The 113,144-nt window shown below is 37.0% G+C and overlaps 2 protein-coding genes across 2 annotated transcripts; one reads left to right on the forward strand and one right to left on the reverse strand.

Annotated features, from left to right (window-relative positions):
- Nucleotides 1-2,817: 2,817 nt before the first annotated feature.
- Nucleotides 2,818-12,743, forward strand: hacd4 (3-hydroxyacyl-CoA dehydratase 4). The gene is made up of 7 exons (XM_041221608.1): nucleotides 2,818-2,962; nucleotides 4,854-4,960; nucleotides 6,076-6,203; nucleotides 8,861-8,973; nucleotides 9,506-9,612; nucleotides 10,392-10,523; nucleotides 11,008-12,743. The coding sequence occupies exons 1-7, from the start codon at nucleotides 2,958-2,960 to the stop codon at nucleotides 11,088-11,090; spliced, it is 675 nt and encodes a 224-aa protein (XP_041077542.1). The 5' UTR covers nucleotides 2,818-2,957; the 3' UTR covers nucleotides 11,091-12,743.
- Nucleotides 12,744-12,768: 25 nt separating this feature from the next.
- On the reverse strand, nucleotides 12,769-108,559 carry focad (focadhesin). Its single transcript, XM_041221620.1, has 44 exons — nucleotides 108,498-108,559; nucleotides 103,309-103,394; nucleotides 101,912-101,986; nucleotides 100,182-100,336; nucleotides 97,962-98,066; nucleotides 92,842-92,943; nucleotides 92,281-92,488; nucleotides 90,985-91,191; nucleotides 88,887-88,974; nucleotides 88,527-88,723; nucleotides 86,854-87,114; nucleotides 81,041-81,145; nucleotides 80,753-80,854; nucleotides 77,065-77,195; nucleotides 76,579-76,705; nucleotides 75,912-76,046; nucleotides 75,155-75,205; nucleotides 73,026-73,109; nucleotides 68,668-68,803; nucleotides 64,300-64,488; nucleotides 63,910-64,031; nucleotides 56,521-56,613; nucleotides 51,266-51,354; nucleotides 48,725-48,766; nucleotides 47,776-47,884; nucleotides 45,230-45,346; nucleotides 44,090-44,328; nucleotides 40,773-40,862; nucleotides 36,556-36,703; nucleotides 33,515-33,634; nucleotides 32,902-33,024; nucleotides 32,209-32,286; nucleotides 27,845-27,916; nucleotides 27,628-27,730; nucleotides 26,758-26,838; nucleotides 25,883-26,011; nucleotides 21,564-21,679; nucleotides 20,934-21,194; nucleotides 20,269-20,358; nucleotides 19,457-19,634; nucleotides 19,156-19,253; nucleotides 17,863-18,114; nucleotides 17,167-17,242; nucleotides 12,769-14,645 (listed from the first exon to the last, which is right to left on the reverse strand). Exons 2-44 carry the CDS (start codon nucleotides 103,363-103,365, stop codon nucleotides 14,572-14,574), a joined length of 5,415 nt encoding a protein of 1,804 aa, XP_041077554.1. The 5' UTR covers nucleotides 103,366-103,394; nucleotides 108,498-108,559; the 3' UTR covers nucleotides 12,769-14,571.
- Between the last annotated feature and the right edge of the window lie 4,585 nt (nucleotides 108,560-113,144).

Consider the following 113,144-nt stretch of genomic DNA (forward strand, 5'->3'; position numbering starts at 1 on the left):
TCACAATACAAAGTATCACATTAGAGAATGTCATATTATAGATAAAGGCATTTATAATGTACAGTAAAATCAGTAGAAAATAAGATCAATTTCAAATAAGAGCATGATAAGGAATACAGTAAATAATTACATTTAAGAGCGAGTTTGACTAAGAGCAGTTAAACTTATAGTAAACATATGTGCTTTTACAAACAAAGTCCATTAAGAGCACATAGTAAGTATGATAGATGGATAAGAACAAGTTCAAATAAGAGCAATTACAAAAAATGTGAATATGGATACCCATAAGAGGATTTCACTGAGGTTCTTGGTGGATGAAGAGGAGGAAAGGGTGGTGGATTCAAGAGGAATAGAAATAGAGAGATCAGCAGTGGAATAGGAAGAGGGGGAAGAAAAGGAGGTCTGATTTGGAGAGGTTGAGTTTAAGATGTTGCAAGTGTATCCAGGAGTAGTGACTGAGTTTGATCACCATACCAGGTGTGTGTGTGTGGATTCTGCTATGTATTTTGTAGTTGTTGAATAGAAAAGGGCTTTGGAATGCAATGTTTTATAGCAATATGTGGTTGATATAAATTAACCAGTGAGTCTATTACCGGTAGACGTTTTCACCTCTATCAGGTTTTGTAATTGAGTCTACTTTTGCCCAATAGAGGGGGCTACAGCGACACACAGTGCCCTAGTATCAAGCATTCACCTCCTGAGTTATTTTAAACAAGGGCGTCATTTGGCAGCGGGGGACAGGGGCAGCCCCTGTCAAAGTTGTCAGGGTGGCCCCAGCACAGCAGTTTCTGTGAGAAGTTAGAAGCCTTAAAAGCAAAGTGTTCATGCTTCTGGACATCGAAAGTGCAGGGATTAGCCTGGCAATGTGACATTGTTGAATGAAATCTTCTCTTTTTTCTTGTCAAATTTGCAATGCTACTATGTTTTAAAATTGTTCTGGCTAAAAAGAAATGTCATAGCAACAGCCTCTCCCAGGTTATTGCGATAATTTGCATTTGGTGAAATTCAAAATGAAATGTAGCAGCTCTTTTGTAATTGTGTTAAAAAAGCAAAAGGGAAATTTACTGCTGGAGTAGTCCTCCACATTGGACAGTCCAATCATGGGCTTTTAAATAGGACTAGTGTCCGCATTGGTGTGCTTCTCACCAGCCCAGTGTCGGATCCGGTAGTGGAACGTCTAGAGCTGCTTGATCCAGCGGATGACCTGTCCCTCCGGCTCCTGGTGTTATGCCTAAAAGTGTCACTGCCAAAGAGTGTCACCTGGCAGAATTTGGCATCTGCAGGTACCAAATAGTGTCACATCGTTATTTAAACAGAGACAGTGTTTGGCAGTGACACTATCAATAAAAATCAACCCTTCACAGATTACATGCCAACAATATACTGTGAAACACGTAGTGCATTCTAATGTAATGTACTAACATACATGCACATTGTATTAGAACTTATGTATGGAATAATAGTGTGGTTATAGATGATCTACTGGCTCTCGTTACAGTACTAGTTCATAGCAACACCCTGCTCTCTCGGCTACATGGATGGGCCCTGGTGGCGAGGACTGGAGCCGAGTGGTCTACGATGAAGGAGACTGGGTTGGGGGCCCGCATTGCTCCATTTATGCAGGCCCCTTGGTGTTTCCATGTGGTTGCTGTGTCAGGCGTGGCGGTGCAGCAGCTGCTGAGTAGTGGCACCATAGGTGCAAAACATGGAGCAAATGTTGCACTGGAGCAAAAAGCTTTGAAAGTTGTTCTGTAAATGTTTCCCTACTTCATAACATCATTCTGGGTGCATTCAGAGCAGAACAGCGCAACACTTGCAACTGATTTGTTGTACAATAGTCTCTGTGCATAGGAACACTTCCTAAGAGAACACTTCGCCTAAAAGGACAACCTTGTGGTGAAACAGATTTTTCCAATTGTAAATGCTCCCGTTAAAGGAACAGGAACTTAACAAAAAAGAACACCTTCTTGGCACCGATAGCGATTCATTAAAAACCGATATAGTACTGTTTTGTAACCTGATATCTCATCCTCATCAAACTTAAATTAAATGGTTTATTCAGTCTTTTCAAGTGACTTGTCATGGCAAGAATGTCTTGAGGCACACTGTCTGGTTTATTCAATCTTTCAAGAATCGCCCACATATCATTTTTGTATTTTGATTTCCACAGTGCACCTCATCACAACAAATGACAAAACGCTCTGCTGTTTCTCTTGCTACAAAAAGTGAGTTGCTTCACCATTCAGTTAAATAATGTGGTGCATGTATTCATAATTAGCTAAATTAATTTCACAATTTACAGGTTTATCACAGTTTTAATTAAGAATCAGAGTCGGGTTAAATAGCAATCAACTACAACATAAAGGAGAGAGGGTCATAAGAAAAATACAGATCGAAAAGGAATGGGGGAGGGGCCCAAAAACTCGGGCCCGCAAACAGCTAGCAACGCTGGGTGTGCTATTACAACTTCCAAGTAACGGTGCCTCTAACATGCAACAGAATGTAAACAAACTGAACTATCAAAAGGGCTTTCTTCTTAATACTTAAAAGTAATTATGGGACACTGCTGCTTTAAATGTTACTATAATTAGGCTATTTCTGTAATTTATTTTAGATGCATGAGAAAATTTAAAAAGTATTCCATTTTGTTTGGATACTGTTACTGTTGTAGTGGAGATATGTATTCTATTATTTGTTTTTATTTTAGTTGAAAATGAAACTTTATTACTGAGCTACGTCCCAGGTTTAAGTATGCACTGTTGTAATTAAAATACTGTATAGTCTAATAAACGGTGCTCCAAACCAGAATTATGATTTTTTTTTTTTTTTTACTTGTTGCCAATAGTTGCCTGACGTCAGTTTACATCTAACCCTCCGTTTCACTTCCTCTAACTTGTGTTTTTAACAGAAGTTTGGGCAGTCTCTAATTCAAATCGGGATAAGACGAGTATCCAACAATGAGGTAAGGAATGTGATATTGTGTTTGCATATTTATTTTAAAACATACCCTGTTAGTCTAATACAATTCAAATCTTTTAAATGTTGTTTTAAATGCGATAACGTTCATAACATATTGTAAATACGTACTGAAATAATCCTCAGTGGCATTAACAGTCTTCGCAAATGCAAGTCTTACTCATAGCTGTATGGTAATGAGACAAGTTTGTTTTGTTGAAGTGTTGGCGTCCATTTCTCTTGAACTGCTGAAATCTTTTGTTACATATACACAAGACTCAGCTGCTTTGTCACTGTTTTGCATTATGTTTTAAATAAAATATTTATCGTCGCAACGTTTTCAGGGCTAGTCGCATTTTTTCCAATGTGGCCACAAGTTCAAAGCTTCAGTTCAATATACGAAAAGCTCTCCTTGTCAGATCACAATACCTTACAGATTGCATTTGGCATTTAACTGTTTTATCAGAACTAAAAACTTGTTGACAGGCCAGTTTGATTACATTCCCAAAATGTAAATATTTGTACTTTTATCTGATACAACTAGTAAACAGCATGGGACATAAAGCAACTGACTCAAAATTAATATTGACTTTTTTTTTTTTTTATGGAAATGTGTTTAACCAAGTAAATGATGATTTGGCCACTACATACTTTGCTTTTCATAGCTAATTCAGTGTTTGAAAACAATATAATTTTTATAGCAAACTTTCTTTACTTGGTACATACCAAAAGAGAATATGCTAACAACGAGGCAAAAAAGAAGTCTGCTAGATGATTAGCAGAGTAAAAAGCTTAACAAGTTCAATGTGTTCCTCTGTGTTTTCAAGTATTTTTAAATGTAGCACTATTGAGAGTAACATGCTTGCAAAACACTGCTACAATTTTAAGACTGGGATATTCTGCTGTTCAATAGATACAATTATTACATTCTGATCTTTTAATCCAGTAGAAGGATAGTTAAAAACATAGATCTGGGACATCAAATAGACAGAAGAAAGGTTACTATTGTTATCAAGCAAATGTTTTATAAATAAATAAATAAACAAACAAACAAACCCGGCAGAACACATGGCAGGAGATGAAAAAAAGGGTTAGGACAAACTCACCAAGTACAAAGATGAGCTGAAACACATTTCCTGCACCACTAAGTTAAAAATAAATTAAAAAAAAAAAAAAAAAATTAAGGGGGGCCAACAAAATATTAAAATGGGCCAGTAAAGTCCTGAATAAAGTGGCCGCATACTTTGTTCTTCATTCTTTGTGTTCGTATATTTAAAAAGTTATAGAAATGCAATACATATGATTAATTAATATAGTATAGTAGGACTTCATGTTTTAGTATATTTCGTATGTTGTAATGGTCAGATTGCTAAACATGAAAATTATTGCAAATATAAAACTTTTTTTTTTTCAAGCGTATACGATTGTAAAACATCGGTTCTTCCAGCTGTTTTCTTTTAATTAATCAGAAACCCCACCTGTTCTGGAAAAACAAAAACAAAAAAACAAAGGAAACAGCTGTTACAATCAAAACAATACAGTACACCAGTTGATTGTCCATGCATTGTTTTACAGTACAGTTTCAAGTAAATCTACATGTTAATTGTTTTACTGTTTCTGGCTGGTAGCACTTTTATTGCATAACCAGATATTATACATTTGCGAGAGTATTTAAGTATAACCACTTTAATTTAAAACAAGTCTTGTTGTTTCTGGTTTTGCAACACTTGTTCCTCTTCTTTTATGGTTACAGTGGAATAGCAGCTATTTGAATTCATGTGACTTTATCATCACTTGCAGCCTGAAATACTTTTTACAGAAGGGTTTTTTATTATTATAATTTTTTGATGCTGCACCGTTAAAAGCCAAAATGACAAATATTTTTCCTTTCCAAACAGGCACAATATCAGAATAATCTACCTTTTTATATATAACCTGCTTCAGTTCTGTGGACACTCCTGGATCTTTTCAAACATGACAGCGCGATTCTTTTCATTTGGGGAAGGTAAGATGACCACTGATTTAACACACACCTCCTTTGCTGTGAATATGAAACCAAAGTCAACATTTTATCATGTAGCGTGGACTTTTTTTTATTTATTTATTTATTTTTACTCCATTTAAAACAGTTTGCATTGGGTAGAGTAGAACTCTTGTGATTATTTTGTAATTACAGCATTTGAGCAAAATAAATAAATAATTGAAAACGTACATTGTCTGCCGAGTGTTTAAACTGCTATTGAATGTGAATTCGTTCAGGAAAGCTGGGGGTTGATAAGAGCAGAAGAAGATCATCGAATTTTGAGACTGCTCCTTGAATGCAGAAGCACCTGCCAATCGAGCACCTATTGTTAGCCCTCTACCATGGTCTGTCAGATCTGTTGCCTTGAAAGTAACATGCAAGAGGGCTATGCCTTTTTGAGCGATTTGTCAGCGATTTCATTTGCATAAAAAAAAAACAGACAAACAAAAAAAAAACAATGAGTTTGAGAAAAAGCCCACTTACTCAAAAGAGCTACACTTTGGCGAGTGTTTTTTTTTTTTTTGTCCAGGTGGTTTCAGCTCATGTTGAAACTGCATAGTAACACAAGAACACTTCACCTTCCCCTTTGTTATCTCATCCAGAGTAGAATCTGCACAGTATCAAAGAGATCTTAACCATTCACACAGCTTGATGAAGACACAAAACAGATACTAGAGTAGATGTCCATATATGTGGGAAGATAAGACGATAAGTGTAATGGAACAACACTAAAATATCATATGGTAACATACTGTTTTAGCTTAAAATATCTTTATCATAGATTATTATTATTATTATTATTAATATTATTATTATTATTATTATTATTATATACATATGTTAATACCACACATTTTTCATGTTTTTGTTTGCTATAATATCCAATGTATTTTTTAAATTAATAATAAACTAGAATGGTTGTAAATTTATAAGCAATGTATATGGTAACATTGACATATTGCTGCAGCAAAGTGTCACACTGTCATTAGCTGTTTTTAAAATAGAAACTTCCTTCCCCAGACAGGTTAAGCTGGTACAGGAGTAAGTAGGAACTTTTCAATTCAAAATACCCATAAACAAATATCTCCTTTCCTCAGTTGCCTTGGCAGATACCTTCTATTCCATTGGTGTTGTCATGAGCTTTTGCCAGTTATTGTCAATACTGGAATTGTGTCACATTTTGGATGGTATTGAAAATAGCTGGCTTCTACCAAGGTTTTTACAGGTATGTTGATACATTTTAATTGAGTTATTTCTTTATTTAATACATTGACAAGTTTCCCACCCTAAATGGTGGGTTAGTAGAAAGGGGTAAGTACAAAAACTGTCTTACATTATTTAAGGAGATGCCAACTGAGGATGAGGAAGGGTTGCACATGTTTATAAAATTATGAAGGTAATGAAAATATGTCTTGAAAATATTAACAGTGTCTTGTTTTTGGATTAAAAAACAAAACAAAAAAAACTGGTTATGATATTTGGAAATAGAATTTACTTTCTTTTTCAGTCAATTTTATTTTCGCTAGACGGTAAAAAAAAAAAAAAAAAAAAAAAAAAAAAAAAAACTTTCACCACTCGCCATAGACTGAATCATCAAGCAAAATTTAGGCTGAAGCCTTTGGGATTTAACATCACTGGGTCATAAAGGAGGTACTGTCTCCTGCATTGGAGTTTACCATCAAATTCGTTTTCTGTGCTTTATGGAGTTTGCAATCCAGGCCTTGTGGAAGTTGGTCTTGAAAGTTACGTGCTTTACACTAGACATACTGGAGGTATGCAATAGGATTTCTTCATCGACCAGTGGAAAACACTTCCAAAGGATGCATAACAAACCACTTATAAGTTTGGATCACCTTACAACCAATTATTTTGCAGAAGTTATGTGAAGGCACTGCTTTTTATGAATTCGATAGCAAAACACCGAGTTTATCATACATGCTGCTGTTGATGTAATCACGTAAAGTAAATGGCCCGTGTTAAGCTTTTCACCACTTGATTGGTAATGAGGCAATGCACAATTACATTACTTAGTTACTGGACTCCTCCACAGATCAGGAGCCATGCCAAACATATCCTGGAAATCATTGTGTATTTCCGTTAACACCTTCTTACTAAATCTGAAACCACTCCTATTTTAGTTGCTCATATCTGATAAACCATTTCAGAAACACTTATCTCCATCCTATATTAGTACAGGGTTTTGGGAGGTTTTTCATGCATTGTATTTACAGAACAAGTATAGAGATACACATGCTTCCAAAGTGGTATTCAAGCAAATATGTAATTGATCATAAAAACAAAGCAGACACAGCTGTTTTAAATGTATCTGCCATGTTTTCACATATATCAGGGTTATTAATAAATAATAAACTATCAGAGTTGGAAAAAAATTGTTCATATTGATTTTTACCGTTTACCTATCACGTGGTAATTCAGTGACAAGAAGTAACCCCAGTGAACTGGGAGCCCACTACACAGGGTCTTTGCAACTTATCCAGTATGAAAAATATGTATGCAGTATATTCTTCCAAACTTGGCTCATAAAATGTTTTGAAAAATCTATGTGCTGTTACTTATTATTTGGTGTATACAAGTACTCTGCAACACACTCATTTCCAGGATGCATAATACAGTCTGTATTGATGTCTGTGGGGATCAAACACCATGTCATATTTACAGAGTTGGAAAAGGGAAGGAATGGAGGCTGGACAATTTTGGGCTTCTTATCTCATTCATATTACAATCTACCAGCCTCAGTGTTTAAACAGTAAAACAGTTCAAACAGAAAACAGGTCTATAACAAAAATAAATTTATACATAGGTAAATTCTTACAGCTAAATAAATGTAATACAACTCACCCAACAGATCAATCAATGAGTCAATCAATGAAAACATAAACAGAAAGCAAAGTGAAGAGCAGAAGACATTGTAGGTAAAGATACACAGGTATAAAAGCATAACTTATATTAAGGCTAGTATTTTCATTGTCAGTGACACATCAATGTTATATGTATGCAGTATTTAAATGTCAAATCATTATTATGATTGCCTTATAATGCTGCCTAATCTACAGCAATATGTTTTGTCATCTTATTCATAGTTCTACACTATATGTAATACAGCCAATTTAGTGTGGACTTTTTTTTTTTTTTTTTTTTTTTTTTTTTTTTTTTTTAGCAGACAAGCAGATAGCAGGATAGTTTAGTTTTTAATCGTTTTAGGTAAGTGAAGAAATATTTTCTGTACTATAACTGTAATAATCATTTGTAACAACACTGGAAGCTTACTTATGCAATGTCCTGTGAACTGTAGACATAAATCCGTAACATACACGTTAGTAAAATACATTTTGTGCCTTGTGCCAAAAAAAAAAAAATTCAATAAAGATAAAGATGGAGGAAGTGCAGGGAGTACTCCAGGGTACCACGTTTAGTGTCACATGCTGCTTCACAATTATACATTGAGGGAGTAGCCGGGACTTCATCATTACAGATGGACGAGCAAACACCAAAATTACAGAATGCAATCAAGCTGCACTACCTTTTTACATGTAGTATTCCATGTTCATTTTAAAGACTGCAATAAAAAAGGTTACATGATATATAGTAAGTAGTTGGTTCAGAGCACATATTGTTCACTCATTCAGAAACATGTTGCATTACATGAACAATTTATTATCATAATTGAATAGGTTGGAGAGAACAGATCATTTATTTACTGTAAGAAAAGTTTGAAATGATTGAACAAGGACACACTCAGTGCACTTCAACATAGATAATCACTCCATGACTCTCTTATATAGATCAAAGAAACCCCAAGAATGTAACTTAAAAGTTACACAATCACAGTGTTGAATTTCAAGTTGAATTTCTCATTCACAGGTGCTGGAAAGAAATGTTCTTTTGTTTGTGGTAATTGCTAGCCAGGAAGAGGTTCAAAGCAAATATATCGTGTGTGTTCTGTTTTACCTGTGGAGTATGCTGGACCTATTGAAGTAAGCGGTTATATTTTTTATGATGTATCACACAGTATTCATAAAGCATTAACATGCCAGTGCAAGCACATACCGCAGTTTACCGTATAGGCTGCTGCTATATTATGCTTTACAGTCTTTAAACCGGTGTCCTGTCTAAAAGTCCCTTCATTTTGGAACAAAAGGGTTTCCATAACAAAACAAATGTACAAAGAAAATGTGTGGGTGTGTGGGTGTGGTTTCCATAAACTGACTTCCATTTTTGAACAAAAGAAGTAACATTACTGTAGTGGAAGCACACTGTATATTTATTACCAATACAGAATGTTTTCAATGACGTAAAAAGGTGATCTGCCAACGGGAGGAAGCAAAATCATTTAGTCTAAAGAAATTCTTAGAAACTAAGATTCAGTCATCTTCAATATTTAGTAGAATAATAATACTGGTACAAGTTTCTGTTTTAGACAATGCTTGCAATAAGTTTTATTTAATGCACTGTATGCGTGTAATGGATGTACCCTTTTTTTTTTGTTTATGTGTTTACTATGTGCAGATATCCCTATGACCTTCTATCACTTATCAGCACTCCATTTTATACTATTGCATGGATCAGACACACCCTTTGCATCCCATTATATCCCCTAGCAATACTGGCTGAAGGTAAGTACAAATGGAAAAGTAGTTTATGTAACAGGTTGTGTTACTATGTTTATTATTAAAGGTGAATCGTTTTGTAGTAGGAATGTATGCGTCTCCTCTCACAGATTTACCCAACGCTTAGATAGATGACTAGCCTTAGGTTATGTTTCATAGCAAGTCTGAGTTAACCCTGGTCAACTGAACTCATTGCCTTCTATAATGCATCTACTCATAATACAACACAAACACAATCTACCAACTAAAAAAAATAAAACATCCATGCAGCTTTGTTCTGAATGTGTTCTGAAGTTTTACCATTTCCTGTAACAGTATCAGTACTAAACAGTTGCTGCCAAAAGTTACACATTTATTAAGCTGAATCAGCAATCTTATTATCTTACTGAAAGCACTTGGCACTATTTTTTCTGGCGTATGTTATAATAGCAAACATAGCTTTCAAAGAAAGATTAAACTAGTCTGCCTTTTTAACTCCTTACTTATCACTTTCACAAATAAATTGTCTTTTTCACCTTAGGGAGGCAAGAAAGGCACTTGCATTTACCCATAAATGTCCATAAGTCAGGATCTCACACTTACTTAAAACAAGCCATGTGCAATAGTTAAATGCATGGTTTCTTTTGGATTTAAGGTTTGTGTTTGACTCTTATGTCAAAACTGAAAATGCAATTAGACATTTTCTTAATGCTTACATTTAGCTGACTGCTGTATCCAAGTAATGAAGATATAACATTGTTTTAAATTATCACTAAATGTTTTTTTGGTTTTTTTTCATTTACTAGTTGTTACCATTTACCAGTCCTTGCCGTACTTTGAAACCTTGGGTACCTTTTCTTTTGAGCTGGCATTTCCAGTGCCCCTTTTCATCCATTTTACATATGTGCTACAGTTCTACATGCCAGTACTTGCTATTGGTAAGTTACATATTTTGCAGTAGTACTATTTATATATTACAGTATACAGCAAATACTTAATCTTTCATGTAAGCACTCTGATAGTAACATGAACATAAAATCAGTTGCTATAGTCTATATACTTATTTGAAATAATGTATACTGTACCAGTCAATAAAGTTGCTTGCATACTGAGTTATATCAAAGCTATATAGGTTGAGTGCTGTTGATGTTATTTCCTGAAGTACAGCCTTTCCTATTACATTTGAGTTATTCAAACTAACAAGTAAAAACTCTAGATTACTTACAAGCACTTAAGTAAGGCGTCTGAGTTGTTTATGTCTGGTTTGTTAACTGCATTTGGTGTGGGCGAGACAACAATTTACAAGTAAAAAAAAAAAAATCCAAGCCCTGATTCAAGTACGATGTCAGGTACCTCAAAGCACACATGTAGTAATGCAGTTCAGTGAAATAATCATAACCTCTTCTGTCTACTGTATTTTAGGAGGAGGCATACATGTTAGTAATTTATTGCTGGAAAGAAGCCAACACTTGGGAGACTACAATAAAGAAAAGAAAAATAACTGATTAAATAGCTGCTTAAAATATACACTGCTGAAGAACCAAAACCTTTCTTCAGAAGATCAACCTGAATGACATTTACTGGATTGATTTTGTGAAAGAACGTCCATGGATGCTATTTTCTTTACATAGTACTTTATGTGCTTGAATACCAGGGTTTTGGTAGACTCAGTTTATGATGTCAAACAAAGTCTTTCGGTATTCTTTTTACATATTTGTAACAATTCAATAATATGAACCCTACTCTAAAACACACTAGAATATAAAGTGATGCAATGTCCATGGTTACCACTGTATTGTTATGGAGGGTTTATGAATACTCTGTATCTTCATGTTACTAGCAACCCAATTTTAAAATAAGCAAGTTGCGGTAGCAAAAAATGTTGCCTTTTTTCTATGAAAAACTCCAGTTTTGTAACAGGGCTTGCTGTGTCTTTTCATACACCGTCACAATTATTTAACACAACTGGAAACACAGATATTGATTCTATTCTATTAGATATGTGGTACACTACCTTTACATAAGTCTCTCAGTATCTGCAATGTTCAGGATTCTGAGAGCTCTATTGAGGCTGTTTAGCCCATGCAGCCTCCACAGTCTATGTTCGATTCCCTTAGTGATCTTTGAGGAGCTGCCCTTGGCCATGTTCGATTTCGCACTAGGAGTCCCTTCTTAGCTATTTAACTACGACGTTCCGTCATTAAACTCCATCAATCTTCGTATAGAGACAGTCAAGCCCTTTGAGAACCTGCCAGACTGGTCTCTGTTTACTTACACAGAATGATTGATAGGCTGTTCACTTTGAAGATAGTGGATTTGATTGGTGTGACAGCTGTCACTCTCTCAGACCCACATTTCCAGATCGCCTGCACTATTTTTTTCTGCCCAACAATAACTTTCAATTTTTATATTCCGTTTTAAAGGACAACAAAAACATCTAGTACATGTAAATAATAAACGTTGTGATATTCTAAACCAGTGGTAGACAATGGCGGCTGGCATTGCTGCATCAAGGACTGAGCTAGAGGGGAACTTCATTTTAGTATTAACGCAAGGGGACTGTCATGGGGGATTCTCTGTATGAACGTCATATATTTACTGCGAGTAAGCAGAAAATTAAGTGTTTTGCAATATTGATTCCAAAGTACAGTACTTGCTGATTGCGATGATACCTTTATGCCTCACTATGGTACTGGAATCCTCATATGATAGACAGGAACGCAGAGTAACATAAAACACAATGCTTCATTGCATAACAATTGGTCCACTCTGCAGCTGCCTGCAGGTCATTTGGTCTGCCGTCAAATTTAATTGCAGACCACTGTTCTAATCTTTAGAAATATGTGTATTCAGAAGTATATACATGTATAAACTGTAAAATCCCATGTACATTAATCTCTGTATTTCACGGTGTATATTGATTCTTTCTGTATTTCACTGTGTATATTGATTCTTTCTGTTTTTTTTCATTGTTAGTGCGATAGTGACAGTTTATTATAGACATATACAGTACATGTAAAACACAGATAGAATGTAATCCAACTAGGAGGAGACACTGAAGGATTCCTATGTTTTTTTTTTTGTTTTACTTCTAAATCTGTATTGTAGACGCACATATGTAATAATGAAATGTAGAAAGTAGGGAATGGCGTGTTTTTATTTATTTATATATATATATATATATATATATATATATATATATATATATATATATATATATATATATATATATATATATATATGTTATAACTTTATACATTTACTTACCTTCAGCCTAATTATGGTCATAACAGCGACATGATGTTGGTTTGGTTTGACCTGTTCAATTCAAATCATTATTTATAAACCTTATTATCTGAATGTCTGTATAAGTAAAACATGATTTTTGTTTTGTGAACTTGAATTTACTCAATTATGTTTTTGATACCAGTGTCACAGTCCAGTATGGGTGACAAAATATCATACTTGTTTTTTTCAATAAATATTTTAATCAAACCTTTTTCAATTTCAGATAGCACATTTTATAGTGAATGAATCACAAGACCTGGCCTTTATTATGATGTTGATTTATTATGATTTCTAGTTACGCTATTATCTTTTGGCATGTGATAAACAGTAAAAATAACTGGGTGGAGTTTTTAATAAAAGGAGATGAACAACATATCTGCAGCCAGATACAGTAGAAGACTGAGTAAAAGATTAGCAATTTTCTTTACCCTCCCTCCCTCCCTCCATCAACCACTAGAGACGCGCCACACTACTCAGTGAATTGTCTATACATGCTCTAAATCACAGAATTTATTTTATTTTTTAAAGCAGTGTGTATAAGAATACATATGATTGTCAAATACATGATGGGTACATTACTAACAGTGCATGCTTTACATTCATAACTCACCATTGTCAAAACACTGGCATTAAGCTTTGTTAAACAAATGAACATTTACCCTAGCTTGTAAACAATGATTTCCTCTACCTGCAAGTAACTGGGGGAAAAGATTTGGTACTGCAGTCAAACTAAAGTGATCGGTAGCTGGCAGAAATAGGCCCCGGTTGTGCACTTTAAGAGACACATGTTATAGTAAACTTATATTTTCATTTTAAAACATGATATTACATTAGGTTAAAGAAAGTTCTTGGTTTCCATACCTTGGAAAATCTGTCCCGTTTGTCTGTCCTAATTTCACAAAGATTTTAATGAAAGCATGTTAGTCAGTAGGGGAAGCAGGTGGTAATTAGGGGACGATTTCTGAAAGCTCGGGTTGCAAACAGAGATTTCTTTGACCTAGAGCAGTGCCAGATATCATGCTTTAAGATAAAAACACATGTTAAATGTAACGTGTTTCTTTCAAAACTGACCAATATAACAAATGGAAGTGCACAGCAGGTAATTTATGGAATTATTTCGTTAACTACAATCACTTGGACAGCAACATCACAATATACATTATAGTATCAAATACAAAATGCATGGCAGATAGAGGTTTACCTTTCTTTCACTACTTCTAAATAACTATCAGTTTCAGAATGTACATACACATCTGTATATGCTGGGCACCAATTCACTAATCGACACCTCCCCCGTGGTACCCCCTTGAACATCACAAAACATATACATAATCGTAACAACTGAATGACAGTTTTCAAGTACAAATTATAGTGAGGCTGCAGAAGGTGCAACTGAGTTATGTTTTCAATCACCTGGTGGCATATGAGCCTAAATCTGCAATATTTGTAAAATTCATTTTCTGAACATTGGCCTGTTTTTAATGTTGTTTAACAAACAAAATACAAGCAATTAGACCTTAGCCCAGAACCCACACACATCTTAACCCCTGGATCAATCTTTTAAAACACCCAAGATGCTTTAGGTCACCAAAGAATATGCATGCGAGCGGCACAGCGTTCAGTATATTCTCTCTCATGGGGATTGTAAGCTTCCGGGATTGTTACCCAATCCTAGGTAATTGGAGTAGGACTGCACAGCTACCAGCCGTAAGCCCTGGTCCACACTGCTTTCTTTTTGAACTCGGGGAGAAACCTTAAGGCTAAAAGAGCAGCTGGACAAAATACATAAAACAATAAATTTAAAAAAATGCTGCACTGCTTTTCACACAAGGTATAACTTTTACTGTTAGTTTTTTTTTTTTTTTTTTTTGTATTTGTTATAAACATACTACACACAAACAACTTTACATGAATCAAAATTAATATTTCGGTTAGTTTTAATCATATATAATATATCATATATAAATATATATATATATATATATATATATATATATATATATATATATATATATATATATAATAGCCAATTAGTGCGCAATTAAAAATCAGTTTTAATAAAAAGCTGTTCTGTGCAAACTGTTCAATGTAATGCTTTACTATGCAGTCTGAATAAAAGGAAAGTTGTCTGTCATGTACTGTAAGTAAAATGAAGGCAATAATTTAGGTATCCATTATAAGTAGTTGCAGAATACAGTTGGTAGTAAAAAAAATTTACATACCCCAATGGAAATTTATAATTTCTAGAAATTTCTTGAAAATAATTACAGGAAACATCTTTTTTAGCCAAAGTTTTGCTTTTGTGGATGAGGAAAAAAAGTTACACGAAATAGATGTCTACAATTATTTATTTCAGCAATTTTTGGCAAAACTCCAAAAATGCTAATTCAAAAGTATTCGTACCAACAAGGAAAATGTAATTAATAGCAAGTTGAGGCACCTTTAGCAATAATAACGAACATCTGATTAGGATATTTGTCAATGAGCTTTTGGCATGATTCTTTAGTGATTTATTTATTTATTTATTTATTTTTTTTACCATTCTTCAACACAAAATTGTTCTAGGTAATTCAAATTCTGAGGACTTCTCTTATGCAAAGCCTTTAACTCATAAAAAAGATTCTCAAATCAGATTTAGACCGGGGCTTTAACTACCCCACTCCAGAGCTTTGATTTTATTCTTCTTTAACCATTCTGAAGTAGATTTTGATGTGTGCTTTGGATCGTTGTTGTGTTGGAACATCCAGTTGCGCTTTAAAGCAAGTTTTGTAGTGGAGGGTTTCAGATGATTGATATCTTTTGATATGCTACGGAATCAATTTTACCATGTATTGGAACTACACTTCCCATGCCATTAGAGGAAAAAACAGCTCTATAGAAGTATATTACCAACTCCATGCTTGACAGTAGGTATGGTGTTCTTTCCTTTATATGCCTCTCCAGACTTTCTCCAAACGTAACAATTATCAGCATGACCAAACAGCTCGATTTTTGTTTCATTTTTGACCAGAACTCATATCCACTATTCAAATGCTGTTTTGCAAACTTTAAGCGATTGTCCTTGTGACACTTACCTAAGAGTGGCTTTTTCCTTGGCCCGAGACCTTCACCATGCAATACTGGACCTCTGTTTGAAATGGAAACCCCAGTCTCACTTGCAACCAATTCACCTTAAATATCTTTGATAATTAATCTCGGATTGTTCTTAACCTTCCTCATAATTCTTCTACTTGATCTTGGTGAAAGAACCTTCTTTCTTCCAGAGCGAGAGAGCATTGTGACAGGACCATGAGTCTTGTGCTTCTTGATAATAGAAACAATAGGTTAAATTTGGATACTCAAATGCTTGGAAATCTTCTTGCATCATTCTCCAGCTTTATGACAATAAATGATTTTCTGCATATGGTCTTCAGATAGCTTTTTACATTTTCCATTAGAAATTATTGGAAATTACAGCAATCATCTTATGCTTAACCCTTTTATACTCTAACAATGTTCAGGAGGCTAAGTGGTCCAGTGGCTAAAGAAACTTGCTTGTAACCAGTAGGTCCCTGGTTCAAATCCCAGCTCAGCCACTGACTCATCGTGTGACCCTGAGCAAGTCACTTAACCTCCTTGTGCTCCATCTTTCGGGTGAGACGTTGTTGTAAGTGACTCTGCAGCCGATGCATTGTTCACACACCCTAGTCTTGTATCTTGTAAAATGCTTTGTGATGGTGGTCCACTATGAAAGGCATTATATAAAGATTATTTTATTTTCCTACAAAAAAGCTTTTGCTCCAAAAGATTTTCCCTAAAATTCTTTGTTTGAGAAATGTCTAGAAATTATAAAATTTCCATTGGGGTATGTAAACATTTGACTACAACTGTATAAAAATTATGCAATAATAGATATCATAACATGTACAAAATGTATATAACGGATAAATAAAGTGCTGAGTAACTTTCATTAAAAAAAATATTTGTAAACAAATGAGTTATTCAGTTCTACTCTGCAATATGCACTTGCCATTAGATAAGAGTGGAATACAGGGTCTTTCATGAATGCCTGGTAATGCCTTGTTAGCATGCAACTATGCAAGAACTTGTCAATAAAACACCTGGCTTCAGTCTTCATTTTGTTTTAATTAGTCATTTAAAATAATAACCACAAAAGGCCAAAATGGAGTATTCAGAATTTAGTTTTACTAAATTAATTGTACTGTTAAAAAACTGGGATAATTTTGTTAGGTATCAATTGACTCAATACTGCACTGTAGCAAGGCAACATGTAAGCAAGAATTCAAGTCTTACCTTTTACAGTTTTAATAGACGTTTCTGACAGACCGTCTTTAGGACCTTCCATTATTCCAATGAACCAGTCTATAAACTGAAACAAAACAATTGAATATAATTGAAGTTTCACAGCTTATTAGTACCTTGCAAACCTTAGTTAAAGTATATGAAGAGTTAATGCATTTACAGTGGTACCACATTTTGTTTCTTTGTGTTTACGTTACACAAACCTGCAAGCCGCAATACTAAAATATTTTCTGTTCTCTGTCTAAGTATGTTTATATTGTAGATTCTTGGTTTTCCAAAAAGCATTGTTGATATGACAAAATTGGACTGAATCTAACTTGAAACTAGGAGGCTTTAAAATGTATATATTAGCTAACAAGTGATAGAAGTAACTGGGAAATGCATTTACTTTTTTGTGTGTTGTAAACAGGGTATGCACTCAGGTCCTCTGATACAAAATTCCAAGAGACAAGGATATTGGGGGAAAGGGCTTTTTGCCATAGAGGCTCATTCAATTTGAACAGGTACAGTCGCCCAGACACTTCAAAGATACAAAGTGTCGAACAGATTTTAAAAATTAAATAAATGTTAATAGAATGTATGTACTGTGTTAACTTCCAGTGAAATCAGACAGCTCGACATTATCTTCATAAATAGAAGATTATGAGTGTACAAGAGGATAGCAGAACCGACAAACTGGAGTCTTACCTTTTGGGTTTGGCCTTTCCAAGGTTCCTTAGCCAGCAAAAGTTGAATGCTGTATGGAAGAACTGTTAAGCAATGCTGCACCGAAAGTGCATCAGCTGAGTGTTTGCTAAAAACAGCTTTGGGGCTGTTGGTACATGCAGTTTCTTGTTTCCTTAACAACCACTTGGCACTGACTCCAAGAAGCAAAGGTGAGGTATGGTCAGCCCATGACACAACAGCAGCAGAAAATATCTGAAGAAGGAAATCTGTTGCCTAAACAGGAAGTGCAGAGTGGTTACCAAACAGAAAGGCTGAAGCCTATGACACACACAAACTGTCAAATAAATGAAACTGCATGAAATCTGTACTGTGCATTTAAATTACACAAAGAGATAAGGCTGTGCGGGCCACTGTGGTGCATCCCTTGTATCGAAGAGGCTGTAATAGGGCAGAATATAAAGGAAAATTATTCGGAACCGCTATATTCGTTCCATCCTTCATATATATAGCGAATAAAAAAATACTGTCGCCTTTTAATCTGTAAACAGGTGAGTTTTGTGTGGCCGATGCAGATCCATATTATAAACACATTTGCATAGCAATAGTGTGTAACGTCTTCAGGTAGGGTTAAGGTGACCATATGGCTCCATGTTCAGAGGAACAGTTTGGGATAGTTCACGCTTTTCAAATCACAACCCAGTGCATTTGGGTATGTTTTACCTGTCTGAGGTACCATTCTTACCTTTAAGAGAAGCAGGACCAGAATGCATTGGGTTGTGAGTTATAAAGCCTGAACTATCCCAAACTGTCCCGCTGAGCACGGAACAATATGGTCACCTTAAGTAGGGTTTTAAAAAAATACCTCGTTACAATTCTTCGATCTATTGCTGTTGAGGTTTAAAAGTTTTAAATTGAGATGAGGCAAAACATACATGATGATAATTGCCTTTGAGTCGAAAGCACTCTGCAGAACCTAATGACATAATTTGAGAGCGTTGCCATGTTCAAATGAAATGTCGATTTCGTTTTTTTTTTTTTTTTTAGACCCTACATTAAGATGTTACACTACAGATTAAAAGGCAATAATTGGTTTTTCATTGAAAGCACTTTGGAGATTATACACACAGCACAACCTAATTGTGTGCTTTAAAAGTTTAACCGGCTTTCAATTGAAATGTGTTAGTTCAGTGAGCCCTTAAAGGAAAATTATTTGGAACTGCTCTATTTGTCCCATCCCTAATTATTTATATATAATAACTATTAATATAATAACTTGCTAAATTATTTCCTGCCACTATATGACATGTATATTACCTGCTTGATATCTTCATGCTCCACAGGGGTTGATCGATAAGCAACATTTCTGATATGGCCCATTAATTCTAAAAGCCATTCCATTCTGTTTAGAACTCCTGAAAAAAATGCAAGATCAATTCTAAGAGGTGCATCCACTTAAAAAATAAGCTTAATGGACCAGAATGATTACCACTGAGATGAAATATATTTTATCCTCTATGCTTAGGATTTGAAATAATAACTTTTATGTTTTTTTTTTTTTGTGTGTGTTGTTTTTAATCAAAAGCAGCTCATATAACTGTATGTATCAGACTCATACCTGTATTTGGGTTGGCTGCAAGGCGTGCCTGATAAAAACTCTGTAGCAACATCCAGCAGACTGACTCTTTCTGGCTATCACCCAAGGCAGCAGCAATGACATCATTCAAACACAGCAGTGGGACTCTGCCCTGAGAGACCAGGTAGGCCCTGATGAGGGATGTCTTCATAAGGTTATCCTGCAATGAAAACATCTCAACAATAGGAACCCATAAACACAAAAAAATATACAAAAAAATGGGACTAACTTCATTCATGTTGCTAATAATTACTGTACCAATAAGGGGGCGGGGGCAGTTATGTAGATATCACATCTTTATTTGGTTAATCTCTACATTCTAATCGATCACTTTTTTAAAACCTTGCTTTAGACTGCTACAGCATGCTGATTGGTAATTAAAGACAGACATTCATGGTTACTTCATACTTTAACTTTGCACATCAATTTCTGTGCCCCTCAATTATACAGTGAACTTATTTTCCAATTTACCAGAACCCCTTTTATTTAGTTTATGTACAGTTTGCTGCACATTATTTGCATTACTGAACTATAACAATTATTAACAAGGTTTATTAAAAGAAAAATGAATGGCACAAACTTTCATAGTACTGTATAAGTGATAATAACATTTCTCAGAAATGCCTTAGTTACAAGCTCTTATATCAACATATTGCTATGGCCTGTTAACCAACTAATATCGCTTATAACTCACTTTTTTTTTTAAGGTACCAATTGTTTGTTTGTTTTCTGAATTAAAGACAAGTCTTTGCATTCCGAAAACAAAGGTCTGAGAACTGATCACATAGATTTACCTTGGTGACTTGAGTTATTCTGTCAATTTCAGTGTCTGCCATCTCCGACAGGCATTTAGCAATTTCCAAATAGAGACCGACTTCACTGTCCTAGAAATGGAATAAGAATAGAAAACACTTTACAAACAAAATACGGCATTGTATTCAAATAAACTGTTACTACATCATAGGGGTTGACTTGATCAGCCTATATTGTGCCAGAATGTATTAGAACATTTTACAGCACCAGGGAATCCTTCCTACTGCAATTCAAGGGGGAATTCTGGGATAGCTGTGGTATATTGTGATAGGGATCAGTTGTTGATGTAGCTGTGGCTTATCCTTGCAGGGTACTGGTTATTTAAATCATTCCCATACATAACCAAATTCACAGATTCACACTTTACTCAAAGACTGAAAATGTAAGAACTGTAATAGACTTCAATAACGTAACAACTGTCACTGGCATTTGTACCTTGGGAAGTTGTAATTTGGTATGCTTTCTAGAATGCGTACCCTATTGTGTATTGAAGTGGCATGACAACACAGTAAATAATTCTGCCGCTAGTTTAAAAATACAATTCTTTGAATTACGGGAATAGTTTTGGGTCAGATTGAATTCAATGATATTCTGCATTACGAGTTTTTATGCCCTTGAACTTTAGACACAAGCACTGCTCAACTACCTGAATTTCATTTGGTAGCAGCTGGAAGATTTTTTCTGTGGTGTTGCAGAGTATGCCCCAGCAGTACTGCGCTGGGTTGGGCAGCTTTGCGGCTTGGACAAGCCCTTCCAGGACTGACAGGCACAGGCCTGGGTACTGCAGCCTGTTCTCTGCTGTGAAGTGCTGAACTGCCAACGCCTCCACATATGACTGCAGTTTGTCATCAGGGACGTGTTTCATCCAAAGGGAAAAAGACTGGTAAAGGTAGCCTCTTGTCTTTAGCTAGAAAAAATAGAACCTGGTAATTTAACAAATCATCTCTAAAAGAAAATACTTTCAGAATAGAAAAATGTATGTTAATTAAAAGCACTTAATTGTCAATTTAGATTTTAAAAAGTAATCAAATTGGATCACTTTAGTAAATTCCACCAAGTAATTCAGGAGATTTAGGCAATCTGTAGATGATCTGAAGCAACTGTTAATAATGTTTCTCAATGTCTTTCATTTATATATTCATATTGATAAAATAAATAATAGATTCAAGTAAATTCGAGATGCAGGCTAAAATGCTGAAGTTTACTCAGCGGAAGCAGGGCAATAAGTCTCACGAAATAATGCAATAACTTGGCTGTAACACAGTGTATTACTCACACTGACACTGTAAACAAGAGGTGGTGCCAGCCACATTCCTAGAAACATAGAGGCACTCTGGGATGACTGGGATTGGCTCACAGCTAGCTCAATGCAGTGTTGCTGGATGTCTTCACCTAAGAGGCAAAATACACATAAAAAGTTAACTTAAATGTTTATAGCTATGAAAGTATACTTTTGTTTTGTGCAAGTCTCACCTTTACTCAGATGTTTTGTTTAATCTCTTAATGGCTGTTGAAAAAACATTATATACCTGTATATTTATATAAAATCTTTATACAGTAATAACCCCCTAGCAAGAATGCATAAGATTAAATATACAGGTTAAAAATGCACACAGTTTAAAAGTGTGTGTCGCTAAGCCAATCAAGTTGGTTCAGAAATTAATAAACAATTAAGTTTTTTTTTCTCTTCCTTCTAAAATAGGGAGCATTCACATTGTACCCAATATTGTATTTTTTCACATTTAACATTTAAATCTAATCTTTCAACAGGAATACAAATGTGTGTGTTTTTATTTGGAAATAAATGAAAATATATATATATATATATTAGACACACACCCACACACACACACACGTCATAGGCGTCAGGTTTTTGGAAAACATTTCCCTATATCAGATTTGAAATAACAAGTCCAACCGTTTATTATTGGTAAAAAAAAATAAAAATAAAAAAGCACTCAATTCAAGACATTTTTGGGGTGACAATGTGATGAGAGCAAATAGGTTTCCATTGCCAAGCATTAGGCATAACTGAGCTAAACCAGCCTGTGCTGTGCACCAGTACTTAAAAGGATATAAAAAATATCAGAAATACCAAATGCTTGTTTACAAATGTATTTTATTATTTCTACATACTCTCCGATTGACTTTTATAGTTATGGATGTTTCACTGTATAAATATCATAACCATTTTGAGACTGTATCAAATACAATAACAAATAAAACAAAGCCTGCCATTAAGTTATCTTTGGAATAGCACTGTCATGGAAGTTTAATGACTTGTGCTAAAGCTGGATGAAAATGCCCATGGCGTTACTTGTTTGTTTGTACCTGTGATATAAAAACACAACACTGCTTGACAATTTGTATAATTTTTTTCTAATAATCAAGGTAGAGATGTCTTTAATCTGTTACTGGTTAAGAACGTATGTTTGGGCATCCAATTAATTTTTTTGGATAATGCATTCTACTGAGTAATTCAAATTGCATCAGCATAAGCCCATTAAACTAATTGCAACACAGGTATTATATTATTATGTCGTGTGCATAAACAACAAACAGAATAATGAGTGCCTGATTTGGGATTCCATTATGCTCCTATGTCTAGAAGTATAATTACAGTACACATTTATAGTAAATCAAAGCACATCATGTTATGTGAGAGCACAGTACAGTAATGGTGGTGACTGGTTAACTGAGCTTTCTAAACAATATCAATATCACTTTTGTAATAGTTGATATGATGGTTCATAACTGAAATAGCAGACTTAGCAGAGGGTGGAAAAAAATATATAGTCGGCAATACACCCTGTATAACAGATTTTTCTATAAATGTTTACTTACATTTATGGAAGGGCAAACAGTACCCCCTGCTGTTTCTGATTTTAATACCACTGTGAAATTGTTTTAAATGACATGGTTTTTAAAATATTTAAAACAACCAGGCAAATTATATAAATAAAATAAAATAAATAAAATATATATACACACACACACACGCACACACACACACACAGCTCTGGAAAAAATTAAGAGACCACTGCAAAATGATCAGTTTCTCTGGTTTTACTATTTATAGGTATGTGTTTGGGTAAAATGAACATTTCAGTTTTATTCTATAAACTACTGACAACATTTCTCCCAAATTCCAAGTAAAAATATTGTCATTTAGAGCATTTATTTGCAGAAAATGACAACTGGTCAAAATAACAAAAAAGATGCAGTGTTGTCAGACCTCAAATAATGCAAAGAAAATAAGTTCAGATTCATTTTTAAACAACACAATACTAATGTTTTATCTTGGGAAGAGTTCAGAAATCAATATTTGGTGGAATAACCCTGATTTTCAAGCACAGCTTTCATGCGTCTTGGCATGCTCTCCACCAGTCTTTCACATTGATGTTGGGTGACTTTATGCCACTCCTGGCGCAAAAATTCAAGCAGCTCGGCTTTGTTTGATGGCTTGTGACCATCCATCTTCCTCTTGATCACATTCCAGAGGTTTTCAATGGGGTTCAGGTCTGGAGATTGGTCTGGCCATGACAGGGTCTTGATCTGGTGGTCCTCCATCCACACCTTGATTGACCTGGCTGTGTGGCATGGAGCATTGTCCTGCTGGAAAAACCAATCCTCAGAGTTGGGGAACATTGTCAGAGCAGAAGGAAGCAAGTTTTCTTCCAGGACAACCTTGTACTTGGCTTGATTCATGCACCCTTCACAAAGACAAATCTGCCCGATTTCAGCCTTGCTGAAGCACCCCCAGATGAGTCCAATTTTCAGCTCTGCCCAATACCTGGTCGTCTAATGGTTAGACGGAGACCTGGAGAGACCTACAAGCCACAGTGTCTCGCACCCACTGCGAAATGTGGTGGAGGATCGGTGATGATCTGGGGGTGCTTCAGCAAGGTTGGAATAGGGCAGCTTTGGCATGAATCAAGCCAAGTACAAGGTTGTCCTGGAAGAAAACTTGCTTCCTTCTGCTCTGACAATGTTCCCCAACTCTGAGGATTGGTTTTTCCAGCAGGACAATGCTCCATGCCACACAGCCAGGTCAATCAAGGTGTGGATGGAGGACCACCAGATCAAGACCCTGTCATGGCCAGACCAATCTCCAGACCTGAACCCCATTGAAAACCTCTGGAATGTGATCAAGAGGAAGATGGATGGTCACAAGCCATCAAACAAAGCCGAGCTGCTTGAATTTTTGCGCCAGGAGTGGCATAAAGTCACCCAACATCAATGTGAAAGACTGGTGGAGAGCATGCCAAGACGCATGAAAGCTGTGCTTGAAAATCAGGGTTATTCCACCAAATATTGATTTCTGAACTCTTCCCAAGATAAAACATTAGTATTGTGTTGTTTAAAAATGAATCTGAACTTATTTTCTTTGCATTATTTGAGGTCTGACAACACTGCATCTTTTTTGTTATTTTGACCAGTTGTCATTTTCTGCAAATAAATGCTCTAAATGACAATATTTTTACTTGGAATTTGGTAGAAATGTTGTCAATAGTTTATAGAATAAAGCAAAAATGTTCATTTTACCCAAACACATACCTATAAATAGTAAAACCAGAGAAACTGATAATTTTGCAGTGGTCTCTTAATTTTTTCCAGAGCTGTATGTATGTATGTATGTATGTGTGTGTGTGTGTGTGTGTATATACACACACACACACACACACACACACACAAACACACACACACACTATAGCTTTAAAATGGCATTTTAATATTGTTCCCTTACCTGTTTGCAATCATTACTGAAATATGGTATTGTATTTTATTAATTAATTAATTTTTTTGCTTTGACTATGAGTTCAGGGGCTGATATTCAGTCCTAGTTGCCTGTCATAAACATATATAATGTAGGCTAGATAGGGCAGTGGTTCTCAACCCTGGTCCTGGATGCCCACTGTCCAACCGAGCTCCCAATTATTTAATTGAAACCTTAACTGAACTAATAATTAGCTGAATTCAACTTTTTTAAATTGTTTAGCTTACAAAAAGTTGGAGAATTCAAGCTCCTTATATAATTTTATATTTAACTTGGAACCTCTGACTGTTTAAAATAATTAAGAAGCTCTGATTAGGCAAATTATAGATCAGTTAAGGGTTCAATTAAGTAAGTGAGAGCTTTGTTGGAACAAAAACCAGCAAGACAGTGGGTCCCCAGGACCAAGGTTGAGAACTACTGAGCTAGTGTGTCTTTTTATTAGTAGACACCAGCGCCATCTAGTGCACACAAATGTATTACCAGTAAAACCAGGAAAGGAAGGAAGGAAACTTTATGCAAAGTGCTGGATCACTAGGTGGTGGTGCTGATCTAGCCTAGGTTCTATGTCAGGCAACTAGAACTGAAGGCGAGCTCCTGAATTCAGGTGACAGCATTTGAGCTATTTATTCTCATATTAGTATTGAAGGGTTTGACTTAATTTGTTATATTGTAAGCCGTTCATAAATTATTAAAAGTGTATTTATTTATTGTATTTATTAAATTAGGTACCAACAACACAGCTACATGTACACTGTTCATGTTTTACATGGCATTTGAGTTATCTGTAATCTAAAATGAAAATAACAAAAGTGTTTTACCAAAGTTAAGCCTCATCAAGGGAGACAGAATGGCAGCCCAGTTGACAGGTGGATACTGGAAACTGCTGCCCACTGAAGCAACAGGCTCCAGAGCCACCTTCACCAGCTCCGGGGGGATGGACTCAGGACCTAGAAAAACACAAGAACAGGTAGAAAATGATTCGCTTTGATAAACTCCACAGTAAAGTTCTAGTACAGTGGGGATCTTTAACCCATTTTGGAGATACCTCTGTACAGTTTAACTGGCCTAAACAACTGTTTGTTTTCATTTTGTTGTTTTTTTGTTTTTGTTGAGGTTTTTTTTTGTTTTTTTATGAGTAAATGCTCACTGGGTTGCATTAAATAACTTCTAAAACATATTTGTATTCTCTGTCAACCTCACTATTTATTTTTCAGATTTTTTTTTTTTTTTACCTATATTTAAAACATTTTTTTTAACCTAATCTACCTACAAATGTTTTTCTTAGATGTGTATACAGATGATCAACAATAAAAAGGTGGGCTGTTTATGTTCTTTATAATAACAATTAAAAGGATTCTATTACAACCAATGCTCGCAAAGGACATAAAAAAAACACACACAGTGCGGTTAACACTACAACAACTAAAGATAAGGTCACAACTAATATAGAGACAGGCAGGTGTGGAAAATATACACTGGCTACAGCACTACATTAATTAAAGACACATAGCCTATGATCATAAGTTTTCCTGTTTTCACAGCCTCTTTAGTATTGGAAAGTATGGTTAAATTAATTATAACCAGGGCTAAAGAGGAAATGTAAAGGATGAAATATGACAAAAATGTAAAAAGTTAAAAACTGATAACTGCTTCCAATACAGTAGAAAGAAGTCCCTAGTACCACGAAGTGTACCTTTCTTTCCAGCTTCGATGATGTAATCCACAGCAGCCTTGATGACACTCTTCTCAGACAAGTACCCAAAATCTGGAGGAACTGCAAAAAAAAGGTATTTAATAAAAAAAAAATTAAAAATTAAAACAACCAAGTTGACTTACATTGGTACATGAGTACATACATTAACACAATATTCTTCCAGAGCTTGAGTGTTTAGTTGTGTTTTTATACAGTTGACAATTAAGACAGTAAAAGGTGGAACCAAGCAATGCCTGTGCCCAATCCTTTATCAGTTACACTGTACACCTCAAGGTGTCAGCAGATCTTTGTTTTCTAATGCTCCTTTGGTATCATTCTTTAATGTCTGAGAAATATCAGACACAGTATTGGATACCCCATTAAAACCCCAGCTGAGTCACTTGTCAAAAGGAGTGATACAAGCTTTAAAATTCACTTTCTTACCTCTTACAATATTCCCACATAGCCCCATAACTGCAATGTTGACTTAATACATTAAATCAATAGTAATATTAATTAAATAGTTGATTTTACATTGAAAGCAAGTACAAAAAGTGACAACAATCCAACCATACCAATCTATTGCAAAAGTTGGCCCCACATAGTACTACAGAATCTGGGTTAGCACTAGCATGGTCCCTTTTTCTTGTGCTCTCGATCTCCTGGTGCTTTACATTCATGTACAGTAATGCAGATATGTACATTTTTCAAATACAACATTACAGATTAAAAGTGTAAACTGTTGCTTCTCTAAACCCAATCACATTCTACACCGCGTGTCAGATTCACACCAGTGGTAACAACTGCAATTGTTCTGTGTTCTGCAGGATTCATCTTTCAATTATACAAAGATTTTTACATGAAGCCTACCTGAAGTCCTGCTTTGACTTGATGACAAGTTTGCAAGATGGACATGTCCTATGAGACAGGAGGCATTCGACTGCAGTCCAATTGCACCTGAGAAACTTATAATCTAGGGTGGGGAGAGCAATATTAATGTATGTACAGATGACAACTTTTTTCCAAACACGTATAAACCAAAATTGTACAAAACAAAACAAAACAAAACAAACATAGTTTGCCTTACCTGGGTTATTGATCTGATGACCTCATTAAGCCGGCTTTGATGCTGGGTGGCCTGTACAGCATCAGACTTCAGCTGTGGTAAAGACGGACAGAACTGTGGACAATTGCTTTTACAGGTATGTAAGCATACAATACTATGATCCGTTATGAAGACCAATGCATTTCTACAATATAAAACTTTTAAAAAATGTCAAGGTCCATATTTGTTTAAGTTTTGGGCCCAGTTAAATCGTTCTTTCACACTTGAGTTGACTGTAATGGCTGGGTTTACCCTGAATTCTGGCAGTCAGTGCCTGTTCCCACAGATCACAAGAAAATACAACTCCCTGTCACTAAGAAAGATAACTCCTGGTGCCAGTACTGTCATGAAACAGAAACTGATCCATATCAAGAGGTATTTTGCATGATAAATGACGTTGTAATTGTTTTAATTATTATTAGTACAAGTTTTTGAAACCAAGAAAAACATGCATCAAGTAACTGGCAGGCAAGCTGTAACTGTAACACCCATGTTAGTAACACCCCCCCCCCCCCCCCCCCCCCCCCCCCCCATGAATACATTATTGCAGCATTCAGTATCATAAAAATGCAGATCACCAAGACGTACAACTGTCATTATCTACAGTAAATGTAAATATGTAAAATTAACATGCAGACAGAGGTTCTTATTTCTTTTTGCTTAGGACATTAAATATTAAAGTATGTTATGAAAAACTATAGTCCAGTAGTCTCTGGCTAAGAGAACACATTGACCCCAGACACAATATGAATCAATAAATAAACAAATATGTATTACTTGCTAAGACACACATGCACCAACTTATGAAATTAACAGAATAAGTAAGAGAAAAGCAATAGGCTAGTGTATGTTAATAAACTATAACAATAAGAGACAAACTAACGTTAATGAAGTAACTGTCCAATGAAATTAACACAGCGCAGAATCAGTGTTCTTCAAGACTCTCGCAGTAATAACTCATTTTTGAAAAGATTTTATAAACTGTTTTAGTTTAAGTCTGATGATGATGAGTTATCAGGTTACAAAATTGTAAGCAAATCGTTATCAGTGCCAAAAAGGTGTTGTGTGTTAATGTTGGTGTATAGTCATTGGTACACAGGATATAAACGGGTCTATGTAACACGTGTGTTTAAAATGTATATTTGTATTTAGGCAAGAGGATTGCACAGCACTTCACATACAAGTAAAATGTAATAATATGTGAGCACAGGGAATTGCACTTTATTAATTCACATGCAGTTGTACCGCGACTCCAACTGAATGATTGATTAGCAATCAAGTCTCGGTACAGCTGCATAAAAGCAGCGTGTTTTTTTACTCACTCGGGGATGTGTGTTCGGTGGAGAAAGGGATTGGAGACGGAGGTAATTGTAATAAATATAATAATAGAACCTCACCGTGTTTTGTCTGTATAGTCCATTTTGTTTGTCTTTTTGTTATTTGTCCAGTGTTTTGTTTGTCTTGCAACCTTTTATTTTCTGCTTGTTTAATTATTAAATGCTGAGCGGTACCAATCGCTCAGCTTCACCAAACTCCACCGCTCTGTTGTTTATTTCCTGGTTCTTGTTTCTGGTCTGACGTCACCCACTGCAGCCATTTTTGTGACACTGTTCTTTTAGGCGGATCATTTACAATGGGAAACAATCAGTTTCACCACAAGGGTGTTCTCTTAGCCGAAGTGTTCTCTTATGTTCCTATACGATGAGACTACTGTACCCAGCTTTTGGAGTTGGCTGGTGTGATACATCTTAACACTGAAAGTCATCAGCGCCCTACACTGATTAACTAGAGGTACTGCAATGAATCCAGTATTATATGTTTTTTTTTTTTCATGCGGAACGCTGATAAAATGTGGTTCAAGAGCATTCCACTTTATTTCAAATAAAACTGTAATGTGGTATAATGACCAGCTAAACTTTCTTATCTTGCATCTTGCATCTTGCATGACTGAACTTGACGGGAGCGCTGCTTGAGTTAAAGCTTTATATAAAATGGCTTCATGACAGGGTTGTGTACATTTCTTATTTATTGTTTCAGTAGCTGTTGAACATAAATAAATAAATAAATCGCACCCAGTAGGCTTCTATCTTAACCCCTTAAATACCTTTATAGAATAACACTACTGGAAACACTACTGATAAATGTTATGGCCAGAAAAGGGTAATTAATGCAACACCGGATTTAATTTTATTGCTGTCTGCCAGACTGGATATTAAATCTGGAAGCACCTTGGATAGAGACCTGAATAGCTATATACATTGTTTTACTAGAGACATGTGCCTTGTTATTTCTACAAGGCACAACTAATATATAAAAATCTAATCCCTTTTTGGTTCTTACAATAAAATAATCAGTTACGTCTGTTTTACATGGCTGTATTTACATAGTCATATAATTTCTTTGTATAGTTCACATTAATTATTAATACTGAAAATTGTAACTAAAATATCATGTTTAGTTTTGATGTTGTAACATTGTTTTCTTTAACAAGCATCTTTAGTTTATAAGACTGAACAACCTTCCATGCATAAATGGTAAACAAGCATATCAAAATGTTTAAAATCAATTTTAACACAAAATACATTTTAATATGTATTAGACACAGATTGACGAGCTGAAATAAACAGATTGGGCTGTCAAGTTTTTGTAGTTGTAATTTTGTCAAGAAAAGCTCAGATTTCCCCCAACACATAAAACAAAGCCTGTGCCATGACTAATTAAACATAAAAAAGGTAGCCTACATCTTTCACGTTTAGATCTTTTGTCAAAAGCCTGCTGGTTTTCAAATTACAGGGCACAACAAGTTATAGTATCAAACATTTTAGCAACAATATTTTAGACAAATCTGACAATTCTGGGCAACTGTAAACCAGGTTACAAGCTATTCAGGAGCACTAGCTGTTTGGATGATCAAAGCTGCAGCCACGGGGCTACAGAGTACCTCCTCAGGGAAATTTAAAGAACATGCAATGAACAACAACAACCAATATAGAATATCCACCCTTAGAAAGTCCTGAAGATCTCTTTTTTAATGCTTATTTTTTGTTTTATATTTAAAAAATACACATTAAAAGAATGGATCATCACGGTAACTGTGTAGCGGCTTAAAACGTACAGCACTGCATTCATGGTGTTTCTATGGAAATGCTTCCTGGCAGTCATCCAAGAGACCAAGTATTTGCATTTAAATGAAAATATAAAAAAGGCCTAACAACCAGCACCCTGCAAGTGTTATTTCCAACTGAGAGAAGGGTCGTTCTTGGTGTAATTCACAGTACATAGGCTTCCTTTCTCAGAAAAAAAGACAAAAGACTGGCTTTACAAACAGCACATTTAACTTAAATTTCTATAGCCATGTAGCATTTCATTTGTAAACAAGGAACAAACACAATACTATTTATTTTACAGTTTCTACATTTAATAAATAAACAGCGTTTTAGCTTGTTACTGTAAATACTGTGGAAATATATGAAAACCAGCAAATCAACCCACAACAGTGACTTTCAGAAGGCTCTGACTTTAAAACAGACTGCAGCTGGTCCGTGGGATGATAGTGTACCGTGCATGCAGTATACGTGACTGTTTGAATAGAGTAATTAAAAACTAACCATTGATTGAGAAAAGCAAAAAGGCTTTCATCACAAATGGATAACATTATTTTACTTCTGCTTATTCCATTTACAACACACAAAAATGTAAACCCTCCAACACAAATTTGTTAAAAAAAAAAAAACAAGTGAGCAAAAATGTGCACATGAAGTTTTATCTTTGCATTTTGTTTTGATGTATTAAATACAGCTTTGAAAGTGTGAAACATCTGAGCCAATCAGAGCTATGCATATCATGCTCAAAACGCTATACAACAAAATGTACACATTAAAAACAAACAAAAAAAAAATGTCTAGAACAGTTGCATGAACATTAAACTTTATTTAACACACCAACACAGAAATTGTTATTTTCTTAGCCAATCACATCACAAAACTGGTATTTATTTTATTCCGTGAATAGAAAAAACAATTACATATGTTCTTTTGTTAAGTTAAGAGTACATTTTCAGTTAGCACAGTTGAACAGTTTTTTAATGATTCACGTGAAACATGAATGCATTCTAACGAGTTTTAATGGTTCTCATTGTAAAAAAACAGTTCTTACTGAACGTCAAATTGTGTAACTGCTACTTGAACAGAATAAGAAAAATAAGCAGAAGCAGCACCTCCAGAGGGGGTCATTCTTACAAATGTGAAAATGGCATCACTTACAGTTATTAGACCCCATGCTGGAACCCAGTCAAGCTACAAAAGTCTATAAAAAAAATATTAACCATTCACATTTCCAACACTTACCTGGATAAGGGAACTTTCAGATCCCACCAGAGCAACCAAACCATTCACAGCCGCCAGACGTTGCATTGTGGGACATCCCTGAACCGGAAAAAACACAGACATTGATCACAATTCTTGTCCGTTCCTTTTGTTTCTCTATTTTGTAGAAATACTAAAAATGGTATTAAAAAAACACCTCTCATTAGCAAAATAACCGTCTTGCATTTTTTTTCATTTTATTTTTGTTTTTCAAGGAAAATATTTCAAAGTTTTGTTGGTTTTTTTTTGTTTGTTTATTTATTTTTTTATTTTTTTACGCTTTAAGGCTTGGGGTTGTATACTGTATATATATTTCTTGCCACAATTGAGCCATTGATACTACAGTAGAACCTCAGTCTGAAATGTCTGGATTTAAATGTGTACTGTAATAATAATAATAATAATAATAATAATAATAATAATAATAATAATAATAATATGTCAACATCTTTAACCTGAGGAATAATATTAAGAAAACAAAGATAGGACAGCTGTTTCTGACTAATAAAATTCCTAGCATCTGCTCTTTCTGTCTTAGGTTCCAGTTTCAAAGGGTGTATTTCTTATATGGTACAGAGCCAGCTTCCCAACATAGTAAACATATATTGGAAGAATGAATTCATTACATTTTGATTTAAACACTGCCACAGACATACCTAAAAATGCTTCACTTACCTCAGTCAGTAAGATTTTTATCCAGGCAGGCAGAAGTCGAGCATAAAAGTCTTCAGCTTTACCATGCCCACAGGCTGATAACCCATGAACAGTTATACCTAAAGCCAATGCAAACCCCGGGGTCTAAAGAATGCAAAAAGCAAATAAATATAAATATATATATATATATATATATATATATATATATATATATATATATATATATATATATATATATATATATATATAAAGTATGTTTTTAAAGGGTTAATAAAAACAACATCTATTGTTTTAAAACACAAATACAGTACTAAGAACAGTTAAAAACAAACACGTCAAAAAATTAAAAAATTAATAACATAAATGTAAATTGTGAGATGTGGATCATACAGTTGATTATAAAATCTCCAAGTGCTGCTAGTAGCATTGCTTGAAAATGACATGTTTTATAGACATAAAGACTAGATCAAGGTATTACAAGATTATAATTGTTCTTATTTATGTTTGTATTACTGGTTGCGGCAATAGGAGTCTTTAAATCATTTGCATTGAATGTTCAAGTGCCATACAACACAGTTTACTTGACTATTGTGGTCCTTGTATGGGACTTGAACAGTAAGCACATTACACACACCTGTTGACTTTGTTCTGTCAGGGCTCTAAGCTTATTCATAACTTCTTCTGCTTTGTTGGCCTCGATGATGCCAACGCTGAAGGCAGACACGCTGACACAAGTGACTGAATAGGCCAAAACCTGAAAGGAGGTCATTGAAGACAAACAGAAGACATACTTAAAAGACAAATTCAGACCATGCTGTTCAGCTCAGCTGTGGACATTCCCTTTTGAATTGAAACCCTTGAAACACTAGAATCATAATTTAACCTTGACACCACAAACTATTGAAAAAAAAATACTGTTGTAATTAATTATACATAAACAGTTGCATTTATTTATTTCCTTAGGAAATAAATAAGACATAGCTTATTTTCAAACAAATGGTTTGTCTCTACCACATACTGTACATGAAAGAAACAATAACAATGTTCAGTACACCCTTGCTATAAAGAATCTGTTGGGGTCCAAGCCTTTTGTTCGTTATATTGAGGAGTTTGTTATAGCGAAAGGACAATGAAAATGCCCATCCCCTCATTCTGTTGATTGCTTTTACTGATATTTTAATGATTTAATGGTTACATTTCTATTCCAGGGAACCAGTGTTATGATAATAACCTCCGTTCCCTTTCAATGGTTATCAAATGGTTGAGTGTACCAAAGCCGTCGCAAGGGCACGATTGCAGAACAACTGAAATGTTACAAGGCTAAGCCAAGAAGCTGTCTTGTGCGTTACCATACGGAACACCAATAAGTAGTAGCTAGGGCTATAAAATTGAGAAACTCACCCCTATGCCTGTGTTGTAAGGGTCGACTGGGAAGCTACCCTTAAAACTAGCCTGGGTTTTGAGGATCCACGACATTCAGTCTGCAGAACCTCATTAAATGTATGGGGAGCAGCCCACATTGCTGCATTGCATATACCTTGAATAAAGCCAACGAAGGTGCCACGCCCCTGGTGGAATGGGCAATGAGCTTTTCTGGAGGCAGCAAGTTTCCAAGCTCATAGGCAGTGTGACTATGTCTGCTATCCACTTGGACAGCCACTGCTTAGACAGGGCTTGACCACGGGACTTAGCCCCATAACATCAAAATTGTCATCCTGTCATGGTATTACGCCAGGGCCCACACTGGACAGTGTATGGAGCTGTCACTCCCGGTCAGACTGGAAAGGAGGTAGATGAAAATCCTCCAATGACATAAAATGTTGAGATTGTCTTCAGCAAAATGGCAGGGTTAGTACGGCCCGTAACCTATGTCCTGGCCTCTCTAAAAATTAAGCAGGCTTTTGCAATAGAGAATGCCTGCATCTCACTCACCCGCTTTGCAGAGGTGATAGCAAGCAGCTCAGCGAAACAAATTTTAATATTCCTTAACATATTTTAAGGAAATGTCCCTTTCAACGCAGTTTGGAACACATTTGCTCGTAAATTTAAGTAGCATACTGTAGCGATCCTGTAAAAAATAAGTGGCTTGAGCTTTTATCTACTTACGGTTGCAGTCTCAGTGCAGTCCAAGAAGAACCTGAAAACGCTACAATACTTGTGAGTTATTCAAATATAAAAATAGCTTCTGCCTGCTTTTTCCACTTCCTCTATAATCTGAATTCAACTCCTGATGTACAGGTGTTTTAGTTTGTTGCATTACATATACGTAATCATTGCCTACTATCACTGCTGCTTTATGAAATTCTGATTTTTCTTGATGTTCTTTCAGTTTTGTAACTGCTGAACCCCAGATTTTAAAGACTTGTGTATAACCTGTCAAATTTCTCTGCATATTTGTTTTTATTTTTTTTTACTGTTTTTCTACCAAAATGCATGCAATATTTACATTAGGCACCATCAAATTCTGCAAAGACAACATATGTTTTTTTGTTTTATTTCTATTATATACTTATTTTTTATAAACATTATACAACATTTTACAGCTACTTTTCCTCATCTAACATCTTGTCCCATGATGGCTAACTGGAACACTGCTGCAGCAGGGTGATCCTGGTTTCATACCCTATGATGTTTTTCGGTTTTTCTTGGGAGGGCAACATTCTTTCGCCACACTACTCTCACTGAACAATACATGCACAATCAATTAATACATAAACACATTGCCACGAGATTTACAGTCTGTATTTTATTTTAAAATAATAAAATATCGTACAGATAATCTCCTATTTGTCAATCTTCGTCTTTTAATAGTTTCACAAAAATGATGGCTTGTGCTTGTCCAATAAAAAACTAATTTGCATCACATCTAGTAAAAAATAATTAAAAAATAAATAATAAAAAAAAATACATTTTTTCAATATAGCATTTAAATAAAAAAATAAAAAAATGTAAATATGGTAAATGGCAAACTAAATTAGCAATACTAAAATCTAAAGAAAAAAAAAATCATTACATTTTTTGCCAGGGTAAGTTTGTCTTGAAATGCTTCTATACAGTCAACGTCACGTTTTTTTTTTTTTTTTTTTAACATCCCAACCACGCTTGACCACAAAGTAGACACATAAGTAGAAATAATAAAGTAGAAATAATTTCATGAATTACACAGCACGTTAACATCTTAAATCTAACAGATTAGTCTGTGTCTTGCTGGAGGCTCTCTTGGCAGCCATTTCTGGGTTTCTTTGTAACCAACAGAATGTCAGTTTTTTTTTGTTTGTTTTTTATTAAATGGAAGGGCTAAAGTCAACATGAATTGAATATCCATTTCCAGTGTTTTTCCAGTGTTTATTGGCTATACACCAATTTCATTTTGTGTGAATCTGTGTGTGAATCATACCAGTTTGTACAGTATTATAATAAATGATTCCCAGAGGTCCTCATCTGATCATTAGCTACTTGTTTGTTTTTAGGGAATTTGGGATTAAATATGCACTCTGCAGTTGAAAAATAGATAAGCAGTTAACCAGCTTTTAATTGCCCTGAAAAACAGGGTGGTTTTGATGAAAGCATTTAACAAAGCGTTTGTCTACTAGACTTTACTAGTTTTACCTTCCATTTTGATTGAGTGTTTTAAAGTTCTGAATGTCAGGAAGCACCCTGACGTAATGAACTCACCTCTTGCAGCATCCTGCCCTGGTTGCTGCTCTCCTTCAGGCTGTCAAGTAACTTGTCCAAGGTCACAGCTACATGCACACGGGACTCAGTCTGACTGCCGTGGCTCATCAAGGAAAGCACAAGACCAACTCCCAAGATGCATCCAGTGCTGGTAACAACAACAGATAATAATAGCTTTGTCAATACAAAACACGTCCTCAAGGTGCAGCTTTTCAAACATTTCCACTGGAACACACTGGGATTAACTGGCTAATATTAGACCAAATCACAAATTTGCGCTTTGGTGACAGCACAGGTTTGACTTCGTCGCACCTCTTTAATGAAGACAAGTGATAAAGCTGCTCATGCCAGCTAATTCATCTAGAAAGTAAAAGTATCATAGAAAAATTATTACAGTGCAAAATATTACTAGAACTGATATACAATGTAGATCAACATACTCAGTGCTTAGTAAGTGGCTATATGTAGAGGAGGACAGTATTACACATTGGACAACACCCTTCAGTTCATGCAGAGTTGGTGGCCATGATGTTAATTACATCTGGGCTATGTAAGTTAGTGTAGTCTATTCTGTGCCTTCCATGCCCTGGTAACCTTCATGAAATGAAAGATGTGTTCTTAGCAAGACGTCATACATTGCTGCTGACTCCTTGTGTTGTAGTTTAAGCTGACTCTAAAAAACAAGCTGCAATCAGATCACCTTCACCTGGTACTTATGGTGAGCGTTTCACTCTAAAAGCATTGCAACAATTCAGCAAGTCCCAATCATATGCCTAACTTTGTTAAAAAAAAGTGTGTGGGGGGGGGGGGGGGGGGGGCAAACTGAAGGTCTAACTGCAGAGCCTAGAGAGGGCAATTATTTATTTAGAGAAAAAAAAAATCCCAATTAAGAAGCTGTAAGAAACCAAACAACCCTTGCAAATCGACAAAATTGGGCATGAAAATGCTCAATATGTACTTACTGAGCATGCAGGATTTACAAATACATGCAGTAGCACCAAATGCCACAACCAGTATGCCACCTCTGCACACTGCTACACCTAGAATTCCCACATGTAGTTTATTAAAGCAAAGTGTTACACAAACAAAGACAAGAAAGTACTGTTCCTTTGAAGGGATGTATTCCCTAAGGCAGTTTAAAATACGTGCCATGTCAGAAGCATTGGTTTACTATATAAAAAAAAGACATTATTCTGAAACAATTTCAACAGTATATATCTAATTGTACAAACTTAGTTGCAGGAAGGACCAGTCAAGCATTAGTTTCTTGTTTTATACCATCAAAATTGTCTTATTACTCTAAGAAATTGTGTCTTTGCCCTCTAACTCAATGGACCATATACAGAAACAAGCACAAAAGGCAAAGCCCGCCCATAATAAAATAACTTAAAACAATAATGAAACTGCTGCTACTGCATCCAAGTCATTTCTTGCTATTTTTAAAATCTTTCTATTTTTTTACTTGAAATACTGGGGCAAGCTTTGATTTGGATCGTGTACATTACTTTATATTTTTAACAAGGGCTGACAGTGCAGCGAGTAATACATGTACAGTGGCTCTCAAAAATATTCACCCCCCTAAGACTTTTCCACATTTTATTGTGTTACAACACGGAATCAAAATGGATTTAATTAGGAGTTTATTCCACTGATCAGCACAAAAAAAGTCCATAATGTCAAAGTGAAAAATAAAATCTACAAATTGTTCTAAATGAATTACAAATACAAAACAGGATACACTACACTTTCCCCTGCCAGCCTCGAGACCGGCCCAGACTCGCTCACCAGGCTACAGTCCGACGAGTACGTGCCGGGTTAACTGCGTCCACTTCTGACACCAATTGCTGCGATCTACACTACCGGTCAAAGGTTTTAGAACACCCCCATTTTTCCAGTTTTTATTGAAATTTAAGCAGTTCAAGTCCAGTGAATAACCTGAAATGGTACAAAGATAAGCGATAAACTGACAGAGGTTAAAAAAAAAAGTTTAGGTTACCATAACCTGAAAAATAATGTACATTTCGGAGTTATACAAAAAGGCCTTTTTCAGGGAAAAAGTAATGGGTTAACAACTTACAGCTGTTCTGCAGCAATGGAAGTAAACTAAGCCTTGAAAGTTGATGCTAACAATTCCTACAGGTGTCCCAACTTTTGTTGATTACTTACAAATCCTCTGTCTGTATAAAAGCAGTGTTGGAACAGACTGTGTTACTAAACCTTCTTAAGCATTATTTGGACAGTACTGTACTGCAGGAAGTAGTATATTGCTATCATAATGGCGAGAAAAAGGCAATTAACAAAAAGGAAGACAGACAGACCATTATAACCCTTAAAAGTGTAGGTCTTTCCTTTAGAGAAATTGCAAAGAAAGCCAAGGTGTCAGTGAGTACAGTTTCCTACACCATCAGAAGGCACTTGGAAACTGGAGGAAACTCTGACAGGAAGAGATCTGGCAGACCCAAAGCCACAACAGAATCAGAAGACAAGTTTCTGAGAGTCAACAGCTTGCGTGATAGGCGGTTCACAGGACAACAGCTTCAAGCACAGCTTAACACTGGTCGAAGTAAGCAAGTCTCAGTTTCAACTGTGAAGAGAAGACTTCAAGCTGCAGGTTTGACAGGTCAAGAGGCAATAAGAAAGCCATTGCTAAGATGGCAAAATAAGAAAAAGAGGCTTGCCTGGGCCATGAAGCACTGCCAGTGGACTACTGAAGACTGGAAGAAGGTTTTATGGACCGATGAATCAAAATTTGAAATCTTCGGTTCATCACGGAGGGTTTTTGTACGCCATCGAGTAGGTGAAAGGATGGTTCCTCGTGAGTGACACCAACTGTCAAACATGGAGGAGGAAGCGTGATGGTCTGGGGCTCTTTTCCTGGAAGTCGGCTACTTCCACAGAGTGAGTGGCACCCTGAACCAAAACGGCCACCACAGCATTTTGCAGCGCCATGCAATACCTCTCTGGTATATGCTTAGTTGGTCAGGGGTTCATCCTACAGCAAGATAATGACCCAAAACACACCTCCAGGCTATGTCAGAACTACCTTAGAAGAAAAGAACAAGACGGTAGGCTTCAAATCATGGAATGACCAGCACAGTCTCCAGACTTAAACCCCATCGAGCTGGTTTGGGATGAACTGGACAGAAGGGTGAAAGCAAAGCAACCTACAAGTGCAACACATTTGTGGGAACTTCTTTAACAGTGTTGGGAAGAACTTTCCGAACAATATTTGATTTCCATTGTAGAAAGAATGCCACGAGTGTGTTCGGCTGTTATATCTGCAAAAGGTGGCTACTTTGAGTCAAAAATTCAGATTAAATTTTGTTAAACAAAACGATTCCATGATTTCCTTTTTATCTCCAATTGTTTATTTGTTCTATGCTTTAATTTCAGAGTACACTGAGACATTAAACTGCGTAAATTTCAATAAAAACTGGAAAAATGGAGGTGTTCTAAAACTCTTGACCGGTAGTGTAGGTTAACCAGGCAGGCGCATCACACAGGGCGAGGCAACCCACACACAGGTGGAGGGCGGGCGCGAACCCGGGACCTCTCGCACTGAAGCATAGCGCCGATACCGCTGTACAAAACAGCCGGCTCCTTTGCAAGGAGCATATATCGGGCTTATGTCTTTGAATGTGATTACATCACCTATTAGCCCTGCCGTTGCTTTCCCCCCGAGCACGACATAATACACACACACACACACACACACACATTTGTTATTTTAAAAAAGATAACTGCTGTGTACCATAAGGTGGAATATCAAAAAGAAAAAGTTAACACTGGAGAAACAAAACAGCATTTAGCTATATATATATATATACACACACACACACATACACACACAATCACATACACGGTATTCCATTGGTTTGTATACAATGTCCGTGCCAATATCTTTTGACAGCCCCATAAGTGTTGCACTTTTTAACTATTAGAAGAAATATTTACAGAATACTTAAGCTGCTACAACCATGACTCATTTATTGTTAACAGTGTTTTAATTGATTTATACCACATCACGTTTTTATTTACAATGAAAGGAACATATATGTGTTGTCCAAATGCTTATAATGAAACCATATATTATGTTTTCCCTTCATTGTAAATAACAACATGATTTGGTATAATTTAATTAAAACACTATTAACAATACATTTAAAATTACATATTATTAACAACAACAACAGGCAGTTTTTAAAATAGAACCATACTTGTACTCCAAACTGGTGTCAAAACAGCAACCCTCCAGCGCATCCAGTGACTTCATCAGGAGCAAATTCATTTTCTGATCAGAGACATCACTGCAACAAAAAGAAAAGCCAGTATTCCAAAAGGTGGTCTAAACAAGTTAGGCTTTCCAACAAATAATTGTTTCAGCTGAGCACACGTGAACAAGAAATTCAGTTTGCCTTTTTTTTTATTGTTTTTGTTTTAAATACTGCAGAGATGTAACGAATAGCTGTAAACTATGGCTGCCAATAGATACTCAGCATAACGACCTGTATCTACGTCAAGTGTGCGGCAAAACAGATGACAATTTCCATCTAAGTCTGCATACTATTTATTTGTTTATGATCCTGTTATATGTTTAATTAAATCACTATTTATTACTGTTTCTGCACTTGTGAAAATGTGGCATGTTTAATAAAGTCAACAACATATACTACCTTTGCTAGTCAGAGCAAGGTGGATTTTTAATAACTGTAAACGCCTTAATACACCAAGGACAGTGCTCTTTATTTCACTTTGGTATTTCCAGAGCCAATGCAACATTCAACAGGGGTGGTTTCTCTTTACCAAGCTACACCTGATCCTACTGGCCACTCTTGGTAAAAAAAAGTGAAAAACTGAAATTTACCATCTTAACATTATTTCAGTAACTCGTAGAGGTCACTTCTGCAGTATAATCATACAGACAGATGAAAGTGAGAAACGGTGACAGTTCAGTAAAAAAACTGTTATCTTGCATTAGTTGGTGAAAGATAGGGTGACCAGATAACAACAGTGAAAATCGGAAATCTTTCAGTTGGTGAGAGGATTAAAGAAACCTTGTGAACTGCTGCACCATGCAAGCAACAAAAACTATGTATCCTTCTTCTGTAGATAGGCTTTGTTTTTATTCCTTCACCTTCCAGTGTGCATTGCACTTAGGCAAAAATAAAAACTTAGAGAAATGTAATACAAAAAAATTACTCCAAAGCGGTTAACTTTCTTATTTACTGTTCAGATGACAACAATGTTTTAATCAGCCTATCAGTCTGTCTGTACTGGCTTTTCTGTGACCTGCTGTACTGTACGTAGCAGGTGGGACAAAGTCAGTGCTGCATTGTTTTGATTCAGGTTGCTAAAATCTAGTTTTCAGCATTAGACGTAAAATACTAAAAATAGTTGACAAAGCAAAACAGGCAAAGTATATTTTGGCTGAGGATCGTGTCTAGACATTATCCAAAGAAACTGTACATGCAGATGGAGGTAATTGTTTTGCACATCTTGCAACTTAAAGAAAATACAATCGATCGCTATAACTTCAGAATCACACATTAAACAAAAGACTACCTCAGAGGCTGCTGAACAGAACGTAAAACAAACAGCTTTCAGAAAACAAACTGGAAAGTCAGCACAGACAAAAAAGTATTCCTGTGTCGGTTGTACCCGTGTTAAATCAGCACTACAGGAACAATCAAGCATAGCTACCTTGGTTCAAACAACCTGTTGTTTACTTTTTAATCGCAGTTAGAATTTAGACCCAAATAGGCATGTTTTCTTTGTTTTGACTTGGTACTGATAAAATACATGCCTGGATGGGACAAATAACATGACAACAAATGTGCTCATATATGGACTTTATTAAAGAATGCCAGATACCTTTGGGTAACTGAGTTTTGGACTGTTTCCAATTGATGTCCAATCTGTATAACTTGGCAAAGCTGCCTTACACTTCCAACCAATTCAGTGGATGCAGACGTGCAGTCTCAATGTATGGGCAAATCCACATCAGACAGAATGTCTGCAGCAACTGCTGGGGATGTTGCATGCTTGCCTTTAAACAAATGACAGCACTTACAGGAAGAAGTACCACTATTTTAAGGCTTTTATTTTATAGTGCTCTGAAATATTAGGCGTATTTAATGTTTAAACAGGTCCGCAAAATGTCTGTGAAATCCTAATTATAATCCTAATACTTGGATGACTTGATCACGGGCATACGATTTAATCCATTTTTTCCCCCACTGCGTTTGGTACTTGCAGTGTCTTTTTTGCTTTTTAGTGACAGGCTTGTCAACACCACCAGCTATCATGACAATTAGCCAGTAAAACTGTAAAAACAACATGATATGACTGCAGGTTAACATGATTGGATAGCCGCATAGATGTAATACAATGCAAACAAATCACTCAAACAACACAGCCTAAACCAGTAGAGTATGCTGTTGCACCGTGAGACAGTACAGCAGCCACATATCCGAAATTTCCTAACAAGAAAATAAAAATGTCACATTTTACGCCTGGGTTTTCAACGTTTATTCTAAAAATCGGGGCAAATGGCGTCCCTTTGGGACGCGGGACAAAGCCCCTAATATTGGGAAGATCCCGACTTTATCGGGACACCTGGTCATCCTAGTGAAGGAAGAGATCTGTGTTGACACTGGCTGACCAAAATTAAACTTCAATTGCATTGCATTCTGGGAACTGAAATATAGCACCAGATTTTACATTACACAAGACAAGGAAATAATTCATTTAATCCCTCCAGACCTGGTTAAACTAGAGCCATGCTGTGTTATTTTAGAAACTACAGGTGCATTATCATTATCAAATGTAATGTTCACATGGTGTTTTGTGGTTTCTGTGGTAAGAAAATAGATAGAAATTTCAAGAAGGGTGACGCTTGAGATTTTTTTAAGGTGTGTAATTCATGTGCCTGAGATTGATTTTTTTTTTCTGGGCAGCGGTCAAACTATTCCTACCAGTTTACAGAGCAAAGACTGTATAACGATGGCTCATTGAGCTTCACGATTTAGAGGTGAAGACTAGACAACCAATACCTTTTGACATAAGGTGGTTAAAATACAAAAACAAATTCAATAATTTTAGATTTAGTTTGTTTTTTTGTCTCTTAAAAACTGGAACTTTCGGCCAAAAAGATTGGACAGTTTATTGAATCTAGCAGGGGCGGGAGACAACAGTGTTACAGTACAGCCAGCGTCATCAGGAATTCTGGTTCTCAAAGTGCCTTTTGTCTCTGATCAACTTTTCCAGCGCTTCAGGTTTACATTCGGTTTTGTTGGTTAAATCCATTTGCCACATATTTAATGTATGTATCTGGTTTATGGAATTTGTTTACTTGTCTAAGCTTGGCCCTTAGAGGATAGTACCAGCATAAAATTTATTGCAATTAGAACTGGGGACCTGCAAGCTTTGTCAATAGAGATGACAAGGATTTTCTGGGTCTAGAAGCCGCTCGTTAATTGACAAATGCTCAAAAGGTATGTTGGGAAAATTATGTAAATTTTACAAAAATCATTACCTGACACGCTCCTCGTATAAACTGGAGAGAAACATTCCCAAAGCGAGACCTGTGTGGAACTGCACAGCCTGGGACTCGTCTGCATGTGGTTTCCCTGGCAACCCTGCCATGAGTGTGTTTAGGATCTCCTTAATGCTCTCCTTGTGGGATGTGATCAACAGTGGCACCATCAGAGACAAAGCCAGGGCAGCGCAGGAGCGAGCAATGGCACTGGCTGTGTTCTCTCCAGAGTACGATTTCTACAAAAAAAATACAAAATAATAAGAAGAAAGTCCTGAGTGACATGATTGTGTTTATGTTCTTTGTAATCTTACATAAATGCCTGCAATATTATATCATGTAAATACCAGTATATGTTATAACATTGGCATTTTTTATTTCATTATTAAAAACTTAATACAAAGTAGAAAACAAGTAGAGCTTACCATATAACAAGGTATATTCAAGTTTTGTTAAGAATTATTGGAAAATAGCTTGTTTGGCAAGGCCTCCAGTAACTAATGATGTTTCATGAAGAAATGTAAATAGATGTTGGCCATTAACTATTGATTGAAGAACAAACATATCCCTCAAGAATAATCAACTACTACTTTGAGATAAGGCACTTAAAGAATGAAATTGGTATGGCTTGTTCTAACAAATATTTGTGGTTTGTCTTCTGCAAAACTAGCTTACAGATTAAATAAATTGTATTACGCAAATTCAGTAGACAGTTTTAAGATTCTGTCAAAATATTTCACAAGCAAATTTGATAAACTCTATTAATAAATGTTAAACTTTTTGTTTTGTATTGTTTTTGGCTGAGATAAAGTAAGCAAACTGATATCTGCATTGTTTTTGTAAATGATGCTCAACTGATATCAACTATAAATGGCAAAAACTAAAAGTGAGATTAGATGGAATTTACCAATATTTATTTAAATACTGTGTATGATTCTAAAACTCATATTTAAAAATTTTAGCTGCTCTGTCAGGCAGGTTACAGACAACTCAAGCACTTGCACTGACTTTATGTTTTGTTTTAAGTTCTTGGTCTGTAGCCATTATAAGCAAAACGGATACCTGGCCAGAATCAATTACTTTCTTCTACTATTTTTGTCTAGATTGAATTATACTTTACTATTTGAATACAGTACTTACATGTTGGAACCAGGGGAAAACACGGCCCTTGGGGTGATAGCAACTGTCAACAATACTCAGCAGTGTGTCTAGAACCATGACAAGCCAGTGCTTAGTTGCCAACACTTCGGCACCAATCTAAAAACAAAATGCAAGCGTTTCATATCAAAGAAGCCAATTATCTCATGTGATTTATTCTCAAACCTTTCAAATGGTTTTTGTTTTTGCTTACATCGATTCGCAAAAAGTTGTCCCCAGCTAGCCTCCTCCAATATATTCCTTTGTGCTGTTGATCAGTGCTGTTAAAATAACTACATTACTGTATAGTATATTACAGTATTTACCTCCTAAAGGCCAGAAACCTGAATAAGATACATCAAAGCTGCTCGCAGAGCCTGTGACGCAGTCACGGCCTGCCCCTGAGGGCATAAAAGTACTGCGTTCCCAGATCTCAGCGTAATTTTTCCTTCAGCCTGCTGCAACCTTGAAGGTTAACGGTTACATTTCTATTTCAGGGAACCAGGGTTATGAAAGTATGAAATGTAAATATTACTGTATGGGCAAGTGTCCCAAAGCCATCACAAGGGCAAGATTGCAGAACGACTGGAATGCTACAAGGCTAAGCCGAGAGGCTGCCTTGTGCGTTACCATAAGAAACACCAGTAATAAGTGGCTAGGGATATAAAACTGACGGAAGAACTCACCTCTATGCCTGTGTTGTAATGTTCGAGTCGGAAGGCACTGTTAACAGTCTAGTTCCAAAGCCAGAGTTTTTAGGAGCCACGACATTCAGTTTGTAGAACCTAGTAAAGGTATGGTGAGTAGCCCATATCGGTGGACTGCAAATGTCCTTGACAGATGCACCCTGGAATAAAGCCCACAAAGCTGCCATGCCCCTGATAGAATGGGCAGTGAGCTTTTCTGGAGGGGGCAAACTGGCCAGCTCATAGGCAGTCCTGACTGTGTCTGCTATCTATTTGGATAGCCTCTGCTTAGACAGGGCTTGAGCACAGGATTTAGCCCCATAGCAGACAAATTGTTCGGATTGCATCCAACTTTTCGTCCTGTCAATGTAGTATGCCAGGGCCCGCACTGAGCAGAGCATATGGAGCTGTCGCTCCCTGTCAGACTGGAAAGGAGATGGAAGCCTCCAATTCTACAGACTGCATTGCATTTTGTGGAGGTGATAGCAAACAAGAAAGCCGCTTTGAGCGATAAATATTTCAGCCCAGCTGAATGCATGGGCTCAAATGGAAGCTTCACGTTTAGCCTCCAGCAAGAAACAATATCCTTCATAGGCGGCCGAAGCTGCCAAGCCCCTTTTAAAAATTGCCCCACCAGGAATTGAGCTCCTTGGGAGATAAGTCAATTTTGAAATGGCATGTATAGTTGCCAGATAGAACTTTATCATGGGTTAAACCCTACGGAATGTCCCATGGCAGTTGTACTGCAATTCTTGCAGGACCTTTTTGACGAGGGGAAATCCTCCTCCACGATAAAGGTCTATCTGGCAACTATAGGGTTTGGGAAGGGTTTGCCTGTGCTGCTGGGCACAATAGAGCCAGTTATCCAGATAATTGTGCAGTCTGATGCCTTTGCGTCTCAGTGGAGACAGGACAGCTTCCATAGATCAAGGGGATCTATCATGCGAATAGCCCACATTTTTACAGGACAGCTGCTACCACCGTGGCATCCTGTAGGTCCGAAAGAGAGGGAGACCGTGCTTGAACTGCATTGACTAGCTGGTCTGAACCTTAGTAAGCACCCAGATGTCCGTGCTAAAAAGGGGCCCCGGGCCTGTGACAGCAAACTCCTAGGGTTGCTGCTTGGCCTGTAGCTTTGCGGCTTCTGTCTCTGTGCTGGGATGACAGAACCCTGAAAGGTTCCATTGAAAAGCTAGCAGCAAGATTTTTCTTAATACTGTTCCTGAAACCTGTGTAGACCCTTGAACTGTGATCAAAACGCATAGTTCCCTTTTCATGAAAAAAAGTCACTCAGGCCCTAAATGGGATTTTTTTTTTTTTTTATGTTTTCGCAGAGACTAAATGGAGATCCCATGCTTTCCAATAGGCAATTTTACCTTTTGGGACCACTTGCAGTTATCACATCTCACAACTGCAAGGGTCACACAGACTTCTTTAGTCTAGTTTAATATCCCTCTCTCGATTTCGGCTGGTGGTCAGTCCCGGTTTGAAAAATGTGATGTATTATGCACATATTTAGACGTGAACTCCCAACTGCAACATCAGTTTCCAGCAGGATTCTGGGAAGGAGAAGCACAGAGCTCTTTCATGTGGCAGTGAACAGGACTCACTAGGAGCAGTACATGCATTGACACAAACTGAAAATGCCAGAGCATTCAAGATTGAAAAAAAGCACGTAGTTAATAAGTTGAGCAGAATCCAGGTAAGATAAAAACAATTTGAGTGAGACTTCCTTTTCAACTGTTACAATTCCCAGGGTCCGATTTTCTTTTACAGTAAGAGAAACCCTGTTTACGGTTGTCTACTGGTGATTTTGCTAGTGAGTGTGTAACTGTGGGGTTTGTAATAGATCTCACCACTAACCTCTTGTGTGCTCTCAACATCTGACGGAAGGCTGTTCTCATACTTGGCTACGGCAACAGCAAGCCCAGTAAGAGCTAATATTGAGTTTCCTTGCATAACTGGGCTGTCCCTGTGGGATCACAGAAAATAAAACTGCATTGAAGTTGTCTGATGTCACAAAACATTAGATTTCAATACAACCTCCTATTTATTTATTTATTTATTTATTGATCTAATAGAAGTTATTTATAGTGGTTGGTCTGGGGAATTTCTACTGAATATACTGTACTAGTCACTTAGCAATAGTTTATAAGAACAAAGCTAATACTTTATTTTGGGGCTATATAAAAGTTGCAAGTTTTCTTTCTTTGTAAGATGGAAAACAATCATGTTATGCTTCTAAAAAATAACACTATACAACAACTTATAAATGTACAATAATATTCACAAATGTATTGGAAATATTTGATTGATCTTGAGCTTTTTGCATCCATTTATGTATAAATCAAAACAGCAGACCAATAAACTAATCAATATATACATTATATGCCCCAAACCAAAAATGTTATTCTTGGGTAGTCTTGCTGTAAATTTAGAACAAGAAGAGTAACAGTGGGAGCTCTAAATACAGCTGCCTATAAACTCAAAAACCGGTTACACGCTGATCCTTTTCACTGCATTGTTACTATACTTAGCGATTTTATTAAGGCGGTCAATAAATCACCCATTTTGTGGGAAACACCAGCAGAAATATGATAGCATGCCACTAGTTATATCAGTCTGAATTCAGATTATTAAAATAGACCCTGAATAGTTTTCTTCATGTCTTATCTATTTTCCGGGAAACTGCTCTGATGCCAAAACCCTTCTCAAATCAAACTAGGAAACAGTGAGTGACAGAAACTGGTGGGCTTTAAAATGCAAAAGGCTAATTATTCCAATTTACTAATTTGCTTTAAAAGGGGCTTACTTAGCTGCTGATTTCACTGCATCGGTGAGTTGGTCTCTGACCCTGTATGGAAGACAAAAAAACTGAGATTAGATTGTTTACAAAGCACTGCAGACTTGACCTTGTGTTATATCTTTATGCACACTGTGATTAATACTCCATCTGTCAAGACCCCAAGCAGAGTCCTTTCATCTCAACTAACTGCTACCTTATCACGCACTTGGAAGGTAAGCTAGTGTAGGGATCTCCCTTTGAAACTGTCCTATGTTTCTTACATCTCAGAACATATAAAAGGAGTTTGCCCTAAAAACCAGAACACATGCAGTGCTCGTGGTACAGGCTCATTGCACTGAACAATGCTGGAAGCAGTAGCCTCTTTTCTCAACATTGATCTGAGCTAGTTGGTAGTGTTTTGGCAGTGTTGCATCAAGCAGCAATGTCGATTCCCAAGGTTATTCAGGTGTGGGACAACATATTTGAAACTAGGGACTAAGTCCATCAGTGAGTTTACTTTTTTTTTTTTTGCATTGCATTGCATTGCTTAAGGAGGTACATATATGATCATTTATCAATTTTTATAGCCTCAAGAAAACTGGGTTTCAGAACAACCCTTAATAAAGTGTATTATTTTAATTATCAGTAAGACCCTGTTAAATAAATTATTTGTCTCCTATAGCTGCAAGAAAGTATAATACAGTAGATATCAACAACATGCCATTTGGACTATTTAAATTAAATGTTTAGTATACTGGACAAATTCAATGGAGACAAAGGTTCAAACAGTGGTGTAGTCGAGGGTATACGTAAGTAAATGGCGTTTACCTACTTTTAATTTGTGCAATATAGAGTTTACCCACTTCTCATATAAGGGATACAGAGTTTACTCATTTCTACTCTCCTTTGATATGCAAATACTAGGTTGAAGACAAGATATTTTAACAGTGAGCAGCTGTGTGTGTGTCAGTCAGAACTGTGGCGCGAGCAGGGAGGCGTGGTCACTGGACTGTGTGTGTTTGTGTGTGTGAGTGTGAGTGTTCTGTGATTGGTTGTTCTTGCAATGTTAATTTTCTGTTGTTCGTCACACTGGACCTGCTAGTAGCCTTCATCCTAGCCCATGAAAGGACCCTCACAGAACTGTTCATGTGAAGTGCACCGTCGGGTCTGAACAGCACCTGAGAGGGAAAGGACTGTATGGGGTGCTCTGGTTGGCTGAGGGCCAATAACAATGTATCTGTTCATGTTCAGTCTATCTCTGTTGAATCTACCTGTTCAACTTCACCAAATAGGGGTATTTACCCACTTTTCTATTTACCACTACACCAGTGGGTTCAAATATATCTATGGCACCCTCCTTGCTTAACTAAGCCCCTTTCACACTGGCGCTCCTACCCCTAGTCCCGACCGGGTTCTGGCTACCTAGGTCACTTTCCTGCGTAGTGTGAAACCATGTACCTGGTTTCACATAAACGGGTCAGCATTCTCTAAATACATGTAAACACAGACAGAAAGACAGATAGGACTTTCCAGCATTCGCCGTCAGGGGATAATAACATATTTACCATCAGTGGATCCTCCCTTGGGGCTGATCCCGGGATGCCACTGTCTTGACATAGGTGCAATATTGATTTTCCCAAGCAATGCATTAGGTAACATTTAACAAGTTGGCACTGGCAAAAGATGAAATTTAATTCTCAGGACAGGCTGTAGAGGGAGTGCTCAGTCACTCTTCTAACAAGAATCAAAGTGCGCAATTAAAAAAATAAATAAAATACTAATCTAAATATTGGTCATGTAGTTATAACATTGGTGTATATATACAGGCCACAGCACAAGTATGGTAGACTTTTAATGAGGGCCGGTAGCAGGGGGTTCACAAGGAGTAGTTTCAAAAGTGATGACTATGGGCCATTTGGGAGAACAATTTTTTCCAACTTCCCCAAAGGAATTATTTGTAGCATCCCTTTTATTAGTCTTGCACTTATTCATCAAGAGCCTTGGAGAAGGTCTTGGGTTGGCCAATCAGCATTTAGCTACAGCACCCCTATGGCATGGAATAGTGGACAAGCATATCTGGGATATGATCGAGCATCAGATAAATAACCCAAATGTATTAGCTAAACAAGGAATAATGACTAAGATTAAATGTATTTTAATAAGTAGGTTCGAAGAATTATCGAAGTGTAAATGTTTCTGATCCCAGATTGAATGTATGATGAGATTGCCTAAGAGTGATGTTATTTTTAGGGATGTGAAATTACTCCTGTCTGTTTCTGGTCATCTTGCCAGGACAATCTTGTAAGAAGCCTCAGTCTCAATGGTTTTTTTTTTTTTTTTTTTTTTTTTAATATATATTTACTCTGATTTTTATGCTTACCTGTACTTGCCATTATGGCTGCCCATGGTGGCCAAGTAATTTTTTTCTATCTCCAATCTATTTGTATTACTTGAAACGTCTCCTAAAATAGAACTGTACAGCTGTAAGGTTAGTTCTCATGTGTACCCTGTCACAAAGATATACAGGAATACTTTCCCAAGTGCTGAGGTAAAAGACAAGTTTCCTACCAGAGCCAAGCTGTAAATTGTTTGTATTGGATGTCCTCAGGACTTTCTTTGCCATGTCTTTGCTGCATCTCAAGCTCTGCTTGTCTACCCTACAGGCACAATGTAAAACAAAGTCAGTCAGTAATATACACACTCCATGCCAAGAATACAAATACCAGTTATCAGTACCCCGAGAAAAAGCAGATCACCGTGACTACTAACAAAACATGTGGAACAGCATCTCAATGCATACAGCTATGGCCAAAAGTTCTGCATCACCCTAGAATGATCTAGCTTTGCTTAATAAGGTCGAATGAAACCTACTGAAAAATTTGACGTTTTCAACATATTAAAATACATACCGATTTGTAGTTTTCCATATACAAAAATTTAAAAATGTGACATTTGAAAATCGAACATGAAACACATTTTCCAAAAATACATCACAAATCTTGACACGTGTTACTCAATTAGAAGTAATCAAAGGTGACAATTAGATTTAAGCTACTATATACAGTGGTTTGCAGAAGTATTCACCCCCCTGCAAAGTTTTCACATTTTGTTGGCTCCTGAGTGTACTCCACGACGCTTTCAAATTAGACTTTATATGTAGCATCTACACAAACTACTCCACATTGATAAAGTTAAAAAAATGCATATAGAATATAAATAAGTAAGATTTACAGAGAAAACAGATTAATCTCAGTTGCATAAGTATTCAACCCATTTGATACTACAGCCCTAAATCCGCTCATGTGCAAATCATTCATTTGAAAGGTCACAAAATTAGTGAAATGGTTTCAGCCTGTGTGTACTCAAAGTGGTTTAACTTACAGATAATTTCTTTCACCTATATAAAGCCTTTCAAGTCGCAATTCCCATAGTGATCCAACAAAGCAACCAAGTCAGGGCTAAAGTGGTAGAGAGGCACAGTGCAGGAGAATGGTACAAGAAAATTTCAAAAAGGCGCTGATTATCCCTCTCAGCATCATTAAGAAGTGGAAGATATATCATATCCCCCAGACACTACCCAGATCAGGTCGCCCTCCCAAACTGAGCAGCCGGGAAAGCAAGAAATTGGTTAGGGATGTCACTCCGACGCCAACAATGACCTTGAGAGATCTGCAAAGTTCTGTGTCAGTGTTCACACATCAACAATGAGCCGGTCCCTACACAAAGCTGGCCTGTACGGATGGGTGGTAAGAAAGAAGCCATTACTCAAAAAGCTTCATCTTAAAGCATGTATGGAGTTTGCGAAAAAGCATGTAGATGATACTGCAGACATGTGGAAAAAGGTTTTGTGGTCAGACGAGACAAAAATTTAACTTTTCGGTCTAAATTCCAAGCGTTACGTCTAGCGCAAGCTCAACACTGCACATCACCCAGTCAACACCATCCCAACTGTCAAGCATGGTGGTGGCAGCATCATGTTATGGGGATGCTTCTCTTCAGCAGGGACTGAGAAGCTTGTCAGTATAGAGATAATGAATGGTGCAAAGTACAGGTGAATCCTTGAGGAAAACCTGTCCGAAATTCACATTTCAGCAGGACAATGGCCCGAAGCACAAAGCCAAAGCCACACTGGAGTTGTAGAGACTTGAAGATTGCAGTTCATCGACGATCCCCAACAAACTTATCAGTACTGGAGCAATTTTCCTGTGAAGAATGGGCAAAAATTTCACCATTCTACAGTGCAAAGCTAGTAGAGACCTATCCAAAATGACTCATAGCAGTAATTGCTGCAAAAGATGCTTCTACCAAGTACTGTCTTAAAGGGCTAAATACTTATGCAACCAGTAAATATCATTTTGTACATTTTCTTTGCAAGTTTTGCTGACATTTAACCTGCTCCTCATATAACAGTGTTCAGTTTAATCACTAAAGCTATGAATTAAAAAAAAAAAAAAAAAAAAAACTGTTCACAAGTTATTTGTAATTCCACAAAATGTGACATTATTGGTAGAGGGTGAATACTTCTGCAAACCACCGTATACACATGACCTGTACATAGATTTTGTAACTCCCAAGCAAGCCATGGGGAAGAGCCATAACTCCTCAGAAACACGCTCAGCCATCATTGCACTTCACAACAAGGTTTTAGCAGTCATCAGATAGCCAACAGAGGTTATGCTAGACAAAGCACAGTATCTAGGATCATCCAGAAATATAAGACTGGAAGCTGTAAAGCTGTCCCCAGATCGGGATGCCCAAAAGTCTGCACTGCTTGCCAGGATCGCCACCTATGCTGTTCAAGTATGAAAGATAGGACAGCCAGTAGTCCACTTACTGTGGCAATGTATAAAGAAGTTGGAGTGTGCACTGTGCACTGTGCACTGTGAGAAGGTGTTTCTTGGAAAATGGTTTGGTGTCAGGGAGGCCTGCTAAAAAGCGAGCAAAAACATCAGAGATGAACGTCTGAACTTTTGTCGCACGTACAAAGATTGGACCAAAGATGACTGGGCCAAAGCAATTTTCTTTGATGAGTCTCCCTTCAGCTGTTTTGGAAACCGAGGTGGATTCAGAGTTCAAAGGCACAAAGAAGAAAGATAAAAGCCAGAGTGCAACATCCCAACTACAAAGCATCCTGAAACTGTTCGTATCTGGGTATGTTTTTCTGCCAAAGGCACAGGATTCCTACATGTTTTATCCAAGGGGACAGCTATGAACAAACACTGGTACCTCAAAACACTCCAAGACCACCTCAATTGAGCTCAGAACCATTTTCCCAACAGCGACTTCTACTTCTAAGGTGATGAAACCCCTTGCCATCGAGCCAAACAAATGCAGAAATGGCTAGAACACAACAATATCATGCCACTTCAATTTTGGACTGAATGTTTGCTGGATCTCAATCCAACTGAGAACGTTTGGGGTCTGAGGACAGGAAATCAGGAAAAGTCAACCATGCAGCTGAAACAAAACGGAATCAACTGTAAAGGTTGCATGGAGAAATTTACAGGATAACTCAACCCTTCAGCACCTCATTGAGTCCATGCCTGAGAGGATTAAGGAAGTCTTAACACAATGGAATGCACTGCTAATACCAAGTACTGGTATTATGGCTTCTGGTAGACTTTTGCAATACAAATTTTGCATTTTCTTTAATAACATGAAATTAAATATCAAAATTATGTTCATATAAAAAAAAAACATTTAAATGATGTCACAAACCTACAATTCTAGGGTGATGCAAATCATTTAGCCACAGCTGTAGTTTCATCAAAAGTGGTTAATCAAGTGGTTACTAAGATACAACTGTCAATATCTTATCAGGCGCCAGTGGTATAAATAAGGAACCTTCATGGACATATTTTGTTTGGATGAGATTTGTTTCCATGTCCATACATATTAGTTTCAGACATTTGTAGATAAATGGACATTTTTTGTGTGTTTTTATTAAAAATACTGTATGAAGAAAGAGTTAAGAGTTTTCTTATAGTTTTTATTTTATTACCAGACATAAATGCCCCTGAAGGTAGTATTAAAACTGGACATATTGAGAGAGGGACAAATTCAATGCTAATAATACAATGCTAACCATAAAATGCTCATTTATTGCTGAGACATAATGAGAGATTTAGCGGGTTACACAGCTGTCCCCTGGTTCCATATTCAAATGGCTTTGTTCTTTATGGAAATAAGACATTTAATTTCCAATTACCCGTGCAATCTGTTGAAAAATTACAGCCCCTTTCATAATGCATTATAATTTAATATTATATTGCTTCAGCTGCAGAACCCAACAGTACAACCATGTCACTGTGCTGATTGCACTTGACTTCATGCTGGGGAAAAAAGGATTCAATGTGGTTGAGAGTTTAGTGTTAATGAAAGGTGCGAGACATACAGCACTGGCAAATGCACAGCACCATTCATCCATGCAAGCTTCACTTAACAAGCTGAAACAATACACCACCTCTGTTGTTCAGTTCAGAGGACTGCCAACTGTTTCAAATGATGTAAATTATTGGGGTGTCAGTTTTGCAATGTGGCAATATGACCACTCAACACAATTACATCACATTTAAAATATGAATAGTAAATTTAAGATGTTAAATATATCTATATATATAAATATATATATATTTTTTTTTAAAAGACAAAAAGAAAAAAATAATGGTCAATACTGCAGGAAAGCACTTAAAGAAACAAAGCATGGACATCATAGTCGGTACCATCATGGTGTTTCTGCTCTTAGACAGTAAGCCAACATTTAGGTATCCATATATAAATCACACAGTACACACAATCTGTACCTTGCAGAATGGCCAGTTACAGTTAATCTTTATTTGTTGTAGCCAGTGGAACATGCAAGCCCCTGGCACAGCATTGGACCCTGCAAGACACTTCTGATTTGCTGAAACTTGGTATTTTGGATACTTCAGTGTTTACTGGACAAAGTAGTAAAGGTAGAAGAGGTTGTCATAGAAAGTGTGAGACCTATTTATAAGGGTTTTAAAAATCATGATAATGAATGGAAGACAACAAACAGTTAAATAGTTTAAATAGGATATGTGTTGGTTATTGGATATGCTTGTAATCCACAGTAGATTTGTTATAAATGAAACCAGATCCAAGTGTGCAAATGAAAATTTTAATTGGGGTAATCCAGTCGTAACAGAAATAATCAATTACTCCATAATTTAGAGTATAAAAATTCAAAACCTGCAGGTCATGACCAATTTAAAACTACACCTGCTGTGTCAATTAGGCTCCCAAGATTGAGGCAGTTCACACTTCTAATAACCTACAGTCAACAAAAATGCATCCAAAACTGGATCATGAACGAGTGCAGTTACTCTTGATTACCAAATATGACATAATATAAAAGAAAATATATGCTAGAAATGGGGGTTTATGAACAAAAACAAAGCAGTGGATATAATGTATTGTATGGTCAGTATCTTAAAGTCTGTGTTCTGTATCATTCATATTGTCAGAGGTTAATACAATGTGACAGTGAAGTGAGAGAGGTTAATGAAACTTGAGAAGATCAAATAGTTTACACAGTAGGGCAGCCAAATTAAGTCAGAGGTCAAAGTGAAGGGTGTCATTAACATTTTTCGGTCATCTCAAGTGATTTACGCAACATTAGCAGCTGAAATATCTGCAGTGTATAGGCAAGCATATATAAGCTCTTCACAGGCTTAATGATTTAGGTAACGTCAATCAGTGTTTTCCAATATTCATATAGTATTCCTAACAAACGAATGCTTTTTGTTCCTAGGCTAATATTGGGTGCAGGGGTAATGGCAGTGTGCTCATTGGTCCCTTACCTGTAACAGAGCATGGTACGCCCTGCCCATGAACCCACGCCAACCCTGCGGCAAGAGGATTGACCGGTGCCATTCGGATGGTTGGATGTTCACCTGTAGAAATGATCATACAAGGGGTTGTAATGAGTTACTGTACTTTATGGCATATAACGAGCGCCCTTTTACAAATGTTAAAAGCAATGTGGCATGCCATACACTAAATGCATGTTATATACAAGGCACTCTATATTCTTGAATTACATCTATGTGTTTCAAAAGTCACAACCTGCCGTTCATGCTTAATTGATATATTGGTAATATTGTAAATGTAAGCAGGTGATTAAGTGGGATGGTTTTATATCAACCAATTGCAGGACTATCCCTTGAAGGCAATAAATCAGAAGGTGTTCGTCAGAGTGCAAAATCTCTGGATGGACAGAGGAGCGAAGAGCCAGTGGTGCAAATTTACTGGAACCCTAAAAAAGATAAACAGCAGGTGTATATACGTTCACATAATGTAAAAATGACTCGGGTAATGTTAGTTAAGGAAAATACTGTGTTTTAAATATATATACACTGAACAAAAATATAAACGCAACATGTAAAGTGTTGGTCCCATGTTTCGTGAGCTGAAATAAAAGATCCCAGAAATTTTCCATACGCACAAAAAGCTTATTTCTCTCAAATGTTGTGCACAAATTTGTTTACATAGTGAGCATTTCTCCTTTGCCAATACAATCCATCCACCTGACAGGTGTGGTATATCAAGCAGCTGATTAAACAGCATGATCATTACACAGGTGCACCTTGTGCTGGGGACAATAAAAGGCCACTCTAAAATGTGCAGTTTTGTCACACAACACAATGCCACAGATGTCTCAAGTTTTGAGGGAGTGTGCGATTGGCATGCTGACTGCAGGAATGTCCACCAGAGCTGGTGCCAGAGAATTGAATGTTCATTTCTTTACCATAAGCCACCTCCAACGTCGTTTTAGAGAATTTGGCAGCACGTCCAACCGGCCTCACAACCACAGACCACGTGTAACCATGCCAGCCCAGGACCTCCACAACCACTCGGACAGCTGATGAGATTGTGGGTTTGCAAAACTGAAGAATTTCTGCACAAACTGTCAGAAACCGCCTCAGGGAAGCTCATCTGCGTGCCTGTCATCCTCACCAGGGTCTTGATCTGACTGCAGTTCAGCGTCGTAACCGACTTCAGTGGGCAAATGCTCACCTTAGATGGCCACTGGCACGCTGGAGAAATGTGCTTTTCACGGATGAATCCTGGTTTCAACGGTACCGGGCAGATGGCAGACAGCGTGTATGGCATCGTGTGGCTGTGCGGTTTGCTGATGTTAACGTTGTGAACAGAGTGCCCCATGGTGGCGGTGGGGATATGGTATGGGCAGGCACAAGCTATGGACAACGAACACAACTGCATTTTATCGATGCCACTTTGAATGCACAGAGAGACCGTGACGAGATCCTGAGGCCCATTGTCGTGCCATTCATCCGCCACCATCACCTCATGTTTCAGCATGATAATGCACGGCCCCATGTCACAAGGATCTGTACACAATTCCTGGAAGTGGAAAATGTCCCAGTTCTTCGATGGCCTGCATACTCACCAGACATGTCACCAATTGAGCATGTTTGGGATGCTCTGGATCAACGTGTTCAACAGCGTGTTCCAGTTTCCGCCAATATCCAGCAACTTCGCACAGCCATTGAAGAGGAGTGGGACAACATTCCACAGGCCACAATCAACAGCCTGATCAACTCTATGCGAAGGAGATGTGTTGCGCTGCATGAGGCAAATGGTGGTCACACCAGATACTGACTGGTTTTCTGGTCCACGCCCTTACCTTTTTTTTTTTTTTTAAAGGTATTTGTGACCAACAGATGCATATCTGCATTCCCAGTCATGTGAAATCCATAGATTGGGGCCTAATGAATTTATTTCAATTGACTGATTTCCTTATATGAACTGTAACTCAGTAAAATCTTTGTTCAGTGTGTGTGTGTGTGTGTGTGTGTGTGTGTGTGTGTGTGTGTGTGTGTGTGTGTGTGTGTGTGTGTGTGTGTGTGTATATATATATATATATATATATATATATATATATATATATATATATATATATATATATATATATATATATATATATATATAGTAGACTACAGAAAGTCTACACCCCCTTGAACATTTTTCACATTTTGTTGTGTCAGTGCCTCAGAGTTTCATGCATTTAAATGATGATTTTTTTTCCTCTTATCCACACACCATACTCCACACTGTTAAGGTGAAAAAAGGTTTTACTGAGAAAGAAATTATATATTAAAAATACAAAACTGAAAGACCATAGTTGGATAAGTCTCCACCCCCTGAGTTAATACTTGGTGGAAGCACCTTTGGCAGCAATTACAGCTGTGAGTCTGTTGGGATAGGTTTCTACCAACTTTGCACACCGAGATTTGGCAATATTTGACCTTTCTTCTTTATAAAACTAATCAAGCTCTGTCAAGTTCCTTTGGGAGCATTGATGGACAGCAATCTTCAAGTCATGCCACAAATATTCGATTGGATTTAGGTCAGGGCTCTGACTGGGCCATTCAAGGGCATTTACCTTTTTTGTTCCTTAGCCACTCCAGTGTAGCTTTGGCTGTGTTTTACCTCAAGGACTTCTCTGTACTTTGCTCCATTCATTTTCCCTTCTATCCTGACAAGTGCCCCAGGTCCCTGTCAATAGGAAACATCCTCATAACATGATGCTACTACCACTATGCTTCACCGTAGGGGTGGTGTTCTTTGGGTGATGCGCTGTGTTGGGTTTGCGCCAAACATAGCGCTTTGCCTTTAGGCCAAAAAGTTCCATTTTAGTTTCGTTTCTTGAGTAATGGCTTCCTTCTTGCCACCCTACCATACAAGACAGATTTGTGGAGTGCTTGGGATTTTGTTGTCACATGCACACTTTGACCACCATAAAGGCCTGTAGCTCTTGCCAAGTTGCCATTGGTCCCTTGGTAGACTCTCTGATCAGTCTCCTACTTGCTCAGTCATCTAGTTTGGAAGGACTGCCTGATCTAGGCAGGGTCTTGGTGGTGCCATACACCTTCCACTTCTTAATAATCGTCTTGACTGTGCTCCAAGGGATATTTAAGATTTTTTTATACCCATCCCCTGATCTGTGCCTTTCAACAACTTTGTCCTGAGTTCTTTTGAAAGCACCTTTGTGCTCATGGTTGAGTCTTTGCTTTGAAATGCACTACCCAGCAAAGGGAACCTACAGGAACTGCTGAATGTATCCTGAAATCATGTGAATCACTACAATTTAACACAGGTGGAGGCCACTTGGTGTGTGATTTTGAAGGCAGTTGGTTACACCTGAGCTAATTTAGGATTGCTATTACAAGGAGGGTGGACACTTACCCAACCAAGCTATTTTAGGTTTTATTTTTTATTAATTTTCTACAAATTTCTAGAATATTTTTTTCATTTGGAAATGGTGGGGTAGGATGTGTCGATAAATGAAAAAAAAAAAAGCATTTTAATTCGAGGCTATAAGTCAACAAAAGGTGACAACTTTGAAAGGGGTTGTAGACTTTCTATAGGCACTGTGTGTATATATGTGTGTGTGTATATATATATATATATATATATATATATATATATATATATATATATATATATATATATATATATATATATATATATACTGTTGCAAAGATATTATGTGGAGGCGGCAGGCCCCACGTGATAATGTGTGTCAATTCCTTACAAAAGCCGCCACCACCCTCTTTCTCTTTTTTCAAGATTATTCACCCATCGATATACAGGATTTATATCTTTTACCTGCTGTATTCCCTTGTGACCTTTTCCCTTTTATACCTCTCCCCAGCACTTCTTTCCTAACTTAATTCTGGTGAATAAACCAGACCGTGAAAAGAACCCCACACCTCCGTGTGAGTGATGTTTATAAAAGACCTACACTGAGCTCAACTTTTCTGTAGGAGATGAAGCAGCAATCATAGTAAGGGGGGTTCACATATATATTAACACAGTTTAAAGTCTGATTGATCCTACTAAGTATTCTTCTTTGCAATACCACTCTGCTTTTAGCATACCACATGAGCGCATTTTAAAAGGGGTGTGCATTATTCCAAGTATATGCATTATAAAGTACATGTGCATTATACGATTGACGCACTTCATACAAGGGACGTTAAATGAAACTGCTCAGTCATGTCCTTTTGAGTATTATGGAAAGCAAGACTTATCAAGAACTTTATATATGTGATGTCGTGATTGGTACTATGACTTTTTAAATGTATTAAATTCTGTTTTTCAGTACAGGATGGATAAGATATGCTGGTTCACATACAACAAATGCTTTTTTTAGGTGATATCTTTTAATAGGATAGACTGAAGTTCCCCACCCAGATCAGTTTAGCCTCAGAAAATAAAACAAAAAATGTAAAGAACTCATAGGAAATGGAAAAAACATTCTGTTGCTATAGAGGTGCTGTCATAACGTTTCAGGAGGATTCTTTTGTAGTAAAATCCTAATTGGCAAATACTACCAGATGCAATAACTACACTGCCCCAAACAATCACATCTGGAGGACTGAGAAACTGCTTTGAAAAAGTAGTTCTCCCACATGTTGTGTTCATCAACACAGTAGTTACTTAAGCTCTATCATTCCCAGGTCTGTTTATGCAAGCCTTGTTGCTGTGGAGAAGAATTAGGGAAATGTGTCCAGATTGCTCCTCTTTATAAGGGACATCCTTAATGAACACCTCCTTATCTCCTGAGAAAGCTCAACGTGTTCACTTGCATGACTCACAAATAGCACCTTTTTAATTTATTATGAGTCTATTCTTCCAAAGGGGTTTGGGGGTCATGAACACCAGCATGAGATCATGTCAGGTTTCCTGAATGGTCTGCCCACAAGGACAAAGTCAGATTTTGGTGAGCAACTGTCCCCGATTTCCTGGACCTTTCCCAAAACGAATAGGCTCTGTCCTTGTCGCAGGCAGCCCTTTACACCGGGTCATCGTTTTCACAGGAATTTTGGAGAATCAGCAGGGACTCCTATTCTTCTCCCTAACATGCAAGGTTAGGACACAATCTGCCTTTCATCAACAGCACGCTCTTGTGCTTCAGGGAGCTTTTATCCATTTACGTTTACCATCTAGAACTTCTCAGACTAGGGAGTAGGCATTATGCTCCAGCGTGACCATTTGAGTAGAAAGAAATGCTGTCTCTTATGCAATGTAGAAACTAGTTTTGGTCACAGAGGTTGTGTTCAGTGGTTCAAAACTTGACTGCTTTCGGTATTGCTTTTATAGGTAAAAAACATAAATTTAGAAAAGCTTAAAATAACATATACTTTCTATAACTACGTAAATTGTGAAATCTAATGGTCCATAACATTAACATGACCTAGATGTCACTATCAACAGCACTATGTCCTTACACACAAGTGATGGGAATGTGTGATTGAAGCCAAATCTTCAAAAAATACAGTAGAACACCTCCTAAGAGAACACTTCGCCTAAGAGAACACCCTTGTGGTGAAACTTATTTTTCCTATAGTAAATGCTCCAGCTAAAGGAACAAGAACTTTGCTTAAAAGAACACCTTTTCAGAATCACTAGCAATTCGTTCAGAACTGATACAGAACTGTTTTGTAACCGGATTACTCATCATCATCAATCAACTTAAATTCAAACAGTTTATTCAACGTTTTCAAATGTGACTCGTCATCGCGACAGTATCTTGAGGCACACTGATTGGTTTATTTAATCTTTCCAGAAGTGCCGTCATATCATTGTCTCGTTTTGTATTCTGATTTCCACGAGTGCCCCTCATCACTACAAAATAGCACGTAAACAAACAACGAAATGCACTGCTGTTTCTCTTGCTACAAAAGTTGTAAATTGTTCAAGCTCTTGTAAAAAAAAAAAAAAAAAACTAAAACAGACACAAGTCGCCAAGCAATTCGGTGTTTTCCATTCTGGTGAGTTGCTTCACCATTCTGTTAATTCAATTTGTGCACGTCTTGCTGCTATACTGTTATTCATAATTAATCTAGAGCTGCTGTTTCATTTTTTAATTTGTGTAGGGGTGCTTTGTTCATTTATTTTGACAGTTCATTAACATTAGTTTGTCTTTGTTAATAAACTGTAATAATAAACTTACAGGTGTCTATTGCTTTTCGCTTTTTTATTGTATTCATTTCATATAATGATACATGAGCGTTGTGCCAAGTAATACATATTGATTGATTGATTGATTGATTGATATTGTGTCTGGTGATCAACTCCATCTTAAAGGACACTTTGCTTGCTTCCCGAGGGGTGTTCTCTTAACCGGAGACTACTGTACTGCTAAGTCTGGGCTTTGCGTTAATGATCTAAACAGCATCGGACTGAAATACTGCCATTCTTATCACTATATAAACCTTTCTTTTGATTTATTTTTCATTATTAATATTAATACAATGAAAAAACAGGTGTGTGATGTACTGTAACATTGATATAATCTGTATTTAGATCTGTTTAGATCACTATAATGTCTTGTAGTCTTTGCTGCAATCAGATCCAAATAATCAGTTTTCTAATTGAGATGGTAAATATGCAGCAGAAGTGTCCTGTCCTAGAAAATGTAATTATTTCTATACTAAACTGCAATCTTACTCACGTATGCATTTGATGGTTTAAAACTACGTGTCAGCAGCTAAATGGAGTAAAAGGTTATCAGACGTTTATGTTATTGTTTCTCTGATTGGTCAATTATTTAGTTGCCACATAAAAAAACTGCAAAAAATAGGATTCAATCCTATATTTCGTATCACTTCAGTGTCGCCCTGGTGTCGCCCCACCACATTGCCTGTCATGTCGCCTGTGGTGTGAAAGATACTTATCAAAAGAACAGGTTCTATTAAATTTGTCGCATCGCTGCAGTTCCGCTTGTTGCATCTGGTGTGTCGCAGCTTTTACCCTATAAACAATGCGCATTCAACTTGTTTATACAATTCATCATACATTTTTCTACCTGGCAATTCAGAAACATTTTATTTAAAGATCAAACTGCCTTCTTACGATGCTAAAAACAGCAACAATAACATAATGGAATTTACTTAAAAACAAGTAAAATTTTTCAATTACCAACCTGCATTTGTCTCTGTATTATGGACATATCCAACTCTAAAGACTAAATTTGATCAATTGCAAAGTTTGGTCACCATTCCTTCCAAGAAAATTCAAAACTGTGCATTCAGGACTCAGATCTTATTACGTAGAAGCCCTCTAAGAACACAAGCTTTTTGTTCCAAAGAGCAAACTTAGAAAGGTATTTGGAAAAGTAACTGAAGAACCTTTTTTTAAATTATATTAAAAAAAAATACCTCATGAATAAGAGCTGTCAGCATCTGCTGATAGCTGCGTCCCCTGCTGACAAGAAATCGATTGATGGGCCTTCCATCCCTGTCAGTCTGAATGGGAAGATCATAGCAGAGCAACAATCCAGCTAAAACACAAGGTTGTGTCCAAACCCCTCTATGTATATAATATATATATATATACTATATATATATTATATATATATATATATATATATATATATATATATATATATATATATATATATATATATATATATATACACACACACACACACACACACACACACACACGATAATAACAAAGTACTAATAGTAACAATAACAGCAAGATACAGTATTTTGTTTCTTTAGAACATAAAAGCAAGTATGAGAGAAGAAAACCTGCCACCTCACCTGCAAGTCCAGGTTTCAGCCCTGGCTGCCTGTTCTTTTCATAGGTTTTTAGCAAGAACCCTGGAATCCCTGCTACAGCCTTCCCCTGGTCAGTGCGCAAGGCTCCACCTTTGAGAGCCGAGTGGTACACTCCGCGAGGCATTGCAACCATCTCCTGCTTCATGAGAGATGCCAAAAAGTCTTGAAGTGCTGAATAAGAACAAGAGAAAGTAGTCAAAAATCCAAAACAATATCTCATAGAACAGCTACAGAAAACACTATTTGACAATAAAACAAAGTTGTAGAAAGCAAGCGTGTCATTAAAATATGATACATACCACTGCCACAGTTGTAAATATTAAAGTAGAGCTGTCAGTAATATTAAAAAGACTACACTTGTACAAAATGTGAAAATAAAAGTGTGAAAGGTGCCTCCATATTTCTTGCAGATTATTATACTCTAACTATGTTGTGCCAAAGAATGTTGTTACCCTGTTTTATCACAACTAGGTAAGTGTTTCCCTAGATAGATGTAAAAACTGCATGTGTGACTTCTGAGCCTCTGTATTACCCCAGACCAAATTTAATATACAGTTCAAGATATATGTAAAAATGAAAGACATGCATTTGAAGTGCTTTTTAAAACCCCAAAAGTAATGACTAAAGCTAAGGTTTACAATTTTAGAAAGGCAAACTATGAAGGTATGAAACAGAGAAGTAGTAGATTGGAGTAAAATAGAGAAAACATCCACAGAAAAAGGTTGTTCTTCAAAAATGTAGTATTAGAGGCACAAAACAATTATATCCCTAAAAGTAGACAAATCTAAATGTAAAACTAAATTGACAAAATGGTTTAATTGATAATTTAAAAAAAAAAATATTCAGTGAAAAAAGGTACTTTACAGAGCGTTTAAAAGGGACCAAAAACAAAGTACACAGAAAGAGTACAGAGAACTGCAAACGCAAGTCAAAAAGGAAGTTTAGCATAACTTTAGCATAACCGAGGCAGAAGTGTTAAAGGGACTAGGAGCTCTTAAAATAAACAAATCCCCTGGGCCGGATGAGATCCTCCCAATAGTACTCAAAGAAATGAAAGAAGTTATTTACAAACCGCTAACCAAGATCATGAAACAGTCACTTGACACAGGGGTTGTACCGACAGACTGGAAAATTGCAAACGTAATACCGATCCACAAAAAGGGAAAAAAAAACTGAACCAGGTAACTACAGACCAATAAGCCTGACTTCTATTACATGCAAACTTATGGAAACTATAAGAAGATACAAAATGGAAAATTACCTCTATGGTAACAGTATCCTGGGAGACAGTCAACATGGTTTTAGGAAAGGTAGATTGTGTCTAACTAACCTGCTCAATTTTTTTGAGGATGCAACATCGATAATGGATAATTGCAAAGCATATGACATGGTTTATTTAGATTTCCAGAAAGCTTTTGACAAAATCCTGCTTAAAAGATTAATTCTCAAACTAAACGCAATTGGGATTCAAGGAAATGCATGTACATGGATTAGGGAGTGGTCAACATGTAGAAAACAAAAAGTACTGATTAGAGGAGAAACGTCAGAATGGAGTGATGTAACCAGTGGAGTACCACAGGGATCAGTATTAGGTCCTCTGCTATTCCTAATCTACATTAATGATTTAGGTTCTGGTATAGTAAGCAAACTTGTTAAATTTGCAGACAACACAAAAATAAGAGGAATGGCAAACACTGTTGCAGCAGCAAAGGTCATTCAAAATGATCTAGACAAGATTCAGAACTGGGCAGACACATGGCAAATGACATTTAATAGAGAAAAGTGTAAGGTACTGCACGCAGGAAATAAAAATGTGCATTATAACTATCATATGGGAGATACTGAAATTGAAGAAGGAATCTATGAAAAAGACCTAGGAGTTTTTGTTGACTCAGAAATGTTTTCATCTAGACAATGTGGGGAAGCTATAAAAAAGGCTAACAAGATGCTCGGATATATTGCGAAAAGTGTTAAATTTAAATCAAGGGAAGTAATGTTAAAACTGTACAATGCATTAGTAAGACCTCATCTTGAATACTGTGTTCAGTTCTGGTCACCTCACTACAAAAAGGATATTGCTGTTCTAGAAAGAGTGCAAAGAAGAGCGACCAGAATTATTCTGGGTTTAAAAGGCATGTCATATGCAGACAGGCTAAAAGAATTGAATCTGTTCAGTCTTGAACAAAGAAGACTATGCGGCGACCTAATTCAAGCATTTAAAATTCTAAAAGGTATTGACAATATCGACTCAAGGGACTTTTTTGACCTGAAAAAAGAAACAAGGACCAGGGGTCACAAATGGAGATTAGACAAAGGGGCATTCAGAACAGAAAATAGGAGGCACTTTTTTACACAGAGAATTGTGAGGGTCTGGAACCAACTCCCCAGTAATGTTGTTGAAGCTGACACCCTGGGATCCTTCAAGAAGCTGCTTGATGTGATTCTGGGATCAATAAGCTATTAACAACCAAACGAGCAAGATGGGCCAGATGGCCTCCTCTCGTTTGTAAACTTTCTTATGTTCTTATATACTTCTGGGGATATGCACTCTTGCATTGGTTAAACATAGCCTTTTAAAAATTAAACATCTCGTTTAGGAACTGTGTTTACTAACTTAAGTATACCTTTATCTCCCACTAATTTGAACCTGTCAGATGGAATAGGAAGGCAGTTGGCATCCACTGACCTCAGACACTGTCTCAGACACAAGATCATGATTAGGCGATGTAGTTCTGAACTTTGGACAACAAGGAAAGGGTGACAGACAGATGCCAGAACCATTTTTCATAATGTTGTTGCTCTGTCCATTTTATATGTTAGTCTTTAAATACTACTAAGGGTTTTCTACCCTTCTTTAATGAAATGATTTATGTATTTATTTATTCAGGATCAGTTCATTGAGATCCGGCACCACATTTAAAGGGACATCCTCATAGGAGAAAAACAGCTTATAGCAAAAACAATAATTAAAATAAACAAATAAATAAATGGTACAAAATTAGAAATAAAACAGCTCTAACTGATGAAGCAAAATCTATCACTTCTGACAGCAGGAAAGCCACAAGCAGTGCTATACAGAATAAACCGGATTTGGCTCTGCCAGGAAGGCAAAGAAAAGGTTAGTTTTTACAAGTTCAAAGTTAAGATCCTCAGTAAAGACAATTACTTGTGTTGGTCAAAGCTGACCTCTGCATCAGCGTCCACTCAGGAAGCTCTGATTAAGTGGTGTCGGGTGCTTTAGGTCCAGAGATAAATGGTCTGACTAGTTCCTACTGATGAGAATGAATAATCTCTTTGTCTGAATTAATTGCAACACTGACAGTACAGGCCTGGGGTTAAACAACTGCAGCCAGGGAAGAAACACTCCCCACTCTTTAAGAAAGGCACACAGGCAAGTCTGTGTCAAGCGCTGAAAGTTACTCTGCTGAACTTGAGCAATTATAATATAGCATTTCACTTAATCTGGTTGATGATTTTTGTGCATGCGCATAAAACATACCAATTTCTGAAATGTAGAAAAACAGGCCCTTAAGTTTGCACAACACATTTTCAAATGCAATGAAAAGTTACTGTTTGGATAGCAATCTCAGCAAACACAGAATAGCATAAGTGTGCAGTGCACTTAAAAAATCTTTAGGTGATTTCAGACATGCGGTTTGATAACATTTCTGACCACATTATATTAAGCAGATGTATCAACTTTTTTCGATTCATGGTGTCACACTTAACACCATCAGACTTCGTGCAATTTAAGGTTGCGTGTTTGTGTAATTTGCTTTTTTCTTCATTCATTTTTTTAGGCCCTAAACTAAAAGATGACTTCAACATTGAAAACATATGCAGTCGTTCTCAAACTTCCTTCAAGCTGTGACACCCCTAACGTGAACGGGTCTACCATGTGCAAAAACAAATATATAAATAAAATAATAATAAATGTAGATTGTTATAACACAATAATAATAATAATAATAATAATAATAATAATAATAATAAATAATAATAATAATAATAATAACAACAACAACACATATTGCATTCATGTCTTTTTCTATAAAAGCCATTACATACAAAACAGTAGGTCTGCTTGTAATGTTGTTGTGTAGCTAATGCTTTTTTTTTTTTTTTTTTTTTTTTTTAAAGCTACTTTTTCATAATTAAGGAAATATTTGACATGAATCTTATAGGACATAGCGTCCACTCATTCTTTTAGAAAAGATCATGATAAATGCAGTGCTATTCACTGTGCTTGATAGTTAAGCCCACTTTGGCAGTCCCTCTTACTTCCAAGTTTGCAGTGTTGCAATCTTCAAATGGAAATTCAGAATACAGCTTTTCCTACTGAGTACATACCACTGAAAACAGCAGGAGGTGTTAGTGCGAGGAGTTTGATGTAGGACATGCCTGGTACAGAAAGATCTTCTTCCTTCTCCTCCTCATCTTCATTAATTTCTTCGTCGGCTTCAGGTTTCTTGACCTCTGGTCTGGCCTGAAAGCAGTTACAACATAAACCATTATAACACAAGAATGGGGTATTCAAAACTGGTAATAAAAAAAAAAAAAACATCCTCAGTGGGGCATGCCGTCTATGTAGGCAACACATGCATTGCATACCTTGCAATATATTTTATTTCACAACATTTTTAAGAACACAATACAAAAATATGTTTATTCTACACATTAAGTATATGCTAGCCCTGTATGCAAGTAATCGGTTCACCACAGCAGTGTTCTTGCTTTGTTAATCAAGGCAAGCAACGTTCCAAGTTGCATCGGGCTGCCAAGGCAACGCAATGCAGCGTGCACCTCACTTCCTGGTGGCTGTGTGCTAGAAAAGATATGCAAGGCAACTGTAAAACTGAATCCACCTTGACTGAACACTTCATGGTGCGCAAACTCGAAGTAAAAAATCAAAATGGAAACCTTAGTGAAAAGTTTTTTGACTAATCTGTTTAGTGCAAAAGACTTTGCAACAAAAACAGAAATGATAAAAAAACGGAAGAGAGTTGAAATGGTATTTCAGTGAAGCTGTGCACAATTGTGAATGGATCTGTGGTATGTGGGTTATTGAATCACTATTAGTAGCCTACATTATAAGACCATGTTTTTATCTTTCATCTAAACGTTGTTGCATGCCTTGCTAAAAAGTCATTGCACGCCCCTGCTTTTAACTGGAATGGAATGGTTTGTAAAGATGAAGTAAGATGGACACATGAAAAAAAGTGACCTGTATAAGTGATATGGCCAGAGGTTAAAACAACATGGCAGTGAAAAGGTTACATTTTACTGGACAACACTGGCAATGGAATGGAGTCATAGAATACAGTGGTTTACCCAAAGTGAAGATGTGATTTAAACTGTGGTCTGGATCACTGATATCGGCAGATGTTAAAACAATGTGAAAATGAAAACAGGTTATTTTTACCGGACTTGCAAAAGAATATAGCTTAAAAAGTGTAGTGAATATAGTTGTGGTAGCTGGTAAAATTACTGCCACAAAAGGGTATAATTTCCTTGTAATATACCCACAATCAAGCTTGCGCTACAGTTAAGTATCAAGTTGGATTGTAATACTTAAGCGTGACCACAGAATAGCAGCCATGAATTTCCAGAACTTTGAAGTCGGATCCAAAATGAGATATTAGAAGTTAACAGTGTCACCAGCAATGCAGATTGACAAGAACATATGAGATCATATAGAGATGCATAACAATTACAATCAACCAGCCAATCAAAACCTTACATTTACAAGTGCTCTGAGAAAATAAAAGAAGGAAAGAAAGGTCCATGTTCATGAAACTTGTGAGCGAGTGTGTTTTCAGTAATGTGCATAAAGGTGTAATTACTGGCTCTGGCGGCAGGCTTGTTATTTGGTGCATATTTTCTATCTGTCAAGGGCCCTCCTCTGACAGCCATAAATTGGTACAGACATTTGCCTTTCTGACTGAAAATCAGTGAATGTGTGATTGACAACAGTATTATAATTTGCTATATTAGAAAAAGCAGATGAATAAAGGGAAGATATTCCAAATGACTTGCTTTATTGTTAATCTTGCTCCCAGCTACAAATCACTTGGCTTGAGAATGAAAGCATTCAGATCTCCTGGCAAAGCATATTCATTTTTATTGACATGTAGAGGCCAGTTATTTCATATAGGACGTGAATAAAAAGCAGGGGGTTCTGGGAGTGTTACATCCCTACAGAGGCCCGGAAATAAAAACAATAGCATAATAATAGTACACACTTAACAAAAGGCCAAGCCAAAATGTAATTTTCTGAAGAGTATTGAACTGTTTTGTGCAAACAAGAGTATTACCCATGCCTTGTTATTTTTTTTTTAAGGTGGGGCATTTTGTGAATATACAAGGATGTTAATTTACAGCAGCTGTGTTTTCAATGCTTACATGAAGTGTACATACAGTACAGTACATGATTAAACTATCCCCTCTGCTTGCATAGGTGTACACTATATACAGTGCTCCCTCACTATAACGTGGGTCTAGGGAGAGGGACACACAATATGAGCGTTATAACCGGGGAGGGAGTGGGGGGCGCCACGGGACACATAACACACCCTGACTAAAATACAAAATAAAATTGCTCCTTCTCTACAATGCACATATAGTGAAGCATTAACCATGCATAAAGCACCATGTAATCAACACTATATTTTTTACAAAAAAAAGTTAACAGTTTTTAAACTATAAATAGCCTGGCTAAACGATGGTCGGGAGTTCAGTCTGAAGTGACAGACAAGCAAACCAAGTGCAAGAAGGAGAGCGGGTCGGGCGAGGGGAAGAGGAAATGGGAGCAGGGCTGAAGCGTCTCGTCTCCCGGAGACAACAGCAGCTCCTCTCACAGCAAAAAAAAAGTAAATATATTAGGAAAGATAACCACATAATAGGCCTAACATGTATTTAGTTATAAAACAAATGCTGAATAATTTGTCTCTGTTATAGTGTTAGCGCAGCTTTTCTTCAGTTAAGAACATAAGAAAGTTTACAAACAAAAACTTGGGCATTTGGTTGTTAGTAGCTTATTGATCTCAGAATCTCATCAAGCAGGGTGTCAGCGTCAACAACATTACTAGGGAGTTGATTCCAGACCCTCACAATTCTCTGTGTAAAAAAGTGCCTCCTATTTTCTGTTCTGAATGCCCCTTTGTCTAATCTCCATTTGTGACCCCTGGTCCTTCTTTCTTTTTTCAGGTCGAAAAAGTCCCTTGGGTCGACATTGTCAATACCTTTTAGAGTTTTGAATGCTTGAATTAGGTCGCCATGTAGTCTTCTTTGTTCAAGACTGAACAGATTCAATTCTTTTTAGCCTGTCTGCATATGACATGCCTTTTAAGCCCGGAATAATTCTGGTCGCTCTTCTTTGAACTCTTTCTACAGCAGCAATATCTTTTTTATAGCGAGGTGACCAGAACTGCACACAATATTCAAGATGAGGTCTTACTAGTGCATTGTACAGTTTTAACATTACTTCCCTTGATTTAAATTCATTAGTTTCATTTCATTAGTTCGGATACTGTATCAAAAGGGAGAGACAGAAACGGAAGTTAGACTAAGAAGTTGTTTATAGTTTGAACAACACTGTTACTGTATTTACTGTAGAAATATTGCATAAATCACTAGTATAAGGGAACTGGGGGACATGCTGTAGGAGCGTTATATCCGGGGTGCGTTACAACCGAGAGACTTATAGCGAGGCAGCACTGTATACCTTTCCACTATAAAACAGATCTGAATTAATTTTATAAAATTGTACTTCAAATGTAAATGCTCAGCACTATATCATTTTGCACTAATAGCATTTTACTGACTGATCACTGCTGTGGACTGATAATAAATATTCTGATAAACACAGTAACCAAGGCAACAGTGACTGGTTGCTTTGGAATGCTCACAAGACCACAGGTTTGCACACCAATAGGCTTGGTGATCCAATGGTTAAAAAAAGGGCTTGATAGCAGGAGGTCCCCGGTTCAAATTCCCACTCAGCCACTGACTCACTGTGTGTGACATGAGCAAGTCACTTAACCTCCTCGTGCTCTGTCCTTCAGATTAGACGAAGAACTGCAGCAGTTGTGATGCATTGTTCACCCCCTAGTCCGTGTAAGTTGCTTTGGATAAAAGCGTCTGCTAAATGACTAATAATAATAATAATAATAATAATAATAATAATAATAATAATAATAAAATGGGCAAATGGGCCTCTGAGCATCTATTCAAATCAGAGCATCTTCAATGCCAAACTATAAATGGAGTGTAAATAAGGAAGTAATGAATATTAAACATGCCAGATAATGGAATTTTTAACACAACAATCAGTCCTCATCCATTTTTTTTAAATTGTATTTTATTAAATAAGCCAATACTAATTCCAAGAAGTTTCCTTTGTTTTCATCCAGTGATGCTGCATTACCACAGAGGAACATGATAATCCAAGGTGAATCAATACAACAGCATGGCGTTTCCGAATAAAACACAATTAGTGAGTCTATGTGCCCTTCTGGAGAATAGTCATCCCCTGGCTGTCCATTGTAGCCCTACTGACAGTGTTTAAGGGTTTCTATTTTTTGTCCAACACCTATATATCTTTTTTTTTTTTTAAATGATAGAAACACGTACAAAAAAAAAATCAAATATTACATAATTTAGGACTCTTTCGCCTACATTTTATACTGTGCTGTAATTAAATGACCTACCTGCTCTGGAAGATGAAGTATTATATGTTCTTCAGCACTGAATTCAGAAAGAGCTTTGTAGCCACTGCTTGCTACCACAGGATCCTTAAAAAAAAAAAAAAAAAAAAAAAAACACACCCACATAAGACATTTTATACTTTTCATCTATTAAATGGACTGAAACTTGTCACCACGCTGCCTAGACTCTAGAGTAATGGGGAACCCAAAATATATAAAGCCAAAATTACAATTTTAACCTTTAGTGCATATAATATTCACACATTGTTTCTTCACTAATTGCTGTATTGTCTCATGTCCTTTAACCAGTATTGAACATGTTTATGATTCAGTACTAGCATTCTCCAATTTTTTAATAAAGTATTTATTATAACTCCTATATCCCAAATAATTAGTCTGTACTGCTTGCTATCACTAAGGCATGGGGAATTTGAAGACTTGCTTATCTGTAATTAAGTCATGCAGCCACAGTGTTGGTTTAGATTCTACCCCAGGCTATGTAAGTAACAGTAATTAAACAATCATCCCAGATTATTAATAATATCTATGTCATGATTGACTTACATGTAATGCTTTATCCTTACAAGCATTGATAAATGTATAGATTGATTTTTTGAAGCAAGCACTTTTAAATCTTTTCAGAGAATTCAAATAAACATATTTAAGAAAATAATTTTGTACAGACTACAGGCGATCTTTCTGAGTATTATAAAAAAAAAAAAAGTAATCAAATTCACCAATATATGTTTTTTATTTATTTAAACATTTGCCACAGTCAGCTCCTGCTGCATTATATTCAGTTTGTTGATGCAGGCTTCTGTCGGTTCTGCATTCCTCCAAAAAGCTGCCGATTTCTTTTGAAGCATTTTCAAATTCAGATTTACAGTCCTTATTGAACCTTTAAATAGAATTCCACCCCCCCCCCCCACACACACACACACACAATAGTACATAGTGTGGTTAAAAAAAAAAATTAAAAAAACTTCTGGCTTTCCATCTGCATTGACACTGTTGGTGACAGTGATCAGTACTTCATGCTATTATTTGAAATATGATTAACTCTTATCCAATGTCTTTCAATCAATGAAAGTCCCTTTGGGATGTGCTGTTGATCTTAGTACAATTTCCATCAGATTTGGGAACCCATTAAACACCTCTCTTCCTGTTGTAACTTCCTTTCCCATAAAAAAAAAAAAAAAAAAAAAAAAAAAAAAAAAAAAAACTCAATATTGTGAGATATTCAGACCCCACTGTGTTAAATAAAGTTCAGGGAGCCTACATAGCTTGTTTTTGGTTACACATTTCATATGCTCTTAATAATGCATTTTCAAAATGTCTGAAACCCTTTTTTTCTTTGGCTGATATAAGCTTTGTATTCATCCAAAAGCAACTAGCAAGTTCACAAATTAATTTAAACATGTTACAATGCTTTATGAAACACTGGTGTAATAAAAGCCCGCTGGTAAGCTCTCAAGGGTGGTTTAGCTTTTCAGAATGTTAAGCGTCACAATTTTATGCCTGTATTGAAGAGTCTCTGAAGTGATGCAATCACAAATTGCATATTGTGCAAAATATGTAATTGCCATCATCGTACAAAACATAACACAATGATGTATGTAATTTGTCACAGACAGTTTTTTATGTTATAATTTTTTTCTGCAAGATATTGGTTTTATCTTTTTAATCGTGTTAATTTTTATGTACTCACTTTTAGGACATGTTTGACAATTAGACAGTAGTTATTGTGCTAACTTAAAATAGTATTTGGATCAGTTTATTTAGAGAGATATATAGTTATACAGACATCTGGAGGCTAGAGGGTGGAATTATAGGTTAGTCAATTTCTGTGAAATACCCCATGGTATTGTCTTGGACCTAGTAATAACTGTAATATTTTATTTATTTATTTATTTATTTCAGTTTACAATAGACCCTAGAGATCTTGTTTCCTGAGTGTTGTCCTGACTGACTGCTGGCAACATTCATTAATCCTGTACAATACACATATGTTAAACATGAATTTCAAAACACAAATTATTAGAGTACGGTGAAAACGGAACTGGTCCTAGAAGGTATACAGCACTGAAACATGTATGCTAAAGCAAAACTGGTCTTGCTCTGCAAATACTAACCTTACTCTGAGCATAGCTCCAGAGGATGCTGACAACCTGGACTTTAAATTTCTAGGGAGTAAAAAAAAAAAAACATGTTAGATATGAACCTTAATTTTCTTCATAGAAAAATGTCACCAATGTGCTGCCATTACGCCATACTTGGGAAGTCTATCTCCCTGAACTCTACGAGTCAAATGATTATAGAACTCTCCCATCAACCCAAGCAACCAATCAGACCAGTAACAAATTTCAAAAATTAAATACAGCCTTCACATTAAGGGGTAGATGGAAGGATATGCGCAAAGTGATTTTCGGGGTGCAATAGCTGAATTGAGGGACGAGTTAGACCCCAGCGTCAATCTAGGGAGCGCTATGCACATGTGAAAGTGCTGTGTACTCTGCACTACTTAGCTGCCATTCCTCAGACATATTTGTTTTTGGTTTGTATTTTCGTGCTAAACAAATATCATAGATAGACTACTGCTCCCAGTACTTCCAACTCTGCAAGTGCAGCTGCTATATAGACAGATGCGGTCATTGAGATCCCCATTATCATAACTGTGGATCATTATTTGTGTGTGCTGAGTAATTTGCATTCACAACTATTTGCACTGCGCCTATACTTACATCTACCCACCCCCCCACCCCCCCACCAAAAATTTCAAGACAAGCTCTAACTATCATGGAAATTATTTTTTAAAAATTGATAACCTGGCCTAAAAAAATTATTCTCAGTTAAACAGAGAAAAAGAGAATCAGAGATTCATCTTTATACCTCATACTCCTCAGTCTTCACAGCTAGCACAGGAATCAAGGAAAACAGTTCTGTCAGCGCTTTAACTACAAGTGGGCGAGAATCACAGCTCAGCTTGGGAGATAAGGCGTTCCACGTCGAGCGAATGTCAACAACCTGGAACAAAATACAGTACGAATATCTATAATGGCATTATCAGAGCTTGAAATACATTAAATGCATAGTAATGGTGTAAAAAACAAAGATAAGCCAATTTTGTTTATATTATTCAGGACTGCACTACAGTGATTAACTCCATCTCAATGAATTAACACCATGAATTAACTGCGTAGGCATGGTCATACAATTCCTATTTTCTGTGCCATAGTGATTCAGGAGATTACAAAGCTATACTGCTATAATGTACATTTTGAATTAGCTGGAAAACAAAGTATAGTTAGTACCATATTCCAGTAAAATAAACCAAGTACCCTATTAAATTACCAACTAAAAAAAGGAAAATGTGTTATTTATTTCAGACATCATTGATACAATGGCTTCCTTTTGATAATCCATTATAAATTCTGTTACATGAACAAATATGAACATGGTGATTTTTGACACAGAATACATTTTAATAAGTGCATATTTCTTCCAGCACTACTTAACTGTCAGATTAAAGTTAAAGTTTTAGAAAGATGAATCATACCTCTGCTCGACAGAGCTCATGCAGCCCTTGAAGAACGAGAGCTGAAGGGGTGGCCTGGTCAGGCTTAGTGCATTGATTTAGTACCTGGGAAATTGCAGCCAGCATGTCGCCACCATGTTGGTAAGGCCTAGAATCATGACAGTAAAAGAAAAAGAAAATAGCAAAACATTTTATATTTAGATTACATTTGTGTACACTATAAAAAGCATTATTTGTGTGAAAACAGGTATCAGCAATATAATACTGAGCTCAAAGCATTACAGAGCAAGGATTATTTAAAAAAAAAAAAAAAAAAAAAAAAAAAAAAAAAGCCCTTTTCACATATGCTCCATTCAGGACATGGATCCAAATTGTATAACTGTTATAACCTTGATTTTCAGTAAATGTCATGGATTTAAAGTGCACTTAACCCCCAAACTGTATAGGAAGGAGCTTACTGTTTCATGGATGATTATTACAGATTGAAGGTAATTGACTTAGACTTACCTTTGCTTACAGATATCCCGAATAGAGGCAGCTTTGGCTAAAATCTGCTCCCACTGGTCCTCCTTTCCCAGTGACATGGATGGCTTGTCAAGCATACCGATGAACTTCTGCAGCTCTGGATACACACGGTCCTGAAAGAGGGTACAAGGAGATGATTTTGCAGAGGGAACACAGAATAACCAGTCCCCATTGGTTTTGATTTAGATGCCAGCACATCTAAAACAGAACAGAGCATTCAAAACAGAACAAGATGGCTTTACATAATGCACAAGGTGTGCAAAAAAAAAAAAAAATAATAATAATAATAAATTAATTATACAGTACTGTGCAAAAGTTTTAGGCAGTTGTGAAAAAATGTTGTAAAGTAAGAATGCTTTCAAAAATAGATATGTTAATAGATTATATTTATCAATTAACTAAATGCAAAGTGAGTGAACAGAAGAAAAATCTAAATCAAATCTATTTTTGGTGTGACCACCCTATGCCTTCAAAACAGCATCAATTCTTCTAGGTACACTTGCACAAAGTCAGGGATTTTGTAGGCATATAGTCAGGTGTATGATTAAACAATTATACCAAGCAGGCGCTAATGATCATCAATTCAATATGTTGGTTGAAACACAATCATTAACTGAAACAGAAACAGTTGTGGAGGAGGAATAAAACTGGGTGAGGAACAGCCAAACTCAGCTGATAAGGTGAGGCTGCTGAAGACAGTTTACTGTCAAAAGTCATACACCATGGCAAGACTGAGCACAGCAACAAGACACAAGGTAGTTATACTGCATCAGCAAGGTCTCTCCCAGGCAGAAATTTCAAGGCAGACAGGGGTTTCCAGGTGTGCTGTCCAAGCTCTTTTGAAGAAGCACAAAGAAACGGGCAATGTTGAGGACCGTAGACACAGTGGTCGGCCAAGGAAACTTACTGCAGCAGATGAAAGACACATCATGCTTACTTCCCTTCGCAATCGGAAGATGTCCAGCAATGCCATCAGCTCAGAATTGGCAGAAAACAGTGGGACCCTGGTACATCCATCTACTGTCAGAAGTGGCCTTCATGGAAGACTTGCGGCCAAAAAGCCATACCTCCGACGTGGAAACAAGGCCAAGTGACTCAACTATGCACAAAAACACAGGAACTGGGGAGCAGAAAAATGGCAGCAGGTGCTCTGGACTGATGAGTCAAAATTTGAAATATTTGGCTGTAGCAGAAGGCAGTTTGTTTGCCGAAGGGCTGGAGAGCAGTACACGAATGAGTGTCTGCAGGCAACACTGAAGCATGGTGGAGATTCCTTACAAGTTTTGGGCTGCATTTCTACAAATGGAGTTGGGGATTTGGTTAGAATTAATGGTCTCCTCAATGCTGAGAAGTACAGGCAGATACTTATCCATCATGCAATACCATCAGGGAGGCATCTGATTGGCCCCAAATTTATTCTGCAGCATGACAACGACCCCAAACATACAGTGAAAGTCAATAAGAACTATCTTCAGCGTAAAGAAGAACAAGGAGTCCTGGAAGTGATGGTATGGCCCCCACAGAGCCCTGATCTCAACATCATTGAGTCTGTCTGGGATTACATGAAGAGAGAGAAGCAACTGAGGCTGCCTAAATTCACAGAAGAACTATGGTTAGTTCTCCAAGATGTTTGGGCCAACCTACCTGCTGAGTTCCTTCAAAAACTGTGTGCAAGTGTACCTAGAAGAATTGATGCTGTTTTGAAGGCAAAGGGTGGTCACACCAAATATTGATTTGATGTAGCTTTTTCTTCTGTTCACTCACTTTGCATTTTGTTAATTGATAAATATAAACTATTAACATGTCTATTTTTGAAAGCATTCTTACTTTACAGCATTTTTTCACACCTGCCTAAAACTTCTGCACAATACTGTATGTGTGTGTGTGTGTGTGTGTGTGTGTGTGTGTGTGTGTGTGTGTGTGTGTGTGTGGTGTGTATATATATATACACACACACAGACACACACACACACACACATACACACATATATACTTTTTTATTTTTTTGTTACTTTATAAAGTAGTAGCAAGATGATCCAAACCACAATGTTAAGGGAGCATGTCGCTGTACAAAAACTATGTGATACCAATTTAGAACAATTTCAGTAGTGTTCTATTTGAAGTCTAAAAAAGGACTGATGCTCTATGCAATGCGACAAATAATAAACAGGACTGCAGTTTCATGGGGAATGGCTGGAAAACTGTGTTCACTCACTCATTAGGTCATAAGCTTTTAACTTGGGGACCTGGGTTAAATACACTTTAAGCACTAAAAACACTCTTATTTGGAGGCCTATAAAAACCGTGAGTCAAAATAGCACAAACTAACTTGTGTCCGATTCAATAATGGTGCATTTCCATCAGCACCAACAAAACAGTCTGGCAAACTTGATCTCATTAGGTATCTTTCTCCTTCAAAGCAAGTTGGGTTCATTCCTCTACAAACCAGAAGATGGTTCCAGGGTCACTATCTCATAATGTTACAACACAATTAGAGCTTGAAATCCACAGAATCTCAGTTTCCTTGTATGCAGTATTTTCAGGAATGTAGAGTTTTCACTGAACCTGTGCAAATCTGCATACAGTGAAATTCAGCCTTTCAAAAGTTTACTGTATAATGACTAAGAAGTGAACTCTGAAGAAACTTAATTAGCAATGGGTCTGAACTACATGTGATTTTAGAATATGTTCTGGTTGCAGGTAAGACAAATCAGATGGTGTACAGGGATTGTTTATGCAAGTTATGTACATTATAATACAGCCTTACAGTGTGCACATATTTAGCAGGTGCTTTTATCCAAAGCGACTTACAGAGACTTGTGGGGTGAACTACGCATCACAACTGCTGCTGCTACAGTCACTTACAACAGGACCTCGGTTTTACATGTCATCTGAAGAATGGAGCACAAGGAGGTTAAGTGATTTGCTCAGGGTCACACACAGCGAGTCAGTGGCTGACCTGGGATTGAATTTGGAACCTTCTGGTAAGAAGCCCCTTTCTTAAACCACTGGACCACCAAGCCTCCATATCTATTGTAGTGCAAGAGATGGATGTGCTTTAGACAGTTACACAAACACCATGTACTATATCTGAAAATAATTCAGCTAGGAAATTGTGCTTTTGAGAATTACAGTACGATGTAAAAATTGACAAGCAAAGGTCATTTCTGAGTTACTGACCCTAGCAGACTTATCTGGACTTGATGATTTGGGGTGCAATGACCCATGAGAAACTCACACAGTACTAACTGGGGCTGACAGTTAAAGTCCTAATTAAAACCGGTTTGATCTGGGTCTGCAGCAGAAGGAAGTCAACAGGATGGATTTCAAAGAGATTTCAACAGTCCCAGTGAAAGATGGAAACAGAGCATGAGACCAGAAGGGAGGAGAGTCCAACTATAAATCTGAGCCAACTGACGATGCTCCTGGTAGAGGAGGGTTGAAAAATATTTGCAGTTACAGAGCAGTGACAAGAGAACTCTGCAATGTAAGCAGAGCTTACAATACTGCACTCCAGGCTTGCTATTAAAACTGTAGGATACAAATGTAATGTAATGATGACAATTTTTTAATCAGCACACAATAGTGGATCTACAGATCAGTGTCATAATGATATAGATTGTACGCCTTCATCACTGTCATTTAGTTTATGAAATAAAGACCAGCTCACCTGCATCTCCCACAGTGAGGTCATGAGACGCAGCACCACAGCTCTCAGTTTGGGTGTGCTCCCCAGCACCTGTAAGGCGCGCAGTATCTGGGAAACGCAAAACTGAAACACGGCAGTGATTTATTAAATCCATACTTTTCTGCAATGAATCACTGCATTGTCACTGATGTGGAAAAGGTAGCCATACTGATCTAAAGCTTTACTGCATGCCTTGATTGAAGCTTACAAGAGTAAGCAGAGTTGGAAAATTATCAGCTGGGTGGTCTGAAGCTTGTGAAAAGCACATACCTTGTGTGTTCCCAAAGCAGGTAGTGTGTACAATACAGCATGAGATAAGACTGGGTCTGAAAGCTTTCCCAACTTGAACATAAGAACAGGAACAAGACTGGGAACCTGTCACATGGAGAAAAACAAACATTGGAAACAAAACTAGACGTTAGTGTCTTTGTACCAATACCAACATCTCCACATTACAAAACCTCCACACACCTAGGTTCCATTGGCAGTCTAAGCTTTTTGGAGAGCAACCTGTTGTTCTTCAATAAATAATGGATAACCTTGAGCTTCAGTGCACATTTTTAGCAGACAATCATATAGAACACAATATATTAGGATAAACAGTTAAGAAAGTAAACATTAGGAAAACTTACATGATAAAGTGCCAACATTAAATGCCACACATTGCACCCTACATCAACTAGTATCATCATTGTCCATATTTTCTATTATTTTATTCTTTGATTTTGTTCCCCTAGAAACCTGTACTCAGATTAACCAGTTTACTAAGAAATGTAAAAAATTCTTAGGGTCTGATGCACATTTTATAGCAACATTACCTTGATAATGGATTATTTACATAAAATGCTTATCTGCCTCACTTGATGCACCTTGCATGTTGCTTAGCAACCACAACATCTGCATCACTAATCACCCATAAAATAAAACGAAGTAACCAAGCTGGGTCTAGAGTCTCATCAGCCTTTGTGCACCTATTTTTTTTTTAAGTAAATGCTGCTTTCATTATTTCAATGGAACAGGGTTAGGTGGCTGGCAGCTTTTATGAAAGGAAATATTACACCATAAAATGCCTCAAGCTCAAATATATTAATGATGCAGTTATCAACTGTATACTACATACCATGTTATCAGTTATGCCCTAAGCACACACTTTACACTTTTATTATAGAAACCAAACAATTACTTCTACTGTTACAACTGCAGAATCAGAAGAAAAGTAGTCTCCAAAAATATAGGTTTAGGAAGTGTTTTTGTTAAGCGGAGAATGCTCTCTGAGCATTCAAGTATTCAACAGGGACTTGTAAGGTACATCCTTGTATGAATTGCTAATACAGTAATAAGGGGGTGTGCTGATAATCGTAGTTTCAGAGTAATTACCATTAAGAAGTATTTGTCGGCAGGTATTAAATAAATCAGAACACACCCATTTATTAATGTGTTGATTTCAAAACAAGGAAAAGCTGCCTTTCCCTCAACTTTAGAATTCAGAACTAATCAATGGCAATTGTCTTCCTGTCACAGGCCGAAGTGGGCGGCGTCAGAACCAGGAAGGAATGAAATACACAAAGACAGAACAGATGAATGTGAAATGATGATGGCGCTTGCTTGTGCCGGTTTATTGTAAATAAAAGGTTTAAACACGAAAACAGAAACACGTCACTCTACGCCAAAATAAAAGAGACAAACAAAAACGGACTAACACTTAACAAAACGGTGCACGGACAGACACACTGACAAACACGGTGTGTTTCTAAATAAACAAGTATCCTGCTGGTCCCACCAGCACGCAATAGCAATTGTTGTAAATAGTTTATCCTCCTCTCTCCCGTTCTCCACTCACCAAACACCCAACCGCGAGTATGTGAAAACATGCATCTATATATACTGTTGTGCTGGGATTCAATTACTAATTAATGAATTCACTTGAATCCCATGCACGTGAATTAATTACGTGCAACCTCGTGCTCACATATTAACTACTTTAAATGTACGTGAAGTGATGTACAATCCAGTGCCTAAATACAAATATACATTTTAAACACGGGTTACAGACCCGTTTATATCCCGTGTACCAGTGACTATACACCAACATTTAACAAACCACACGCAACAACAGATAATATACACAGGGGCGGGCACTTTGTCACACTTCCACACAGAGGGACAGATGTACTAAGAAAACTGCAATTTGCATTTTCGTTGCCACAATATGCAAAGTAAACAGTTTGTCATAGGTAATAAGAAAAAATATGTTAATGAAGAGAGCTGCAATATACTCAATTAAATTATCTGTTGCGTCCTCTTAGCGAGATCTCCAGCATTGAAACAGTGATGCGACATTGTTTATAATAAATAATGAAAGGCAGTTTAAACCCATCAGATTCTATAGTGGGGCCCCCTCCTTCACCCCCCCCCCCCCCAAAAAAAAAAAACAAAAAAGCTGTTCATACTCATACAGTAGCCACTCCTTAAACCCGACATGTTTGTCCGACATAAGGTTGTGGTTGTGAGGTGTCAGGTTTAAAAAATACAATAAAATCGCACATGCATACATTTATAGCAGCGCTCAATTTATTTTAAATGTATAAATCACTGCATTAAAATAACACTAATGTGTTTTGGGTAGGCTACATTATGTAAAAAAAGAAATCTGTACAGTAGGCCTATACAGTATACAAAATAAATCATGCTGCTGCATTGTACACATTGGTATACAATGTGAATAAATACTTGTTTAAATTGAAACAAAAAGGATTTTGGTGTTTTTTTTTTTTTTTTGTATCATCATCATCATCATTTTGGCCTGCTTACTAGCCTAGACAATTAATACAAAATAGATCATGGTGCCGCATAGACAAGTTATGAAATTCATATTCTCGTTAATATGAATTTCAAGGTATCAGCAAGAAATAATGCATTATACCACTAATTTGTATTATTATGAGCAGTCTAAAGTCAAATGTATAGTCAGTTTTCATTTAAGTTAGTCAGTACTGCAGTGCTAAATTGTGCACAATTACAAACCACCTGCACATTAATAGAACAGGTGTGTTTCCTATTCCTATACAGATGCTCAGGATGAGCTGGAGGGGTTAGCAGCACATGTGTGCAGTCTACTGTTCCCAACACATTGGGGAAGCCAGAAATGTCATAGAAATGTGTTTTCAAGGCCTGTAAGCACAACCTGCTTTAAGGGAAAAATAGGTACTTGGCTGTTCGCCTCAAAAATGCATTGAGCACAACTGGCAAGGCACGAGAAAAAACAGACTGTGAAATGCTAGCAACAGCTGCCACAGTCCCTTGAAAGGACCCAGAGGCAAGATAATGCAGGGTGGACGATAGTTTGACCACTGGATGACAGGTTCCAGGTCACATTTTAAATCAGACAGCAGCTCAAGAATTATGTGGCTGCCGAGCCTGTACCTGTACTTAATTTGGTCTTCATTTAAATTGAAGAGGGTAATGCGGGTACGAAATACACTTTCTCTTCTCATCCTACAATGTCTCCTTCTTGTTGCAATCACAGCGGCCATGGTTAGAGTATAGTGTTTATCATACTGCCTTTTAATGGTTTGCTAATTGCGACTGTTTAAAACGTGCTTTCAAATATATTTTTTTTGTTTTGTTTTTTTAATTTGGAATCGGCAATTGTTTTTTTTTACCCTATTTTCTCCCCACCGTGTGGGGTCAGCAGTCCACTACTTTTCACTCTGCTACCTCAAAGCTACAGCATTGGAAGACCATGCAGCTCTGAGCACTAGCAGGCACCAGCTTTAGTGTATCTCATTAGTGTTTCTTTTACTTTGGCCAGAGTGCCCTTTGCTTTGAGTAGTGCCTATGGATGGTGCCAACAGACCAGGAAATGAAATAATAACAATAGTTGTATGGGCAAAACGACGCTGCTGCGCTCGTATTTAAAAACTAACAAAATAAACAGATAAAACAAAAGAACACACAACACAAAGCAAAGCAAATGGCACTCTGGCCAAAATAAAACAAACACTAACAATTCTAAACAAGTATATTTTAGATATAGCAATTGTTTCTCTATTAATTTAAACTCACGTCTCACCTCTGACACTCTCTCATGGAGCGCAGAAAGCTGCAGGTTTTTATACAGGTGACCATCTCCCAATTAGCAACAATTAATCAATGAATTAACTCGGGAGATGGTCACCTTCTGCACAAGGTTTTTAAATAAATAAACAAAACACAAATGCACAGCTTTTCGCCATCATCTTAAATAATCATGTCAGACGGCTTTTGTCAGTCTGAACATAAACAAAATATATTTATATAATAACAACAACAACAACAACAACAACAGCAACAATAATAATAAATAGCAAATTAATAACTACATAAATAACACTATGTAACAATTTTTGTTCCTGGGTAGTAAGTGTTATTTCCTAATTGTTTTTGCCTCAAAATTATAGAAAATGGCTATTATTCCCCTCAAACTTTGCTTTTGTGACCAGGACAGTGATATTTCAAAATATCACTATTTCCAATGGGAAAACGGGCAAATGTGTGTCTTTTCGTTCACATAAAGTCAGAAAAAAAACAACATATGAATCCAAATTAACATGTATTTATACTAAAGTAATACAAAAATGACTGCAAAAGATTTAGAAGTGAGTAGTTTTTCAAGATTTACGATTATACTGTATTTACAGTAGAATTGTAAATCTCGAAAAACTACTCACTTCTAAATCTTTTTATTATTTAAACAGTTGTAGCAACAAGTGGGGACGGGTAATGCTATAATTTTCGGAACCCCGCAACTTACTCTTTAAAGCACAAGGCGCATGTTAACACATAAGGTGTTGGGTCAATTAGCATCTGCTGAATATGCCAAATGTATTCAAATGATGTGGAAAGATAGCACTAAAGAGGAGAATGATATGCGCATGGTATTTACTAAACCATAAGGTGCACTTAAATCACATGCGTAGTAGCACAGACTGAAAGTAGGTGTTATGAGCTGAGACTTATTAAAAAAAAAAAAAAATAATAAGCTGCCTTTCAGCAGAAGTTTTTTTTTTTTCTCATCATGGAGGCACTCTTTCCTAACAGAGAAAGGTGGCGTTTTCAGAAAGAAGAAAGGGGTCTGGCTTAAATCCCGCACCATACAATTACTTCTTATCTATAGCCTCCATATAAAAAAAGACTTATCATATTATATATATATATATATATATATATATATATATATATATATATATATATATGTGTGTGTGTGTGTGTGTGTGTGTGTATATATATATATATATATATATATATATATATATATATATATATATACACACACACACACATATATATATATATATATATATATATATATATATATATATTTTTTTTTTTTTTTTAATTTTTAATGTTAATTTTTAATGTTAATGGTTCCATTTTTTAATGTTAATTTTTTCACACTTGTATTAAGGGCTAACTTGGTTTAGCTGATGATGATGTTGATGATAATTAATTATAATAATAATAATAATAATAATAATAATAATAATAATAATAATAATAATAATAATAATAATATATATTATCCACATCCAGCCAGATTAAATATTATACCTGACCTGGGGCTTATCTAAATAAATCACAAAACATCTTAGCATAGTTTGTGTAGGCGTTTCACTACTACTGCTGCTGTGCTTCACAGAAGACATAAAATGTAGGCTCTGACATCTTTGAGGATTATTTTAAATTCACTGTCACCTGGGCAGCAATCTCAATAGTGCTTCACCTACCCAATCGAAGGAGAAAGAACCCCTTCAGGGTGCTCTGATTTCATACCAATAACAGCTGTAAATGATGGTAAGGAGGCTGTGTGGTCCAGTGTTCAAATCCCGGCTCACTCATTCACTGTGCGACCCTGAGCAAGTCACTTAACCTCCTTGTGCTCTTTCTTTCAAGTGAGATGTTTTGGAAAGAAATGCAGATGGATCACATTAGTTTAATGTAAAGCTACATCTTAGTTTGTGACACACCTAGTCACCTTGGATAAAGGAGTCTGCTAAATAATAATAATAATAATCCAAATAAGTTGCTAAAAAACAGTCACATACCTGGGACGGGTCCGCTCTGGCCAATTCAGCAGCTGTTTTCAAAGCAATTTCAAAACATTCTCCGTGTTTTCTAGCAATGAAGAAGGCAACGAGCAGCGTGACATGTTCAGGGACTCTTTCGTTATAAGGCAGTGTTGACTGGACAGACTGTAGCCAGTCACAAGCTGCGGTTCGGTCTTGGCTCAGTCTATCCAGTATGTTCCAGGTAATGAATGTGTTGCTGTACCAGCTACTTATTGGGAATGAAAGCTGTAGAGGGTCCTAAAGGGAGAAAAAGGTCACATGTGTAAGAGGGATGCAATCTGACGTGGAAGTTTAAACAATTCTGTTAAATTCAAACGCATTTGGAAAAAACACATGTATATCACCTAAACTTTAACTAAGACAACCTAGAGGCGATAAATAGGGCCTGTAGTTTTTCATGCTTTGTCTGCTCAGATTCAACATCTGAAAAGTAATAATCAATACTTAAACAATCACCCCATTACTTAATGTTCACCATTTAGTGAATTGTTCATCACTTTACTACAAACTACCAATCAGCAGTTTACTAAACAGATGGCTATTGGCATTTAACAGGCATCATTTTTTTATTATGATTTACCTTCCTGTAACGATTGAGAGGTGTTTACTTATTTCTACACATGTTACATAACGGGCTAGATTCTCAAAGCTATTTACTGCAAAATCACCATTAGTGCAATTTTTATCTAAAAGGAAAAAAAAATAACACCATTACAATTCTAAAATGAATAAGAAACAATTTAAGACTACTGACAAGTTCCTAAGTTAAAAGTCTTGGTTGTTTATATCTGGTTTGGCAACGTAATTGTGTGTGTTTATACTTTTCTGAAAAACAGTTGCTAATGACACAAACATAACAAGGTATAGGTTAGGAATTAAGAAGAAGAAGCCTGTGTTACACATCAGGGGCATAATGGCCATAACTGACCATTGTTAGTTTTTTTTTTTTTTTTTAAATAGCCAGCAGTTAAGATGTTAATTACTTAATTATTCTGTAGATCAGTCGATTGGAGTATCTATATGGATAGTGTGAGCGATAGGACTGAACTGCAGGTAAATTCTGCCGTAATCTTCTCAAGGACCTATAGATCAGGTCAAATATTCATGTACATAACCTTTCCCTAAATAGTCAGGATCATGCTGGAAGCTTAATTAGTCAGGCTTGTTTCAGTGAATTTTGTATACAAGATCGGGGTATCTATAACAACCAGTGGCAGGCCCAAAAGTGCATCAACATTTCTTTTGAGGCTACTACAAATCCAAACCAATACTGTAAAATTAGAACACACCTCATCTCAAAATAACTTACTTTGTCTTACGTCACTGTTATTGCCCAGCTTTCCTGAATAAATACATTTTTTTTTTTTTTTTTTTACCATACCATTAAAATTGAGAGCTTCAGGTGATACAGGCATCGTCACAGTAATATCGAGCCATCCCATCTTGGCAAACCCTCAGGTGCTAACACGTTAAATTAGCATGTCTAATCTGTAATCCAACTTGCTTGCCTAGTTTTTACTTTTATTTGTATGAAAGCAATCTGTTCCCTTTGATCCCAATGTTTGAACATGGAAATGAAGAATGAGCAGCTTAAATGTGAACCGTGTTTTTTTTTTTTTACTTGACTCAAGGAGTCTAGGATTCGGTACCTCTTTTCTTCCTTCATCTTGTCCTTGAACGGTATGCAGGAGAGCGAGTGCCAGATGCTGATTGGAGGTGCTAATCTGACTGTCTGACAAAACCTCCATGACAGCTGCACTCGATATGATCTGCAGTAACGGCATCACCAGAATGGGAGCAGCTGCAGGTAACTGCTGTGTCTCTGAAGGGGCAATGATCTTTAAAGCTGAAGGAAAAAAAAGAATCTGTTTACAACATTTCACAGATTTTAGGAAAAGAAAAGAAGACTTTTATAAAAGTGAAATATTTCTATGGTTATCCATCATTTTCATGCAGGAATTTTGGAATTTAGCTTTATGTCTAAAGAAAGTTAAGTGGCTCTGTCTCACCGAGTTTGAGAATAGGAGTTTGTTGGTTTGCTGGAGCCTGCAGCAAGAGTAAACTCAGTCCAACTATGACCTGTGATGACGCGAAGTCCTAAAAAAAATACAACAGAATGAAATATGGATGTATTACAATAGCAATATTTTCACTGGCCGCCCTTTTATCTTGAGGATGATCTTTTGATTCTTTGCTTGTATTTTAACTTTAATTTGAAATGTACAGACTATACTGTATATGATGGTGCTACTGTTTCCTAATCACCTCATGTGTTGGAGTTCAAACTCACGAAAAAACTTTTATTTCCGTATAACTCTGTAATTAAAGTAGGGATTGACTTTGCTTTGAGATTGAAGTCTTATCTTTGTTCCCAGAAAGCAGCCTTTGCACAAGCAGTGGCAAATGTGATGTTTCCCCACCCAGACCCACATGCTTATCTCTAAGGGAGTAAGATTCAAACTCAGGCCTCCAGATGTATATACAAAGATAAACAATAACATCTGTTTTTGTTCTTTTTGTTTTTTACCCTTACACCTGAATAAAGATAATATGGAGATCTTGAAACTTAGTATTTGTATATAATAAAAGGATCTGATAAACAGTTTTAACTCTTCAGATCAGTTGCCTCCAGATGTGAAAGGAGGGTATTGTATTCCTTTGTTTTTAAATTTAGAATGACCAATTTTTTTTTTTTCCCCCAATTTGGAATGTCCAATTATGTTTTTTCTCCTCAATGCAGCAAGTCCCCACACAGCACAGACGTTCTGAGGGCATCCTCCGATCTCACAAGCTTAAAGCCAGAATCGCTTTTACGCCAAGCAATCCAAAAATGCTACTGATCCCGGAGAACAGAGATCAGCCCTGTTTTTTATCCACTCTCAATGTGCTCTGTATCTGGCTAGTAGGGTTCCCTGACGCACAATGAGAAGTCCCCTATGGTGTCCCCCACACCCCCTCCCGGGAGTCCCCAGCAAAGTTCTGCACAGCCCTGACGCGAACTGGCGCCACACAAGCTGTGTGACTGATCCAGCACTCCCAGAGGCAGGGCTTTAACTGGATGAATCACTCAGAGGCCCCTGTATTCCTTTAGAGCTGAAAGCAAACTTGTGTATTTCATGGGGGTAAAAAAAAAAGCTTTCTACTAAGGGTAAAACAGAAGTACCTGTAGCACTATGTAACATAATAACAAAAAGATGATGTAATGCTCAATTTACAAACGAGAGCATTTGACCCACAAACTCCTGTTTTCAGTTTCAGACTGTAAATAAACTGCCAGTAACTGGCTTCTATGCTTCATTAATTCTATACGTCTTTTTCCATTACCTTCTGTTTGGACGCAGTAATAATGCTGAATATAGCTTTAGTTTTTAAGAGTTCAGGTGGACAAATTAAATGACATGAAAACTGTACTATAGTGTAACAAAAGACTTAAAAAGCATTTTCTTACCTTTCAGAAGGATAACAACTTATTTCAAAAATCACATTCATATACAGTTTATAATTTTTTGTTTATTTTTGTTATACTCTTTTAGTTTAAACACAAATATAAATAGTTATTTACAATGTGATACTTAGAATGTTACATTTATATTAGTATTTCATATTTCTATACATAAAAAAAAAATTGCCCAGATAATGTGGTCAGGAGCTTGCCGATTCAAATGTTGTTCGAGCCACATTGCCGATCTTGGCTACGGACCTACATTAGCCTTTGTGCTCCCATGTGCAAAAGAAGATACATTGTCCAGGGTTGGTCTCAAAGCTCCATACTGACCTCTACTGGTCAGGTACCAGAAAGATCACCAGACAGAGACCACTCAGGTTACACTTTTGCCACTAGCGTTCAGAAGCTTAGCAACATCCACTGCCTAGGTGAAAATAGGCTTAATTGGTTTGTGGCTTCAGTGATGGTGACATTCAAATTGGAGAATGGGCACTTAGGTATATCTTATTCATTGTAGTTGAAGTTAAAAAAAAAATCTACTTGACTTACTTTCTTATAATTTCACCTTTCACTTATAAACGTATTTATGATCAAACCTCATAATGCGAAGGGTTGAGCAAAATGGTACACAACAACTTTTTAGCACTTGTTCCATGACTCACCTCTGAAAGGGCGTCTATATTTCGCTCAATGAGTTCAATCAAAGCAGAGCACTCCCCTGTGATCCTTAGGCTAAGCTCGCAGGCACATAGCAGCTGGAGCGACAGCTGGCACAGCTCCTTCCTCCAAAACCCAGCGTGCGCCAGAAAACTCCAGGAGAGTTCTTTAAGGAACATGGCAGACTCCACGACCTGCGTCACATTGTTTACCTGGAGAAGAAACATATCTGTCTAACCAAGTCAACAAACACCCAAAACCAAAATCATTCAGATAGAGAGACGTCCGGTCATGGCTCACAAACAGGATGGTCTTCAGACATTTTTTGTGATTATTGTGAATTATAAAAAGCTTTTACTTTCCAAAATTAAACAAGACACCTTTTATGAGTCCTCAATGAGGCCGCCTTCTTTCACTGTCAAGAAGTGAGGGTCAGCGCTAAATACATAAACTCCCCTTTCAAGTCTTTATTTTACAGATACAGTAGAACCTGTCATATCCAATGTTCATTCCAGGGGACCATTGGATATGTAAAAATATCGTATCTGAGAGTCATTATATTACATTGTAGTTGCTTTGTTAACGTCAGGGCATTGTAAATTAACAATGCCAGGTACAGACCAAAAAGACCAAACTACGGTACTGCATATATACTGTAACATTCGCTACACACTGCAGCACAAGAAGGGTGCTGTCTGCCGCACTTAATTGGGTGGCAGCTGCCTGGCCAGGCAATCAAATAGTTCTCAATAATTAGCTATATAGATAAGGGTGTTCTATGAAATTAGCCAAGTGCATTAAATTACATTGTCACAGAAAATGATTCCACTGATCAAACACTTCAATAGTGCTGTTTAGTGTCGATATGCACGTTACCGGTACCTTTGCATTGGTTCGTTGAAGCTGCTAGTTGAATAGGTTAAGGTGGCCCTAATGTTAATCCTGTTAAGTAAATAGGGAACAGGGAGTTTTGATGAAATACTAATTGTTTTTAGCTATCTCTAAATTGGTGTTAAGCCGTGTCTCGTTTAAGGATGGGATCCTTCTCTTTTAAATATGCTCTGGAGCTTGTAATAAAGTTGTTTTGCTAGCTTTGACTACTACTAATGTAATCCTTTACCTCCCAGATCATGAGGTTGTGCTTCTTACTTTCAAAATATCACTTAAAGTAAGGCAGTTTTACTATGTTATTCACTTAAATAAATAATAATAACATCTCAACATCTCTTCTAAAACCGACAGTCTGGTATACTGAAAAAAGGCCTTCATTGATCAAAAACGTATGCAATGCCATTTTTTACCTGAAAATGTGGGACCAGATCAAACAGCAGTTGGAGTACTTGCTGGTCGACTGCAGAAGGCTCCTCTCTTTCCTCCATAGTCTCAAATGAAGGTAGCAGGGCTTTGAGGAGACTCTGCCTCAGCTTAGCATGTTCTGGTAAGGGTGAGGTCTCGCAGTACAGGTACCTGAGAAAGGGCGCCAGCATAGAAACACAGGCTATCTCTCTCCTAGAGAAAGTATAAAGAACTATATTAAATTAATGCTCACATATTCCTACAGTGCATTGTGTGCTTGTATTTTGGGGTGATACATTCATTTTGGCAATACTGGTACAATTTATCGTGCCAGTAAAGACCATCAGAATGAAAGTGAATACACCCCAACGTGTCTGTAATAACTAATAACCAAGTTGGTTCATGTATGGGTTTGAAAGTTTCGAAATTGTATGCAAAATATGAAATTCACTCAATATAGACACGTGTTGTTTGATGGGAGAACCTCACCTCACAGCTCTAATCCAAATGTCCTGAAGATACAGCTTTTAAAAACTGGTTACAGATTGCACTACCATGATACTTACTCTTCCCTGCACTGCTGAATATCAGCTGCAATCTGCTGCAGAATGGCTGGCCAGCAGTCAGGCCTGTTTTCCAGTACAGAAATATATGGATGTGGAGGGTTCCTTCAAAAACAAAAAAAGGGAACTATAACCAAAATACAGTTAAGAGACACATACAGGATCTAACCATTTAACTCTCACGTGACGTCTTTTTAAGACTGTTGTAAATAATCTGAAGTACCAATAGTACAGGTTACCCACAGGAAAGCTTACAAAGTGAGCATGCTGCTATTCAAAATTTAGCACCTGAAAATTAAATCCAAGTGCACACAAAACAGAAAAATGCACTACAGAGAAACAGCACTTCAATATTGGAATGGGATGCTTCCTCTCTCTTCATGTCTCAAAGTAAAGGGAGGGTTTCACAAAGCTTCTTACTGGCAAGCACTTCTGGCATGATACATTTGTGTAACATTTAATTCCTGTTCCAAAATTCACTGCACTATCAAAGCAATACTTTAATTATTAATTTAGGAATGTATATTACGCATTATAAAAGATATCATGAATCATGCTACAATGTCACTAAAGATCACAGAATCTTCTGGAACTGAGACCAGACATGTGTTGTGTTGTTTTTAAATAGTAAGTACATTCATAACTCATGAATAAACATAATTTTAGAAATAAGCATGAAAAAATAATACTTTTTGGAATTTGAGAAGTGCTAATAAACTGGTGTTCCCACGATTTTATAGCGGGGAATTTTAATGAACATTCAATTTAACCTTCAATGCAGTGCTATTCATCATGCTCATCTTAATTTTTCTGGATATATAGAACCTCTAGGAAAAAAAGAAAAAGAAAAAAAGAAAACAGTAATTTTGTATGAATTACTACTTTCTTGTCCTATTAATAATTAAGCAGTCATTTACTCATCTGCTGGAGCCAGAGCCATCACTGCTCTTTGTATCTCTGAAAACATTTCAGATTCAGGGTTCATTTGTATTGTTTCATACCCATAATTCAATTTGTATATAGCTCTGTAGATAGACACCTCATACACTGAACATGGCTAGAGTAAAGTGGGTACCCAAGGACACAAAAGATACTACTGTTACAAATGTAATAGCAAAGAAAAATTCTAATTAAATGTATAATTTGAGAGCACTCATCGTTAAAAAAAAAAAAGCTCTGTGCTTAAATTACAGAGTGAAGGAGAAAAGCAAACTATCAAAAGCAGGCAAAACTACCAAAACTGAACTCTGCCCCTATTTCTTTTGCACTGTAAAAATAACTATAAACATGAACACCCGGCTTAGAGATGTCATTACTTAAAGAACCTCATAAATCTCCAAGCTCGCTATCAACCAGGATCTCCCTGGAGGTCAAGACTACAGAGAGCAAACGGTCATGTTCACCCAGAGCCTGTCAATCGGGGAGACGAAGTGGCCGTCTGCAATCTGACTGACCATCTCTCTCCTCCAGTTTCCCACAGAAATGTGCCACCTTCAGGTACTTCAAACCAGACTCCAAATAAATGGTTGCAATCTATCAGACTCACCATAAAAAAAGCAGGTACCTGAAAAGATAACCTTAAGATTCCAGGTCAAATGCAAGTTTAGGCAGCCCTGGCATAGTTAACCAAATGAGGTGTAGCTCAGGAAAATAAACAAACCCCTGTCTAAAAGCTTCCTTTGCACAGTTGAAAACAAGCTGGTTAATATTTATTGAAGCAAAATGTAGAAACTGAATATGTATCCTTTATTAAGTGTGTGTGAATTTTTCAGTCTACAGTCATTGTATCTTGTATCTTGTCTGTTGTCTTGGGTGGAAAGTTAATGGCTTATGTGTTATTAGAAACCAAGCTGGATAGCTGACAGACTTGCCTTACACAAAGACCAGCCTTACTAAATTCACGTCTCTGTTCACTCCCTCCATAGACTAGGTACAAAGACATATAAAAAAATGCCTTTACTGTAAAGAACTCCTACAATTATAGACAAATCAACGTCCATACTACACTTTATATCTTATTAGTATACACGGATACAGAACATTGGCCCAAATCTTTCAAATCTTTACTCCAATGTGCATAATAATTGTGAAACAAATATAAAACTGTTCTAACTGAAGGAATAAAACAATTGCAAAAACCAGCAAGAAACAGAATGAGTAGTTCTGAGTAATTTATTTATAGTTTTATACTATTTAAATATTTCCCTTTTCATGTGCTTCCAAATAGGCTCTTTGAAGTCCAACTGCATTTCTTCCTATCTCACAAGTCTTGTAACAAGCAATGGGTTGTCTCTCCACAAAAACAAAATTGGGATTATTGTGTTTTTTTTTTTGTTTTGTTCTTGTTTGAATAAAAACTCAACATGTATTTTAGTTTCTTTTAAGTGGTAACTAAAGAGCAAATAAGGCGTACAAGGAAAGTCTTTCCAGTGGATGAAACCCGAGGAGGCAAGGGGGACACTGTTTTCATGTCTGCCCTATTATGGGACAATTGTCGTTTGTGCTTCATTCTGCAGTAAGCTGTGTTATACATGTTATTTTTTTTTTAAACTATACTGCTCAATATTAACAGGACTTGTAAACCCAAAGAAAGTGAACAGCAATTGTCAAGTAATTTCAATTTTACAGCTTGGAGTGAAGACTATCTTGCTTCATTGCTTGCATACAAGCAATAGAAAAGTGAACATGCTGTCATTAATATATATATATTACTATGGTCTGTGCCTGAGAATCCATGACAAGGATCTGTACTGGCTACTGATGCAGCACCCACCAAATGCATTTTCTTTTCTTTTTTTTTCTTTTTAAAGGACTATGTAAAAAATGTAAAAAAAAAAAAAAAACCCTAGTATGTAGCAAAACACTATCCACAACTGCATAAAAACCCGCACTACAAACAGGATAGTTTTGGAGGAACCTGACATTAGAGATTTATTGAGGTTATCTCAAGTTAACATTCATGTTCCAAGACAATTTTAGTTAATTAAATCAGAATGGCAATACATTTCTCAAAATATTATAGCTTATTACACGGTATTTAACACTGAGCAATGGAGGGAAACTTGTTACTCTGAAGTCAATAAACATATGCAAATTATTTTCAGTTTGTTTAATATATAAAGCGTGCCAGAGGCCATTTTCACAACATCTTATTTGCCATTTATCTTATTATGTTAAAGTGCAGTAAAGGTGATTTAAAAAAACATGCATATATATATTTATTTATTTATTGCACACATTTTTTAACATCTGCACAAACTAGTGATGTCCTTTCTTGACTGACACTGAAGTAATAACTACTTCCAGTATATGTTTCGTTTTATGAAATGCCCTTGAGGTGTATTCATTCTATCCTCACTCTAAATGTGAAAGTCTTGACATGAATATTTTGTAAACAATACACATAGGTTTGCGTTTCATTTTTCATAGTTTCTGGGTTGTTGGGTTAAATTTTGAATTTAAAACAGCATTAAAATCAGGATTTATTTCTGATCCTATCTTATCATACACTCCACAAATAAATATACTTAATCTACCTACACTGAAATCAGCCAAAACCTGAAAACTTTAATCTTTAAGTAATACCTTTACTTATAAAGTCTATAAAAAATAGAAATACGCAATTGTGATTTGCAGTTATTTCTGAAAGTACCAAACAGTTTTCTCTTTGATCTATAATGTAACATTATGTGCTTTTAATATAACCAGGTAAAATGTCTATTAAAATCTGTTTATATATATATATATATATATATATATATATATATATATATATATATATATATATATATATATATATATATATATATATATATAACTGGCTAACTAAGGTAAGATATACAAAAATATATGGTGTAATATATATTTAGATGAGAAATGCCTATAATGTAGATGATGAATTAACATACTGTATGGATCAAATTGATGGTTTTGCATTCTCTATTTGAAATTTCTATGATAAACCCTGGTGCCGACCAGCTCTCAACACAGCTTTGACGGTGTCTCTCCACGGGGCTTTCACTTACCAAATTAAATGAACAACAAGTAATTCATGAAGTTTCTAAATGTTTATTCAACTGCTGTAACTGCTAAACATATTACACATTAAATATAACATTAAATATGCAGAACCTATATAACCAAACAAAACAAAAAAAAAACACCAAACCCTCCAACTGGTTTGGATTATAACAATTTTGTGCCTAAGACTACATTTGTCCTTTATAAGATGTAGGGATAGAAAATACTGAACACAAAAAAATTAGCCTACCCTTGTTAACATTGATATTGAAAACGGTTTTAAAAAAGTGTCTAGTGTTTAACACCCTTATTTAGGTCTTGCAGCTGGAGTATTTTAAGGCAGGAGATAAATGATAAAGATATATTAAGCAGAAACATGTAATCTACATAGAATTCAGCCACAAATCTGAAAACTTTCATATTACCTATGAGGGCAACATCAAAGTCCAATAAGCATCTAACCAAAGTGTGTAGAATGAATGGTGACCCTCTTGCTTCTTAGTTACAGAGCACCAACAGCATGACCTCAATACCAAGAGGGTCAGATGCCTTACTGTAATTACATTGACACTCAGCATTATGATCACTGTATAAGAAATGATGCTTGAAAGAGGTGCTTAACCTTTGGTTCACCTTAACCTTTGGGTAAATCTCATAACCTAAGAGCTCTTCAATCTGATTTACCATGTGAATAAAACAGATAGAGGTTATTTTCATAGCATTTCAATGTAATTAATTGGACGAGGGCACTTGCAGGCGCTTAGATAGCCCTCTTCACAGCTGAGACCCTTTCAAGCTATCTTCAGGTTCTTCAGTCATGTGTATATGAATGGACAAACTTAGTAGTGAACACACTCTTTAAAACCCTTCTTTAAATCAAACTACTTCCATTATTACCAATGAATTGCTGGTTATGTTTCTGAATTAGCCAAATTAATACCATTTGCCATAAGATCACACACAGATACCATAAAAAGGAAAAATTACAGTAAATGAAGGTGACAGTCATCATTTGTTCTCCTTTTTTTCATGTACCTTCATTATCACTGTATTTTTGACATCTTTCCACCCATATCATTAACAGATAAGAGGAAACAACCTACCTTATTGTAAATGGGCAGGAGTATTTCTCTTTTCCAGTCTCTGATAAGTCTACAGCCTGCATGTGCAGTAACTTCCCAATCACATTAATTAAACCCTGGACATTCCTGTCAAAATAAACAAGGCATGAAAACAATATTGTTTGGCCCTGCAAACCACAAAAGTTCTTACAACAGCAATAATCATGTGTGTCTGAAATGGTTTAGTTAACAGTTATTTTTTCAGAGGACAACCACATTTGACCAAGAGAATCCAAGAATACAGCTGAACATCATCTGAAGAAGACAGGTTCCTATTCACAAAACTATAACTCTTAAGTTAAGTAAAGCCAGCTTTGGACTGATTAAATAAAATGTGATACTGATGGAAATGTTCTAGTTTTGTCTGCAGGAAGTCTACAATTCCAATGCACATATAGAGTAGGTTTCCTCTCACCATTAGTTTCCTGTGTTACAGGAAACAATACCTGCCCTCACATATTTTAATAAGCGCATGAAGAACAATTCTTAATGAAAATACACCACTGAATAAATTGCAAATATTCTTAAAAAAATATAAACATGTACTCTATTGCTCGTTAATTGAATCCTCCTAAAAAGCAGGACTACTAACGTACACACTGAAAACATGAATGTATGCATTGTATATGAGCAGTAGCAGGAAGAACTGGCTGGAGAATGCAAGCGAGTATTTGGTATGTCAGCCCAACCACAGCTCATTAGTGATATGGTCTTTGCTACTCCTGTTATTTTCATATTGTTATTCAGAATTTGGATATATTACTGCAAAGGCAATGTACAACAGTGACCACTAATGCAAATCTGCTATCTCAAATACGGTCAGAGAGTATATGATAGGAGCCATAATTTGGGAAATATACATACTAGCAGTGGTCCAGATAAGCTGCGTACCTGCCATTTTTACACATAAAAATCTGAAATATGCACTTAATTTAAATTTAATGAGTAAAAATATGCATAGCAATTTGGGGGCACAGCTTGGCTGCCTCTCCTGAAGATTCCACTAACAACTACATCTCCAAGAATACAATGTCTTCATTTACTAGAAAACTACACAAGAAAAGCAACCAACAAACATTATCCAATCTCTGGCTAGTCCTGCTTTCTTTCCAGTCAATCACAGTAAAGGGCTATTCACACTATAGTGTTTATTCACTGTGTTTTCTATGGTAAAAAATCAAACCTATGGAATTGAATACTACCTTTCATACTTGAGCGTAATCACTGCAGAAAAAAAATTGAAACGGGTTCGATTTTTGGGCGAAAAATGTCGCGATCGCCACACTGTCCTGCTAAATTTGGATATAATCTGAAGGCAATATGGATCAGGTGCAAGCTGCCATATGGTTATTGCTCTGAAGAAGAGAAAAAAGGGAAGAATGTATAATATATAATACAATATAATAACGAGCAACGGGAAACCCTAGGGGAGTACCTGAGTCTTGTGCAAGAGCTGAAATATACTGTATATATTTATATAATCTCAAATTGTGTTACAGGTAATAAATAGTCTCAACAATCTGGAAGAAGGTGAGACTTCATTGCAAGAACGTATTGACCCGGAAGGGAAACAACGTGGCAGCCGCAGATTGGAGAGACAGCTACACTCGTTTACCAAGGGGTCACGGGCGTGACGGCATAAAAGGGGCCGGAGAATCACAATCTACTCCTTCGCTTGGTTTGCACTTGAACTTGAAGGACTATGAGAGATGCAGTAACCACTGTTTAATAGAGAGAATATTCATGAGTGTTTTGTTTGTTTGTCGCTGTTAGTAATTGTCTTTGTTTGTGAATCACCAGACAGCTAACACGTATCCGGAGCTGTCGCCTTGGGCCAGCACAAAGCCGGAACAACACTGCACCACAGTCACAAATAACCTGTTATCACCCACCACAAGCACCACTGCACGCACCCAGGACTGGTACCTGTGTTAGTATTATTGTGGGGCAGATAAAGTGTTTATTGTTTGGGCTGCAACCCATTGTTATTATTAGCGCCACGCATTACACATTGGTGTGTATTGCCGGGGCTTATTTTTTAGGTCACCAGACACGGATTAAAAATATAAATAAATGCTGTTTTTCCAAACCAGGATTACAATTGTCTGTCTGTGATTATTCCTGCACTGCATCACCTCTGCACCTGTTCACAATCAGCAGCCACTTTGCCACAGGGGCATACAGAGGTAAAGACTATAGTACCTGGCAGATGGAATGAGATTCAGGATGTTGTTGAGCACATATTGATGGTCTGCATGGTCCTGGGCCACAAGCACCACTAAAGCGTCACAGCATGCAGCCCGCACCACCACATTGTCACCGCAGCACTTCTCCCATAGCAGCTCCAACGCAGGGGTCTGAAAAGTAGCCACATCAGTTATAAAAGGGCAATAATCGTCCTAATAATAATAATAATACATTTGTTTTTTACTTCTTGGCCTATTTTGTGCAGCTACTTATCATGTGACCAATTTGGAATGCATCCCTTCCCCATGGCAACAACTGCTGTGTCCCTATCCAAAAATCCAAGGCCCTGAGTTGCAAAAAACCTGGATGGTACTTAGCTTCCATCTAGCATCTTCCGGTGACCTAATTTAAATGAAAGGAGTGATCTGTCAAGTATTATTCATATTTATACTTTCATAACACATCCCACAAAGCCAGAGTGCCATGTAAAGATTACTGCTGCTCCACACGGCAATATTAACTATTGTGGTAGTCTTGCTTTGTCGGAGGATATATTCTTGAATAAGGATATCATCTTGAAACACATTTTCAAGTCTCTTCTTAAGAACTAAAGCCTCCACAGTGCACCAAGCTCTGCCTCCAGGCAGTTCCTGACAACTGAATACGCTGACATGTCAAATGTAAATATATAGACTGCCTTGCTTGTTTTTCATGATGCAGTCATCATCATTTCAAATTAATTATTACATCATCCTTTCTATTCTGAAACAGGACATGGTAAGCAAATAGTTGTTGTTTCAATTGATGAGTTAAAGCCTAATCTAGTGGTAGTTTGGTTGCATAAGTTGCCTGTTCACTCCCAGAACAACAGATAATTAGAACAATTACACAAGTAGGTATTGATGAAAATAAAAGCAGCTTTAAAGTTTCTGTTCCAACGTGTACTTCATTGCTGGAAGGCGCATGTCCAAAAATGTTAGTTAACTTGTTGTTTATATAAAGCCTTCAGTTTTAGGTTGACACTTTTATCTAAGTATGTATTCTTCAAGAAAGCAGTTCAAAAGGATTCAAACTGTAAACGATTCTTTTTTTCTACACATTTTTTCTTTAATTTACAGTAATACATTAGAATCTGATGCTATGCTGGCTCCCCTGCTATATAGCTGTTGAATCTGATACAGATATAAAACTTAACTACTCAAATGTTCTAACAATATACACATGAGATATAACACAGGCTACCAAATGATGCTACAATACAACAGGGTTAAATATTTTATTTGACATACAATCTTACTGTAAATGTAGGTGTATATGATTCCAATAATATTCAGCAGCATCCAGTAAGTATTAGGACACTGGGCATCAATACAACACCCTTCCACAAATTCCACATATACCGCTCTTAAATTATTAAAATAGGATCCTTCCTGGAGTATTTGTACAGAGAATACACAGACGAAACTTGCATGAACTGATAGATGTTTGATTTTCATATCTTTACACAAAGGGCCCTACGCTAATTACTGGCAGTAAACAGTGACATTATTTCAATATAAATGAGTCCCAAAACCTCTTGGCGGGTGTGTTTAACTTTCTAAAGAGTACAACCAATTTAATTGAAGACCCTCCAAACAAATCTAATGCTGTCCAAGGTGGACAATGAAATACTCAGAAATGGAAAATAAAAAGGGGTGTCAAATGCCCCTTTACATTTTTGCACACAGAACAAAGAAAAGATATACCTGCTCAGAGGACTGTGTGATCTTCTCACTCAAACATTTTTCTTTCAGCACTGCAGTGGTTAAACTCCTCACGGCCTGAAGAAAACAATTAGGATTTATTTTTTTAACATTGAGAACATGAAAGTTTGAGAATGAGAAAAGGCCATTTGACCCTCCCTTGTTAGAACTCAGTACAAAAATATAAGCAGTCTTAAGTGAGACCAAAAAAAGAATTATGATTTATAAATTTAAAAACCACAGATTCTGGACATTTGGTCTCCTTAAATATGGTGATCAGTTGGTGATCAGTTGCCTGGTTGAGTAGAAAGGTTGGAATTTTGCTTTTGTGGATTCTATTGCTATGCCTTTTTGTCAGAACTACATTTCCCATCATCCTCTTGCTCACATATGTAACTGAGATGGATTTACCAGTGAGCATGAGGATGATGGGAAATTTACACAATACATACACACCTTAAGTAAACAATTGTAGCAACAAATGGGAACATGTAACACAAAAAAAAATAAAAAGGTTCTTATGTACCCTTTCAAATGTCCCTGGTGTTTTAGATCATACTACTTCACCTGGTAAGCTGTTTGTTCCATGTATTTATAACTGTAAAAAGAAAGGGCTTCCTACCATCTGTTCTAAACTTACTTTTACTCAGCTTCCATGTATGCCATCTTGTTCTCTCTGTGCTAAATTTGAAGTAGTGTCTTGGGTTAACTTTATCTACACCATTCATAATTTTAAAGACTTCAATCAAGTCCCTGCTTTCCCTTCTTTTTTTTTTAGGCTGAAGAGATTTAATTATTTTAGCCTGTCCTCATAGCTCATATCATTAAGTCCTGGGATCAGCCTAGTTGCCCTTCTCTGTACCTCAAGTGCAATTATTTTTTTGTAGTGAGGTGACCAAAACTGCACACAGTATTCTAGGTGGGGTCTAATTAGGGCACGGTTTAATCTTAGTATAACCTCTCTATACATATTCCATGCTATTTGCAATATAGCCTAATAGTCTACTTGCTTTTTTAATTGCCTCACCACATTGGAGAGATACTTTTACTGATGACTCCACTATAACCCAGAGATCCTTTTCAAAGTCATTGTCCCCCATTTCCATTCCGTTCATTTTATACTCATAACATGGATTTTACACCCAATATTTAATAATTTTCTTAGCATTAAAATGTATTTGCCACAAGTTTGCCCAGTTACATAAATTGTCCAAATTCCTTTTAATTCGCTCAGATGTGGTTTCAGAGTCCACTAATGCACCAAGTTTGGTATCATCTGCAAATCTAACAATCTTGGACTGTTTATCTTAGTCCAGGTCATTTATATAAATGAGGAACAATAAGGGGCCAAGAACAGATATTCAGAGCACAATATATTAATGTTTAAATGAGCACTATACCTGGGCCTGAATAAGAGAATTAGGGAATTCCAATCTTTTCTTTAAATCTTCAGACATCTTAGTGGATCATTTTAAGAACAATATTGCTGAAAGAAAAAAGAGAGAGAACAAAATAAAAAAGCTATTGGGTTTGTAATAATCTTTACATCAAAATCCAATTTGCATAATAAAAAAAGGGAAATCTACCTTTGAATATTACAAAACACCTTACGAACACTTTTGAATACTTAAATAAGCATGTCTTAGTTTCTTATTACTTGTTTGGTAACTCTTGTATGGTGCAAAGATTGTGTTTTATTGTAGTTTCTATGGTTACACATGACAAAATTAAAAACCCATGTGTACAAAAAATATGTTTAACTACAATAAAGACTGTATAAAAATTCTACAACTGTTACACAACTTATGAACACAAGTTTCATAGGTGTCTATGTGTAAGGGCAGTTTAGTTTACTGCACTTACCATAGAGTATATGTTTACAAATAACTGTGGAAGGCCTAGGTTACAAGGCTCTCAGGGACACTGGTACCGGTGTCTTTTACGCGCGCATGGTTTGTCAGGACTTGTCTACGTCCTGGGGAAGCTCGTCTGTCTGTCTGTCAAACACTGGCAGGCCCACTGTGGATTACTATTATTATTTTTTAATTATGCTGGTAATACAGCTGCATTGTGCAAGGTGCTAACTTCAGGATGTTGGCACATATTGTGCATTGTTGTTTCCACTAAGGAGAAATGGAAAATATGGACCTGATCACATCTTGGATCGGAGTGGACTAAAGGGCTGAACACTATCCTGAGTTGTGGCCCTTTCATGTGACTTCCTGTGTAAGTTTGCTTGTTTTACTGAAATCCATTTCAAGCTTTCTTGCTGACTGCTTACCAAGCATTTCAAATCTCCCAACTACTAGTCGATTGTATTAAATGTTTAGAAAATGAGCTCCCCTAAAGTTAAGTTAAGTTTGATAGTGTTGATGCAGTTTTAAGAAATGTAATGAAAGCAGTACTTCACTTCCCACTTTCCTGGATCTTAATGTTCTGGCACGGACAGCGAGTTAGTTTGGGAAACTAAACAAAAATAAAAGCAGTCTTAAGTGAGACCAAAAAAAGAATTATGATTTATAAATTTAAAAACCACAGGTTCTGGACATTTGGTCTCCTTAAATATGTGGAATTTATTATATACATAATATATATATATATATATATATATATATATATATATATATATATATATATATATATATATATATATATATATATATATATATAATAAAATTCACTGTGTAAAAAGAAATAAGTAGTGTAGGAAGTACATCAGAGGATACAGTAACTTGATGTCTGATCAGTTCAGGGTCACTGAATATGACCTACTTTTCAAATAAATAAGTTAATTGAACTAAAGTCTGTACATATATTTTCTTTCTCAAAATAATAGTTGAGTTGGTTGGTTAATTTGGTTTGTGGGTTTGCAGTGTTAAAAATCACCTTGGACCAGGCAATCCTGCATTAGAATACTGTATTTCAAATGTCTGTCACAAGCCCAGTTCTTGGAAAGCTATCCACCCTTTCATATCAGATACTGTTATTGCTAATCTACCCTTACACGTTTGCTCCAGGGAGACAACAGACATGCCTCATATTATCACTAGATGACAAACAGAGGGCAGGGCTTTACAGTATGTGGAAAGTGCATATTGTTACAACATGATACGCCTGTGTAGTCTACTAATTGCAATGAAAGAAGTGTGTATTGTGTAATGCTACAGAGCATTAGTCACTACTTGCTGTTGTTGCTTCTTTTGTATTATGTATTGTTGCAAAAAAAAGTCAACTACAACAATAGCAGTGCAAAAGACATTCAGTTAGGAATAGACTTAAAAAAAGGAAAGACTTAAGAAAGGAAAATATTTTTAAGAAAGGAATTGTAGTGAAAATGCAACTTGTAATATGACATGCGAAGAACATTTTATTGCATCTAACATTTACTTTGAGATTTTTTTTTTTATCTTTAGATTTAGACTTTAAAGATGTGGCCTATTCTTTTTGTCCACATCATTGTAAACGGACCCTGCACTTAGGCTCTTCTTAACTATGGAACATCATCACCACAGGTCTAATACAGCTGCAGGTAGGACAGGAAAAGAATCAGGGAAATCTCTGAAGGTCAACACCAAGCAGTTTGTTGTCAAACTGAAATGAAACACTGAACAGCTTTAGCTGTTGTCATTCAAGTTTTAAGGAAGGTTATATGTTGAATAGCCTTGTTTTATTTCTAACGTATGCCTGTCACATATTATCATAGCCATTTGCTACGCTACAATCCTTCAAACGTACTGGAAAAATTGTATTTAAATTTAGAAAATGTAATTTGCTGCATTGCAAGGGTCTTATCTTTTAATATGTGACCGTTGCTACACACATCAAAAATGTTTCTTCTTCACTGCTGCAAATCTGGCACATGTTGTGCTTCAAGCAACAAAAATATGGCTAAACAGAATAAACAAAAATGTTCCTTGCTGAACTGAAACCTTCACACAGATGTGACTGTTTGTTATTTCGTCTGCTGTCATGAACTTTGTCTCGCTCAACCCGGGTTAAAGCGTGTCAACCCACATCCTGAGGTGGGTCGCTGGGACCCAGGTTAACCCAGATACGACCCAGGTACGTGGTTTCACACCACATAGGATTGTGACCATGGTAGCCAGAACCCGGGTAGAAGTGTCAGTGTGAAAGGGGCTTATGTATATCTAATATTACTTTGAGGAGAAATGATGAGGGAGCTTAGTGTGTTCTCAGTGTGTAGCTGCATTTACTAGGTAAAGGCTTAGGTGTGAAAACTGGGTTCAAAATAATTTTCCAATCCACCTGTAGAGAAAACTTTAAACTTTTTCAGAATTCAACAGTCTTGAAATGATCAGTTCACTACATTATATTAAACACACACTATATTGTGTACCAATGCATTATTAATTTCATTTATTATTTGACATGTTATAAATGATATAGGATACTGTATACCTTTAACATAAGGTGCCACAGACAATTCGTTATTCTGAGTTCAACCTTTTAAGAGATAATTCCCAAAAGAACAACAAAATACTGTTGTAAACGACATCCTGTTACTAAGCTGAATAATGGCAGATTAAACTGTGTAACAAAAAATTGTTTTTTTTTTTTTGTTCCTGGGTAGTAAGTGTTATTTCCTAATTGCTTATGCCTCAAAAGTATAGAACATGGCTATTATTCCCCACAAACTTTGCTTTTGTGACCAAGATAGTGATATTTCAAAATATCACTATTTCCAATGGGAAAACGGGCAAATGTGTGTCTTTTCGTTCACATAAAGTCAGAAAAAAAACAACATATGAATCCAAATTAACATGTATTTATACTAAAGTAATACAAAGATGACTACAAAAGATTTAGAAGTGAGTAGTTTTTCGAGATTTACAATTATAATTCTGACTTTATTTGAACGAAAAGACACAAAAGCGCCCGTTTTCTCATTGGAAATAGCGATATTTTGAAATATCACTGTCCTGGTCACAAAAGCAAAGTTTGTGGGGAATAATAGCCATTTTCTATACTTTTGAGGCATAAGTAATTAGGAAATAACACTTGCTACCCAGGAACAAAAATTGTGTTACATAGTGTTATCAGTGTACTGTGATGAGGACCCAAATCTTTGAAATGGCAACAGTACGTAAGGAATGGCACACCCTTCTTGACCTGATAATGCAAGTAAGATACAGCTCATCGTCTGCCCTTGTCCTACTAGTGCCCCTTCATGCTGCAGAAGCAGTTGCAACACAGCTTTAGGATTTTGGATAAGTGAAATAAAAGGTAAGAACAACTTTTTTTTCTGAATTTGAGATACAGACTTTTAAGACTTACTGTAGTCTAGGTGGGCCAATCAATTTGTTTCATGATTTTTGATCTTTTTTCAGTTTGATGAAAACAGGCAAATTAAGTTTTTTTCATGCACATTGCCAGGGTTAACATTAGTTCACCCTAATAAAAGTTTACAACATTATTTTTCCATGGTACTTTTGCAGTTTTACCATGCTTTTACCAGGGTTGTACTATGCATTACCAGTTTACCCCGATTTGACAGGCTTATTAATATGCTTTACCATACCTCACTGTTCTTTACAATGCTTACCTATGCGTTATCATGCTTTATTATACCTTGCTATGATTTTACTATGGTAAACTTGTTTAAGAGCATTTAAGCATAGTGTTGGGTAAAATGTTTTACTGTTTTTCTTTATGATCAGGAAAATAACTAACTTGATTGTAATTGAAAAAACTGAAAATGATACCAAAACAGTAGAACAAATGCACAGCCATACTAAACACTCTGGCCTGGTCTGACACCCTGATACTACGATTAACACTAATGGACTACCTTAACCAATGAAACATTTGGTATAGTCCAAGATTAGTGCTAATCAGAGTCTGTAAAACTAACAATAAAGCAGAATATGGCTTAAACATATGCGTATAACTGAAGTCAATTTGAAGCACAGTTTTTTGATGAAGATGATAATGACCTAGGCTCATACCTAGGCATGTCTCCAATATGGGGAGAATGTGCAAGCTGGTATAAATGACTGTAAGTTTATGATTATTAAAATTAGAATTTAAATATGAGCATTTGTTGTTCATTTGTAATCATTTAATGGTTAACGGGCGCCCTTATGACAGCAAATAACAGTTTTAACTTAATATCTTACTGTATAGCAATTTATGAACTGAAGAAGTACATTATATATGTGTATATATACATATACATATATTATAGTATATATATATATAATATATATATATATATATATATATATATATATATATATATAGTTGTTGTATGTCCGATCTGGCAGATGTCATAGACTAAACGTACGGGGTATTGGCAACTACAGTATCTGATTTATATTTATACCGTACGGGGTTGATATAAGCAGGCTACCTTATTACTAGGAGATATAGCAGACGATTTGGGCTGTATGTAATGACAAAGAATGCAGAATCAAATAGTTCAAACAATTTTTAAATGTACGATACTTGAAGTACTTGACACTGTATTCACAACAAAGTGCAATATGCGAATTACACCTGTCAGAATATGTTCCAATGCAAAGAACAATAATAATAATAATAATAATAATACAAGAATAATTCAACCTACCGGCATCCGGTAAGCAAGTCACAAAACTTCAGGATTGACGCTGCAGAAACTGTGCATGGATGTACGGCAGACGGAATAGGTCAAAATGGAAAAGGCGTTTTACGTTACTCTTATGCGTTTTTGAAGCTATTGCATGAAGCTCAACAGTACCGTGTAACTGAAAATGAAATGTAAATAAACGTCTGCAAGTGATGTTCGGTGAACTTATCATTTTGGAAGTAATATGGCTCGACTAAAAAACTTTGACATCTGATATTAAAATAAATCCCTTCGTCTATATATTTAACTGAGAAAGATTTGAGTTTAGATTCTGTTGTTATATCGGGATGTCATGCAGTCATACACTTGACTAAAATAATCATAGATTTAAATAATAATAAATAAAGTGATGACATGATCACCAACGCATGCAATGTTTAACCCTGCAAAGATGAAGTTAGACTTTCATTATCAGACAGATTTTTGCATTGTGGAGAGGGGGCCTCTTTGTAAAAACAATTGACTGAAAATTGTTAGGTCTTTATCATCTGAAAACCTAAAAGTCACATAACCACACTATGTCAATTTAGACTGCAGGGCAAAGTGAAGAGCACTATTAGATATTGCCTGAAAAAACATTGAACATATTAAGTCTGCATCTAAAACTGTTTATAAGATTTTATCAGTTTAAATATGGCCCATAATGGTTATAAAATGTATAATTTTACATGTAGTACATGGAGCATTTAGGGTGTCCTCAGGTTACCGCGCAGCAGCGACCCCTGTAGACCGGCCGGGCGGAAGCGGGCCTGCCTGTAAGGAGAGAAAACGCCAAAAAATAATTGGCCTTTCCAAATTAAAAAAAAAAAAAAAATTAAAAAGGTGTTTGTGGATTGAGAGAATGTATCATTGTGTGCTGTGAGATGTGTTACTTGCTGTGAACCAGTTCGTGCAAATAAAGAGCCTGCTGGCTGTTGAACCATACACTGTTGTCAAGGCAGCCTTCTTTTTTGCTAAATTGGTGATGAGAATTGGGATGGATTGAACACCATGGAAAGTAAAGGAGGAGCCAGTGGAAAGTGCGACCAGAGCCGACATGCCACAACTGTCCAGGCAGAGATCAGCAGCAAGAGAGGGAGTCTCCCGAGACTGGCTCCGAGAGTGAGAGATGGAGAATGGAGTCAGAGCGGGTGCTGCAGAGAGAGAGACCAGCGGTGTGCGGCAAGACACAAGTGGGATGTCGAGAGAACAGCCAGTTGGAATAAAGATCCCGGGATTCGATGGCTGAGGCAGAGAAGGCGAGCCAACTGACTAGGGTGCTAAGGGGCGATGCACAGGTGGTCCTGTTAAACCTTTCTCCTAACAGCCTGGGAGAATGCAAGGTTCTCGTCCGCCTGCTTCAAGTGCCTGGTCACTCTAGAGGGACTCAGGTTGAGGCTGTGATGCCATCTGCAGATGTCAAAGGTGAGCCTGTCCAGTCTTGCTTTGGAGCTGGAGAGGGAGAGCCGGTGAGCATACACAGAGTCTTCCCCCGCTGAACAAGGAGAACAAGCCAGGCAACAATTCATAGAGGTACTCAGGACTGGAGAGCTGCGCAAACACCTCTGACTGCAACACCCTCAGATCCTGCAGGCTGCACTCCGATTGGTGGAGGAGGGATCAACAAGGAGCCGACAGTGCGCCAAGCCTAGCTCAGTGAAAGGGAACCCGAAAGCGACACACCTACACCCCCCTGGCTCCCCGAAGCCGTCACCCTTGTGCAAGCGCTTACCACCAGTGGCCCCTGCATGCCAGCTCTCGGGTCTGGCACTGCTCGAACTGTGGCCAGCCTGGTCACCTGTAGGTGCAGTATCCTGCAGCAGCCTCGCCGTCTCCAGTCACCGGGCCATGCAAGCCATTGGGAAATAACTCCAGGTCTGGATGGATGGGGAACTGCAGACCTGGCTACAGCACACCCCAGAGACAGCTAACAGCAGACCTGCACACCGCATCCAGACACCGCAACTAGGAGGGGCCCAGTAGTACAGCCAGGGGAGTTGAGGCGGCTCTGTCATCTGTCCACCAGGATGCTGCTTCAGTGGCAGTGAATGCAGTCTGGCGCCATAGCTGTGAGGGGTTAAGCCCAGAGCAGCAGATTCAGCTGTGAAACTGTTGCTGAAGTACAAAAATACCTTTGCAAACAGTTCTGAGGGAGCGAACTGTAGTCATCTAGTACAGCATACCATCAACACGGGGGATGTAGAACCTATCAAGATGAGCTCTGCCGACTGCTCCTGGCTCGGCAAGACACTGCACAAAAGACCCTCAGCGAGACGCAGGAGGCTGGATCCACTGAGCCGTCCGACAGCCTGTGGGCTACGTCGGTCATTATGGTCCCCAAAAAGGATGGAAACGGGAAGTTCTGTGTGGACTACTGGTGGCTGAATGAAATGACCCGCAAGGACTCTTACCGGGCGGTGGAAGGAGCCAGCAGACCGGGAGGTGAGGTGGCAGGTCATGGTGCTGCACTCCCGACAAACTGTAGCACTGGCACGCCAGGTTCAGGATCCTTTTAGATGGACAAAACGCTCAAGCGGCTCCAACAGGCATTTTACTGGGGCCGCTGCCGTTGGGACTCAGACTATTTCTGCATGCAATGTGATGAGCATGTTGCAAGGAAAGGACTGGGCTGGTCGCATGCCCCACTGCAGCAGTTTTCAGCCAGGGAGCCAATGTGATGAATCAAGGTCGATATCCCGCACCACTCCACTGCACCCCCAGAGCGACAGGCTGGTGGAGAGGTTTAACCGTACCTTCTCCGGCCAGTTAGCTATTGTCACCGCCACCAGAAAGACTTGGATGTACAGCTGCCCCTGGTCCTGTTAGTCGACCAGCTGCACCCCTGCTTTGTTGATTGTCGGCCAGGAGAACAGAAGCTTGGCTGAGTTATTGTTTGGCTGGCGACCCTATGCTGCAGAGGATGCCCCAGAGCTTGAGTATGCAAGGCACTTGCAAGATCATCTGGATACCACACATTGCTTTGCCTGCAGCCAGTTGCAGGCTGTAGGCGGTCTCCAAAAGTGGTAGTATGACCTTTGGGTGAGGGGACGGCACTTTTCGGCCGGGGAGTTTCTGTGAGTGTAGCCCCTGCCATAAGCGCAGACGCTACCCCAAGCTGGACAGTGCTTAGGTGGGGCCATGTCGGGTCTGGAAATGACTTGGGCAGGTGACCTGTCGGATCCATTTGCCTCTCAGGGATCAGAAGGTGGTGATCCATCGGAACTGGCTTGCCCCATACCGGGGGTTGGGGGGCACAGTGACAACCTGGGGGCTGGACTTGGGGGCTCTGACAGCCAGCAGGCTATGTAATGCCGGGTGCAAGCAGACCTGTTTATTTGTGGCTGTATTACATTGTGGAACTGTTAACTTGCTGTATTTGATTGCTTGACCCATGCGGCAGGATGCTCGGACTACCCGGGAGTCACCAGGTGCTGTACATGACTCTGATTTGGTGAGGAACGTGACATTCTATTGTTGCATTTTTGCTAGTTAAAGGTTAGTGGGTTCTGATTGGTCGATGCCTCACATACTTGTAACTTTGTGTTTGCTGCGTCTGGTTCTGAGGGGGTATAAAAGAGAGTGCAGAAAGTGTGTGAGTGTGTGTGGATTCAGGGAGAGGACATTTGTGAGCTGTCTTAGTTGCTGTGAACCTGTTGCTGCAAATAAAGATCCTGCTGGCTGTTGAATCATGCTAGGTTGTCAAAGGCTGCCTTCTTTTTTCCGACAGCAATGCTACACAACTTTGCACCTAGCAAGAGCTAGGGGAGGGGGACAGATAACATCCAGGGGTTAACTACATGTTACAGAGTTAGGGGTAGCGGCCACTGATTGGTTCAACCACAATGTTGCAGTGTTGATGGGCTGTAGGCTATAAAGGGGCAGCCTAAGAGCTAGCTGTGGATAGGGGACTCAAGTGAGTAGAAAATCATGCTGAACATCTGTGTGCTGCCTGTTGCTGAATAAACAAGCTGCCATTTTAAGAACACCTGCTTCACACTTATTTCTTGCTAAATGCTACAATATGTTTGACACTTTATTTTGTTAGATGGATTGCCTATATTTCTTTTTTTGTGTGTCAGTTGTATGAATATTACAAATATTAATTTGTGATTATCATATGATAAATATTGGCCTACTAATTTTAAATGCACCCACTGTTAACAATTCAGTGGTACTACAATTGAATATATTTGTAGATCTACTTAAATTAGCTAATTAAATATTTCATAAATCTATTTCATGTCATCAAGTTGTTTATTTAGTGATAGGAAATTATCTGCTGGAAGACCCGGTTTGTTAACTAAGTGGTAACACAGAGCAATATAATCATTGATTGCCAGAGCAGTTAAGATTAGTTTAGAAATCAATAGATGGCTTTGCACTGCCATCCAGTTACAGTACAAATAACTGTAAACCTAAACCTCACCTAGAGCTATTACATGTGAGAAGTCTTGGTTTTGTATGGGCTCCGTGGAATATGTCCATATGTATGGTAGGATTTTGGATGGTTCATTGCCTCTCGGTAGCATTATTCTTTTTCAATGAGGAACACTGCATAACTCAGCTGTGCAAGCTTTAAAAAGGTCCCCGGTTTAACTTAGTTTACTCTATTTTTAAAATCTCGTGGAT

This window comes from Polyodon spathula, chromosome 2 (assembly GCF_017654505.1).
Source record: "Polyodon spathula isolate WHYD16114869_AA chromosome 2, ASM1765450v1, whole genome shotgun sequence".
Taxonomy (NCBI): Eukaryota; Metazoa; Chordata; class Actinopteri; order Acipenseriformes; family Polyodontidae; genus Polyodon; species Polyodon spathula.

Coding starts and splice junctions, on each gene's coding strand:
- hacd4 (XM_041221608.1), top strand. Junction 6,204..8,860: donor TTCTACCAAGGTTTTTACAG/GTATGTTGATAC, acceptor TCTCATTCACAG/GTGCTGGAAAGAAATGTTCT. Junction 8,974..9,505: donor AGTATGCTGGACCTATTGAA/GTAAGCGGTTAT, acceptor TACTATGTGCAG/ATATCCCTATGACCTTCTAT.
- focad (XM_041221620.1), bottom strand. CDS start 103,365: ATGTCTGAAGATTTAAAGAAAAGATTGGAATTCCCTAATTCTCTTATT. Junction 27,917..32,208: donor CTGAAAGTTCCCTTATCCAG/GTAAGTGTTGGA, acceptor TCTTTACCACAG/CTGAAGTCTGATGCTGTACA. Junction 19,254..19,456: donor TGCAGCCAACCCAAATACAG/GTATGAGTCTGA, acceptor CATTTTTTTCAG/GAGTTCTAAACAGAATGGAA.